General features: G+C 36.8%; 1 non-coding gene across 1 annotated transcript; it reads left to right on the top strand.

Annotated features, from left to right (window-relative positions):
* Nucleotides 1–115,176: 115,176 nt before the first annotated feature.
* On the top strand, nt 115,177–115,249 carry Trnav-aac (transfer RNA valine (anticodon AAC)). Its single transcript has one exon. It is a non-coding gene; the product is annotated as a tRNA-Val (tRNA).
* Nucleotides 115,250–144,179: the final 28,930 nt, after the last annotated feature.

The following is a 144,179-nucleotide window of genomic DNA, read 5'->3' as shown; positions in this document are numbered from 1 at the left end:
GCCAAGAAATTAGAAGGGGATAACAAATATGGCGCGCCGCGTGAAACTTGAGGTCCCCATCGTTCGCGTTTTGTCCTTTAACTCAGAAAAAATACTTTTATTTACAATTTTGCTCGTCAGATCAATTACCTCGACTCCACTCGATAACCTAAGCAATTTTATACTAATATACAGGGTATTTTGTAAATGAAAATAAATGAAGTTTCTTTTTTTATATTCAGCCAACTTTAACATTTTAAGCTTTTTGGAAAGTTGGTTTGAAAGCTTTTGCCTTTGATGTGAAGCATGTGAAAATTAATTATAAAAAATATTAGCCAAACCATCTACACAGACTGGTACTACGTAGTAATCAATATTATAGTGTGAGATATATGTATCTGTGTATACCTGCTAACTACTCGTATTTGTAGTCAAAGCGGCCATCTTATAATCCACCCATTACCTAACTTATGCGGCAACTTAAGCAAGCAGTGCATCTAATCTGGATGCAGATGCAGTCTACAAATGCATACTGCACTGGCAAACTGGCATACATTCTGGTGGCTTTCCGAGTACTAATAGGGAACTGGTGCAACTGGAAATGCAATTGGTTTACTCCGAGTACTATTATCAGTTTTATTGATGGGAATTGTTAGAATAAGTTGGAGTATTAAAAAGTCTATAAAACTGCAGAGATATAGAGAAAGACATGCCATTTCATTCGTGCGGGCGTCTGGCTCACACTAGTCTGAGCGAAATAAACGTGCAAACTGATATGATTCCAATATGATTAATTATATCAGTTAGGTGCATGTTCGAATTGGCCTGAATCGATCTGCAATGTTATCCCAATACACCTTTAAGTCATGTTTCCATAAAATGTTTGATAGCACGATTCAAAAATTAAAACGGCATCACTTTTAAATAATTACTTATACTAAACTGTTGTAACCTTTTATGTATGTACTTACTTGCAGTTACAAGTACTGAACTTTTACACTTTGAAAACAATGAATAAACTGAAACTAGCTCTTAGCCAGCATGGTGCCCTCCCTAAAAGCCCACAGCTTCATGAGATAATTAAATCATGCCAGTGTTTGTCCGGCGACTGTATTTAATAGCGTTATGCACTTAAACGCAAACGCAGTAAATTCATTACCGATGACGTCACGTCCCAGCGATCCTCAAAGGGCATAAAAACTGTTTTTTTCCAGTTTTCACTTTGTTCATTTAAAAATTAACTGGTATCCGCTTTTCGGGTCCGGTTTGTGTCCAATTCGATTACTGAAGTGGATAAGCGGGGGGAGTTGTTTTTAAAAGTTACGCTCATTTCGAACTTAATTCTTTCTAGCGGTTCTGATGTGAAAAATAATGCTTTTTTGCGAAAAAAATAACAAATACATACCATATTTTTTAGGTACAGTAAAACGGGGTGAGTAGGTTTCGCGGGGAGAGGTGGGTTATGAATGGGGAGAGAAGGTTTAAGAGGGGGGCGGGGGTGAGAAGGGATTTTAAGGCTCCTGCTACAAAAAATAATGTATTCTAATTTAAAATGGAGATATAGTAATACGCATAATAAAAAAAAAGATCCATCAATCTTCCGAGGCACTACGGGGTGAGGTGGGTTTTCCTCTTTATCGTCAAAGTTATGAAATGGAACTACCCAAAATTAAATAAAAACTAAAATACAATAGTCCGGAACACTTATTATATACACCATTCAGTTTTCATATGTAAAAAATAAAATGTTATCGAGGTTTGAATTTTAGTTTTGACTTACTCACCCCATTTTACGGTATTTGAATCAATCTACTACCGTTGTAGCGTGAATCATCTTTTATAGTAACTACTTACTGCAACTATGGTTGACAAGTTCAATACGTAATTGAGTATAAAACACCAAAGTCCTTTTTACTTTGTGTTTTAATGTATGAAATAATAATGTGTGCTGTAACAGATATAATGTGTTGACATGTAAAATACTTACATTTTATCAATAAAAGTTTGATTGATTGATTACTTTGCGTGTGTTTTTTCTTGTATTAATAAAAATTTATATAAAAATTAATTAATAAAAATTTATTAATACAAGAAAAAACACACGCAAAGTAATCAATCAATCAATCAAACTTTATTTTTCTGCAGACGTAGTTTTAATGACACTCAAATAATAAGTCACACCTGAACGAAGATATTCTAGTTCATTCTGGACCATAGTTGGGAGGTATACTCGAGGAACTATAGTTATGTAATTTTACGGGTATCTAACTACGCTAGTGGAATCTTTTCCTTATTCGGTTTTCAGCATCGGTACTAACGCTAATCAGACATTAATTTGTAAATCAAATAAAATCAGGATTATTCAATAAAGTAACTACCTAATTAAACCGGGCGAATATTGTACGTGCTCACAGGCTTCGGTCCGGACACATTCCATTAAATAAGTTTGCTCATCTGATGAGGAAAGCAGAGTCGCCCAACTGCGATATCTGCGACTCTGTGGAGGATGTACAGCACTTTTTAATGGAATGTGTTCGGACTCGGGACAAGAGGGCACAATTATTTGAAGCTGGGGGCTATACAGCAACAGATGTTGGGGTTTTCCAGTCGATATTGGCGGAACCCCTATCTAAACATGCGAAGTTCGTGTACCATTTCTTTGATATCTAGCAACACTAATGTAATGTAGAGTAATGTAATGTAGAGGCCCAACGGAGCCGACATGTCCCATAGATAAAGGCTCCTTCTAAATACGAAGATTAAAAAAAAAAAAAAAAAAAACTACCTAATTGAAAATTCATTCTAGAGGCATTCAAAGTATTAAGTACCTACATCAGTTGTAAATTGATTCCATCTATCTTGCTATGTGGTGATTTAACTTGGCTTCAAATAAACTAGGTATTAATTTTCTACTTTGACATATTGTATGTATTACATAATTTTCCATCAAAACCGTATATAACCGTGTATTTGCGGAAACATTAAAAACGTTAAACGGTTCGCTTAACTCAGCATGAAGCCCTCGCTTTTACGGACTAACTTTAAGTTAACGCCACACTCGACAGAATTAGGACAGTATTTCAACACTTTTAGGGATCTTACCCACTGATCTTTACTAATAAAAGTCCTAAAAGTACATTCAGGTGCTAATAAACCTCCAATAAATCCTACAACTTTACCTTATTCTGTGAAAAGTTAATGAAAACCTACGATATTACGAAAAAAGAGGTCATTCTCGGAATGAGAGATTATATAAGCTGGAAACTCGAACACCTTCATATGGCCTTAAAGGTTGCCTTAAGTCACAGAAAATCTTGTACGTGCGATGGAATTTATTCAAGGACAAATTTCACAGAAAACTTTTTTTTGCGAATATAAGGGTTTCCATAGTTTCGATTTAACGGCCTCCTAGCCTAGTCGGTAGTGACCCTGTCTACGAAGCAGGAGGTCCCGGGTTCGAATGCTGGTAAGGGCATTTATTTGTATGTATAACACAAATATTTGTTCCTGAGTTATGGATGTAAGTATTTATATATATATATATATATATATATATCATCATCACAGGCCTTTCCGTCTATTGCAGACGATTTATACATTGCTGTGCAGACACCGGGTTTGGTGACTGTGGAGGCCGATGCGTGAGCGGCATGACCTCCCACATTTTTGGCAGAGAAAGCTCATGCCATCCGAGGTTCCAGTCCCGGTTTGCTTTCTGCGACACCTTCTGCTATCTAAAGCATTAAACCAGGCTTGGTCGCATAGCCTTCTCCCCTCCACAACACGCTTGCGCCATCCATCACGGTCTTCAGCTAAGGCTTCCCAGGCATGGTGGTCGATTTTAAATGCAGACATGTCTCGCTTGACACAGTCTTTAAAGCGCAGCATCGGTCTTCCCATATATATATATATATATATAAAATAATAATGTAATGTCTAATGTATATATATATATATATATATATATACAGGGTGGAAAGGCACGACGATCCTTCCCGGAAGTATGAGGTCGTTTAAGTGATACAGAGCAGATTGGTAATGGTAAGAATCGTTAATAGAGTAAAAAATAAAAATACCAAATTTTCTACTTTTTAACTGTGGTGATAACCCTATAGCATGTGCACATGACGGCTAGATTAAGGATCTCCGACGGGAAAGCTCGGGACTTTACGCTTTTTTCCGATCATTGACAGAATCGCAATGATGTATGAATGACGCATAAATGATAAATAAATCAAATGAATGCAAAAATATTACAATTTTATTACTTTCTTAGATAATTACTTTTTGCCAATATTTAACACTATCTTCTCTTCACATACGGTTTTCAAATGTACCTCCGTGTCCTATAATGTACGCCGCAGCCCGCACCCGAGCCCGCGCACATTGCCCATGCGATAGTGTACCTATGCTCTTCGTCATTTTTCCTCCGCAGATTGTCAAAAGCAGCAATTAGCCTTTAATGTCTCATTTCGTCCGCAGTTTCACATTCCGTTTGGTACACCATATCTTTTACACAGCCCCACAAATTTAAATAACCACGAGCATCTAACAACGGCATTTTTATTTGAAGAATATGAAATAAAGTAAATATGAAGTAAAGTTCAATGACAATTTAATTTCAAACATCAGACGTTTTGTCTATTTCCTACCACGCAAGAAGGTTTGTTAGTTAGATATTTATTCTTGATTTATTCTTAGTATTTCATTTTTGCAAGTTCATTTGGTGCATCAAAACAACCTACTTGTATTTTTTTATTATTTTAGATAGTTTCCAATTATTCGAAATTAATTTTGTGAAACGTGTTAAGAAGCTAAAACCTTTTTATCAATCACGGAAACCAGAGATAAGACGATTGCGTACTTTTGAGTGGTTGTCAATGTCACAATTGTTGTCATTTGAACTGTCGTTGTAAACAATGTTGTGGTTAGTATTATTAATATTAAGGAATAACATAACTTCTTCATTCAAGTATTGAACAAGTGGAACCACTAAGAAAGCGAAAATCCTGCAACGATTCTTACCGTGTTGTAAGCAGACCTAAGAATGGTTGTATGGCAATAAATTAGTATAATTTCCTGTCGTATACTGACTGTTTACGAGTAAGTTCATTGACCCTGTCACCTGTTAGGGTTAGAACAAAGTAGTTTTTTGCATGGATGTTTAAAATGGTCATAATTTTGAAACGGTTGCCCATATTAACATAGTTTCTATGGAGAAAATATAGAGCTTAGGCTAAACAATCCCCCTTTTGCGGAAAGGATCGTCGTGCCTTTCCACCCTGTATATATATATATGTGTATATATCATCGTCTAGTACCCACAACACAAGTCTTATTGAGCTTATACTGTGGGACTAGGTCAATTTGTGTAAAATTGTCCTATAAAAAAAATACGTTTACTTCTTATGCAGCTTATTATCTCTCATTTCAGGGTGAAGCCCTTAATTCGCCTGGGTCATTAATCTAAATGTAAAAATAAATAGTGTGCGTACGTACGTATTGTAACTTTCTTTCAACTGTGACACCGTGCCGCCGAGACGTGAAAAGCCCTCGCCCCAAGACATCCTTTGATCTCCGAGTGACAGAAATCAGGCAATGACTTAATTAAACATCAATTTGACTCCCCTCCTCAAATTATTGACGTATCTTAAAGGGTATATAAAAGTAACTACGGTAACTTTGACATATTACGGAATACGTTTTGAATTGGATCAAAGATTTGCTCTTATATGTTGGTAATGTCTAATGTATTACGGGAGAGATTGTTTCATCTATGTAACTTGAAAGTACCTCTTATATAACAAATATTTGTGTTTTACTTTACAACGTCCCACTCGAGCAAATAAATAGGTTATAAGAATTTTAGTAGGCAGAACAGATTTCCATGACCCGGCGTTAAATAATTAATAGTATCCCAATAATGTGGTTAATGGCGATGTGTAATGAACCCCACTGGACGTCAGCTGCCGCTCCATTGGTGGGTGTAGAAACGCTAGCCACCCAAACACGAAAAAAAAAATCGCATCCCGTTAGAAACTTTGTCAGATGATAGTTTAGATGCTAAAATTGTGAATGTAAGAAAATCATCATTCGGTTGTATCGCGGTGGAAAGACCGTCAGCTTCTTATATGAATACGTACTTAAAAAATTTTTCTTACTTATCACTTTGCACCATTGTTACAGCTTACATTGTTTACATGGAGAGATTCACTTAACTACAGTAATAAATAAAAAGATAAGATATCTTTATAAGCTATAATTGTTTTTACATTCTTTGTTCCCAAACCTAAATCAAACTGAGCCTCAATATCGTTCCACTGAACTCCGAATACCCACCTCAACTCGGTTTAAAGAATGTCTCAGATAAACACAATATATCTCAATTTAAGGGTAGGTAAGCTTGCGGGGACCTAATTAAGTAATTCCTTCGGTCGACTGTGCTTTTACTTAATTGCGATTTAATGCCGAGGTTCGCCTTAAGTGTTTCTTGAGGATACTGTGTCAGTTTGTTTTCATTTGCAGGCTTAGTTTCAGGATAGTTTTTGTTTAAAGTTACGTATACCGGGTGTGGCCTGTAACACGAGCAAATAATTAAAACATAGTTTGTACTCCTCGCAAAGTGACACTTTTGCTCAACAACTTTAAAAAATTATGAAGTATTTAGACTCCCTATTTTTCATACACGCCATGTTATTGTGATTGACGTCGCTTGTCATGCCTTAAACATAACAAAATTCGCAATACATTGCGTCTTGGAATAAACTTTAAAGTGTATCAAAAATCAAACTACAAGTTATTTTTAAACGTCGCTGAACAAATGTTGGTCAGTATGAGGAGTACAGCCTACAGTTTAATTTTTTCCTCATATTACAGGCCACACCTGGTACAGTTGGTATTGTTGGTAATAAATACAGTCCAAGTGTGTTAATCTTGAGTAGCTTTTTGTTATAAGTTATAAATCAATTATATTAACTTATTATTATCGGGGCAAGGTTCTATTTAAGTTAATCGGGAATCAATTTATTCCATGACATAAAATCAGTTTCTCACATAAAATCAATTTCTTTTGACTCAGACATCGCAAAAACTAGTTTTATTAGTTTTTAGTGTAGGTATCTCTTTCTTAGTTTTAGCTGGAATTATTTTAATGAGCAACTGTTTATAAAATTTAGTTTTCACCGAGGAGTTTTCACCATTGTGAAATAAAAAGTAGTTAAAACTAGTTTCAATCTCATTTCGGTAAAAAATGTAGACATAGTATTTGTTGTTTCAAGCAAAAATAATTGTAAGTACTCAGTGAAAAAGCCATTTAGCAAAACTGGTTGTGAGTGGGGTAATGTCAGTAACTTCTAGCATTTACAGTAACATCACTTTAATATTAATCAAAGGTACAATTTACGTAAAAAAGGCTTACCTACTTATTTAAAATCTTTCCAATATTTAAACAACCTGTTTATTCAAACCGCTCATTTTCAGATCTCATTAAACAGTGCAGTTCAGTAATCACAAACAAAATTGGGTAAAAAAGGTTTAAAACCTTTTTAAATTAAAACCCTCATCAGTATCAAAGGGACGTCGATTTTGTCACGGTGACCTATTAGGGGTCACTGAACCGTGTCTTGCCATGCTGGGATGAAAGGGCGTAACCGCCTGGATTTTCTTTATAATTAGAGACAAGGCGAAAAGATAGACTGCTCCGCTGATTACTTTTACTTAAGTAATAGACTGCGCAATCCTCTGGCAATGCTACGTTTGTTGTAGATACCGTGGAGTAGCGTGACTATATTTTTACGTTCATCAAGGTGGGGTAAAGGACTACCCAAAATATACGGTAACTTAAAAGTATATAATGTCAAAAAAACTTTACTAAAATTTACTTATAAAGTATAATCACATGCGCACATCACGTATTTCCTTAAAAGAAACTCGGGTTAAACTAAACCCGAAATTCGGAAACTGTAACCGTACCCGACTTGTAGATAATCTTTTGAAAGAGAGTACTTCCATCTTAAAGGCCGGAAGCGCACTTACCAACCTCTCTGGTGTTGGGTGTCCATGGGCGATGGTAGATCATAGGATTCGCCTTATTATTAAAAAGAGTGGCGCTTGATTAGTTAATTTTTATGACATTATTTTATAGCGTTTATTTCATACTAAGAACTCGACAAACCGTAAAAGTTTTAAGAATCAAGGTGTCTTTTAAAATTAAGTACCAGTATATGGAGATCATCAGTCTTAATTATTTACGTGTCTTTTTATTTTACCCAAGACCCCCTTGTAATTTTCACAAACTGTCACCCAGTTGTAATTAGTGATAATCAGAAAAGGAATTCGCGTCTTTTGCGTTTTTAATGACGGAAAAGTATCCCAAGTTTTTTGAAATTAATGAAATTCGCAATAAGGAAAGCGAAATTACTTTTTTGTGAAATTTAAAGAAAAATATTTTTTGGTTTATGAAACAAAAAATGACACGATGAGAATGAGAATTTTACTGTGTAGTGTGTAGATTATTACAAATATATTATTATTCGTGAAAAATGTCTACAATGTTATTACAAATTATATTATTATACGTCTAAAATGTTTTGTTTTTGTTTTTAATACTCAATAACACGTTTAGGTACTTACAAAACAACGAACAACAGAAACTTAGAAGGGAAATAAATTTTTAACTAATATCCTATTTATACCACCTACTAATTTTATAACTAAATACAATATTTTAACGAAACTCTCGGCTCTGTGTGTAACCGCTTAAAGAAATATTCACTCAACAGTTTATCGAACCTTTTAAACTCTCAAACAAAAACGCCTCAAACATGTTACTAGAATATTCACCATTGCTCGAATTCTATCATGTAAGCTAGCCACGTAAACCTTTTGACCTACTCCTCTCCAAGCCGAATTGAACCATACATCAAGCTCATTAAGGTTTATTTTTCATAAATCTTGAATTGGCGCTTAAATCCATTTGTAAATGGAGCTTTATAGGTCAGAGTTTCCTTTCATAACACTGCATGACGGCGCAAATTCAAATACCTCCTATTTCTCACTTACAATATTTCCAAAATTGAACTTTATTGTTTAGAGTTAAGATTCAATTTCGAATGGGCAAGTATAATTAAAAGGGTGTTTTTTGAACATCATAGTCGATGAGCATTTCAACATTGCATTTGAAATTGGTGTTTTCTGAAAACGAATAAGGTTTCCCATTCGTGAACGATGCACATCTAAAGTTTCATGAATACTGTTTTAGGAAAGATTTTAACTGAGTTCAGTGAATAGGTTTAAACGTTATATTGCTTAAATTTAAATTGACGTAGTGATAAGACTGATGAGATTGTGAGTGACTGCCCTATTCGAACTTTAAGATACGTCAGCTAATAGATCTTGAAACGATATGGATTAGATGTGTCAGTGTCAAAAGTGACAATTTTCTTTGGAAAAGCGTCACATTAGATCGTTTCGTTTCCATATCGTTTCAAGATCTATTAGCTGACGTATCTTAAAGTTCGAATAGGGCCGTGAGTGACTCATGCTATTACTAGCCCGGCCTGGCTTCGCACGAGTTACACAAAGCCTTAACAAATTATACCTACACCTATACCTTCCTCAAGAATTAGTTACCTACTCTATTGATAAGTGAAAACCGTATGAAAATCCGTTCAGTAGTTTTTGAGTTGATCGCGGACATACATACACACAAACAGATAGACGCGGACTGTGTTTTATAAGGTGTAGTGATTCCTATAAGTAGTTCGCTTTTTTAGCATTAGAAATAAGGCAAACAATCTTGATGTGTCTTTCAATTAAAAAACACATTTTAAAAATAAGTTACGGCAAATATGTAACAATTATGAATCTAATATGATCATTTATATTCTTCTGCTTTCATAAGTAATGGTTATTGATTTTTAAGAAGCGTTTTTCGATTAAAACACATGTCTAGATAGCTTACCTTCTTTCAAGTTCTTTCTAATGCTAAAAACACAAACTATAGTGCAGTATACGAAATACGGGAATCATATTCCATGTCCATACTTTGCTATGACTTTAAGACAGGTCAGTTCCATACCTTTGTAAGTATAGTATACGTAGCCGTTCGAAGGCTATTACGGTTACATTGCAGCTTCGATCGTAAACATCGTAAATTCCGTTTTACGATTTAAAGCTCGGTGCGGCGATGTAACTGGAATCGATTCTGAAATACGAGTGGAAATAATAATCGATTACTGCACTGTAGGCGATATATTAACCGATCTTGAAAACTTTTCTGAATTTGTTTTATAACTTATTTGACCAAACGGAAATAAAAATAATATATAAATATTTATAAATACATAAAAAACGCCCATGTCTCAGGAACAAATATCTGTGCTCACACAAATAAATGCCCTTACCGGGATTTAATCCCAGGACCAGTCCATATGCATTTATGATAATTCTGGAGACTAAAATTAATGTGAAACTGATTTGATATAAATAACTCCTAGGGCATCTAGCACACGCGGTGCAACTAATATTTTAAACGTCAAACTTAGTTTTACCTAGACCTATAAATGACACTTGCACTGCGTATGCTATCAAAATCGTTGCAGACTTGTCTTGGTCTAACTCTAGCTTACTCGCCGAATTTATGCGTTTTTTAACCGACTTCTTTACCCAAAAGGAGGTTCTGTATTCGGTTGTGGCTATCTTTTTTATATACGTTCACCGATTATTTAATCATGGGATGCGCCTATTGTCTACCCTCCAAAGACCCAGAGTAATTATTGCAGTTTTGAATTTGGAACCTTATTTTATTCCATTATAGATAAAAATTCAATTTTAATTTGTTCTTTTTAAAGGAACTCAGGAATTAGGAAGCTACATACATTTTGTCTCGTCAGTTAGGTGTTGCTCGCGCAGACTTTCGCAGCCCCTCTGTAGGTATACCCCTCCATGTGATGTCTTCATATGCAAGCACAATTATTGCATTACCCTGTCACTGTATCAGATGACAGGACAAACACAGGCGTCCCCGGAGACGGTTTATTAAGGGGCGACGGTGATTCATCAATTGCCCCTATGTCACCTTAAGTTGAGTGCTGTTGGGGTAGGCATATTGCTAAGAGATGTTTGCTATATGGGTGTCATGTGACTAAATTATATTAAAACTAGCTTTTGCCTGCGACTTCGTCTGCGTAAAATTAGCATAACAGTATACCACTATCATAATAAATTCTACCTCCCTTTTCACCTTAAGGGGTGATTTCCGAGATGAAAACTATCCTATATCCTTCCCCGGGACTCAAATTATATCCATACGAAATTTCATCAAAATCGATTCAGCGGCTCAAGCGAGAAGGTAGCAGATAGACAGATAGAGTTACTTTCGCAAACGTAATAATAGCATGGATGTTAAATGTAGGTAAGTATCCTTAGCAGTCGAAATCATTGGGTTCTTTTCTCCTGAGCTCCCCATAACTTCGGGCGTCCCTCAAGGATCTCCGCTGGGCCCATTTTTTTAAAATAGCGTCTTTTTAGGGTTCCGTACCCAAAGGGTGTTTTTTTTGCCGTTTTTTGCATAATGGTACGGAACCCTTCGTGCGCGAGTCCAACTCACGCTTGGCCGGTTTTTCTTGATAACCCTGTTTACGTCAGTTTTACATTAGGGCCCAGCGGGAAGTGTTTATAGAAGCCACGTCATCCCAAAACACGATGATGCGAGATTTCGGATCAATCGCAACGAACAACGGGTTCGAGTGGCGCTAGCTGTGCTTGGGGTCAACAAACCCCATGATAAAAGTCTTTATTGCTTTATATTATACGAAAAAGTACTCACGAACACCGATACGTCCGCCATTTTGAAAATTTAAAACACATAGGCCTACTGATACCATTCAACTAACCCGGGGTTAACCGGTTAAACCTGGTTAACAGTACAATTTGACACAAGGTTAACGGTCTAACCGCTTAACCCCGGGTTAGTGTGAGCCTTATAGGTATGGCACGATGATGCTACAATGAGTTGTCACGAGTGGATGCCAGAAGATGGGCCCAGGCAGAGGATGGTGGGACGACCTAGACACATTCCTCAACAACTGGCTGGAAGAGGCACTAGATCGGGATATCAGGAGTCATGGAGATCAAGGGCAGAGGCTTTTGCCCAGCAGTTGGATCAGATGAGGTTAGGAAAAAAATACTTTTATATTGGTTTAATTTTGAACGAGGAAAAAGTCATATACAGGCACTGGTCCCACCGCGAGCTAGTAAGCTATGAGCTATCGGCTATAAACACGAACAAAAGATAAGCACTCCCGTGTAAATAAAAGAGACACGGCGATATTTATAGTTACTCGCCCAGCGGTGAGCTATAAATATCGCCGTGTCTCTTTTATTTACACGGGAGTGCTTATCTTTTGTTCGTGTTTATAGCCGATAGCTCATAGCTTACTAGCTCGCGGTGGGACCAGTGCCATAGGACCTTAAATCGAAGCTGTGGGTACTACTACCTACTTACTATTACTAATCTCTCTTAAAATTCTCAGAACGTTTCATGTTCCAGCATAATTCAAAACCGGCCCGTCAGCTCCCATACCCAATCCTTTTAACGAAAAAACTTGAGTAAGCAGTAATTTTAATAACAATTTGCGGGAAATGAAACCTAGCGGGTGTGCAAACACTGGAAGTTTGCCTACATTAGATGGAAAAAAGTTATGCGTCGAGGGAATGGGAAGGTTACCGTTGTTATTGCTCGAAATTACTGGATTTTTTTAACTAAGTGGTTTACGATTCCGGACAAAAGCGGTTTCTTTTATTTCTTGTAATGTTAATTCCCTTGGTATTGAATTCCATTAAATTTAAAACCTTATTGCTGGGCCATTTTCGAGTAGTATATAGTAAGCTGCAATTATTTTTGTTTTAAGTTTCGTGTACCTTGGCCCTGCTACGACTGGGTCAACAATCTAGTTAAATAAAGCGACATATATGACTGATTTATCTTGCTAACTCGATTTTATAATGTGGCCTAGCCTCCAGATCTACTAGAAAAATTAATACCTACACATGTTTTGTCTTCTCGTTGGGCTGACTTCGTTGGGTTCTTTTCTTTCACCAGTGTAGTCTGATGCGTGAAACAAACAATAAATTAGAAATCAGTTCAAAATTGATTGATTTCTGATGTACGGTAGTACAAAGTTTAAGAATTCAGTTCAGGGCAAACTAATTACTAATTTAATGAAACTATTTATTTACATAGGTACAATATATATACAGTGGTACAACTAAACGAAATTAATAACTAGCTTAAATCTAAAATTTACAATTCATCGTTTAATTCAATTCGTCGTTCTAATTTAATTGATATTGACTAAGAAACTGCAGGCCTACAAAATTATTACGACACAAGAATCCTATTTCAACATTTACGACAAAACCTTAACAAGAAGCAGCTAAATTCTTGATTCATCTCTATTTTTCAGAATAAAGAATTTCTTCGCGCAATTTGAAGACAAAGTATCCTTCTTGACATAATTTAAAGCCACAAAGGCTCGTCGCAAAAAGAATTTAATTTATGCCACTAATGAAGACGTTAGCGTATACTAGGGTTTAATCATAGACGAGCAGAAATAAAGAGTGACTTGAATTAGCAAGCCGTATCAATTCAAATGATGTACCTGCATAAATGTCATTTTAGAGTAGTGTAGGTACTACTCAAAAATGATATTTACTTATTGGTGCTTACCTACATATTACAAAGTCATCTATTGAAATTAGACGAGCAGAAATAAAGAGTGACTTGAATTAGCAAGCCGTATCAATTCAAATGATGTACCTGCATAAATGTAATTTTTGAGTAGTGTCGGTACTACTCAAAAATGATATTTACTTATTGGTGCATACCTACATATTACAAAGTCATCTATTGAAATTGAGATTTTTAGTAAGATCAATACGGAAGTAGGTATGGCTGCGGGATATATACCTGCGGCTGGCCTTCAGATTTACATGTATTAGGGTCGGTTGCACCAAACTGTTTGACATCTCTAAAGAGTACTTACGCTAAATTTTATTGTAAGGAAAGTTTCATAGTAAACAGCCGCGGCGCGCCGGGTGATGTTGGTCAGTCTGTCAAGTGCGGATGGTGCAACTGGCACTTAGTGTTATTGCGAATTCATACATTTTGTAAAAGTGGCAAATGTGTGAACTCGCACTAAACACAAACAGGCCCCAGTATAGGTTTAGGTTTAGGTTTAAAGAACTTTATTTCTCATAAAGAATTACAAGATTCACTTATATGAGAAAATTTACATGTTAAAACTAAGACTAAGCATACAGTGTACACAAAAGAAAACATGTTATTCATAGTGGGTAGAAATACATTACAAGATACTTATTACTAAACGCACGGAACATATTTTTACGTTGCTAACTGCACCACAACCAGCGATGTATGAGGCAGATAAGACGATGCGCTAGGATGGATGCGGCATACTCGAGTGTGCACATAAGCATAAGTTAAATGTGGACATTTTTTGTTTTGTTTTCCCTATTGTAATAAATATATAAACATACCTAGTTTGAATGTTTTTTTTATTATTATTTTTTTTTTTTCTTTTTTAAAGTAAGTTTGAATTTAAATTAAGTATGTTTCAAAGTATATAGTATAGTAAAGGGGTATGAATAGTTATATTATTTTGTTGTCGTTTTGTGTATATGTATATATTTAGGTTTTTGTTTGTGCAATAGGTATATTTATTAATTTATTATTTCAAGCTATATAATTATTATTTTGTTAGTAGTTACTAAATACACGGGGCGATCTTTTCAGTTATGTGGGATTTAAGCTGTTTTTTAAAACTGGCCATAGACTTAGCGTCTTTAATGTCTCTCGGTAAATTGTTGTATAACTTGACACCTTCAAAGTTAATACTTTTTTTCCCGTAGTTGGTTCTAGGGGGTCGCGAAACTAGATGATCCGCATTCCGTAGTTGGATTTTTTGGATTTGGTCTTTTTTTTTGAAGTTAATATTCGTGTGGATATCCTTATTCAGTATTTTACGCACCAGTATACATGTATTGTAGATATATGCTTGTGTTATGCTAAATATTTTAGTATTTTTATATAGTGTCTCGGAAGGAGTTAGGTAATTATAATTAAATAAAACTTTAATTAATTTATTTTGTGCTGTTTGTATTTTTTTTAAATGTATTTTGGCCGCAGCCCCCCATATCTCTATAAGATAATCGATGTGCGGCTTAATTAGCGTGTTATATATTAAATATCTTACTTTGTGAGGTAGACACCGTGCTACAGCACGAAGAGCCCCAGTTAATGATGATAATTTTGACTTAACTTTCTGAACATGTGGTTCCCACGTGAGCTTGCTATCCAGTATTAAGCCTAGATATTTTTCGGATGTCTTTTTTGTTATAGGTTTAGAATTTAATTTGGGATCTGCGTAGGCTTCTATCTTTTTGTTTTTCGCGGCGAAAATAATGTAATTTGTCTTATCTATATTAATAGTTAGTAGATTATGCAGAAACCAAGTGTTCAGTAGCTCTAGATCGTTTTGAACATCAGTTACAATTTCGGAAATGGAAGAGCCGTAGTAAAAAAGACTGGTATCATCAGCGTAGAGTGTTAGATCTCCTTTGAGGCCAATAGTCTGTATGTCATTTATATATATTAAAAATAAAAGTGGCCCCAAAATGGAACCTTGGGGGACGCCGTAGATAATAGGTTTGAGGCTACTTTGCTGATCATTTATTTTTAGTGTTCCGTACAAAACTTTGTTTACGGAACACTTATGGGATCACTTCGGTCTTGCAAATCAGTTAAATACGTTTTTCTCAGAGACCGTTTGACATAGATACCTAAAATTTGGAACAGTTATAGCAATTACCACCACTCATATTGTAAATAAGTCAAAACTGCTTATTTCTTATTAAAGGGGGAAATTTAGGGGGTAGAGAGGGGTAGGCTGAAACTTTTTTCATTTGTAAGAATCGTGTGGGGTACCATTAGAAAGCTTGAAAAAAATTGAGTCGATGGACTGATTTTGACTTCATTTTAGACTGCAATAGTTACGTCAAAAAACGCATTTAAAGTTGCAAGTTTTCATACAAAAAATTTCACCTCTGTCCTGGCGATTTTCGCGAAAACTATAGCTAATAGGCAGCTGACCAGTCAATACCCAACTTAAAGAAGCATGGAGACGGCGGGAAAATTATCAGCTTAACTTTATCTTTATTAGTTTTTCAACTGGAGCCTGGTCTTTGGTTGCTTAGGGCTAGCTAACTAATGCTTACACTGGTCATTTCATATTACGCAGTAGCTTTAATGAGAAAGATCCTTAGTTAAAACTTTGGCATTGAAATTTATGACTTATGTCTTTGACACAAAGTTTAATTCTGCTTGCTTATTTTTGTGGGATATTTAATTTTATCTGAATAGCCTACTATAAGTATGAGAGAGATCTACAAAATACAACCTTATTGTATTGCAAATAAAGTTTAAATTTCGAACGGGCTTTCCAACCAATGGACTAGGTATCTCAAAAATATGAAAAATTCAAATTAAGAATTCCGTTCTTCACTGTCGTTGTGTTTTTTTTATTCACAATATGACACATAGAGTTTGTAAAGCGTATAGAGATAATAAAGTCATTTAATATTTATTTACAGCTATGGCCTCATCTATAGATTTCATTGAGAGTATCTGATTCGTCGAAACAATATACACAATATTCGGAAGGCTGAGCTCTGCGTAAGACCAATTCGAAGGTCCGAAGCGCAGTGTTGCCAACTCGGATTTTGAAAAACTGCTAGACTTATGTCTAGATTATGCCAAAATTATGCCAAAGTTTTTTGAAATATGCTAAAAAAATGCTAAAATTACAACTTGAAATTAGATACTTAAAACACATACATTTTTCAAATTTGCCGCCTTTTTCTACTGACAAGATCTGCTTGGCCAACTTTATATAATCCGTCGACGTCCATCCGTCCACAAAAGTCAAAATTCATATGAAAATATGAACCACATAAGGCGATGGCGCATATTGTTGCTGCCAATTTGGTGCAAACTTTGCTTAGACTAAATTATGCTAAAAAATATGCCAGATGCTAAATGGAAAATTTTGGTGCCAAAGCAAGTGAAAATATGCCAGATCTGGCATCAATTATGCCAAGTTGGCAACACTGCCGAAGCGTCCGACAGACGCTGGCCTCCCGTAACTTTTCCAAGTATTTCAAACATAGATATATAATATACAAAGATTCCGTCTAAGCGAGCTGTTACTGTTACCACTTTTGTTTAGTGTACGATTAACAATGTGGCCCACCTTGCTGTAGCCATGTCGATAAACTATCGACATTTCTTGCAATTTTAATTTTACTTCAAAGGTTTAACGATACTTAAAATGAACAAAAACACTTTTATCGTTTATTGTGGTTATCAGATCACAATTTTATCGTCACGCGTCACGCCCCCCAGCAGGGAACCAAGGGAAAGTTCAGCTATTATTTAATTAAAATACATAAATACCTACTAAAATATGTGTTCCGCAATAATTGAATTATTTTATTATATCATAATATATTTATTATCCATTAGCATTTCAATGATGTTTAGGTTTAACGAAGATATTGAAGCTTCAATTAATCGCTATTTCGTTCCGCCAGGCGTGGGCGTGGCTCACTCCGCTTTGCTACAGGTAGCTAAAAGTACATCCGTTCGACCCCCATTTTGGGGTTTGCCATAAGCTGCGCGTGGCGCTGTCGCCATCCAGCGGCCATATCTGTGCTGATCGTGACAGACGCGTTTTGTTAGAGAGTGAGTCTTCTGTACCTAGTACTATTATTTATTCTGCGGTTCCGCTGTGTAGCGTTTATCGATATATAACATTATTAAAATCGAGTTTTCACATCCCTAAAAGAGCACACATATACGTTTTTACGCACACATACACAACCTGGTTTCACCTAAAACGATAACACCTTGATTTGAAGTCCATCTTGTCAACAGTATGGTTGTCCTTTTTTGACAAACGGCATTTTTAAAAGAGCGAGGAGAGAGAAATGATACTAGTTGCTGCGCCGTCAAAGAGAACAGGCAACGTTGGGGCCTTGATTTTAAAGTACAAGTGTCTAAATCGCAAGATCCAAAGGCTGAAGTCGCGTTGGGCCGAAAGCCCGAAGCATCCAGGTCAGTTCTAAACACAGGTCATTAGTACAAGTGTCTAAATGCGAAGGCCGAAGGCTGAGCTCCGCTTAGTCACTTATCTTATACTATTGTCCTGTGTTTAAGTACTAACATCCTGGACCCTTCAGGCCTTCGGCCCTACGCGGAGCTCGGCCTTCGGCTTTCGCATTTAGACACTTGTACTATTGTTCTGTGTTAAAGCACTGACATCCTGGACGCTTCGGGCCTTCGGCCCTACGCGGAGCTCGGCCTTTGGCCTACGCATTTAGACACTTGTACTATTGCTCTGTGCACGCGGAGCTCGGCCTTTGGCCTTCGCATTTAGACACTTGTACTATTGCTCTGTGCTAAGGCACTGACATTTTGCTAAAGCTCTGCCTTCGGCCTTCGCACTTAGACACTTGTACTGTTGTTCTTTGTTTAAGCACTGACATTCTGGACGCTTTGGGCCTTCGGCCCTACGTGGAGCTCGGCCTTCGGCTTTCGCATTAGCTGTCTACACCACTTTTCACGTCAACCATAGCGCCTTTGTCCCGGATACCGCCTGTCTCCATTTTTTTTAGTAATATTCCGAATTCCATATTTACATATGTTGTTGAAAGTTTTTTCAGCCACCACAAACAAATTTTGTCTCAGAATTAATGATATATTAAATATGTAGTAAAAACTACAATGGTTGCGAAACTATATGGGTTCCTATATATAGGGTACCTAATTGAATACGGTATCCTAAAAACAGGCAAACAACCCCTGTAAAATGTAACGATGCGAGCGGTACGATATCGTGAACGTAATTTGAAAAAGCGGGTAAATAATAATATATATATCTCTTTCGCACTAATATGTCAGTACGAGCGAGATGCATAGAAAGTAAATTACGTTCACGGTAGCGTTTATGTCAATGCCAAACTGATGGTAGCCGTACGGAACACTAAATGCCTCGAGCTATCTCGGGCTTGGCCAAATTATTACTATTTGGAAACGATTTGACAGATAAGATTTGAGAACTTCATGAGCTTTGCCAGTCACTCCTATACTAGTTAATTTATGCAGTAGTATTTGATGGCTCACCGTATCGAAGGCTTTCTTTAAATCAATAAAGACGCCTAATACGATTTTCTTTTGGTCAATATTATTTTTTATTCGTGTGACGAGGTCAATTGTAGCAGAAAGGGTATTTGATTTTTGCCTGAACCCATATTGTTTTGGAGATAGTGTTTGGTTTAAAGTTAGGAATTTATTAAGACGATTGTAAATTACTTTTTCATAGACTTTTGATAGAACTGGGAGCACAGAAATGGGTCGATAGTTACCTGGATTCAATTTACTTCCGGACTTATAAATTGGTGTAACTTTAGCAATTTTAAGACTCTCAGGGAATGTACCCTGATCGAAACATTTATTTATGCAATTTGTAAGTTCATCAATAATTAGTAATTTTATAGATTTTATTGATTTAGTTGTTATTCCGTCAATGCCAGAGCTACAGTTTAATTTTAGATTTTTAATTATTTTATCTACTTCATCCGGAGTAACCGGATCAAATATGCGAAGTTCATTGACATTTGTGATTTGAGGACACTCATGGGTGTGGTACATTACAGGTATTTTATTTGCTAAGTCTGATCCTATCGTAGAGAAGTATAGATTAAAATGGTCATGGTATGAAGGCTAGTAATACTTACCCCGCAGCCACAGTTAGAGTCAGACCAAGAATAGTCTGCAGCGGATTTGATAAAGACTAGGAGGAGATAATGATAACTAGTCTGTATTATTTAATCGTCCATGCACCAACTAGGGCTAGAAGGAAGACAACGGGAGCAATATCCGGTTTTTAGTTTCAAAGACTTGCTCTGAGCTTTGGTAACCTCTTTCAAATTTTTAAGGGTTACTAGAGTTTCTCGAATGACATGGAATACGATTAGGTATAGCATTGAAGTCCTAAAAGACAAGATTAAATGTTATTATTAAGATTTTGGACCTTAAAAGGAAAATTCAAAATCCTTATAGAATCACTCGTATCTCTACATGTATGTCTGTCCGTCTGTCACAGTAAATTTTTTGAAAAAAACTGGATTTAGTTGGGTGTAAATATGAAAGCCGGTGACAGCTATTTTAACGCACTCTGAAGAGGTTTTGGACTGTTTTGGAATTTATAATTGACAGCTAGACACTTTTGTAAATATTATCGAATAAAAGAGTGTTCTCTTTACCTCTACCCTCCGTAGTCAACACCGCAGCAATAAAAGTACCGTTCGGATTCAGATTGATGGTATTGCTTTACCGTCGCGATGGTCGCAAAACTGAGCAACATCGGCTTTGACATTGACTGCTGCAGTAATGCTGGTGTAGTCTGAATCCAAAAGGTACCTTATGAACTATGCTCTAATCGTCATCTGAATATCACCTTTATTCTTTAGTATGGTACTTAACTATTTACTTAAGAATCGCTGGCTTGACATCGTGACAGCGGACATGGAAGAGAACAATCTCACACCTGAGGATGCCGAAGACCGGGCAAAGTGGGAAAGACTGAGCAGGAAAGCGCACCCTGGCGCTAGGCCGGGAAAACGCTAGGTTTAAGAAGAAAATAGTACTTAACTACGCCGCAAACTCGGTCAAATGCCCTGCGAACACAGAAAGTCGGCTAATATGGGAAAGATGTGCACATGGCGCTTTTTCCAACAACTCACAACTTTGTGAATACTAATGCGGGGATAAACCGGGTGTTGAGAACTTTGAGGCCGATTCTAAGTTCAGAGACAAACTAGAGTCGGGGGTCGATTGCCATATCGCTCGATACCAACTATACTATTTTTCAAACTGGAAAGGTATGATGATAGATGTCATCTCCATACAATATTTGTAACCTAAAAATTAACACTCGAGATTTGTCAAAATTGTATGCAATTGATATTTCATTTCGAATGAAACGTTATCTCGACTGATTAGAATAGATAGAGGCCAAACCAAATTGCTTTTTTTTCATAGATTTTATAAAAAAATTATTGTCATTGTATTTTGATACAATAATGAAGCAATTATAAAAAAAATCACAGATAACAAATTTGTTGTAACCGAACAGTAAACTTACTGCTATTATTTACGGATTTCGAAGGCAACATAGAGGGTTTATGATATGTGTGTAGATAAATGAAACAACAACAACTAAAAATTACACAAACAAACACACACACATACATACAGTAATTAAACCATAACGAATTGCACGGGTAACAATTTCTTTGTTTGCACACACATTGTTGCACACAGGTATTTCTAAAAAAAAGTCATATGTTCATGTCATTTCTGCAAGGCCAAGAACTAAGTAACTAGGTTCTTGGCCTTGCAAAATGACAGAAATGACATGAACATATGACTTTTTTTTAGAAATACCTATAGTTGCATGTAACAATGTGTGTGCAAACAAAGAAATTGTTACCCGTGCAATTCGTTATGGTTTAATTACTGTATGTATGTGTGTGTGTTTGTTTGTGTAATTTTTAGTTGTTGTTGTTTCATTTATCTAAGTTCATTATGCAATTGATGTAAATACAAGGACACAAACCATTGATCACGTTTCCAGTTAGTTACAAAACTCGTTTCATTTTAAATTAAACGCGGGATAGAAAACAAAGTTGAAATCATTATTAAAACAGCCCTTTCGATTTGCAACGCTCCAGGCTTCGCAGGAAACTAAAGAAATTTCAACACGACTGACTACCTCCGTTTCAATAAACTGAAACTGACTGCTGAAACTGTGGAGTTTGATTTTAAAACAACTATCAGGAAACTCCTGTAGAGCGCCAAACGTTGGTTATATCCCAGACTCATCACACGCAAGAGATATTTTTTGTGTGTTAACTGCATAGTTATTAGATTATTAAAAGTTAATACCTACCTATTTATTATTAGTTTTTGTAACAGAACTATGTATTCAATGGTTTTATCTAGGGATGCCACGGATATTCGGCAACTATTCGGTATTCGGCCTATTCGGCCACTTTGCCGAATATTCGGTATTTGGCCAAATGTTGCTTACTATTCGGCCGAATACCGAATACCAGTTGCACCAAAAGAAAAATTACATAAAGAAATAACCAAAAACTAGGTACCTATATAATGTATTCTTGGAAAGTTAGTTAAATACCATGGTACGTTTTTGAGCATTTGTTGATTACAAAATATTTTATTTTTATCATGGGTCTGATTTGATTGACTCTAACTACATTAATTGATTCTGTTCAACATAAAAATATATGTTAGCAAACGTTGTGATTTGTTAGCAAACAGTTTTCATAATAATTGTGACTCAAAATGTTCGCATATTATGCAAATATTCGGTCGCCGAATATTCGGTATTCGGCCGAGAGGTGGGGCCGAATATTCGGTATTCAGTATTCGGCCAAATTAACTATTCGGGGCATCTCTAGTTTTATCCTTAGAGTGACATTCCATTTCCAACTGCAGCTGCAATACTGTTCATTTTACTATGGAAACGCATCGCAGACATTGTCAATTTCCATAGTAAAATGAACAGTATTGCAGCTGCAGTTGGAAATGGAATGTCACTCTAATCTGCCCTAAGCCCTAAGCTTTCATTTGAATCAAATACATACTACCTTTAAGTGAACCAGCTTAAATTATATTTGTAACCAAAAATTCGCAACTCCACAGTTTACAACAACCGCAATAAACACAATTTTATTATGCGGTCTCTTTTTAACGCAATATTAAGTATTTCAAGTTCTTTTCAAATTTTTCCGAGTGTGAAATTCTCGTTCATTCAGTGGCGGTAAAATGAATTCCGATACAACTCATTTTTGAAGGGACGATGCTTTTGGTTACGTTTCATTGAGCATTGAATTTTATAGGATTTAACATTTTGGAATGGGAATAAAAAATAACCACAGAACAAAAAAACTGAAATAAGTATCTAAAAGATAATAAATATTAGTAACTACTTATTCTGACGTTATATATAAGTATACAGTGTGTAAATACAATACCGGTGAATGATTAAACCAGATGTATGTACCTACATAAAATTTATCCGTGTAAAATTAAGATATTTTTAAAGTTAAGAACCTACAACTACTATTCAATGAAAGAGTACCTACTAACAAAATCCTAACTCAATTAATTAGTGCAAATATTTTAAGGTTTGCGATTCCTGTTCGGCCTTGCGTCGCAAGGTGCCCGGTACCACTGTATTGCAGCAATAACTAGAAATGCTTACTTTGGGGAACATTAGCAACTGTCGTTTTTGATAATTACATTTTAGTGGTGAGGGGTGGTAAATGACCACTATTGAAATCTTAAATGGTTTATACTATAGGTGATGATTCTCATACATAAGGAGCACGAAAAATACGTCGATATTTTCATTGCCTCTACGAATGAAACCTTACCTATGAATTACTTTACCTATAAATTTTCGCAAAACATTCATCTTTGCTATATTCCTTGAACATCATAAGCTTGTCTCTTTCTCTTTTGGTGTGCTTCCCGCTCTTTTGCACGTGATCGGCTATACGACACGGCCACGACATTGAGCGACTTGCGACGGCGGCAGTGATAACCAAAGGTTGGAGCGAGACACAGCGATCGGACCTTTCGTTCCCGCCTATGGTTATCGTTGCCGCCGTTGCAAGTCGCTCAATGTCGTGGCTGAGCCGTATAGCTTGCCTAAGGCGCGACTAAAGGGCAACTGTACAATTTGTAAATTTTAAGCGCTTCATTTTTTGAACGCCTATAAACTATCAGGAGTAATAATATCAAGTTCACGCGACAAAATTGAGTTTTGCTCTCGCTAATCACGCGTCTCAATATTCCCCTTCGATAAGTATCAGGTTATCGCCCACGGCGTTTCATTTATTAAAAACGGGGTAAGTACAGTCAGCGCCGCATTGTAATCCGACAATGGCCTCCGGCCATTGATTTTCTTCAGATGAAATGGAAAACAATGAGCTATTGGCAATTTCTATATTTCTTGTCACCGTAGTGATCCGTCTGATCTAATCCAGTTTGACAATATCGTGAATATTGATGCGGTAATGGAAAAATATAATTTTCAGCTCAATATTGAAAACGGCAACTTTAGAAATGTGTTGTATGTTACCTCTATAAATCTTATAAATAAGCGTATTGTTTCATCGCCTCTATGTCTCGAATTTGTTTACTAACAAACCTCTGTAACTCGAAAAAGACAAAGACCGTACTTCACGCGTTTGTATAATTCCTCTCTACTACCTACGAATTTTTAAAATGTCTTACTTCTGTAACTCGAAATCTCTTTAAGACGAACAAATACCTTTAAGTACCTCTTAAAGTCGATGCCCTCTATAAGACGAAACCTCGTTTACACGAAGTTTTTGGCATTTCCCTTGAGATACAAGCTATCGAGGTTCCATTGTATTTTATAAAGACATCCCTGTAAATATCATCCGAGTCTTCTAACGAATAACGAAAATGATTTCATAATCTTATGAATAATCATAAGCTCTTAAAGACCTACTTTCCAAATATTTGTATAGAATGGAGAGCTTTCACTTAAATTGTTGTTTAAAGATGACAGCGTTGAATAAATTAAACTCTGGAAGTTTCCGGATTGCCATTATTCCTTATAAAATATAAATTTTATTGGGACAAATACTTACTTAAAAGCCGGTCGACGTATTTAGCAGATGGCGCCAGCATAGCAGCTTGCCCTGTGAATCCCTAGAATTGTGTCAAATTTTTGTTTTTTTTAATGGATTTTTATGCCCTAGATGCCAGCCCTTTAAGCCAAAATCTCATAGAAAAAGGGGCAAGCTATGATGGCGCCATCTATGCAAATCTTTGACAGTTGCCAACCCCATTGACCGTACCTCCTTAGCAGTGTCAAACTGACATATGCGATAACTACTGCGTAACTTGCGTTCTAAGATACATACATCTCGCTCGCGCTAATATGCGAGTACGAACGAGATGCACAGAACGTGTAACTTACGTTCTGTGCATCTCGTTCGCGCTACACACTCGTTCGTACACGCTAAGAGCATTTTATGTCAATGTCTAAAGTGGTAGACGTAGGTATAGTTTGGTTTTTCAATATTTACGCGATGCAATGTGAAAAGCAAAACCAAACCTATAAGATCGTTTTTTTTAGCATTAGAAAAAAGGAATCTTCACGTGTCTGTTTATTGAAAAACACTCTAGAAAAATAAGTCACGGTAGGGTGCGCCAAAGTTCATATAAAATTGCAAATTCGATTATTGAAACTCCGAAAATGTATCTCATACACGTCAAGATCGCGTAGGTAGACTTTTTCTAACCCTAAAAAGAATGAACTATACATGGTTCAACAATTATACCAAAAGAGTAAACTTAGGTACCAAATTTTGAAACAAGTTTCGCTGTATCTAAGAGCTAAACTCATAACCGTTCCGTAGTTCGATAAAAAGAGGGACTTAATAAAGTATGAAGAAGACATCAGTTTAAAAGTAAACACGGATAACTTAAGCGAAGCACTAAAACCTGATTTAAAACGAGAATATTTTTAAGTGGCTATCTAAAACCGCGAAGAAGAGCTGTTGTGGACTCTCCTTAATGATGTTTACTCTGACAACCACTTTAAAAACTAGATGAAATATATCACTGATTAAACACAAACAAAAATCAACCTTTAAACCAACAGAGTTGAGTTTAAAGTTAAGTGCAGCAAGTAATGGCCAGTGCAATACTACACTTTAAGGATTTCTCAAAGAAGAAACTGTAGAATTTTGTTTGAAATTCATTCCGACGATCAAAGTTTGGTTTGCGAACTAGTTTCAAAGCAACTTGATGCTGCAGATTGACATTAAAATGTTGAAAGTTTTTATTTAAATGGGATTGCAATCAAAATTTACTTAAATGGATTTCATAGTTGAAACGCTTGAATATTCAGTAGGTATAAAATTCTTTGAAAGTCTAGCTTATAATAAATATCAAAATCAACAGCTTGTTCATTCGGTAGGTACTACGTACATCATCACTACTACACCTTATAAAACAAAGTCCCCTGCCGCGTCTGTTTGTTTGTGTGTTTGTATATTAAACAAAAACTAGTGAACGGATTTTCATGCGGTTTTCACATACAAATAGAGTGATTCTTGAGGAAGGTTTAAGTATATAATTTGCTAACCCGTGCGAGGCGTGCAAAGCCGGGGCAGGTTAAATACAAATTAACATTGGCTTATGTAACATAAAGTCTGATTTATTCATTATATCTCATCTCATTCATTCATTGGCTTATTAAACATCATACTCACAATAAGCAAAACCATATAGGTATCAGAAATTCAGATCATGTTTGGTTTAATTTTGAACGACTCAACATGGCTTTTAATTTATGTTAGTAGCATTGGTGTTGCTTGGAAATATTTTATGGCGCCTCTACACGATGGGCCAACGCCGGCCACTCCAAGGGACGCAGCCATGTGGTAGAATGAGATAGAAATATCACTTGCTCCCTCTGACGCATAAATGCGTCCCTTGGAGTGGCCGGCGTTGGCCCATCGTGTAGAGAAGCCATTACGATTTTAAATAATTTTTAATACAGTTGCTCAAAAAGTGCTACTTTACGTAGCTGTTTAGCGTGCGGAAAGTTGGTTATCTCGAACTAGTGCTTTTTACTTTTCCAATTTTTTTAAATTTATACTTGTTCCAATTCACGACTACTTATTGATGAGTGTTAATATTAGTTTCCTTTAAACGTCGTAATCAGTATAAAAACCTACCGTTAATGTAAGAATACGAAAAATATTACATATTTCATATTTAACCCTTAAATTGGCAAGACATGAAATAATGTATCCACCTATCACGTGGAATGTTTTTGGGGATAGGAATGAGTAAAAAAGTACTATATTTAAGAAAAAAAAATTAGAAGCATTCTGAAAGTAGGGTTTTCAGGACGTCCGTTAAAACGGACATTGCCACGAACCTTATATATTGATTGCTCCCAAGGTTGTCCTAAAAAACGGACAATGCCGTTATACAGTTTAAAAATATAATTTTTTTACATAATACAGGGCAAGAAAATTTAAAATTATTTCAATAACACACTAGTGAGAGTTTTTTTTTTTTTTAATTCGTTTACTAAGAAGAAAAAACTTATGGGAAACATTATAATACCATATTTACTTCTAGTGTTGATGTGTAAAACGACCCAAGTAAGATATATATTAAACAAAAACTATACATTTTTAAGCTACGTATACATGGAAAATAGGCTCATAAAGCTAGTTACACATTACAATTATTGTAAATAATATTACTTTACGTAAATGACCACACCATTTATCACTATGGTCTCACAGTTCTATGTCTTGCTTGTTTTCTTATTGCCTGGACTATCTGGAACCTAAGCTGGTGGTAGAGTGTAGCTGTAGTTCCAGTAAAAGTTTAGATATTTTTCAGTCTCAATGGCCTCTGGCAACATTTTGGGAATATATGGTTCCTCCTTGGCGAGAACCAGAGTCTTATCTATGTCATGCTCCCAGACCGCAGGCTTTAGTTGGCGGTGCTTGACATCATCAGCTATAATAATATGTTCTTGTACCCTAGTAGAAATGCTTTGCTTCGTCTGCCCTACATATGAAAGACTAGATTCGAACTTAGCTATTTACTCTCCTGAATTTCGTAGAGATTACATTTTACAGGCCTCAGGAACTGTAGCATCTTCATCATCGACTTGAAATAGGTTTTAACCGTAGGACAATTCAAGACGTGCCAATAATTTGGATACTGAAGCGAGTTATGCGTTTAATGGCGAGCAATTAAGTTTTGTAGATGGAGTACTAGAGGACAGGTCGTGTTTAGGTCATCAGGTCAAGTATTATGAACAACTTTTTTCCCACAAGGACTACGTTTGACTTCGAAATTATATTTAAATACAGACAATGCCATTCACAATGAAGCGCACTAAACTTAAATAGCATGACAATAAGAATAAAAGCACGCGTGTTCATAAATGAACATATATTTGTCCATCATATTTGACATCCTCTTAGAAAGTGACCTGGCTGAAAAAGAGTCAGATTGGGGCAAGGCAGATGTACAATCTGCCTCTAGTAAAATTTCGTCATTGTCGTCTTTTTTGTTATCTCACTCTTCTGAATCAGATGGTGGAGCCACCTTAAATTAAAATATAAAAAGATGTACACATATACTCATGTATAACGTAACTCCAACGCAACAATAGCCTATAAAACGACGATAAATGAAAAAAAAGTATATACCCTATGTATGGCAATGTCCGTTTTCTGTCACAATCTTGCCTCCGCACAAGCCGGCACTGTCCGTTTTTTAGGACGTGCTAAATGGTACTTTGTTACCAGTACTATCGACAATGTCACAAAAATGGGACAAGATATATTTCGCAATTTTTGACTTAGAATTAATCTATGATTTAATGAGCTTTATATAAAATAACAATGTCTAACTCATCTAGTAATAATATCAACAGAAAGAAAACACTTTGGCTATTTACTTTATATTCTATGGCGTCAGGAACATACTCTGTCGCAAATTCAGCGAATTTCAAATTTCAACTGCCGCCTGCGCATCAACCGAATTTTGTCTGATATTGTCTTAAACTAGGAAAAAAAGGACAATTCTCGCACTTTCTTTAAGGTACTTTCTTTTCTAGCCTGCACTTAGTGTTTAAACTTGGCGCCACATTTAGTACCTGTACTAAAAAAGTGACACAAACGCTTTAAGGGTTAATTACTTACCTCTTCATCATTATAACACGTTTATTTTTTAATATTCGATATTGAAAATTCCGTTCTTAATAAGTTGACTGAATGGAACGGAATAGCTGCCAAACGCCCATAGATATAATATACTTAAAGACGACGTCTAACCGAGCTGTCACTGTTACCACTTTTGTTTAGTGTACGATTAACAATGTTTTTCTTATTTTTTCGCAACTGTATTAAAAAACGTCGTTCGATACACGCGCGGAAATGTCATTCTTCACTCGTCCCGAGTCTTGCCACTCGCCTGCGGCTCGTGGCAAGATATCTCGATACTCGTGAAGTAATGACATACCTTCCGCACTAGCATCGAAATGTACTATTCCATATCTATGTGCAGTGAGCTGCAAAATTTCATGTAGAATTTATGAATGAATCGATAAAGTCGCCATGCACTTTTACAGCTGATGGTAGGTACAGTGGCGTTCAAAAATGCATTGATAGATGTCGCACGTAATGCCTTAATATTACGGTTGAAAAATCTCCATGCACTTTTGAACGCCAGTGTAGCTACATCGAAATTTCATGGCATGTTTGAACTGACACCAAATGCCGTATTCGAACTTCAAGATCACAAGACACGACATGTACTACATCCATTCTAGATACGTTATAGTTTAGATATCAACTATGTAGTTCTCTTTTGCAGTGCAATTCGGGCAACCAATGTCACTTTTACGTTAGATACAGTAAGATATCTATTAGATGCGAATTGGATCTCTAAGTCATATCCTGTGGAAATCGTTCAAGAGTATCTCCAGAATCGCGCAAATGTCAAATTTGACAGGTTAGATCTTAAACATATCGTTATCGTATCTTGGTGATGTCTAAAAGATATCTAATAGATGTCTATTTCAAAATCCGAATCGGGCCCCAATTTTGCCAAACGTGCCTTTCCTCTGTTAACCCCCAATAACTGGGTTTCCACATGTTAACGCACGGGATATTTTTTTTTCTCTTTGCTCCGAATATCTGCAAAAATCAATAAAAGTATCGGGTGCATTTTTTGCATCATATTGTTGAATTGCAGTAGTCAGTTACTTCATCATCATCATCTCAGCCATAAGACGTCCACTGCTGAACATAGACCTCACCCTTTCAGGTCAGTTACTTACCCATTTCTAACTTGGAACAGATGGAACCCACCCACTGGTATGATGGTAAGGACCAACTTAATAATTTCTTGTTTTCGTTTTTTTTATCGCAATGGAGATGGTATGCCTTACAAGCAACTATTTACCAGTTCGGACTTTTGAAATAGTATCTTTGACTGAAAAATGTATAAGAAAAACAGTAATTTATCTTCATAGTCCTAACTGACATGAACAAATTATAATGTGTTCCTAATCACCAACAAAATATGTCAAATAAATTCCATGGCATTCCATTTTCATAATAAATAATTCTCCAACGCAGCTAACGGCCGATTCTGTTTAAACAATTTGATTTAGTTTCATGTTATTTCGATTATGACCTCAGTCAGTTTTATCCAACACCACGGGGACAATGCGATCCTCGAAACGTCGGAGGTAGTTTTAAAGATAATTTACAATATAGTCCCATTTTTGTAAAAAATAACATATAAAATTATTACAGATGTAAGTAGTGAATAATTATTTTCCATCGTAAGTAGTTTCACGGTAACATATACAAACGTATTTCAGTCAGTCTCGGTAGATAAAGTTCTGATATTGACTGAAGTAACATGACAAGTACGAACGTTTCCGAGAAAGTAGGATGGAAAACAATGATTCACTACATCTGTACATATATACGGATATGAACGGATATGAATTTATGAAGGATATGAAGAAGCGCTGGTGGCCTAGCGGTGAGAGCGTGCGACTTGCAATCTGGAGGTCGCGGGTTCAAACCCCGGATCGTACCAATAAGTTTTTTGGAGCTTATATACGAAATATCATTTGATATTTACCAGTCGCTTTTCGGTGAAGGAAAACATCGTGAGGAAACCGGACTAATCCCAATAAGGCCTAGTTTACCCTCTGGGTTGGAAGGTCAGATGGCAGTTGCTTTCGTAAAAACTAGTGCCTACGTGAAATCATGGGACTAGTTGTCAAGCGGACCCCAGGCTCTCATGAGCCGTGGCGAAATGCCGGGATAACGCGAGGAAGAAGAAGAAGAACGGATATGAATTTCGTAATTCCACCCCGCTCGCCTGTAAGTCAACTGTTGAGTCAGTCTCTTTCACTCATGTTTGGTCTTAACAAGGGTAAAGGAGATAGCATTATGATCCCAATCGCCAGCTAGTTTTGCGGCAAGTATAACAGAATTGGCCTCCAGGTAATTGTAAGTGTCAGCGCATGTCACCGGAAGTCGTTAGGGCGTCGCGGCGGCACTTCCGGCGCGCGACGGGATAATGGCGGTTACGGTTAGTTTTACAATTATATTCCATACCGACATAAGTTTTATATGATGATTTAAGTTTATGGGACATTAATTATGGCGTAGTTAAATTTTATATTATGAACATCTATAGTTTATTATTCTCCCCTACCCAAAGGTTGCCTGGAAATGATCGTTCTTTAACAATAAGACCGTCTATTGTCTGCCTCTATTTTTAATAAATTGTTATTTTAATTTTTAACAAGCACAAACTTCTGCGAACGGTGATATTAAAGCTCAGAATAAATTTAAAAGTGGATAAATTACCGTCTTGTTGCTGTGTTGTTGTTGTCTATGTTATTGTTGTGTTGTTTGTTGTTGTTTTAATTTTTATTTTATCTGTATCTTTTACTGAGGTGTGCTAATAAAGCGTATTCTATAGTCGCACCAAACAAAGTCTGCAGTGGATTTGATAGCCCACGCAGTGTAAGGGTTATGTATACATCATAATTTCATGGAAGTTTGACGTTTAAAATGACACTTGCACTGCGTGGGCTATCAAAATCGCTGCAGACTTTTTACGGTCTGACTATATCTACCGACATCTACAGTGCGACATAAAATAGTAGAAAATGAACGAGGGTGCCACTTTTTTCGTAACTGTCACATTTTTCACGTAACTTGCTTAAACATGGCAACAATATAGTAGGTATGGATTTTTTAGTTCCATTTACTTAATTTAATTTCTTCAATTTTATGTCGCACTGAGAACTATATTTTCAGCAAAGTGATATGAAAGTGGATAGCGTTCCAGTTTTAAGCTACTTGCTTACCCAAGTGCACCTCGGGGCGGTTTTGCTTTAAAATTAAAACGACCTGAGGTAAGATGAGATGCGGCACGATCCATGTATTTTTAAACACTACTTTGTCCTCTATGTAGGGGAGACCGAGGTGAGTTGTGACAGCTCGTAACTTGAACTAACAAACGCGCGCTATTGCGACCTAGTTTCTAGTTAATAGATGGCAAAAAATCGACGATGTTCCAACTCTCCTCTGTCACAACTCACCTCGGTCTCCCCTACCTAGACTGACTCTTGTGGATAAGAGTGACATTCCATTTCCAACTGCAGCTGCAATACTGTTCATTTTACTATGAAAATTGACAATGACAGCGACGCGTTTCCATAGTAAAATGAACAGTATTGCAGCTGCAGTTTGACAACCGGTCTGGCCTAGTGGGTAGTGACCCTGCCTATGAAGCCGATGGTCCCGGGTTCGAATCCTGGTAAGGGCATTTATTTGTATGATGATACAGATATTTGTTCCTGAGTCATGGTTGTTTTCTACGTATTTAAGTATTTATATTATTACATATATCGTTGTCTGAGTACCCACAACACAAGCCTTCTTGAGCTTACCGTGGGGCTTAGTCAATTTGTTTAAAAATGTCCTATAATAAAAAAAAAAAAAAAAAAATGGAATGTCACTCTAAATTGACACTTTTCACATCAATTTTTGATGAATAGAAAGAGCTTTTACGGGTGTGGTAAAATAGTTATGTATTTGTTTTACAAGGCTTTCTGCCGTTGTTGTTGTTTAACCCGTCGTGCTAATATTGATACTGGAGCAAGCGAAAGATTCCAAAATCCACGAGTGATTCGAAAAATGGAATCTTGAGCGTTGGAAGGATTGGAAAGCACGAGACAGGGGTCGGAAACCGGTATTTGTTCCATACAAAAATACCGGTATTATAACGTTCGGTTTCGTTCTTTGGTTTATTATTTCATTTTTAGTGAGACAATCTAATAATACGAAGTTGTTACCTAAATATATGACTCGGTCCTTCGTACAAAGCATAATTCGAAATATTATGCTATTTTGGGGTTTAAAAAAAATACCGGCTCCGAGCCCTGGCACGAGGGTTAAACGATTTTTGTTTTGGTTATAGTGTAGTAATTCTAATTATACCTATGTACCTAACACTGCTAGCGTGGACTATACCTAGAGCACAGATAATAGATGGCCCTGTTTTTTGTAACATAGTAGTCTTCTTTAGATATATTAATGGTTATATGTAGGTAGCAAATAATGCATGTGGTCTTCTGAAACCAAATTAAATATTAAGATAACATTCACCCATGCTATAGTCAATACACTATAGGCACACGTAGCAACAATCCCTATAACAACTAGCACACATACATGCCACCGCACTGTTACATAATTATAAGCCCCGTAATTTATGCTAATGTCACTAGGAATGTAAATGTAATTGTCTGTAAATGTGTTCAATTAATTCAGTGTTACATCTAAGTAAACTAATACGATGAAGTAATTGATTACATTTACATGTGCAATTGTCACTTCATCAGTTGTATTTATGTATTGCTGTCGTCACAATAATATTTATATCGTATGAATTTGGTGCAAAATATTCTATCCAAATATTCCAAAGTACCTATGTATTTTCTATTAGGAATCGACCAATCGTGCTAAGGAATATGGGGCATGGACAGCAAGTACTCATAAAAATAAAAATAAAATGGCTAAATAATAATGAAGAATAAATGAAAACTTATTATTTACATGCAGAATGAGAATTATTTAATTACCTATATTAAACGTTTTGTGTCTCTCTATCGCTCTTCCATATTAGTGTGACAGACAGTTGCGTTCCGTTCGCTACGGAGCGGTAAATATTAGCATGTTGACTATGCAGTTCTGTTATGCACCCAGCCGGGTGTATGGATGGTTTTATCCACGTGATAAAATAACTGTCACTTTTTAACACCGCGGGATAGAAAGTGACGGACGCGGTTTTATCACGAAGGCACGTAGACAAGAACGACCATCGTATCCGCACAAGACAGTAGTTTTATCTATAACGAGCGGGCGAAACGCTCAGAGGCACATCCGCGAGTTTTTTTTCGTTCGTAATTATTGGTACCTAACGCAAAAGTGACTTCGAGCATTTTAAATTTCCTTTCATGATTGCCGTCTACAATTTTACTTGACTTCTGGAAACTATCCTAAGTATTTATTGTAATTACACCGTTTCGAAGTTGCTTGGTGTAGCAATTAGGTGGACATCTAGGTCTTTCATTGCAATCCCCTTTATTTATGGAAGAAAGACAAAGGACTAAACGCCTGTAATCTAGATTCTAGGTAAGTATTAAAGCATGTAAATTATACGAAAGCTAGTATAATTCGTAAAGTACCTAAGTATGCTAAAAATTACAGGTACGCCGATGAAATAAATCGTTTTCAGACTATTTAAGAATGACATTGAGGAAAAAGTTGTTAATAACACAAACCACTAATTAATACCAATAGGCTAAAAAAATATAAATAAGTAATGAAATAATTTGTTTTTTGTATTTGTTTAGAATACTATTATGCCGCTCGGTTATAACACATTGACGCACCTAGAATCCTGACATTTGCTACAACAAAGTTATGAATTTTTTTACATACAAAAGTTCTACATACCTACTCACTCTGTTTTCTTTGTATGACAACTTTTAGCAACAAAAACTAGTACTAGACATACATAATAATGACGTTAAGTAATGGTTCATGTAATTTAAACATCAGCAAAATCAGTGCGTAGCTATGATTGTATGGCGGCGGCGTGGCACGCGCGACTCTTAATAAGATAAACAAAACCCTTTCTAATCCTCCGGGCCTCATTTATCGGCCCTTTCCCATGTCACTACACCAATCAAGCTTTCATTAAAATGTTTAATTGCCTGTATCCCGTCCGCAACAGACTTGGAACAGTTTTCTTAATTCAGTTTGTTAGTTCCCGATAGTGGTTAGTTCCTGAAATCCACAACTCAATTAAACTTTAAAGGCCCTTGACATGCTTTAATGAAAGCAACCCTATAATTGCTGCGAAGGAATTTTAACTCAATCTCCTCGCATATAAGGTTGAGGTTTGAGTACCGATTGTTTGAGTGTGGGGGGCTAAAATGTTTTTGAATTATTGACGTCCTTTTAATTTGTTGTACATTGGTAGAATGGCGAACGCTTGAAAAATGATATGGTTGCTTAGCGATGTGGACTTTGTCGAGGTACGAAGGGTGGTAGGTACTTTAGAGGTTTTATATCACAGGAGCTCAGAAGCTTCGTGTTTCATTTTAAAACACAATTAAAAATATGTAGAGATCATTTAGAAAGAAAACTAAATAAAAAATAGCATCTAGAAATAACTTTAGTTAAAAGGAAGAAACAAAAGCTGAGGACAGTTTTTTTATTTACGGACATTTTTTGAAGTCGTTAAAATTGCAGATGCGTTTGGGGTAACATTTTGAAAATAGCAATAAAGTATGAAGTGCATTTGGTTTTATAGATATTTGCCATGTACCTTACATCGTTCGAGTAATAACACCTCACTCATAAAAATCGGTAGGTAATACATATGTACTAATTATCCGTAATAATACCTTCATTTACTGCTAAAATTATAATCTTTCCTTTTGCCTTTGCCCTGGTCATCAAAAATAAAAGTTATGCATTGTTAGCTAGGTAGGTAAGTATGTGAATTTCTGTGTAGTGGATGCATTTATAACCCGTCTGTCCCTAACCCGTATAATGCCTATTGTGTACGTAAAGTAAATATATTGAGCGTTTAAGAGACCGGGTGCATGTCCAATAACTGTTCCACATGTCTAAATGAAAGTCCAAATTTAATTAGACCAAGGTTTCGAATGAGGAAGTCTCTCGTACGAGTAGACTTTAATAAAAGCCATTTAAACAGTGAAGTTCGAGACAAGTATATTGTAAAGACGTGTAGTTTCTGCATAATTTCCCAGTCGTGATACTTTTTAGATTCCATATGCAACTTCGCACTCAGCGATAATATCAGCCTGGAATTATTGCCGTTTTGTAACTTGGAAATGTTACAAGAAAAAAAATAATTTGTCGCTTAAAAATAAAAATAACTTAGATCTTGAATAAAAATAACTGAGATTCTTGCAATTTTTTTTTAAATATCAGTTAAAGGGTTAAATTTAAAGATATATTTCACGGCTATTATAGAGGAAAACCAAGTGATCGTTCCATTCCAATGAAGGAACAAGGGCATGAACGCCTACCCTACCGCTTCCATTTCTTCTCCAATTCCAATTAATTGCCAAAGTTAACTATTAATTTCTACCATTTCCTCGACATGGTTAATGTTTTTAAGGCACTTTGATCTTCGTTTATAACCACAACAAGATATCTATAGTACTCTTTGATACAATCAGTAGATAAAAATAGGGTGTTACACATATGTGAAACAGCCATACCTACTTTATACGGGTCTAGGACAATGCTGGTGGCGTCATCTACAACTACTAACCAAACATTTTTTAGCGATTTACAGTCTTTGTTATTCAATAGTCTATGGCGAAACATATCCCAACTTCCTGGTAACCCAACTTTAGTAATGAACTACTTTTGAGTTCATTCCTAAAATTATATCTATGGGAATACCTGGGGAACTCGAGTGCTTAGTCAAACATGCAGTGAAGAATGAAGAAACTTGTGACTTTGTTTCTCAACTTTTGTTTGAAATAGTGGAGTACAAAAGGGCCTACTTGAGGCGACGCCGTTCTGTTGGTCATCCTAAATATCGTTGGGCAGATAGAGTGGAGGCAGATATCCGTGAGCTCAGCGTCGGCGAAAGCTGGCGTGAGTGATATCGCTCCGAACCGAGAAAAGTGGCGTGCTCTTGTGTTGGAGGCAAATAGGTACTCGTTTTGGGTCATCATCAGGGCTGCCAGATCGTATAATAGGCTACGAAATTCGTATAATGAAATTATTTTCGTATACATGTCGTATAGTTGGTCAATCGGTATAATTGGATACGAAAAAAAACACCGATGTTAAACTACTGTCAATGCTTCAAAAAACCGGGCAAGTGCGAGTCGGACTCGCGCACGAAGGGTTCCGTACCATAATGCAAAAAAAGAAACAAAAAAAAGTAAAAAAAAAACTACTGTTACACGATTACTGTTACTGTTATACGATTTAATGGAACGGCAACTACTTAAATACACGTCAACGCGGGCTATAACCGCGAAAAACCAAGTGCGCAAATTGCGGGCATCTTTCTCTGTCACTATTATTACGCTGTCATTGGAGTAAAAGAGAAATATCCCCGCAATTTGGGGGCTTACCGCAAAAACCGAAATTCACCAGTTATTAAAAAATCGATTTAAAATTATAGTTTTTTTTTGTACTCGTATAATGCAATCGAATTTCGTATAATTGCGGCCACAGGATCGCATAATCAAGATTTATGTACTGGCAGCCCTGGTCATCATGCGAGCCAAGTAAGTAGACCTAAAAATGTAGTACAATGAGCATCAAAAGTAGCGAATGACTTTAAAGATCTTAGTTATATTTGGGTCATTTTATTTAAAGTTGACGAAGTTGTTACACAACACTTTTTTAGTGTTCCGTAACCAAAGGATAAGAAACGGGACCCTATTACTAAGACTTCGCTGTTCGTCTCTCTGTCACCAGGCTGTATCTCATGAACCGTGATAGCTATGCAGTTGAAATTTTCACAAATGATGTATTTCTGTAGCCGCTATAACAACAAATACTAAAAACAGAATATAATAAATATTTAAGTGCTCCCATACAAAAAACGTGTTTTTTTGCCGTTTTTTGCTTAATGGTACGGAGCCCTTCGTTGGCGAGTCCGACTCGCACTTGCCCGGTTTTTTTTTTATTGACTCAGAATCATGAGCTCTACCGATCCTAATAAGAGAAAAAAAGTGTCCCAACTGTAGTGTACAACGATTATTATTAACAATCCATAAACTACACGATAATCATCACCACTAAAATAATTACTCGATAACAAAGGAAACCAAAGAGGTTGTCGTTCACGGAGGTTAATTACAAGATATTGGTGGAACAATTAATTTAATTACACGAAGTTCCGTTGCCGTAGTTACTAATATTGAGCTTAATTCACTTAATATCAAACTTACCTCTAATAATTATAATACAGTAACTTTATACATTTAGCCTTTGCGTCAAATCGGGTAGTTCTGATTTCTTGCAGACTTGTTTAAGATGTTGGCCCAATGTAAAATCCAAGTTGGTGACCTCGAGCGCCGAATGCAACTTTGTCAAAAATCGAAAAAACCAAACAAACAAACACTTATAAAAGTCGACAAATTTACTGGATTATTCAATATCTTAACCATACATTTCGGGGAACAAATGGCATCATCATCATCTCAGCCATACGACGTCCACTGCTGAACATAGGCCTCCCCCTGGGGGGTGTATGCCATAATCGCCACGCTTGGCAGGCGGGTTGGCGATCGCAGTCGAGTACACCGAATTTGAGGGACGCTGCTGCCCGTCCACCGGTGGCCTTGGACGTGGTTTAAGGACATACCCGGGTCCAACAAATGGCATAGTTAGTTGAATTGAAAAGTTACCACTACGGTTTATGCATACAGGCATAACTTTTGTGCATTACTTTGCGATTGAGAGAAAAAAATTACTTTTTCTTTCGCTACTTCGATGATGTGCTATGAATTTTGAATAGTTAGCAGCAGGAGTGGCTTGCTTAATGAATGAATGAATAAAAACATTTATTTTCAAGCAACTATTGGCCCATAGATAAATAGGTACCTTAAAAGTAGCATACATATTATTACAAAATATATCTTAAAACTAAAAACACAATTGTGGCTTAATGGGCGAATGGTTTGAACATGAACTCAACAGTTGTTGAATTTGAACGAGTGTTATTTAGAGAACCTTGTGTTTGTATGATAAATATCCTAACCGATTTTTTAGTCATCTTTTTGTATTTTTCAATAAAGTTATTCAGCTGTACCTGTATGGCGCAACCGTGGTTTAAGGTGACAGTCCATTTCCAACGAAAGCTGCACTACTGTTCATTTTACTATGGAAATTGACAATAACACCGACGCGTTCAGTACCAGTAGTAGTGCAGTTGCGGTCAGAAATGGAATGTTACCATTAAGCTAACTATTCTTGAGCACCACGCACATGTGAAAAATTAAAAAATATGCGGCCCTGGTGAATTGATGAGCCATATATCGCAATGAGGTTGCTGCAGTCTCCATCCGAATGTCTCCTAAAAGCTGCAACAGAAAAGCTGCGGCAGTCGCAATCCGAACGATACCTTAAGTCGCCTTACTGCCGTAAGCTCAGCCGCTGCCCTTTAAATTTGGTTACAAATCGCCACAATTATGAACTCCTCATGTCCCCTAAATCACGTCCCAACTAAGGTGTGCAAAACACTAATTCCTGTCCTAACAAGGCCCCAAGAGTCGGGTTATTAAGTACCTCATAAATTTACGGGCCTATAAATAATAGCACCCTTGTCAAAAAGGCTTATAAGGCCTGTTCGCATGACGAAGGACCGTGGATCGCGTGTCTTATGTATGTAAACTCGATATGGAAGGTGAGATCATAGATTTAACCCATCTAAACTGGTTCAATATTGAAAACTAGTCAAAAGAAAAATGGCTGCTATTTAACTGATCACCAGATTTAATAAAATTTAATACCAAAAAAATCTATTTTACCACCCTAAAATAATGAATGATCACCAAAATTATAACACCATTTTAATGTGAAATGATTACCAATTTTATTACATTTTACTATCCTTTTAAAGGAAATGACACCAAACTAATCATTATTAACCCAAAAATAGTAAATGATTACCAAATTTCAAACCCCATTTTAATGTGAAATGATAACCAAATTTTTACATCTTGCTATCCTATTAAAGAAAATGACACCAAAATAATCATTGTAAACCCAAAAATAGTAAATGACCACCAAAATTTGAACTCCATTTTAATGTAAAATGATAACCAAATTTTTAAATCTTGCTATCCTATTAAAGCAAATGACTCCAAAATAATCACTGTAAACCCAAAAATAGTAAATGACCACCACCACCACCATAATTGTAACCACATTTTAATTAAAAATATTTAATATATCGTTATCCTATTAAATTAATATTAATCCACTTCGTCACCTTTTTCTAGTAGCATTTTATTTCTGTAACATTCGCAGTTCTAACCTAACCTAACCCACTTTTCTAGTAGCACTTCGTTTCTGTAAGGGCCGCAGTTCAAACCTAACCTAACCCACTTTTCTAGTAGCATTTCTTTTCTGCAAGGGTCGCAGTTCAAACCTAACCTAACCCACTTTTCTAGTAGCATTTCGTTTCTGTAAAGGTCACAGTTCAAACCTAACCTAACCCACTTTTCTAGTAACATTTCTTTTCTGTAAGGGTCGCAGTTCAAACCTAACCTAACCCACTTTTCTAGTAGCATTTCTTTTCTGCAAGGGTCGCAGTTCAAACCTAACCTAACCCACTTTTCTAGTAGCATTTCGTTTCTGTAAAGGTCGCAGTTAAAACCTAACCTAACCCACTTTTCTAGTAGCATTTCGTATCTGTATGGGTGGGTAGTTGAAACTTAACCTAACCTACCTTTCTAGTACCATTTCGTTTCTGTAAGGGTCGCAGTGCTAACCTAACCTAACCCACTTAACTGATAGCAATTTAACTTACTTTTCTAGCAGCATAACGAAATGCTACTAGAAAAGTAGATTAGGATCAGGTATGCGGTGCGGGCTACGGGGGGTTGAGCGGGAGGGGCTAGTAATTTTGGCATCCGTTTACTTTATTTGGTAATATGTATAAATTTTTTGGTAATCATAGTGGTTTATTTAGGTGAAAATATCGCATTAATTTGGTCTTCGAGATTTGGTGATCATTAATGATTTTTGGTGATCATTCAATATATTTGGTATTTGAATACAATTTGAAGTGCAGTCGTAATTAAAATGGTGGTACTTTTGTATTTTTAGGGCTTATTTTTTTGGTGTTCAGTAATTTTTTTTGGTAAGCATGATTTTTTTATTTAGGGTACCAAAGTATTTTTTTGTGGTCATTATATTTGTAGCCAAGAAAAATTAATTAGTTTATACGTTTTATCACACTCTTACTAGATTAATTTGTATCAAAAGGAGTCCAATTTAGTCTTCATTAAAATAAGACCATTTTGTCAATAACATTATACCACCCCATATTTGGAATGCTTTCAAGGGGCTAAGAAGCTAGTATCTATAGAATTTTACGGTAAGTATATATTATACTTTTCGTATCATAAGGTGACACGCCGCTGCCGCTGCTACTATTACTACTGCTGTTACTATCAATTTCCTTTAGGTTTAAATTGAAGAATGAATTACTCTCACGCTTATGACATTATAGCCGTCACTCATTTTATCAAGGAAATTTACAAAAATAAGTCTTCTCATATATCAGAATCCCGAAACTTTCAGTATGGCCCACGTACAGTCAAAGAATTTGATTTCCCATTTCGTACTTTGTCACAGTGACAAACAACATGGAAGTCGCTAGAGACCTCATACTATTGTCACTGTGACAAGAGCGGCTACCGCGAAAACCGAAATTCGCAAATTGCGGGGATCTTTCTCTTTCACTCCAATGAAGGCGTAATTAGAGTGACAGAGAAAAATGCCCGCAATTGACGATTTTCGGTAGCCCTAAAGGTATAAAATGGGTCGGAAGCTAAATTCTTTGATTGTACCTACAGTATAATGTCCAAACGACTATCATTGTACACGTATACCATTACAAGTACTCTAGCCGTGGCTATTGCGTTATTATGATAACGATACTAATGAAACCAGCATTTCGGGTGAGTTATATTCGAAATAATACCGTAGCTCGTTAGTGTCACGGAGCTGGTAAAATAAAATCACAAATCTGCTCAATAAAACGTTCGCAGAGCGCTGGCGGCTATTCTCAAGATGGCCGACTTTTCATTTTTATAAGAGAGCGTATTTTAATAGTAGAAGTTACAGTTTTATTTTCTTGTTATTTTGTGGTACCTATTATAATTATAAGCAACGAAAACTAATACTACATAGCTATATTTTACAAAGTTTAAAGTTTTTATTGCATGTAAGAATCAGGTGATTGACTTGTTTTTGGACCATATATATGAATAAATTATATAGTATAAAGAATCAGGTTACATTGCAGGTGGAATATACTTATACATTTACATATTTAGTTACACCTAAATTTTACCATTTCAGGTGTACATACATTTACAGTATACATGTTTAACATATTAGGAACACTTATGAGGAACTTAAATAATCATTTAGCAGTAAAAACATTTATCTATTAGCTACTTTTGTATATTTGCTTTAAAAAGCTTTAGATCCATGTCTTTAAAACGATCCGGTAATTTGTTCTAAATTGTGATAAATATAATATAATATTTCATATTTCATATCATCCTGCATGTTGTTTGAATGTTAACGGCTACGCTCGTAGCCCGTAGCTCGCATGGGTACTGAATGTGTTAAGGGTTAAGGCTGCGTTTCGACCAGAGATGTGCGAGGATGCATTGCGAGGGACGTGTTTATTAAGAACCAAGAGAATCACTTCATTTATTTTCCACGCTCAGAGTCCAGTGATTATATTGGTTCTTAAAAACATACCGGGTGTGGGCTGTACTCCTAATAATGACCAACATTTGTTCAGCGACTTTTAAAAATAATTTGTGGTTTTTATTTTTAATACACTTTAAAGTTTATTCCAAGACGCAATGTATTGCGAATTTTGTTATGTAAGCAACGTCAATCAAAATAATATGGCGTATAATTTTTTAAAGTTGTTGAACAAAAGTGTCACCGTTTGAGGAGACCAATCTATGTTTTCATTATTTGCTCATGTTACAGGCCACACCCAGTATATCTCGCAACGCGTCCTCGCCTCGCAAGCTCGCACATCTCTGGTCGAAACGTAGCCTAGTGATATTGTTTCGCACGCCTCCATAGTAGCCACCCAGTTGCAACGCAAGTTTATTTTATTCTAGTCCTATTTGGGGATAAATGCAAAATTTGGATACTTTCCAAATTAACTCTTAAGCCGAGCTTCCAGGGGGCACGCAATTGGGTAGGTAAAGTTTTTTGAAGATAGGCAAATTATATTTTTTTCCGATAGTATTCATTACAGCAATCACGGAAATGCAGCTCTTTTATTTTTATTTCATTTTATTGATTAAATATAATTTTTTAAATGATCGATATGACGTTTGTGAGGTGGAATGGCAGATCCCAATAATTCCTTTGCGCGTCGTAAATGGTACGAGATAGAAAAAAAAAACGATGTCAACTGTCAGTGTCACTTAGCTCTCATTCCCGAAAAATAACGGACAAGCCTCATGTTACCTTGCGAATTGCTATTAATGTTATCATTGAGATTTTCGACGACCTCAGCACGACCCACGGACTTCTGATTCCCCACGACATCTGCGCGTATTTGGACAAAGATTGAATTTACTTTCGATAACTTGGCACTGCATAATTATTGGACAACGTTTTCTTCCCCACCCCTACACGACGGCCCCTGCGCTGACCCTTGGACAGAGTTTTGCAAGAAAAATAAGCGAGTTCATACGAGATTGCGAGCAGATTCTACAAATTTGAAATTATTATCATAACAGTGATAAGCACAATGCCGTTGAATTAGAGGAGCAATGGCCGTACAGGAGTACGTATCCGTGAAATACATAGGTACATAAAACTATCTTCACTTGTGTTTTGATTTTTATTATTAAATTGCCATGAGCTGTTAAGTTCGTAAACAAGAAATCGGTCTAATTTTTTCTAACAATTTCAACCATCTGTTAGTTTTGTGTGGTTATCCTCATTTTATGAATGTTGTTCTTATTTTCAGGTGGATGTAAACATTCATTGGCGGTATTATACTGATGGCTAATTAGAACCATTGAGCCATGACATACTTCCTTGCAGTGTTATTCGGCTAAGCCTCGAGCATCCTGTGAATCTGAAGGATATAATTATTTCCATAAAAAAGAGCAATCGAATTAGGACCAAGATATCCCGAGAATCTAAAGACATTTTATAAAAAATGCAATAAAATGAAAATGGGAGACTCTTATTTTAACAATGTTACAAGATCATGACAATGTTATGGTCTATACTTATTAAAATTTTAAAACCAACATGTCTTTATCTTTGACTTGAAAATGTACAAATGATTTGGGTTAAGTTTTATGAAATGCAAGTTATGCTAAAAATCTATTATTATTATATGTCAAATTATCGTGAACTCGATGTTGCTTAAGGCGTATCCAGATTAGTCAATTTTTCGCCAATCTGATTAAATTGCCCGATCGAATCGGGACGTACGGACGCAAACGCCAATTTGGCTCGCCGAATTCAACCGCCGATAATGACCGATAAAATGAGGTGCGGACACAAGAACACCAATTTGTGAGGCTAGTATTTTCGTTATGGGGCATTTTTTCAATTTAAATGTCTCTAATATCACCATAAATCTAAAATTGGAGATTGACGCCAATTTCATTTCTGATCAAATCGACCGATTTTATCAGTCCCGTCTGGATACCGCTTTAGCACCGCGAAAGGGCGCTGCGCGGTGCGCGCGGATTGACGCATGCGCGTACCGTATGCTTAGTATCTATGGTAATATAATTTTAAAAAATATGCAAATAAAAGGCGGCAAAGTTTATTCGTTGTGCAATACTCAATAAGTTACCGCTTGTTATTTTAATACTCGTAATAAACAAAATGAGTTCAAGTGACGAAAACGACCTGGAATAGACGGCACACCGCGTCATTTGAAAGCAGAAGCAAACTTAATAATGAATAACTAGCTTCCTGCTAAGTCCAGGGACAAATACAACAGGACTTACGACATGCTCATGCTGTGGAAGGACACAAGAAGGACAGCCAAAACGGAAGAAACACCTACTCTGAAAGTGGTTTTTAGCGTATTTCTGTGACCAAGTGAAAACTAAAAAGCCATCTACATTTAATATAAACTAAGAATATGCGTTGTTTTTTTAATTGTATTCGCGTCACTTTACCCCTATTAAATACGCTTTACTAAATTGAATTTGTTTTATTTCCTCACATAATTTGAGAATAGTGCTTACTATGTATACCTCAATGGAAGCAAAAATGTAGTATTTTTGCGAGTTGATACACTTGCTACTTGTGTATAGTGGCAAATGTATTAAACCCGCAATCAACACTAATCAATATGTAAACAGGCCCCAACGTGAAGCACATTTACCCTACAGACATACTTATCCATATTGACCATATTTGAACCTTTCAACTCTCTTCAAGGGCACGCCACACAGCGTGATCCTATATACTGTTGTAATGTTAATGCTTAAGGATAATAATTTGTGGATTTATAAAATAAAACGAAACGGAATTTACTGGATTTATATTATATTATTTTGGATTTATATTATAAGTTTTCTAAAGTACAGTCGCCATCAGATATATTGGTGCAGCTAGGGTGCTCATAAATATCTGAACACGCCTCTATTATCAGGGCGTGCGTGTTCAGATATTGTGAACACCTTGCCGAGCCCATATATAATAGCCAATAACGACCTAGTTATAAGACTATTACAATCTTAATCATCATGTATGTATAATACAACAATCACGTTTATATAGTCCTCACAAACGTATAAGTTACCATTTTGGCCAATATATCTTCAAAGTTTGGCACCGAATCGCTGTTAAAGACTTTGGTGTGCTCAAATACGCTGAATTTGGAAAGTAACGTCTGTACTTCCTACAAGACGGTACGACGCACTTTTGAGTTCATCTCTGTAATATTCTATTTCCATTCGAACGTTTCCGGGATCGTCTCCATCTATTGTGTTGATACTGAGATCCAAAATGACTCGTGTAGCAGTCCAAGAGTCGTGGTGAAGGCGTTAATGAAAATGTTCTCCAAGAAGCAGTGCCAAGTAGTCGAAAGCAATTGTTATCATTATCAAAATATCCGTGTTGATCGTGCTAGGGACGTTAAAAATACTTATTCTAGAAATCACACCGACATCCAATTACAAGAAAACACAAATGTTTCGTCCGTGGTTTCGTCCGACCATTATTTTCCAATTATTTGCAAGTTATTTTCCAAGAATGACACTGACAGTTGACATCGATTTTTTTTCTATCTCGGCCCATTTACTGCGCGCAAAGGAATTAATTACTCGAGTCTGCCATTTCACCTCACAAACGTCATATCGATCATTTAAAAAATTATATTTAATCAATAAAATGATATAAAAATAAAAGAGCTGCATTTCCGTGATCGCTATAATGAATACTATCGGGAAAAAATATAATTTGCCTATCTTCAAAAAACTTTACCTACCCAATTATCATGCACTGATATCGTGCTGCTTTGCCAACCGTACTTGTTTATAAAACGAGGCGCATTCGGATTTTTAATATGTGATAACGTTTTGATATTAATGTCATTTGCCTTTATTGCACCAATGGATGAGGGCAAGAGAGATGCACTGAGATTAATTACTGATATAAATCAATGTTGAGGGCAAATTATTTTTGAAAAAATCCTTATGTATATTAAGCCGTAAATGTTTCGCCCGATAACGAGGAGCTTTAACGATAGCACGCGTTGGCGGACCAACAATAAATTTTGTCATATTCAATATGTCTGTGTCGTATGAAAAAAATGTTATTGAAGAAATCCTCGGTAGCCTGATATATGAATGAATTCGCGCTTCGTAGACAGCGTCACTATTACCGCATATATTATAAATCATCATCATCATTTTCTTGCCCTTGTCCCATTCACCTGGGGTCGCAGCATGTCTTTCTCTTCCACGCCTCTCTGTCGCCCGTCTTTTCATCATTCACTTGCGTTCGTTGCATATCATAAATTCACCTAACTATATTATAAATATTATTCGTTTTTATGCATACTTCATATTTTGATAGATTTCCCAATTAACCTACATGCAAATAGTAATTTGGATCGGAATGTTCGTCGGCAAGGAAGATAATACAACGGCCGGTGCTATAATCCCGTCAATGGATGTCGTACCATGACAGGATTAGCGGACGCGTGACGATTGGCGCTGGCGCAAATGAAACGATCAAGCGATTTTGGATAACATTTTAGGTCTGCGGTCGGCAACAAGCGGCCCGCGAACCTCTCACTTGCGGCCCGCGAGCCTCCCTGGCTATTTTGTATGTAATATTGACAAACGACAATGTCTGATAAAGTCATAAATATTAACAAAGTGCGGCCCGCGTCTACATCGGTAATTACTATTTGGCCCTTGGCTGCTAAAAGGTTGCCGACCACTGTTTTAGGTTATCACAATTTAAGGTCAGTTGCACCAACCACAGGTAAAATACTGATCAACGTCACGCAGCAGAGACAGAGATCTATGAAACTGACCATACGATAAAATTTTAAGAACACTGTAACGGTGACAGACGGTTTGATGCAAACGACCTTAGACGATCGCCTAAGATGGCATCGACGGCTGATATTTTCAATCACTCGACCTACTCACGTGCAGAAAACTGAGAAATATCCAACACGAATTGTATGTACCTATGTACAATTTGTAACGCGTTTGCACAAAATCGAAAAATGCGCTACGAATACTTTCGTTTCGATATACCTATGTTTTTTCTTGGGAATATTAAGATAACCAAATAATTTACATCCTGACAACATTTATTTAATTACAAATTACTTAATTCTAATGTTGTTTTTCCCATAATAATTTATTTAAACTCTCGGGATATGATGTCAATAGTGGCAATTTTCAGTGAATTCCCTTCTAAGCCGTAGTACAGGCCGCGAACGGGCCAGACTACTGGCTTCGGCGTCGAGGGAGTCCGGTGATTGGCTCCGGGCTTATCCTTCACCGAACACCGGAACCTTCCTCACGCCGGACACTCTCCGCATCGCGACCTGTCTTCGGCTTGGAGTCCGCGTCTGTGCTCCACACAGGTGCCCCTGCGGCAGTCAGGTGGACGAATTGGGACACCACGGGCTATCCTGCCAAAAAAGTGCCGGCCGCCTTTCAAGACACTCCGCACTGAATGACATAATCCGCCGGTCTCTTGCATCCGTCAATGTGCCAGCTCTACTGGAGCCAACTGGCATAGCGAGAGACGACGGCAAGAGACCGGACGGTGTGTCTCTGGTTCCTTGGGGTTTGGGAAGGGTGCTAGTGTGGGACGCTACCTGCGTAGACACTCTGGCCCCTTCTCACCTCACGGGAACCAGCAACCAAGCAGGTGCGGCAGCTAGAGCGGCCGAAAACCTCAAATTGCAGAAGTACAGGGGTCTCGGCCCCGAGTATATTTTTATGCCATTTGGGGTTGAGACCCTTGGCCCGTGGGGTCCTAATGCTGTAAAACTTTTTAAGGAGCTTTCGAAAAGGATTATAGACTTCACTGGTGACCGAAGAGCTGGCAGCTTTCTCGCTCAACGTATTAGCTTAGCAATACAGCGGGGAAATGCTGCCAGCGTCCTCGGCACCATGCCAAAGGGGCCCAATTAGGATTGTTCATTTTTTTTCAAATGTTCTATTTCGAAAACCATTTCGAGATATAAGGTTTTTAAACAGTTTCCGACATTTGCTGCGATATAATAATTGAGGATTGAAGATATTTCAACAAATATCCTTATGACCTTAGTTTGACCTTCTCCTAGGCTGAATGTAAAGTCATTGCATAATAAAAGTTATCGAACCATAGTAAATAAATCCGTCACTCACGTATTGTCAAAGTTATCATTGTCATCGATTGTCATAACAAAATTTTTCAGTTAAACCGCTGCGCTTGTTTGTTACAATTTGATTTATAATTAATACCTAAACAGTAGATTTCATTGCTTAATAATATATCAAAAACCTTGTTCCTATGTGTGGGAATGATTCACAAAAATAATAGTTCGAATCCACGAAGACCTACGACGTGAAAGATGGTGCCGTGAATTAAACTTGGAATACCTACCTACTTCACGTGTTACACACAGTATTGCTGTGAGAATCACGTTGATGTAAGTATAAAATTAATATTAATTTACTACAATTAAGTATTTAAAAGCTCACTTTATTGGTAGGGTCGTGGTATCTATTTATTTTCTGTGGTAATGTAGCCAGAGTATCTAAAGGCAAACCGTTAAACAAAGATGGTGCCTACTAGAAAGAAGGAATATACAAGAATACATAGCCATACTCAAAATTCAGCCTGAAACTGCTTTAAAAAGATATAATTTCTAATTTCCAGGTACATGTTGCAGTTCAAGCTGCTGATATCATGGTGGACAAGACTTAATAAAGAGTTGTGAATAATAAAACATGTTTTTGTTTACCTACTTTTTTATTAATTTGGGAAATATGTTATATATGTTTCCAAAAAAAATAGTAACTTTACATTAAATGTATGTTTATCATGTTCTGCACGAGCATCTGACAATGATGGCTTCTTATTGACCATCCAGAAGAGAAGTGTATGGTTTGTTATTTACTCTGTTCCCAGGCATTTAACGGTCGTAAAGTATTACGACGATTGATAATTAATATGACGTTCGTTTCAATACAAAATGCTCAACTTTGTTCTGGGCCCAAGTGCAGTTACATATCTCACAGCTGTATCTAAATAGGAATCACGATGACCTGAAATAATAGGATATAATTAGCAAAATTGGCATGTTCCTAATATAGTAGTATAAGTATGTAGTACAATATCCAAACAATGGTGACAAGCCGGTAGAAAGCACCCACTGGGTGCTAAGCTACCTTTAGCAATGGACGCTTGTAACGATTTTATGAATCCAATCTTCTTACAAATCGAATCAGTTAAAATATGTATGATGTAGGTAACTTACATTTGTATTTTTGCTCCCTTGATTTCAGCCAAGTTATGGTTGGAGTTGGATGCTATATGGATACATACTCCAATAAAACTAAGTTATATTATATAACTTAGGCAGATTTCTGGAATCAGCTTTCTCAAATTTATAGCGTAGGTATTTTGAAATTAATGATTCAAAATAAACGAGTTTTACATTCCAGACGATTGTTATTTATAGAAACACGTGACACTGACATTGTCGACAGGTGACATTACAATCAATTGACAATGACAACTATTTTTTTAATGCTTGTTGTTGCTTGTGCATTATCCTAATCAGCCGACGACATGTAATTTACGAGAAGTCGTATCTCATATTTTCAATAAATTATAAATATTCAACCGAGCCACGAATTACTAAATCATTCAAATTGATATCTTAAATTAACCTATATTTTCAGAAAATAAAATAAAAATGGGGGTCTAAAAAAAATGAACAATCCTAATTACTTAGATGTATTTTAATTTTATCTTATTTTATTTAGTATTAGTTTTTAGTTTTAATTTAGTTTTATTTTATAGATAAGTTAGTTTATTTTCATTTTTAATATTTGTATCTACCTTATGAATACACTTTTACTAATGAAAAAAAAAAATAGTGGCAATTCACAACTTAACATTGTCAAGTTACATATGTCGTCATCGTATCTAATTACTTTGATAAACGCGAATAGGTACGTTCAGAACTTTTATTACGGAGCATTAGAGATAAAAGCCTTAAAACGCTAAAGCTTACCGCTTAGACCAAACATCACCACGTTCAAAGCGTTTGATTGATTTATTACTGTGTTTGCCATTCAGCCTGCGATCTATGAACATTGGACATTGTTTCATTGGCAGAGTGAAACAATTGGCATTCGCCCGCGGGGTTAGGACATGACAGGGGTTGTATGTCTGTCTGTCTTGTATGTCTGTGGTTGGGGTATGTTATAGATAACAATGGAAATGGAAGCTTACTCTGCCCTCGACTATTATTTAACCTTTCAAATATGTGTGGTGGTCAAAAATCGTGGGTTCACCTCGGTCCCGTTTTACCTTTTGGGTACGGAACCCTAAAAAAGAAAAAGATAACTAAAAATTCGGTCAAGATCCTTACTATAAACAAACCTAAGGTTATAAAGTAAAAAATGCCCTCTTAATGGATTTCATCAGAAGTTCCACTTCTCCAAAAAAAGACAGGAGTTATTTTGTTCGAATACGGCGGTTTTACATAAATGTTGGTGCCAAGTTTCATGTTATCAGTATGTTTTAAAAGAGCGTAACTCGATTGTATGGCGGCGTCTAGGTCCGTGTGACTCTTAAGTACCTAGTACCTATTCCAATTTTCTCACTTGAACCAGCAAACCCAATTAGGATTGTTCATTTTTTTTAGACCCCCATTTTTATTTTATTTTCTGAAAATATAGGTTAATTTAAGATACCAATTTGAATGATTTAGTAATTCGTGGCTCGGTTGAATATTTATAATTTATTGAAAATATGAGATACGACTTCTCGTAAATTACATGTCGTCGGCTGATTAGGATAATGCACAAGCAACAACAAGCATTTAAAAAATAGTTGTCATTGTCAATTGATTGTAATGTCACCTGTCGACAATGTCACGTGTCACGTGTTTCTATAAATAACAATCGTCTGGAATGGAAAACTCGTTTATTTTGAATCATTAATTTCAAAATACCTACGCTATAAATTTGAGAAAGCTGATTCCAGAAATTTGCCTAAGTTATATAATATAACTTAGTTTTATTGGAGTATGTATCCATATAGCATCCAACTCCAACCATAACTTGGCTGAAATCAAGGGAGCAAAAATACAAATTTAAGTTACCTACATCATATATATTTTAACTGATTCGATTTGTAAGAAGATTGGATTCATAAAATCGTTACAAGCGTCCATTGCTAAAGGTAGCTTAGCACCCAGTGGGTGCTTTCTACCGGCTTGTCACCATTGTTTGGATATCGTACTACATACTTATACTACTATATTAGGAACATGCCAATTTTGCTAATTATATCCTATTATTTCAGGTCATCGTGATTCCTATTTAGATACAGCTGTGAGATATGTAACTGCACTTGGGCCCAGAACAAAGTTGAGCATTTTGTATTGAAACGAACGTCATATTAATTATTAATCGTCGTAATACTTTACGACCGTAAATAATGCCTGGGAACAGAGTAAATAACAAACCATACACTTCTCTTCTGGATGGTCAACAAGAAGCCATCATTGTCAGATGCTCGTGCAGAACATGATAAACATACATTTAATGTAAAGTTACTATTTTTTTGGAAACATATATAACATATTTCCCAAATTAATAAAAAAGTAGGTAAACAAAAAACTGTTTTATTATTCACAACTCTTTATTAAGTCTTGTCCACCATGATATCAGCAGCTTGAACTGCAACATGTACCTGGAAATTAGAAATTATATCTTTTTAAAGCAGTTTCAGGCTGAATTTTGAGTATGGCTATGTATTTTTGTATATTCCTTCTTTCTAGTAGGCACCATCTCTGTTTAACGGTTTGCCTTTAGATACTCTGGCTACATTACCACAGAAAATAAATAGATACCACGACCCTACCAATAAAGTGAGCTTTTAAATACTTAATTGTAGTAAATTAATATTAATTTTATACTTACATCAACGTGATTCTCACAGCAATACTGTGTGTAACACGTGAAGTAGGTAGGTATTCCAAGTTTAATTCACGGCACCATCTTTCACGTCGTAGGTCTTCGTGGATTCGAACTAATATTTTTGTGATTCATTTCCACACATAGGAACAAGGTTTTTGATATATTATTAAGCAATGAAATCTACTGTTTAGGTATTAATTATAAATCAAATTGTAACAAACAAGCGCAGCGGTTTAACTGAAAAATTTTGTTATGACAATCGATGACAATGATAACTTTGACAATACGTGAGTGACGGATTTATTTACTATGGTTCGATAACTTTTATTATGCAATGACTTTACATTCAGCCCAGGAGAAGGTCAAACTAAGGTCATAAGGATATTTGTTGAAATATCTTCAATCCTCAATTATTATATCGCAGCAAATGTCGGAAACTGTTTAAAAACCTTATATCTCGAAATGGTTTTCGAAATAGAACATTTGAAAAAAAATGAACAATCCTAATTTCAATAAAGTAACTACTTACTATTGGGAGTCAATATTCATAATTCAGTTCTAACTAACCCGATATCTGTTTTTCTAATTCCTATTGTTTGCTTGAGAGAGCGAGTCAAAGTCACAAACGTCCCAGTGTCTAAAACCCACAGACAAGACATCCTCCAGACTGAGCATAGTAGCGCTACCCCCTCTGCCACAAATATACGGTAGTTTTACTCCATTTTTGAGTCAAAGTATCTTTGTGTGACGTCCGTGTCTTTGAACGGACCAATCGCGGCACAGGACTTTTGGCAGCATCGGTTTTATGAAATAATTGCTCTAAACTCCGTCTAGAGGATTCCTAGTCTATGCTAAAACCCGTTGTCAATGTTATATTACAATTCATTGAAAATCAAGGGTTGGCAAAAGTATGTACCGTAAGGAACCCTAACTTCGCCGTTAGTGTCCAACTTCGCCCATGCAGAATATCAAAATAATAATTTAACCTAAAGAATTAGGTATTCATTATTCAATAAAAAGAGCTGCGTAAATATATTTGGAATTTAAAAACAATCTAAAAGTTCTAAAATAACTTAACTATATTCCGCTAACCGTTTTCAAGTTTGCTTTTTATTATGTATACTAGCTTTTATTTAGTTTCACCTGCCCCGTTGTCTGTCTGTGTGTCTGTCTGTAATCAATTGTCTCGACGAGTATTTGTTTCCAGCGGAAAGTACCTACAGTCAGCGATATGAGCTCGAATCAAAAATGTTTTTTTTTGTCATAAAATTTATTTAATACGAAAATTATTCTAAACCTTATTCCATATCCTATATCTCAAAGAGTTTGCTCCTTAGCCCTGGATCTGACAATACAAAGGGTTTGACACTGGTTTGACAATACAAAGGGTTTGACACTGGTTTGACAATACAAAGGGTTTGACACTGGTTTGACAATACAAAGGGTTTGACACTGGTTTGACAATACAAAGGGTTTGACACTGGTTTGACAATACAACGGGTTTGACACTGGTTTGACAATACAAAACTCGTTATGCCATTGGAATGTCGCTGTGTTAGTTTGCGCAACTAAATTGATATAAATTTTGTATGCATTCCGTTTGGATCTAGGTTTAAACTTGATCTTATCTAGGTTTGGAAGCTGAAAATGATTACATTGCAGCTTTGATGATATTGTTTCTATGAAGTGAAACTAGCCGACTTTGCCCCCAGAGGTATCTTTTCTCAAAAACACATTTTTACACAAATTCGTTTACGTTGATAAATGTATTTCACCGTTATAGTAACACAACTATTTTTTAGTCGAAAGTAGGTTATATTTGGGACAAACCTAGAGAACCCTTTGACAAATATTTCCGCGTTTCTGTTATAAAACATGAAGCATAGATTATTTATCTTGAGGTTTAAACGAAAAAGGCCTAAAAGACACAATAGTTTTGACGGTGGGCAGTGTAATCCGGTAATTTGTAGTGTGTGGGCATGAATCTAGGATATACCTGGATCTGGCATGAGTGGTGGGGGTAACTGACAGAACGGGATAGTCTTATGTCTCTTTCAGTAGGAGTATCAGGGAAAGCGGTATTATTGCTTGTCCTTGTCACAGTCTCACTTTTTGTTTGTTCCCCACCTTTTTATTAGAATGGAGAATGGTGGGCAACAAATGAATTCGACCAATCACAGTGTCGCATTTGCGTATGTTTTGTCCCTCACGGAGGCACGCGTATACCACTTCTATGCGATCCTACCTTCTATGTGTGTGGGCAATATAGACCTATGAATGGCAACATTGCCCGCCACCAAAAACGGGTTAGGGTTGTCACTTTCGAACTTAACTAGACTCACTCGAAACGCAATAAATAAAGAAATTTATGTTTTAATATTCTAAAGGCAAGATTCTAAATTTAGTCAGTTAGTTAGTGGTACCTAGTTAGTTAGGGTAGTCGCCCTCCATGTTAACGTGAAGTGAATGGCGTATATGTATGTCTGTATGTGTACCTTAAATACATGTTCAAAACACGAAAGTTTTAAATTTTATTTATACCCATATCCGTTTATGGCAAGATTCTAAATTTAGTCAGTTAGTTAGTGGTAGTTAGTTAGGGTAGTCGCCCTCCATGTTAACGTGAAGTGAATGGCGTATATGTATGTGTACCTTAAATACATAGGTAGGTGTACGGTGAGTCAATCGCAGCCGGGAACGCTTGTTTTGTCCAACAACACATGAATATTCACCTGCCCCCAGCACCAACTTGCCTGTGCTTACTCAGCTGGGAGAGTAGCTTCATTTTAGCCTCTTGGGGTTCTATGTCCTAATACTAGTACAAATTACCTCCAATGAAATTTAAATCTTAATGAAATGGAATAGAGTTTCTTTTATTTCGTTTCGTTCGATTTTAAAACAAAACAAATTCAGCTCTATTTTCTAATACCGTTGATTCAAATTCGATTGCCAATTTTCCTTGTATGGTGGGCCGCTAGAGGTTAGGCTAATGTAGTCAGTTCAGGTACTTTAATCATCAAGTAACTTTAATCATTGGTACTTTGGTCATCAAGTAGCACTTGTCATGTAGTGACAGAAAAAAAATTGAAATTAGTATTCTTTTAAGGTGACAGTCCATTTCCAACGACAGCTGGCGCATTACTGTTCACTCTACTATGGAAATTGACAATAACACCGACACGTTCGTACTATTAGTGCAGCTGCGGTCAGAATTGGAATGTTACCCTTAACGTAGGTACTGGTAGCAACTTGCTGAACTTTCTAATTGTTGACAGCAACTGAAGGTTTGACCAACAAGCTTCTTCAAGGTTTAGCTTAAATATACTTAACTAACAACTACACAGCCGGGAGAGTATTTTCATTTTAGGCTGTTTTAATCATTTTAATATGCTATGATTTGGCATTTTGTCAATTTTCTTTTTTAAAGTGATAATTGTAGACATTAAAATGCAAAAAATCCCGTGCCGTTGAGTAACTTATTTATCCCTATTTTGACATTTGCTGAGTTTTTTGAATAAAAGGGTAGGAACTTAAGTTTACGACCAAGCTTAATACGAAAAAGAAAAACTGCTATTAGTCAACAAATCACCGTAAGAACCTTACATCGTTTCTGTACTAAATTAACCTTCCAATATCCAAGCGGTAGAACTATCTACCTCACTTCTTATAATCTACTATAACTACATTTTAAACCATATTAAAATGAAATAAGGTTCAAAGTTGAATGACTTTGCAAATGTACTTACTGTCTTTCGGTTGGTGTGTTAGAATTCTCAAGATACGCGTTATGCTGTCAACAAAAAGTGGAATCAATGGTATCGGTGTCTGGAGACCGGTAACTTCTATCGCCCCGATATCAATGAAAGGATATCTATTGTCTCATTTTGTAACTTTAGATATACTCGTACCTACGAGAAAAGCTGCGTAATGGTAACATTCCATTTCTAACCGCAGCTGCACTACTAGTACTGAACGCGTCGTTGTCATTGTCAATTTCCATAGTAAAATGAACAGTAGTGCAGCTGTCGTTGGAAATGGACTGTCACCTTAAGGCTCACTGGTGTTTGTAAACGGGGTAACACAATTCAGCCGCCGTATTATGGATGGCTTTATCCATTTTTATCCACAAGATAAAACTTCTGTCGCTTTTTAATACCGGATAGAAAGTAACGGACACCGTTTTATCACGCTGTCACGTAGACAAGAATGACAATCATATCCGTACTAGGGTAGTAGATTCAAGAAAAAAATCATAATGTGCACATATCGCAATACCTAACGACACTTTTTTTACATACAAAAAGTATTTTAAATTTTTAGTTTTAGTTATTTTAACTGTAGTGAGTTTTAGTTTTATATTCCTGTTTATGTGTTTTAGTAATTTAAATTTATATTAATAAAATGTTTTTCAGTACTGCTCACCTGCCAATCCTAAAAAAAATTAAGCACGTAAAAAAAGAAAACCTCTGCATGAAGGGGTTTACTCGAGCCTCTAAGGCCCACTTGCACCATTCCTCTAACCTGGGGTTAACCGGTTAAACCTGGAGTTGCTATGGTTACCAGTACATTTTGACACTAGGTTAACGGTTTAACCGCTTAACTCCGGGTTAGTGGGATGGTGCAAGTGGATCTAAGAAAATTAATAAACGGTTACTCCCTCGCTTTTATATCAATTTCAAAAATAAAACGCCTCAAAGACAATAAGTTCTATTTCACACAAAGTTCACAGGGGAAATTTGTCCAAACCGTACATTGGAAACTCAATAAAATTCTTCAGGGAGCTCTCACTGTTCGCAAAAGAAGCGAAATCCAATAAACGCTGGTACCTGGTCTTGTGACTGTTCTAATTGCTTTAGGAGCAGGCGAGTCGAAACTTGAGGAGGCAAACCAGAATAAATGAGAGCTTAAAGCCTCCTCTACACGGTGGGCCAACGCCGGCCACTCCAAGGGACGCATTTATGCGTTAGAGCGAGCAAGCGATATTGCTATCTCATTCTACCGCATGGCTGCGTCCCTTGGAGTGGCCGGCGTTGGCCCATCGCGTAGAGGTGCCATAAGACCCTTAACATTGAGGAAAATTACTTTTATTTTTAAAGAAGCTCATTTATCTGACAAAGCCAATGTTTGATCGGTAAAGTTTGGGTCAAGTTAGCCTTAATTAGCAAGTAATTGTTTGTTTTATCTATCTTTTTGACTTACTCTATGTACTTATTTTGTAGTATGTAGGTATAATACAAAAGGGTAAAAAATAAAATACCGCGTGTGGCCTGTAATAAGAGCAAAAAATTTAACTGTAGGCTGTACTCCTCATACTGACCAACATTTGCTCAGAAACTTTTAAAAATAACGTGTGGTTTGATTTTTAAAACACTTTAAAGTTTATTCTAAGACGCAATGTATTGCGAATTTTGTTATGTTTAAGGCATGACGATGGCGTCCATTGAAGATATTATTTATTATGTATGAAAAATTGGTCTAAGTCTAAATACTTCATAATTTTTAAAAGTTGTTGAACAAAAGTGTCACCGTTTGAGGAGTACAATCCATGTATTAATAAAATTATTTGCTCGTGTTACAGGCCACACCCGGTATATAGAATTCCTATGCAAAGGGAGAGAACCATTAGCTGCTCAGATAAGTCAAAAGCCGAGTATCGGTTATAATTAAGCTTTTCTGAAGACCACAGATTATATTTATTAGGTTGTTCTGAGCGTTCGACTCTCCCGTCCTTAAAAGCGACTAGAACACGGCCCTTGTCTTCGCACGCTGGAATGTAGGAATGCCGTTCATTACTAGCAGCGCACTCTCAACTTGCTACCTATCCAATTTATTCGGATTTTAGGACAGTTATATAGGACTCGGTTTCACAGGAGTTTAATATGAAATTTCTTTGAAAATTACTGCAAGTCTGAAGTTTTCACTTCCCGGTAAGATTATAATGGTACAATTCCATACTGAACGCATACCCAGTATGGAACATTTTGTATTCATTTGTCAGACTACAATTACCTACCTGTTTTTAGAAACAAATATTTCGTCTCAAGTAGCTTAAAATTGAACTGTGTTTTATTAGAAAACTGCCGTTCTGACACGGGTCACCCCTGTGATTGCATATCCAATTAAAATTTCAAACTGAATCGAGGCGGCACTTGTATTCACTTTCATAATCGCCAATATTCCTTCAACTTGAATACGCAAATGTGTACCTAAACTACTCGTATTCAAGGTTAGTTTTACAATGATTCGGTTGAAACACATACGAGGTTACGAAATCCAATTATGTAACTGCAACCTACGCTGTAACTTTTCTAATTACGTTCCGTTATTCAAAGGATTTTTTGTTATGTGTAGTTATTTTTATAACAAGCGATATAATTTTAACTTGCAGTCCAATTGGGAAATGATTCTTACTGCTGTCGGTTCCTTTAATTAACACTATTTAAGTAGGCATAGAATATAAGTTACAACTTAGTACCTATTTTTTTTCTTTTATTTGCATTTTTTTAATTAAATATAACTTAATTACTTCGCTGGCTCAGCGACCCGAAGTGGATCTTGGCATCCGACGCTAGATTATTTTATCTAATCTAGTTATTAAATATAAAGTGTATATTTAACTTACCTGCTCTTTCAATTGTTCACAAAAACTTTCACAGATGCTCAATCTTTAAGAAAGTTTTTGAAACATTTTATTTACTACCTCGCATTTTTCAAGGCATAGCCTTGTAGTCTACGAGTATAACAAGAATTGTATTGCCGTCAGACCATTCACAAAGATTGCTAAAATTCCTTTCTCTTCAAAACACCCGCGTTTCTACACATTTCATTGTGACATTGTTTCTTTCTTAAAGCCATTTTCGTTCGAAACGTTCAATTTCAGCGCCAGTAATTACTCCACATGTTGAGAAATATGATGTCTTCAAAGAAAACGAAAATTGCGCGTCGACACAAATAATGCGGGCAAACAACACGGCAATAAAGATTTATTGCTGAGATTTTTTTACGAGGCATGACGATAGGGCTAAAGCATGAGCAGGAGCGGGTAGGGTGATGATAACTTAATTATGTTACTTAAAAGGCTATAGGTATAAATTGTAACTATTCATTTTTGAGCACTATTGCTTGTAACATAAATGTACAGTATAAAAATTCGCGCTACGAGTTTGATACTCGTATCTGATGTGTTCGTCTTTCTTCCATTATATTCTATTAAAATTCTGTTATTCGTGTTTAGTTCCAATTACGGCGCCGTACAGTTACACTATTGCAGCTATCAAACTCTGAATACATTGTGTTTATTATACCAATACATATTTCTAAAATCAAATGCGAAGCACATCACTTAGACGTGTGACTTTGTCATATCATTTTGTATGGAGACAGTGAGTGTGTAAAATATTTTGATTAAAATTACCACCTTCCATCGTTACCCGACTTACTTATACATATGTTTGCAAATTTTCAGCTTCACCCGAAACCGGAAAATGGGTTAAATAAAACTTGTAAGATTTGATTACACCGACACACAGACAACGGGTGAAAATAAAAAATAAGAGCTTGTAAAATCAGGATCCGCTTTTCGCTCTTCCCTCACACCATGTCGCGGAACCTGCGAAAAAGTTAATGAACTGACGAACGGAGGCGCAAGCGTCGCCATGGCGATATTCGGGAGGCAAACGCCATGTTCCCATGTTTCACTGATGGCGGACTATTTGTAAAAATATATAGAATTACAACTAATTTTACATATTCAATTACATACAGGGAGTTTGTAAAGCGTTTTTATGGCTGTTGTTTGTTTTACCTGTATATTCAATATACTGCCGTATTCGAACTTCAAGATATTCACAAGAGACGACACGTACTAGATCCATTCTAGATACGTTATAGTTTCGATATCAACTAGTTCTCTTTTGCAGCGCAATTCGGGCAACCAATGTCACTTTTACGTTAGATGAGTAAGATATCTATAAGATGTGAATTGGATCTCTAAGTCATTATCCTGTAGAAATCGTTCAAGAGTATCTCCAGAATCGCGCAAATGTCAAATTTGACAGGTTAGATCTTAAACATATCGTTATCCTATCTTGGTGATGTCTAAAAGATATCTAATAGATGTCTATTTCAAAATCCGAATCGGGCCCATAGACATGAGGTTTTATGTGCGAATTTTAAAAGAAAAGTTTAGTCCATAGATAAATTGCCATGATTACTTTGCGATTTTTAGGAGGCCAGAGCTGTTTCATACATTTTTTTTAAACTACGTCATTGGCTAGCAAGCATATGGCCCGCCTGATGGTAAGCGGTCACCGTGGCTTGTGGAAGGATGTAACTTCATGTTACTTAGATGGCGAACGTTGTAATATTGTATGTATTTAAGAATATTTTTAATTATTAAATCACATAGGGAGTTAGCAAGCGAATAGCGTTTTAATGGCTATTTTGAGGTGTTGTAAGGCGTGTTTTGTTTAGGTAATTAGTACTATAGTCGTATATTATTTATTTACATATTGGTTTACTATGGTCATAAGATATTAACGCAAGAATGGAAACTATAGTCATTAAATAAATGCACAATATAATATAACTGTTTGCTTGGCGATGGACGGCAGTGTATAGAGAATGCTTGAGATTCTGTGAGGTGATGGATGCTAGGTGCTCAACTGATCCAATATAATTTGTCTAATGTAATGTGCTATTATTGTTGTTGTTAAAATAATTGTTGCTTTTATAAGTACTTATTGTTATTGTTTTTAGTCTAAGTTTCGTGACGCATTGGTTTAACTGTAATGTCATGTAAACATTTTTATCAATAAAAAAAAAATAAAAAAAATTATTTTAGAAGCCATAGAATACGGATTTATTGAAGTTAAAAACCTTTGGCACAAACTGAACTCGTATGATGATAAATAACATAGTAGCCCGGCCATTTATTAAGTGGCTCCATCTCGTATCCAAAGCGGAGAACTATTGCAATGTGAACCGTAACTCTAGCACTAACTCCGGTCCATAAATACTTCTGCACTATCGTACCTAGGAGGGTGTGTTGGGGTAAGATTGGACCGGGTCAGCAGTTCACAGAATAGTTGTAATTAATAATCTGTTACCTGCCGACGTAATCATGTAGCATCCTATATACCACTCAATACCGTCAATTGAGTGTAAATTAACACATTCAACACCAAGAACCCGACTGTCGGGTACACTGTTCGTAGCGACTACGCGCTACATACGACGAAACCGTGGCTACGCGCTACGAGCGTAACCCATAGCACTTAGTGGTATTGAATGTGTTAAGTACGATAAAAAAAAAACATTTGAATTCGGTTTAGGATCCTGGTATTTCTCCTGTAATGCTATGAACTAAATTTACCCGGGTATAACTAGTATTACCCAAGTTGGGTAAAGTACGAAAATTTATACAATATTAATCTGTATTCGGGGTTTACCCGCACACACCTAGGTTTACCCAACACTGGCTGGGTAATGGTGTAAAAGTTGATTTAATTTTCGAGCTTTACCCAAAGGGCTTGGGTGATACTAGGTATACCCAGGTGAACTTAGTTCATAGCAATACAAGAGAAAAACCCAATAAATAAACTGTAAAACTGGGGAGAGTCACGCCCAGTAGGAAAACCAAAAATTTGGTATGACGACATCAAAAGTACAGTTGGATCAAAATGGGTACAAACAGCACAAAATAGAACAGAATGACAAACATTGAAGAAGGCCTACATCTCAAGCATTGAAAAGGTATAAAAAGAAGAAGAAAGAAGAAACTGTAAAAGCATGCCAACCGTTTGAAGAATACATAGAGGTACAATTTCATTTTACAATAATACAGAGATGACACGGTGGAGGGGCCAAACGACCGAACGAGATGCACTTATGGAAATTTCAGTAGGAGTAGCAGAGAAAAGGGTATTATTGCTTGTCCTTGTCACAGTCTCACTTTTTGTTTGTTCCCCACCAAAAATTTAGTATGGTTTATGGTGGGCAGCAAATAACCCGACCGAATTACGTAAATTGTTTTTGGTATGTTGTCAGGAATGTTAAAACGTGTTTTTAATATTGTCGCTTTGCGTATGTTTTGTCCCTCACGGAGGCACGCGTATGTATGTAATACTAGTTCTATGGAAGAATGACTGTAGTCCAATCTTGCCCTAACATACCCTACCTAGTATTTCCAGTACCCGATCCTTGCATTCCTAGCCATGCGTCCCAGTAATTGTCATTTATTACTGCAGTCGAAGTACCAATTTATCTTGTTTTGTGGAGAATTATGTAATGGCGTAAATGCACTCTGTGCGGATGTAATAAAGGCTATTTTATTTAAAGTACCTAGTTTGAGGAAGCTTGCTGAAACGTGTCTGAGTTATGTTTTGATGTAGGTAGTTGAAGAGTATTGCAGCTGACATATACAGGATGGCTAAAAAATAACTACATTGCTATTGCCAGGAAGGTTTTGGGATAATACTTTCACTATGGAACCAACTCCGAAATCGCGAATAATAGCGGAAGCAGTTATAAAGTTGACCCAAAAATTTTTTATTAAGCTATGAGCTTCATCACATATGTTCCTTGAGTAATTCTAAGCATTTCAAGCCTGGGAGCCAATAAGAAATGTGTGTCTACTCGGATTTGTAATGGATTCAAACTTTCAACCCCTTTTTAACCCTGTTAGGGGATGAATTTTACAAAACCCTGAAATTACTTTTCCTGTCTTTTAATAATATCCCCAAATACAAAGATTCAAGTCCCGCGTTCGAAAATTTTTTTGATATCCATACAAACTTTCAACTCCTTTTTCACCACCTTAGGGGATGAATTTTCAAAAACGCTGAAATTAGTTTTCTTGTATTTTAATAATATATCGTTTTACGAAGTTTCAAATTCCTAGCTTAAAATAAAACTTGAACCCCATACAAACTTTCATCCCCTTTTTAACCCCCTTAGGGGTTGAATTTCTCAAAATCGCTTCTTATCTCTTGTACACTTTATAAATGTAATCTAGTGTGCAAATTTCAACTTTCTATCTTTTGTAGTTTCGGCTCCGCGTAGCAAAAATCTCCAACCAAATTTTTCACCTTTTTACGTTTTTCTTGTGAAATTACTATGAAATTGAAAAAACAAATATCAGCAATGAATTCTACGTCTTTGGTTTATACGAAAATGATACCAAACTTGCCCTAGTACCCACCAGGATCAGAGTAGATTTTTTTTAAAGATGACGGATGGCGGCCGTCTTTGTACCCCACCCTCCCCCCCACTTCAGGCTAGAAATGCTTAGAATTACTCAAATATCAGATGTGATGAAGCTCATAGCTTAATAAAAAATTTTTGGGTCATGTATGGCAGCGTTACATAACTGACTCCAGTATAAAAATTTGGCTGTTTCAGACTATCACTAATACATTTTGCCTGGTTCATTCTATAGGAGGGTAATTTTTATTTTCGCGATTTCGCGAGATTGGTTCCATAGTGAAAGTTGCTCAATATATTTTTTTTCAAAACCTCCCTGGCATGTAGGTATTTTTCTGCCATCGTGTTAGATAAGTGCCTACAATTCACTCTCCTATTTCGCCTAAAATGCTTTAGTTCTGATGTATCTCTTCAGAATTTTTAAAATACATACTAAACGACTCCTTAATTACAGCTCACAAATAAAACAAGGTATTAAGAGCACACGCATTAGCTAAGCCCCTGTTAATCCTGGATATTCGGGTAATGCCGTGTTACGGACGGAAATGCCCCCTTTCTTTACAATACATGACGGATTACAAGTTTTGCATGAAAACATGGCGCCGCTACTAGGAGAACTCACAGGGTTTTCGCGAATAATAATTTCTTGCATTTTTAAAGTTACCTTCGAATTATAATTGTTAGTTCTTATGTCCTACATTTATGTTTTTAGTAATAAGCGATATAATATACTCGTACTACTTAATTATGCACTGATCGATTATCTTGAGATTTTTATCTAATTTATTAAGATGTTCTCATTTAAGTACCTAAAGCAGGCCACTGACGAGCCTTCCAAATGGATGCCGTTACAATGGATTCATCCAAATGGACGGCATCCTAATATTAAACATTGTACGTTTTGACATTCACGGACCGATTTTGGATTGCAGCCACGCTATTTGGACTGTTGGAAGGCTCGTCAGTGGCCACCTTAAGGGCCACTTGCACCAAGGCCCCTACGTTTTCTGTTCTCTTTGACGGCGCAGCAACTAGTATCATTTCTCTCTCCTCGCTCTTTTAAAATGCCATTTGTCAAAAAAGGACAACCATACTGTTAACAAGGTGAACTTCAAATCAAGTGTTGCCTTTTTTGATGCATCCAGGCTGTGTATGTGTGCGTAAAAACGTGTATGTGTGCTCTTTTAGGGATGTGAAAAGTCGATTTTAATCATGTTATATATCGATAAACGCTACACAGCGGAACGAAATAGCTATTAATTGAAGCTTCAATATCTTCGTTAAACATATACATAATTGAAATGCTAATGAATAATAAATATATTAGAATATAATAAAATATTTCAATTATTGCGGAACACATATCTTAGTAGGTATTTATGTATTTTAATTAAATATCTGAACTTTCCCTTGGTTTCCTGCTGGGGCGTGACGATAAAATTGTGATCTGATAACCACAATAAAGAATAAAAGCGTTTTTGTTCATTTTAGATATCGTCAAACCTTTGAAGTAAAATTAAAATTGTAAGAAATGTCGATAGTTTATCGATATGACTTTATCGACATGGCTACAGCAAGGTGGTGTTAAATTGTTAATCGTACACTAAACAAAAGTGGCAACAGTGACAGCTCGCTGAGACACCGTCTATTATGTCTATGACTTGCACCATTCCACTAACTCGGGGTTAACCGGTTAAATCTGGAGTTACCATGGTTACCAGTACAATTCGACACTGGATTAACGGTTTAACTGGTTAACCTCGGATTAGTGGGACGGTGCAAGTGGCGTTAAGTGAATTATTAATTAAGAATCTTTTACGTTTTCAGACCATCAGACTGAAGGAAGCCCGTATGCTATGGTTACTGGTGCTTCTAAACCAGCACCGTCTACAAGATTGTTGATTCTCGCAGCGTTGTATTGTATAAGACTAAAAAATATATGTATTCATACAAACATTAACGCTGAAAACAATACACTCTTTTTTTGGGCAGTCGTGTAATAATAGGACTTCCCGGCCTTTTAATTCCTGTGGCCTATTTTATAAAGCTACAAGTTACAATTTACAAGCGGAAGTCTCGTTTTAACACATAGGGTTAGAAAGAGACTTCCGCTTGTAAATTGTAACTTGTAGCTTTATAAAATTAGGCCACTGGTTGTCTGGTAAAAACTTAGAGAATATAACCAAACGGAGTGGTCATTAACAGGCGTTCCCCTCTGTCGAAAATAGGCGGCCAATTGGTCAACGACTTGTCAACCATATGTATGGAATGACGTTTATCTGACATGGCTAAGTTTACGTTACGTATACATTTTTGATGTGCCCCTCCCCCGCAAAAAACGGCAGACTATTTTGTACCGAAAATTATAGACATGGCGTCTCCGTTGGTTATATCCTCTAAGAGTAAAAATAACTGAATTAAATAATTACAAAGAAGATTAAAATAAAAGGAAAATAAGTAAATATTTTGAAAGGTAAAGTCCGTCTAAGCTAACTTTGCGCCGATTTGAAAAAACAAAGCGAGTGAGTATCATTATAAACGTCAAATTTTTACATTACACGTAAAAATTTGACATTAAGGATGACATTTCCACACTTTGTCATCGCAAATGCCATGCATAGTTATCTTGGTCCTACTCTAAAAATACCAATATGAATCGCCATCACACTGGCCCGTTTTTAAAATGGTAGCGTTCAGCATCGTCTCGCGTCACGTGTACCTACGTGACGTCATCATTTTAAATTTGCGGCCGCGTCACGTCCGTGACGCCACGAAAAACATCAAAGACGCCGTCAATCTTGGAAACGTAGGTTTGATACAACTGACGCATGTAATTACGAGTTTTAGGCTTTTACAGTTTTCTGGGGCGTGAAGCGGAAGAAGTTACTTTCGTGTTTTACTTGCTTATGGTGTGATAGGATATCATCATCATCATCTCAGCCATAAGACTGAACATCTAGCGACCTTCATCAAGGAGGAATTTTGGCCGAAGGGTGTCAAGTTTCGGCGGTTCCGCGGCCGTCTCCCGGACACTGCGGGGTTGCGTAATGCATCGCAGCCATAATATGTTTTGTAGTGTGTAGTTTTAAAATATGTATGCTAGTTTTAAGGTATTTATGTATGGGCCACTAGTTGCCTGAAATAAAGATTTTCATTCATTCATTCATTCATAAGACGTCCACTGCTGAACATAGGCCTCCCCCTCAGGAGGGGTGAATGCCATAATCGCCACGCTTGGCAGGCGAGTTGGCGATCGCAGTCGAGTACACCGAATTTGAGGGACGCTGCTGCCCGTCCACCGGTGGTCTTGGACGTGGTTTAAGGACATACCCGGGTCCATGTGATAGGATATAAACATGGTATAATAATATACTCGTACTCCGCCTGGTACTCTCTTCCGACCACGTGACTGACACAAGCCTACGTCATCATGCGACAGCGCTATATAATAATATGCAATAACGCTATACAAAGTGGCAATGTTACTGTGACGTAAGCTTGTGTCACTCTGGGAAGAGAAGACCATGTTTTATTAGACTGTGGATATAAATAAGTTCACAGATGTAAATATTAACGGTTTTGCGAGCAGTATGGATCAAACGAAGGTCAACGACAGACTGATTTGACAGCTATTATGTATATTCAACAAAAAAATTATAGTCTGGAGGAAATCTTTGGCTTTCAATATATTTTCAATTGATCTGTACTGGATGTGACTCACTATTGTTCCAACACCATCCTGAGCATGTTCGCTGAGCGCTTGGACTGCCCCATGACAAAGCACTGGGTAGAAATCATCACTGGCCAGACAAAGTGATGATTTTTACCCAGTGTTGCTAATAATGTGTAATTTGTATTGTATGTTGTTTGTTATTTGTAAATGTTTGTAGCGTACTTAGTTTGTAAATGTATTTAATTTAATTTAATGTGATTTAATTTAATTTAGTTTAATTATTTTTTGTAAATGTAATATGGGTCCTGGTAACCTGAAATAAATGATTTTTATTTTATTTATTTTTATTGTGAGATTATGACCCAGTGTATCACCACAGGCTGGGATGGCGAACTAAAAAAAAACGTGTACCTAATTAAAATACCTAAGCCTAATTCGGTGGATACATACAAATATTAATTTCCTAAGTGCACTGTTCGGAAAGAAAAGAGTGGTGAAATACATGGAAATGAAATGAAAATAATTTATTTTCATTTCATTTCATTCATTTCATTTCCATGTACTTCTCGACTCTTTATCACCACAGGCTGGGATGGCGAACTAAAAAAACCGGGCAAGTGCGAGTCGGACTCGCGCACGAAGGGTTCCGTACCATAATGAAAAAAAAAACGAAAAAAAATGCAAAAAAAAAACGGTCACCCATCCAAGTACTGACCACGCCCGACGTTACTTAACTTTGGTCAAAAATCACGTTTGTTGTATGGGAGCCCCATTTAAATCTTTATTTTATTCTGTTTTTAGTATTTGTTGTTATAGCGGCAACAGAAATACATCATCTGTGCAAATTTCAACTGTCTAGCTATCGCGGTTCGTGAGTTACAGCCTGGTGACAGACAGACGGACGGACGGACGGACGGACGGACGGACGGACGGGCAGCGAAGTCTTAGTAATAGGGTCCCGTTTTACCCTTTGGGTACGGAACCCTAAAAACGTGTAATTAAAATACCTAAGCCTAATTCGGGGGATACAGACAAATATTAATTTCCTAAGTAGTCTGTTCGGAAAGAAAAGAGTCGTGAAATACATGGAAATCAATACATTCTACGACTCTTTCTCTTCATACGACTTTCTTTTTTTCTTTTTTTCTTTCTTTACGACTTTTTCTCGAAATGAATGAAATGAAATGAAAATAAATTATTTTCATTTCATTTCATTTCATTTCCATGTACTTCACGACTCTTTATCACCACAGGCTGGGATGGCGAACTAAAAAAACGTGTAATTAAAATAGCTAAGCCTAATTCTTTTTTTCTTTCTTTACGACTTTTTCTCGAACTGAATGAAATGAAATGAAAATAAATTATTTTCATTTCATTTCATTTCATTTCCATGTACTTCACGACTCTTTATCACCACAGGCTGGGATGGCGAACTAAAAAAACGTGTAATTAAAATAGCTAAGCCTAATTCGGCGGATACAGACAAATAATAACGGTACTGTGAGATGATGGACGAAAGTTGATTGTGATCTGATTTTCCTAAATTGTGTAAATACATTATGTATTCTGTAATTTGATGTGTACAGTGATTTGGTTTCGACTGTAATGCTGTATTATTCAAAAAAAAATAATTCCTAAGTGGTCTGTTCGGAAAGAAAAGAGTCGTGAAATACATGGAAACCAATACATTCTACGACTCTCTCTTTCCGCACAGACTCTAATAACTTTTGTTCTATATTTCTAACTACAATCGAAAAGTAACTAGTTTACGCAGAATAAGCACAACAACATCATCTTCCTAAAGCCCCATTTAGACTGTACAAGAACTTGCATGCAATATTTGATACATTGCTAACTACAGACTACAATGAATTCAGTCGATCGACCAAATACCGCAATGTAACGAAAATCGCATGCAAGTTCTTGAACCGTCTAAATGGGGCTTAATGGGCACAGGCGTGCCAAACTGCGCCTTGGCCGCGGCCAAACGCGTGCCAGCAGCGGTGCCAAACGGCCGCTTCTAATGTGACGTGTTTAGGGTAATAGGGGTATACAGACACATGCCTGGTGACGTTGACACAAAGCATGATACATACCTACTTACTTTTAAAACTAGTATTGTCATCTATGGGGATAGCATACATACTCTAAATCATATTTTTCCTTCATCGTTTCATTAGGTATTATAAAAAAAAAATTTTTTTTCATCAGATTTTTGTAAAAAAATCGATAGTTTGATGAGCTTTCCTCATTCTCAGTGAAATGAAAACATTTCCCATCACAGAGGATTTTCAAAATTAATAATCATGATCAACGTATAGGTACACAATATTATGTATATTGGATATATTCAATTAAGCAGGCTACATAATGTAATAAATATCCCGATTTTCACAAACATCATGTTTCATCCAAATTCAATCACAATTTTACATCCGAGCATAGCATTTTAAGCCATACAAAATATTTTTTATTTGTGAAAACGGGACTTAATTTTAAAAGTACGTGCGAGGCTTTGACGACGGATGAGGAGAGAATTGTCACCGTGTCTCGGAGAATACTGGCTAAAGTTGACACTTTATTTTTAATTTATTTAACTTGGTCTTGTTTATCAACTTCATAAACAAGACATTTTTACACAAGACACGCTAGGAATTAATTACACGCATTGAGTCCCGTTTTTGTAAATAATATGTGTACATATTGTGTAAGTAAAAATCTGTGTTAAGTATGCAGTTTTGCAGATATTTTGATTTAAATACCTAACACATTTTAACGTCACAGACGTCAAGCCAATCCCATAATACCTTCAATCACGCCGAAAAAAGAAACCGCCGTAATTTATGTACATATTTCTACTAGACCGTAAGCAAATTAGGCTCACATTATTCACCCCTCTGAATTGGTGCTAATAACTGACTGGGATCGAATCTGGGACCCCTGGCAACACAGATCCCCTGCCAAGTAGATGAAACACTTGTACCACTGGGTACATAAGGTAGGATCCAGGAAAACTGTAAGTAAAGGGCAAATATAAATATAAGATAGGATCAACGTGGCTCAGTAGAAAATACGGCTACAGTGGTTCAAGCCAAGTACGTGTATCACTATCACTGTACCCTGCTATTTTCTTCTCCGTTGTCCTACTGTTTGGATTCAGATTACACTAGCATTACTGCAGCAAATCGATGTTGCTGTCCTTAGACATTTGCGGCAGCAATGCAGTAATATCACGCTGCAAAACAGGAATGCTGCCGTTTGCATTATAAACTGTGTGTAACAAAATGTTTTAGGGTCAACATAACCAACATTTTAGATAGGGTTTTGCATCTTCCCAGAGGGCAAGTACACCATAAAATTTATGGATTTTGAACCTTAATTTGGGCCGGTTCTATACAGCTTCTACGTTCTTCTGATCTTAGAAGCTGTATGATAAAATCCACTTTGGATATAATATTTATTTATAATGCGGCAGCTAAGTTTTAAGTAATCTATGCCTATACACACACAGTCTGTACCTACCCAAACTCACTAAGCATTTTAGAACTTTGTCTCTCTGACACGCCTAACCACTTCCTTTCAATTCCCATACTTGGTATTAAAGCGAGAAGGTTCTAAAGGGGTTGTAGGGAATTTGGTCGACATATGATGTGACATGGGCCTGCTTTTGAAATGGCGACGGTTATCTCAGTGTGTTTTTTGGATTTTGATGGATGCGTTACAGGAGTAATTTATAAAGGTTCAAGCAGACGGGGTTAGGGTGAGGATTAGACAGTTTGCTTAGTCGGCGGTCATTTTGAAATAGGCATACTTTCGTACAAAAATCTTCATAGTATTAGGCCGCGTAGCCAACATGCCACTCGCTTAAGATCTGTAGCGATCGAAATGCAATTGTCACTGTCGCACTAATATGGAAGAGTTATAGTGATCGTCACCTTGGCAAGGCCGCCAGTAATATTTAGACATAAATTTTATGTACACAAGTAAATAGGTATAATGAAGGGCACTTTTCTAATTTATTGCGATGTAATTAAAATTATTAGAAAGGAGTGTACACCATGAGAAAAGATTTCCCATATAACATGCCATTTTACGTTGGTCCCTGCAATTTTTTTATACTTTATTTCATGCCTAATACGCTTTTCCGCTTAAAGGGAGTTTTCAGAAAATAGTGTACCTATCTAAGTAACCTGGAGTTATCATGGTTACAAGTACAATTTGACACTGGGTTAACGGTTAACCGGTTAACCACGGGTTGGTGGGATGGTGCAAGAAGCGCTAAGACGCGTTGCAGGATCTTCTTAACCGAGTCTTAAGCCCACTTGCACCATTCCACTAACCCGGGGTTAACCGGTTAAACCTGGGGTTGCCATGGTTACCCATACAATTTGACACTAGGTTAACGGTTTACCCGCTTAACCCCGGGTTAGAGGGATGGTGCAAGTGGGCGTAACTGTATTAACATTGATTAAACTTACGGCGCGATTCGGGAAATTAATTAGCGCCACTTGCGCCATCCCACTAACCCAGAGTTATCCGGTTAAACCTGGAGTTGCTATGGTTACCAGTACAATTTGACACTGTGTTAACGGTTTAACCGCTTAACCTCGGGTTAGTTCTGGTGCAAGTGGTGCTTAGAGATTAACTAGATACGATATAGGAAAGATATACCGGGTTTGGCTCGTAACACGAACAAATAATTAAAACATAGATTGTACTCTTCTAACGGTGATGCTTTTGTTCAACAACTTTTAAAAATTATGAAGTATTTAGACTCCCTATTTTTCATACAAAATAAATATTATCTTCAATGGACGCCATCGCCACGCCATCTCATTGTGATTGACGTTGCTTGTCGCGAACAAATGTTGGTCAGTGTGAGGAGTACAGCCTACAGTTTAATTTTTTGCTCATATTACAGGCCACACCCGGTATTTACTTTTCATATCTAGTGAATCTCTAATCCATTTCTCGAATTGAGCCGTTAATTTGTCATTCAATTTCACACTTTCATTACTTTCAGCAAACTCCGAACAATATCTCTTTTCTGTTTAATGAAAACACGAACAAACTTCGCTGTTCGCTTCCTTTCACCTCTCTCCCAATTTAAAATGATGTTTCAATTATTTCAACACAATTGTTACTGGAACTTTCCTTTTATGTAAATATCGTATATTGATTGGTTTTTGCAACGAATAATATTAACGTTTATTTTTTATGCAAATTATTATTTCATCACATTTCACTCGAAAAAATTTAATAAGTTTAATTGTAAAATTACAAATCAAAAGATAAGAACAATTGTCCTGGCTGACACTAATACTTATTTGTACCAAAAATGGACAAGTTTATGAAGTGCAGTAGCACAACCTTAACACATTTTCATCATCCCTTGATTGTATTTTCAACGAGATTTTAAAGATGTAATCCAACTAAATGAAAATCTCCATAAAACAGCGCGTGCGACCGCGACAAAAAAAACTATTTGTCCGGCGCCCGCGGCGTTAATAATTCCACAATAGCAATAAAAAAAATCCTCGACAAATCTCCGCAATCCCTCTGACGGCCAACTAGGCACGCCTTCAAAATTATTAAGCCTTTTCAAAGTCCTGAACACAACTCGTCCGAAGCAAAAACAACTTCATCCCAATCGAAATAAAACTTAAAATCGGTTGCCGCGTCAGGAGTAAGTTACATCGTGCTTGCTTTAAAATCCTGTTTACGATGTCATGGAATTTTACGCTCCGAGGTTTAATAGCCCCTTCTCCATCCCTTTTCACCAGCTACGTCTGTCCCGCTCTATGGTCCAGTCTCATTCGGTTCGACTTCCGTATAATCCAATAGCAGACTGCAGAAAGGATTTGTATGGCACTTTGGGAGCTTTTCCGTTCTGAAATATCATACGTTCTTGAGGCAGGGCTTAAGAAAATTGGTTACGCGGCTTATGTTGTGGGAAATAAAGGTTCTTTATAAGTGAAAACAATGAGGAGTCTAGCGGGTCTCAGATTTATCTTTTCGAGATAGTTTCTACTTAACTTTACAATATTTTTTTGGCAGCCAATTTAAAGAATTGAAAACTAAATATCTTAAGAATATTTTTCTAGTAGGTACTAAGTTTGAAAAATAACCTGTAGCTCTACTATCAGTTTCGTGAATGACAGTGAGAAGTGAAGACAGTGAGAAAGTTAAGGAAAATGTATGGAGTAATTGTACAGAGCCTCTACCGGTCACGTAAAGAACTAAAAAATTCAATTGGTACCATGAGTTATAGACGTTTTTACGCGAGTTTTCCATACTTGCCTAACTTCACGCCTAAAACGCTCTCTTTCTAATTATATAATGAAAACTGAGCCAGAATTGTTCTGCGTAAATATTTAACGCGAGTAAACGTGACAGTGACACGAAAAATACGTGCGTTTCCAACGTGTCATTTCTGTCAACTTGTAATCACAACAAATACGCAGATTTTTTACAAATATCCATGCAATTTTCAACGTAATATGTATTAATTTATAACAGTACGTGCACTTCAAGCAAAACTTTAAGGGATAAATCAATTAATAGTTCGATAAAAGGCTGATTTAGTACAAAGGTAATGAGTTATACTTGACATCATATTTTCCTATTTCTACTGCTACATTTGCGAAAATCACATTGCTTACGAGCAGTTTTTGGTTTTAGGCAAGAAGCTGATTGAAAACAACATTTCCATGAAAACCCGGATTGCATCATGTATGCATGCGTATGCATGTAGAAGTTACATATGTATTAAGAATTAAGGCTCAATACAAGGAGCGGTACATAGACATGTTGCTGTTTTTGTTGCTGGGTGCACATTACACATAAATAGTAAGAACATACCGCGTGACCTATTATAATATTTACACAAGAATTGCTACGTATTTTATTAAGCATTATTATCTTAAATAAAATAAAACATACAAATGTTCTGTGAGTTTATTTATTTTTCTTTAAGTACTAAGTAAGTATTATTTAATTTTCCGTTGTTCAAATTATTGTGTTTGGTACCTAGGTAATCGTTTTTCATGTAAACTTGGTAACAGGAAATATAAAACTTTCTTCAAAAACTTGCTGGTGGTTCAGAATCTGAAAATTTAAATATGATTTAAACACATTTATTGCCAAAAACCCGCTGCGTGGGTTCATTTTGTATTGGAAATGGGGCGCTTGGCACTGAAATATACTCGAGATCATATAGGTACTATAAAATTAAGATCGCTATTAAGGTCATACGTAGGGTCTGTGCGGAAAGAGAAGAGTCGTAGGTATAATGTATGGGCTCCCCTAAATTTCACGACTCTTCTCTTTCCGCACACTCTATTAGATAATGTTACTTAGTAGTAGGAGACGGCCGCTGTCATGATGTGGACTGAAGCGGACCAATATAATACATACCTATTTTAATATTTTAAGATTTCTTCTCATGTGTGTACTATTTTCGTCATAGGTAATAAATATGTAGCCAAAATAGGCCTGTATAATCGCGCCGTATACTTTGCTTCCTATTTTTTAACACGCAAAGTCATAATTTTAACTCGATTATTAATGATGTTTACGTAATTATCATATTTTGCAATTTTTGTCTTGAATACAATATATTTTAATTTATACATTGTTTACTAACATTGACGTGTTTATTATTTTTGTAACTATGGCAACGTCAAATCTTTAAAAAATTGTAGAATGAAGGTTGAGTCAGTAAAATAGTGACAAAATTGGTCTTAGAGCATTTAATAACTGGAGTGGCCATTGAGTGCTTACTGTTAGGATTTAGGATTAGGGTTCCAAGCAGGAAAGAAAAGCTTGTTTTAACACCATATAGGTAATGTTTATTAATCTCAAGCAAGACTACATTGTAATGGCGTCTCTTACGAGAAGAAAGAACACCTACATTTGTTTTATATTGACAACCGAATAAATCAAATATCATAGTCGTTGTAGTCTCGAAGGTATACTCTTTATTTTTTTGTTGACATTATTACTTACCCCTCTGCCGAAAAACGGTTTACCCTTGAATTGCCGACAGACATTTCATCGAATGTTATTTGGAAGACAACGTTTCAAGTATTTTTATTTCATCGACAAGTTATTGCGTCGAAGAATCGATACTAGTAAATTTAAATCGGGGACTTTTAATTGGTACTTGAGTTATTTTGTATATAGTTTATATCGTGGTATTTCTTTACGGGTTTTCTTATTTCATTTTGTATTATATTTAATAAAATTGATTACGCGTAAAATTACTTCAATTTGTAATATTTCTTATCGAAACAAGGCTGCCATTTTCATTTTGGCCAAATTATAAATAGGTATAATTTAAGCCGTTCATTTCTGTGTAGGGTCGCAGTTCTAACTTAACCTAAACCTACTTTAAAAAGCCGTTCGTTTCTGTGTGGGGTCGCAGTTCTAACCTAACCTAAACCTACTTTGATAGCCGTTCGTTTCTGTGTGGGGTCGCAGTTCTAACCTAACCTAAACCTACTTTGATAGCCGTTCGTTTCTGTGTGGGGTCGCAGTTCTAACCTAACCTAAACCTACTTTAAAAGCCGTCCGTTTCTGTGTAGGGTCACAGTTCTAACCTAACCTAAACCTACTTTGAAAGCCGTTCGTTTCTGTGTGGGGTCACAGTTCTAACCTAACCTAAACCTACTTTGAAAGCCGTTCGTTTCTGTGTGGGGTCGCAGTTCTAACCTAACCTAAACCGACTTTGATAGCCGTTCGTTTCTGTGTGGGGTCGCAGTCTTAACCTAACCTAAATCTAAAATTCTTACAACAGAAAAATGTATAAATGTATAGTACGACATATAAAAATGTATTAAAGTAATACGTCGCACAAATGAATTGCGATGTTTAGTAGTTGTGCCAATCAAAATATTTTGAAACGAATTAGCGATCAAGTAATATTCGTTGAATATTATTTCTACGCAGTAAGAAAAATTGAAATAAATAGTATATGAAACAAAATAACGCCAAACAATATTACTAGTACTAACATTTCGATGAATTGTTGTCGATGAAATAATATTCGATGAAAAGTTTGTCGGCAAAACAAGGGTACACCGCCGAAAAACTTGCACAATTGTGCAAACTTTTGTATAGACTGACATGGCTATTTGTACGTTACGTACAAATCATCTAGAAATAGCAATACATTTGATGTCCCCTCCGCCGCAAAAATCGGCAGACTGTTTTGTAAAGAAAATGACAGCGATGACATCTCCCTTCTAAATGCTCTTAGTGGATTGTAGAGGTAAGGAATACTCCATGTAATTAATAAAGAAAAAGTGTCCGTCAAAAACCTTAAAAGTTTAAGAGGGAAGTATACTACGTAATCGTCCATACAAAAAGAGAAAACGTTTTTCCACTTGTAAATACGAGTATCTTCCATTCTCCATGATTTTTAGTACGGTATTAATACAATGAAAGACTAAGTTTATGGGTTTTCTTTTTTTCGCTACTCTGGAGAGATGTAAAAAAATTATAATAGCTGACAGCGTGCCCAGTTTTTGCAAATATTCTCCCATTAAGGAGTTTTCTCATAAAGTCATAAAGGATTCTCCTTATCTCTACCCTCCATATTCACGGCTACCATCAGTATATGTAACATTACTTTCTGTGCATCTCACTTGCACTAATATGCGAGAGCGAGATGCATAGATAGTAAATTACGTAGACGTGAGAAAATTTGACAATTTTGTTATTTAGTTCATTAGGTGACTCCTAGAGGCGCTGTATAAAACTCCGATATACTCGTAACTCTTGCTCTGTTTTTTAGTATAGTTAGAAAGGGACAGTATCGTTTGGAGTGGAGTGAAGTTAGGTACATAAGACCGTAAAGAAACGTAAAACGTGACTCACGGCACGTTTATTCACCGAGTGTAAGTGAAAAATACTCTGCCAACTGATGGTAGAGGCTCTGTTGTTTTTCTGATATACACGGTGTAACATGAGGAAACCGAATAATTTAATAATTTTAATTGTATAAGGCACGGCTACTACTAAGCTGATTTATTTTTGCAGTTGGGTTGCATCCGTTTGTACCGGCCCTAAAATATTTCAGTCATGGAGCAACCGGCGTAGTTTTTATTGGCATCTAAATTTAGGACATCTGATCGAGGCGAGGCCAGATTTAATGATTTAGAATTTACAAAAAAAAAATATTTATGTGGTGTTATTTGTAGCGATGTGGCTCAAAAGGCACTAAAGAGGTATTTTTAGTCAGTTTTCCTTGCCTGAGCTTGAAACAAAAGAAACCAGCATCACCATAATCCCTTCACCCTATAACACAGCTAACAACAGAATTAGTGGCTTCCACTCCACCCGTCGCGCTCAAATGGTCCTAACTGCCCCAGCTTCCCCTAGACATAATACCCTTTCAGACCACCCATGTTATTTCCCTAATTTCAGGCTAATGGTTCATTATGGTCTAAATTACAGCCGGCACGATGTGTTCCGGTTAATTTATTGGCCCTGTTTCATAGCTCGTACATTTTGTTTGTCGACTAGTTTGGTCACGGCGATGGTTAACTGTGTCCTATAAATTTTGGTAGTTTTCAACTAACGGCCCGATTCGAACTTTGAGATACGTCAGTTAATAGACCTAGAAACGATATGGATTAGATGTGTCAGTGTCAAATGTGACGTTTCTTCAAACAAGAACGTCACTTTTGACACTGATACATCTAATCCATATCGTTTCTATATACATCTATTAATTGACGTATCTTAAAGTTCGAATTGGGCAGCAATTTACAGTTAACTATTGTGAGTCCGGAGGTTACACTTGATAGGATGCAAATACGCCAAAAAGTAAATAATAATAAAGTAATAAGTAAGTAATGTTTATTGTGTTAATATCTGGGAGACCGAGCTTTGCTCGGAATACATGTAAAAACTCGAAAATGTGCGTTTTCCCAGGGATAAGACGCTTAGCTAGATCGATTTTTCGCCCTCAAAAACCCCCATATAGCAAAATTTGATCGAAATCGTTAGAACCGTTTCCGGGATTCCCGAAATATATAGGTATACTATACCTATAAACTAGAATTGCTCGCTTAAAGCTATAAGATGTACAATAAAGAATTTATACATACATACTTTATCTACATAATAATAAGTTGGTTACGTAGTTAATTGAGATTGGCTCAATGATCATTATAACAGCACCAAATTATCCTCAAATTCATAATCCTACCTATCCATTCGATATATCCTCTAGCCGCCCAGAGACCTATAAAAAGGTCTCCTGTTCCATTCTAATTTGAACTTTGTGTTAATAAAATAAAATTTAATTTTGCTTGGCAAGGTTTGACGTATGGGCGGCTAGAGGATATGCACTCCACATTTAGGCAGTCCGAGCTAACCAAGTGGCCATATCGAGCACTCGATTCGAGTGGCGCAGAGAACCATCGCGAATATTCGACTGCGATACTCGAATCGATTTCGAGATACTCGAAATCGGCGATGCGTAATCGATTTGGAACGTTTCATAAGTTACATTTGTAGTGCAGTCTGAAGATGGCTTTTAGCTTGACGACAATGCATTTGGTCGTAAAGGAGATACCTGCCAATAATATCTGTAGTGTGTAAGGTACTTTAGGGTAGCTTCGAAAGCGGGGTAATTTTGAAAATCCTCTACTACTAATCCTCTTAAGCCAGTTGAGGGTAGATGAAAACATTGCATGATTAAATAATGTAGGTCAAAGTCAGGTGGTTCAGTGACAGATCCAGGTGGTTTTGTATTTGGTTGGTTAATCAATAAATGTTATAACTATTACCCGAAAATGAAGAAATTGTTTTTTACTTTTATATACCTAAAAATACAGAGATAGAAGCATTTTATACAACAGTAAGCAAGATGCTTTGATAAGCGTTGGAAGCGTAAATGTTGCCAAAGTCAGTTTATTTTAAAACAAAAATATTATACAAAAAATTCATAGCAGCTGTAAAACATGTTATTTTATTCGCAGGAAACAATTTATTGAGATGTTTAACTTGCATTCATTAACTAAGGACGGATAATCCTTAATTAGTTATCAATCTGAAGCCTAGAAACAGTGCTATGTGTGATCGGAATGATACTCCACAATCCAGGAGTGTCTCAGATTCCAGCTTAATTAATACTTGTTATGGCCAGTTAATTAATTTCAACGGAGGGACTGGATTAGGCTCCGATGGGTTCATTTATAAGTACCTTTATCGTATAACTAATACCGCAGAATTATATGGAAGTGCTATGACCTAAGTTTTGGTGATTTCCTATATTCATATTCCATTGCCTAAAAAAACGCGTTATTTATTCGCTACATTATGGCAGCACATGTTTTCAATTTTGTAGGCTAAAAAGTTACTTTCTTTTTCAGAACATTTTCAGACAGAAAAAGATAGGTGTTGTCTCCTGCCTTAGCAACAAAATATCAGATAGATAGTAGTAATACCTCCTAAGCACTGTGAACTACCACGTCATGAGCTTAAATAAATAAAAATAAACATCAAACTGGTATGAGTACATTTTAACACATTCACTGGAGAAGACCCAAATATGCGTGGCTGCAATCCACAATCGGTCCGTGAATGTCAAAAACGTACAATCTTTAATATTAGGAGGCCGTCCGTTTGGACAAATCCATTGTAACGGCACCCATTTGGAAGGCTCGTCAGTGGCCTGCTTTGGGCGAGTTTTCTGTTCGTAGATAAACGCTTTTCGCTACATACATATAATTTCCCGGTGTTATCTGCTACGAGTACGCTCGTAGCGCGTACCTCGCGCTGGCGTCAATGTGTTAAGTAGGTAACTAAATACGGTGCTATAATCTGTAATGCGAGGTACGCGCTACGAGCGGACTCGTAACTGTAAAATAGTTATTTGTTTTACAAGGGGCCAAGTTGTTGTTTAACCTCTCGTGCTAATATTGATACCCGAGCAAGCGAAAGATTCCGAAATTGAACCACGAGCGTAGCGAATGGTTCGAAAAAGAAATCTTGTGCGTTGCGAGGGTTTCAAAGCACGAGGGTTAAACAAATATTGCCCCCGAGTGAAACACAAAATGTTTCACCACACCAACCCGAAGCAAATATTAAATGTAAAATATCAAACAAAATCAAACCAAATAAAATCCAAATGAATGTTATTAAATATATGTATCATTCAAAATCATCATTTAAAAGTCAATTCTACCAGTAAACTTAAGAAAAAAACTCAAAATTTGCATTTGATTACTTTGCCTCACATGTGAATAAAATGCAACTTTGATATCAGTTTTTGAAGTGCAAAGTAAGCCTTTCCGAGCTGGTGTGGTGAAAAAAAACTTATATATGTTCATTGTGTTTTATGAGTAAAGAAAAACTTGACAGGTTTATTGAGTTTTATGAGTAAAGAAAAACTTGATTTGTTTGAATCTTAAATAATTAAACTCGCTGTGAATCTTTAACAAAGTTTTATGGAGTCTTTGTCGAAGAGAAATTTTGTCACTTTAATTAACAAGCCTATATAAACCTTTTAAACTACCATTTATTACATGTTTATGTAATGTAAACCGGTACCCCTGAAAACATAAAAACCCTTTTAATTATTATATTTAGCTAATTAAATTTTATGAAAACCGGTAACTGTATTCTGTGTTATGGTAATTATACATCACTAGCGTACAAATTAAGTGAAGCAAATCACCTAATTAATTTCGTAACCTCCAATATTAGACAAATGTTCTATTATAACATCAGCCTTATTTTGAACTACTTAAAGTTTATTATTCAACGGAGTACCCCAGTGAGAGAAAGCGTTTAAACAAGTACTAATATAAACGCGGCAGTTAATTAAAGAACTCATAACACGTACTTTCATACACTAATTATAAATGTATCCGTTTGGATGGAAATTCAACCTTATTCAAAACACGTAATGTTGAAATTCGCATATTTTCAAATCTTGCAAAACCAGTTTCAAATGTTTTAACCGAGCGTTTGGCTCGATTGTGTTTTTGAACGTAACAATTTCCATAATTTAGTATTTGTTGTTAATAATGAAAAAATCGATTCAATAAATTATTTGGTTGTTCAATTAAATGAACCTTTTCTTAAATTGTACGTGCATAAAGATAGTATTATACATATGAGTATAGTCTGTCCGTTTTTCAAAGATCAAGTATACGCCATAGTAAATGTATGGCGAACTTGGTCTTACAAAACGGACCGGTTGTAGGTACTAAAATGGAATAAATAAAATGGAGGGTAAATATAACTACAAAACTTCGAAACAAATGTCATTATTAAATTTTACAACGTGACTTATAAACGCGTATTTAAGTTTTAAGATTTACTTCCGACGTTTCGAGGATGGCGTTGACCCTGTGGTCTCACACATATGCACATGTCATGTTAAACCGATTGTACGCACAGCCGAATATAATGTTACCTTTTCATTATCTTTCCGTACCTATATTGTATATACATAAACATTTAATCTGCTATTTTCTCGTAATATTATGACCATGAAGCGAATGCTCGCAAATCCGTCTCACATGAGTCACATGACCGTAACACAACTCTAATTTCATCCTTACATCCAGTTATAACACCTTTACTGTAACACCTAAGCTGTGACAGATTGACACAGCAAATATAATACCAGTACAAAGACATGTTATCATTAGTATTTAATTTAATAGTTGAGATAAAATCAAGCAGCTCTCGATTCAGATTTAACAATTTTTTACGTTTTTGATCATATTTTGATACGACTTTGAAGATCGCTCACGCTGATTGGTGCATGCAAAATTAAATAAAGCTCGCTATTTTTTTAGTCTACTAGTATATCAAGCCTAAAAGTTCACCTCATATGTATTCATTATACCTACTACATATAACATTTACAATTACATCTGGTGCTACATTACGATACCAGGTGCTATAATAAGCACGTTACGTAACTACGTCCACAGAGTACCTAACTAATAAAGTCGAAAATTTAAAGGGCCATATGTATTACAAAACGCTGTACAATAGACGTGTGAAAAGGGAATTCGCAACTCGTGTTGATTGAAAACACTCCCTTCTGTCTTGTTTTTAATTTATCACCACTCATTGCGTATTTCCTACTTTTCGCACTTATATCGTAATATTCAAAATCAAAATCAAAAAATCAAAAAATATTAATATTAGTATTACGTTAGATGACAAGTTTTTATTAGATTATTAAACTGTCCATGCTACTTAAACTTACTACGCTCAGAGTGAGGTGTAAAGATTTGCCTCACAAATTGGAAGCTTTCAGTAAACGTGGTAATCGGATTATGAGGACTTAAGGCCGGGCCCCTGCAGACAGTTTACGCCATTTCGTGAAGCCGATTCGAACATACATTCCGATATCAAAATGGTGTCATTTTGTTATCATTCTCGCGTGCGTTTTGCTCGTATTTGTTTGTACACATAACTGTAAAAGTACATACACACTTTATGATTGGAATTCAATCATTTTTTAGAGCGTTGGAAGTTAAGTGTTGCCAAATTGGACTTTCCCCTGTAATATTACGGTCGGTCAAATAACCCATATAACCATTCAAGTCGCAGAATCATCAAAGTGGTAACTAAATGTCAGATGTGTCGTAACAGAGTCCACACAATGTGTCTAGAATTGTTTCGAAACAAAGTGTCGTCGCCGTGTGTACACTTTTCCGTAACAAGGTGTCGACACATTTGTGTGCACTTTGCGTGCGGTTTGCGACTAAATCTGACAGCAAACTTGTGACAGCAAATGTCAATATAAAATACCTCTTGAAAACCAAGGTTTGTCAAACTACTATTAGTGTCTCGTGTGCTCGTAATTCTCGTAAGTCATCATGGGCGATGCGAATGATAAAAATCGACCAAAACCATATAAACACCCAACACCCGTCAACCTTTTACAGAATTTTTTTTAAAGAAATGCAATACGCTACTAGGTCAGGCAACGAATGCTCAAAAAAGTTGTAGAGGGAAATGCTCGGAACACAATTTTTGACTCCGTAACTTGGTTTGGACAAGTTAGGAGGTAAACATATCAAAAGTCCTCGGCCGTAGCCCTTGAGCGGGGGGTGAGAGGGGGGCTTTGAAGGTCCCATTTTCCGGTTTTTCGATTATATCTCGGAAACTATGCATCTTAGCGACATGGCCACTTATACAAAATGAAAGATAATTTAATTTGTTACAAGTTTATTTGTCAATTTTTTCCATATATTGAATAGTTTTTGAGATATCCGCTCTTGAAACTTTATTTAGGGCTCTCAATTTTATCTTGATTTCTATATCAGTGAAGGTGCTAGGGCGTGTTCCACAAAATTTAAAAACAATTTTTTTAGGGTTCCGTACCTCAAAAGGAAAAACTGGAACCCCTATAGGATCACTCGTGCGTCTGTATGTCTGTCCGTCTGTCACAGCCTATTTTCTCGGAAACTGCTGGACCAATTAAGTTGAAATTTGGTACATATATGTAAATTAGGGACCCAAAGACGGACATGTAACGTAAACAAATTGATTTTATACCCAAAAAATTACCATTGCCCCCCCCCCCCCCTTTATCTCCGAAACTACTAGGTCTTAAATTTTGAAAAAAATACACAAAATAGTCCTCTACCTATCACGATTATTAAGATGACAGGAAAACCTATTAGAAATGTGCAGCCAAGAGCGAGGCGGACTTAATGTACGGAACCCTTAATACGCGAGTCCGGCTCGCACTTGGCCGGTATTTTTTAAACTCCTCTTGACGCTTAACCGCTGAACCGATTTCGTTGAAATTTGGTATAGAAATAGTTTGCGTCCCGGAACAGGACATAGGATAGATTTTATAACCAAAATCATCTTTTGAAGGTGTGAAAAGTGGCGTGAAAATTTGTACGGAAAATCAATAACCGCTGAACCGATTTATATGAAATTCACATTTCACACCTTTAAAGGATGATTTTTGAGATAACTTATTATGTCCTGTCTCGGGACTCAAAATATATGTGTACCTTTTTATTAAAACTGTTCAGCAGTTTAAGCGTGAAGAGGAGTTTAAAAGAAAGTATTTTAATAAGTTTATATGTTTTTACTTCGAATGGTGTCAATGTGATACCATAATTAAATTTGGTACTGTGAATTTATACGAAAACGATACCAAACATGGCCTCGTAGCTTTACTGATGTAGATGTCAAGATAAAATTGAGAGCCCTAAATTCTTATTACTTGGCCTAACTTGTGTAGAAGGAAAAGGAAAAATAAAAGTCTTCGGCAGGAATATAAGACACAAATATAATTTTTAGAGTTACTATTTCAATCATCAAACATAAACATACCTTGATTATATTATTCTAGTGAGATACGCATAGATAAACAAATACATTAAAAAAATTACAAGGTCGAAATGTCACGGAGCTTGTGTGAGTTACATGTGAAAAATAAAAACTTTTATGACAAAAAAATCTGGACACAATTTAAGAATCATCCAATTGCGTCGAGGAATCATCAGTATTTTTGCTTGTTTCATTACCTCCTTGCTTCTTTTTTTGTCCTTTGTATTCTGTAGCAATTGGTTAGTTCTGAAAATAAAGATAACTTGCGTCGTCACGGATGTCGATTTATAGGTTTTAGGGAGTGCAGAATTCGAAAATGATGACCATTTTATAGGCGGCTACGCATTTTGTCATAAAAGTCGTCATGAATATCGTTTTATAGGTTTTAGGACGTGACAGGTCCAACAATTGTCTACATCACTGTAATTGACGTCACAGGCCTCCATGGGCTACGGTAATCGCTTACCATCAGACGGGCGGTGTGGTTGTTTGCCACCAACATGTTAATTAAAAAAAAACTCCACTATATCGCCAGTTAATAAGTACTTATTTTGCGAAGCTAATGACATTTGTCACAAGAAATACGACAATTGTCACGAAATTCCGACACAACTCAAGAATTACCGAAAGTTCTTTGAAATCTTGTGACAATTTTCATCATTATCATCATAAACATCGCAAGAGAAATACCTGTTTTTTGCCGATATAAGAAAGTTTTTAAAAATAATACAATGATGGTGACAAACAGGAATACGGCCCGCCCGATGGTAAGCGATAACCGTAGCCCATGGATGCCTGTGACGTCAGCAACAATGGGACTTGTCCAAATGTCGCACCTGTCACGTTACGTCACATTGTCACGCCAGGGAATACATCTGAAAATTGTGTGTTCCCATTTGTCCCCATCCCGATAAGGTGGGAAAAAATGGGAAATATTTACATGCAAATCTTATTCCATCTGTTCCCTGCGAGGATAAATGGGAATACATCCGAAAATTGTGTGTTCCCATTTGTCCCCACCCCGATAAGGTGGAAAAAATGGGAAATATTTACATGCAAATCCTATTCCATCTGTTCCCTGCGAGGATAAATGGGATTGCATCCGAAAATTGTGTGTTCCTATTTGTCCCCACCCCGATAAGGTGGGAAAATTGGGAAATATTTAGATGCAAATACTATTCCATCTGTTCCCTGCGGGGATAAATGGGATTACATCTGAAAATTGTGTGTTCCCATTTGTCCCCACCCCGAAAAGGTGGGAAAAATGGGAAATATTTACATGCAAATACTATGCCATCTTTTCCCTGCGGGGATAAATGGGATTACATCTAAAAATTGTGTGATCCCATTGGTCCCCACCCCGATAAGGGGGGAAAAAATGGGAAATATTTACATGCAAATCCTATTCCATCTGTTCCCTGCGGGGATAAATGGGATTACATCCGAAAATTGTGTGTTCCCATTTGTCCCCACCCCGATAAGGTGGGAAAAAATGGGAAATATTTACTTTCAAATCCTATTCCATCTGTTCCCTGCGGGAATAAATGGGAATACATCCAAAAATTGTGTGTTCCCATTTGTCCCCGCCCCGAAAAAATGGGAAATATTTACATGCAAATCCTATTCCATTTACGTACAAAAATGTCCCCCTGTCAACTTTCAATCGAGATTTAATCGATAATTTATTCGATTAATATTCAGATTAATGCAATTTCAATCTATGTTAGGTCGACTAAATTAATCGCGATTAAAATATGAGGATTAACTTTTTTTATTCCATTAATTAGTCGAATAAACAGTTAGACGATTAATGCCCTCATCTCTGACCACGGCATGGCTCTTACACTTTGAGAATATTTGAAAACGAATGAACACAAGGAGCCATTTTGCAAATCCAGTAACTTTGTTATTACTTTTGACAGCGCGTGTCATGTGTCTACACAGAGTCGACACAAAGTCGAAACATTTGCGACTACTTTCTGACTGCAATATTTCTCAGCCTTAAACCATATTTATACATCATAATTAACAAGTTTCGTAGTATGCAAAGCGTTATTTCTGTTATTTAAGTATAGTATACGCATCAAAGTACTAAAAATGCATCAAATAATATAGTTATGAACACAGGCACTGAGAAGTAAACAATTTCATTTCCGGCTAAACTAAAACAATGTGGTGGCGCGTTGATTATATTACACTTAGTTTATCAAATCACTCGAGCAGTTTAATTCCCCATAATAATTTAAGTCCTATTGTAATATAAATGCAAACAATATATAATTACGTCTTGTAATCCGTTTTAGAGATGGCGTATTAATGTCACTTATTTTTATTTAACTATTTTTCCATCTGACAGTTTCCATTTGACATGAACAAAATGAACGAATGAACGAATGATTTTGGCATAAAGTAGTCGCAAACTCGTAACAATGTGTGCACACGGCGACCACACTTTATGTCACTTTGTGTCATGTGTCGACCCTTCCCCATTTCTAGTAACTGTGTCGACACGGCGACGACTCTGCGACTGGAATTGTGACCGAAACAGACGGTGTCGACACAAGATGTGTCTACACCGCGTCGTAACGGCGACTGGAAATGGTTGTATGGGAATAGTCATACTTAAACGAAGATGTTCGAGCTAGCTCACTCCCTTTTAAGTTATTGTTAAGAGTATTGTTTTATTTAAATTTAAAGTCGTTCCTTAGGGATGATTAATTCAATTATTTATTTGTACGTACCTATCTCAAAGAAACTATGTAGGGACACGTTTTTGCATGTTTTCAAAGCTTTATAGAATTTCATCAAACAAAATGTAGGTATGTTTAAAAAGGCTAGACATTTTGCTAAAAGAGTGTACTAATTAAAACCAAAATATAAATTGTTCTACACGTAGGACAATTTTCTTTGTGCCCTATAGGTAGGACGTAGGATAATCCATTACCGCGTCCAATTTGACCGTAAGCCGCTTACGGCGTGTCACGGCCGGAGATTAATTATGTAAAGTGTCGTTTTGTGGCCTGCGAGGAGGACATTAAAATTACTGTGGTGACAATGCAAGATTACCGCGCATCTACGTAGAAAGTGTTAATTTTGCTAAAACATATTTTTCTAGCTGGCATGAGCTTTCATATTTACAGTGCTTTGTTATGGAGTAACCCTTTGTTCGGGAAATGTCCCGATTTTTTGTCGAATTTTTTTCGTCAGATTTGGATGAAATTTGGTGGATAGATAGATTTTTATATTTATTTATTTAAACTTTATTGCACAGTAAACATTGTACATAAGGCGAACTTAATGCCAGAAGGCATTTTCTACCAGTTAACCCTTATATATTCTGTCAACTAAAGCGCAATTTTACTGTGTGTGTGTGTGTGTGTGTGTGTGTGTGTGTGTATGTATTTGTTTGTATGTTTTTTTCTGTATCTTTTGTTTTGTAGTGTGCAATAAAGTATTTTATTATTATTATTTCTTTATTCATCATTTCTCTTAGGCTAGGGTTTTTATAATATGAATATAAAAGTAAAATATAAAAACACTTACAAAACAATAAAAAATACATATAAACACATTATAAAAAACCTAACCTAGGGTGCCGCCAGCAGCGGGGCAAGGCCCAAGCTACCGGTGGTCAGGGCTGCAGAGAGAGGAACCGACGTACTATCCGCGCCGTGTCCAAGATCCAATTATTATTATTATTATTATGTCTCACAAAATCTTCCTCTGAGTTACGGAAACGTATGGTATTTTCCTTCGCCTTCGCTTCATTTGCTCCAATTTTGGATTTCATTATTATATATTCCGCCCAGTAGGTATGAGGATCTGTTCAAACTTCCCAAAAATCAAAATCTGACGATAAAAACTACAAAAGATAATAATATAAGTTATTATCTTTTGTAGTTTTTAAGCCTATTATTTAAAGATAAAAACTACTTAACATAACATTTATAAACGATTTTTGTGAAATGATTCTTGATAGGTACATATTACACAAAGTTTAGGGGTAAACATGGTAATATACCTACGTACCTGTTGATTTCCATTGAAAACAAAATTACTATAACGAATATAATTTTGTAGTTTAATGACAATTTATGATAATAAATCATGTTCTTTTTATAAAAAATAAATAAAAGGCTACCCCAGTTATTAGCATCATGTTATAAAATACAAGAAGGGGCCGTGTTAAAAACAAGGTTATTACTTCCTTTTAACATTCTTGCTTTGTCTTAAGCATCGTTTAAAACGCGTATTTAATAAACCGTCGTTAAGGCCCGGCCCCCTTTATTGGCCCTCGGATTTCATTTAGTGGCTTCCCCTTAATCGTTACAGGTAGGTTATGGAAAGTGAAGAGAAAATAACAGTAGGCGTTTATTTTTATGAGTTTAAAAGAATGTCTGTGTGATATAAAAAGGCTAATCCGTGGACATTATAAAATAAATTTACTTCTAACTCTAAAACCTAAGTCCAAACCTTTTACTTCTATAATGAAAGACTCAGTAAAATTGTAGGTATGTACCCGAAAATATGTACCTAATTTGCTACCGAATGGATGATATATCTGTACTTGTACTTTTCAAGACTAGCTCAACAGAGTCTGTTAAAACAAACAGATTATTCGCTGGTGAACATTTTCGTCCACTGTTTGCATAGGTACTTACTTTGCTCCTACTGTAGACATGGGTACACTAGTAGGTATGGCGGGAGATTTTTCCCGGAGGCTAAGCATTAGGTGCATTTGTGATACTAATTGAAAGAGGGGAATATTATTGATCGGTTATATCTTCCGGCGCGGATTTGATTTCTCGGCCTGTCAGGCCTATTCGGATTTCGAGATAATCACAAGATCTACAGACGATTTAGAGATCAACTAGATCTACATTAGATATCGACTAGACGTGACTTGGATATCTAAGTCATAACTTGTCGAAATCGTTCAAGAGGACCTCGAGAATCGCGGAAACGTCAAATTTGACATATCTATCTTACAAATACCTATCTTTAAATTATCCATATCGTAACTTGTTGAAGTCTAGTATAAATTTAATTATTTTTCCAAATCGAGCCGTGTGGTTGCTATGGCGTTAAAGACATGAGAAATCTGTGAGAAAGCTAGAATTATAGATTTAATACTTCAGGCCAATTCAAACGTGCAGTATGATTCCTATACGATTCAAATATCAGTGTAATGCTAACATTACACTACTATTTGATACATATAGGAATCATACTGCACGTTTGAATTGGCCTAAAAAAAACAACACCTACCTAACCTAACGTCCCTAATACACGCACACCTACCTAACCTCGTACCTAAGTACGTTCGAATTGGCCTGTTTATTTTTTTTATAAAAGGCTGTGTAATTCATAGAGAAGAGCGGACCAAGGGTCGGTTGCACCAAACCGCCTGTCACCGTTAAAGCGTTTGCTAAATTATTTTGTATGGGAAATTTCATACTTCACTGCTGTTTGACGAATATGGTTGGTACAACTGGGCCTAAGTAAAGAACATGAGTTATAGTAGACCCAAACCAAACAGACGACTGGGATTATATCTCTATCTCTCTCACCCCATCTTCAACCATGCGAGCGTGAATGAGAAGATTTACGACCCCGGTCGTCCGTTTGATTCGGGTCTACTATAGCAACATTTATAGATCTACTTTAGATAATTACATTTTTACAAATAACCGAAACAAAACAGTTCATTTGCAACCATTTTTTTCGTCGTAATTCCATAAACTTAATTCGAACGTAACGACTGAAAGATATATTTTTTAAATTCTCGATTGATCTTTGTTCAATAAAAAACCTTATTTTAATAGTTTTCCAATATTCTAACATACTCTTCAGAAAGTGCTCCATCATGATAACGCTACCCCACTTACATAAAAGCTTAACTACTAAACATCTCCCTTCAACATACGCCCTTTTAATACGAGCATCCCACTCTGCCCCCATTCTCCCCCGTACTGAATACTAAAACTAACAAAACTGAACTTAATTTATTCATAATCACGTCCTTATTCTAAAACTGGAAACTGGAGGTCTTTACATAAAGTCTTTGTGGGGGAGTGTGACGGACGATCTGATAATAATGTGTAAGTAACACACACATTTCGGCTATCTTATAGGGAGCATTATGAATTAATTTACAAGCTTATTAAATACATTAAAAAGGGTTACTCACGTGTTTAAGTCATGCCATTGTTATGTGTCGATAAGGTAATTGAAACACGGTCAGTAACGTTTAAACACAAAGACTAATTTATTCACTAAAAAACACTACTATCCTAAATAAAACTAAAGACTTAATTTACAAACAATTGGGCGCCAGGTGAAATTTCATCAGATGTTCGACGGGGATTCAAAACCCTGCCAGTCTTTCTAGCTCAGTCTATGTTCGAGTTCGAATACATCTAATTGTAGCCGTATCTCGAGGGCGTTTCGGTAGGCTAAAATAAATGAAATAACATTATACTTGGCCGCCCATTAATGGCAAAATTGTCTGAATTGAATTCCTTAAACATAACACTTACCCCTATCGGATATGTTCCGGCACTTTAAATTAAAATAAAATTGTCACTGCCACTGACGGAATGTCCAGAATTTACTTAATAACAACTTTAGATTTCGGAATTTCGTTACATTATATAAATTCTTATCACCAGGTACAGTGCAGGACATGACTGCTTTATTAGCCTTTACCATCTCAAATGCGAATAATTTTACTTGTCATTCCCACAACTAGTTTTTAAAAATTGTTCGACTTTTTTCGCTCTATGACGAGGAGTTTCAACGGGAGCACTAAAAAAACGGGAAGAAAAATCTCGGAGAACACCAATTAAGAAAAGATTGATATTGATACCTACTTAATTACGTGTTGAACTTGTGGAGTATGGTGGAGTAAGTACTGGACTATAGTTGGATGGTTTTACGGTATTCAAATTGTTGCACTGTAGGTAATTGTTAAATTTATTTGACACGCACTACAAATTTAATTGTATCTAAGAGAAAACAAACTCTTATGTTGCTCTTTAACCCTTATCTTGGCATCGTAACACCCGTGATACATGGAACTTAAAAAAATCTAGCAGGTTCACTTTATTACCTAACAAAATAATTCTGCCATCAATATATCGAGCTACCCTCCTTACTTATAGAAAAAAATAATGGACACGAGTGTCATTGTAAATTAATTAGTAATAATCAACATGGTGCCGCGGAAACAATAGATTTCGGTTCGTACTGGAAGTTTTGCATTTATTTCTTATGTTAGTATATATTTTTCCATAATCTACATTTTGATATCTTTACTGTCTCTTAGTGCATACATATTTACAATGCCTTCGAATTTAATAACATTTAATACACAGAACTTTACATGAAACTGTTAAGTATTATATTTGATACACTGCCAAGAACTCAGAAATGTACATATCGAAAGGATCGTATTACATTTAATACATTGCCAAGTTATCGTCAAAATAGTTTTACATGTTTTTTTTTATTTTTTTATTTTTGTGGGGTTACAAAACATGCTTAAATTATTTAATATTAGTTGTTGTATTATTTAGTTATTAAACTTAAATTTTTTTAAGTACTAGATGTTATTTAACTATATATTCGTACGCTGTAGCATTATTGCTACGCCGTAGCCCGTAGCACGGAAAAATATGTGTATGGCAAAAAATGGCCCCAAAGTAAAAAAAAAAATATTTTTTAGTACTTTTAATTATTTGTTTACTTTTCATATTTTACTCAACTTTTTGCTGACGACTTTTTTGAAACTTTACGGGATCAAATTTTCCGCCCATGTGATCAGGTATTCGTGGATATAATTTATTTTTACAGGCTTAATAGTCATCTGATGCTTTAGATTGCGTTTAATTAGCAGTAAATGCTAATTACTGTTGAATTACATGTTTTATTTTTATTAAAAACTAAATTTTTCTTCTAAAAAGTAGATAACTATTTTGTAGAGTAATTGGCATTGTATCAAATATGATACATATGATTTTCCGAAACTGGAAAAACCTGGATTTTTTCCCTTATTTTTTAATAGTCTAGTATGCTCAATAGGTGACAAAAAACTAAAAAAATGTGTATATTTAAGATATTTTGAGCCTTGCCAAGATAAGGGTTAATTGATTAGCCAGCTTTGAAATATCTATAACAATAACAATATAAACTAAAACATAATATTATGTGGAGTTACACCAAATGTCTCCGTTTATTTATTTAGTTGGATACTGCAAAAAACACTAGAAAATGTAATTTAAGAATTTTCATGAGTCGTATCGTTTCGAGATATAGGTTAAATACACCATTCGATAGAGTAAAAAAAATGTGTAATTGTGTATAACATCTCGACGCTGGAAAGGAGAAATTGGCTAAGCGACACGCAGCTAACTTTACGGGGGAGCCAAAAAACTGCAACCATTTCTAAAAAAAATCATTAAAATTCAAAAATAAAGTAGGTAAGTTAAAAATTTACTAGGTAACTTTAAAATGTAGGTAAAATGGAATAAACGACAAAAGTTTTATATCTGAAATTAGGTAAATGATCATAAACGCCAATAGTTCACATTTGACAGTCAAGTAAATTTATCTATATGACATTAAAACCTATTATTCGACCAAGTAAAAATAGTTAACCGACAGTGAAAGGTTAGTTGTTATAAGGCAAAATTATCCAAGTTAAGGTTAAGCTGAACTGGCAAATAAGTAAAAAACTCTAAGGTTCATTACATTGAATAACCTTTCATCTAATCTCCACTTTTCAAAAATTTGTTGAAAACCTAGTCGTTTAGTAACTTAAATGTACCAGTGCAGATGGTCAGATTGGTACGAAACCTAGTCCATTCGATGTAGAAAAATCTGGCGATTCCAACATAACTCAATATCTCTGAAAATGTCGCTTATCCAATTTCTCCTTTCCAGCGTCGATCTGCATTTGTATAGTCTGGCAAACCAAATATGACAGTAAATAAGAAGAAAAAACTACAGGTACTCACACATCCCGTTCTTTTGGGTGTTAGTAGGTACTAACATAAGACAAAGACATCATGATTCTCTCTGTACTCGTATATGTTTGAAACGAGACATTCCCTGGCCAATATATAACTCATTTTCGCCAATTGGTCCCTTACGTCCTTTGAGTCTCCGTTCGTCTGCGGTAGACGATATCCTCCTACACAGACTCTGCCTACACTAAGTACGCGTGACCCGAACTAACAGGCTCAAAGGGTCCAAACCTTTGCCTATTCGACTTTGAAACTGATTGACCACCACCTCCACACGAAATTAAACCGCGCAGTGCTTCGACCGATTTAATACGAAACAAATGGAAATGTTACCAGAATTAAATGCAAATTTATTCAATTAATCCACCCGGCTGTATTGGGTGTCGCTGTGATTGGCGTTAAGAGGAAAGCGGACTACCGCTCGCGACCGCTTCCTCGTACAAACGTAGTCCTTATTTTCCTCTGGTATATTGATATTCAAAATTAAAACATTAAAACACGACCGAATGGACTGTTTTAAATCGACACGAGTTGCGAATTACCTATTCGCACGTGTATCGTACAACGATTTACAGTACATGTGGTCCTTTAAACTTTTGACATGTTACGCACGAATAGTGCTATTTCACGCACTAGTAGGGTCATATGTACTGTAAATAATATTTTTATACAATTTCATATATTTCATGCCCGTTCGTTTGACTTTTCGATATGACTATAAAGCCCACTTGCAGCATTCCACTAACCCGGGGTTAACCGGTTAAACCTGGAATTACCATGGTTATGAGTACAATTTGACACTGGGTTAACGGTTTAACCGCTTAACTCCGGCCTCCGGGGTTAGTAGGATGGTGCAAGTGGGCCTAAGAGTATGGAGCTTTCAAAAAATTCGTCATAAAAAGTCGTTTTCGCTTCTTACTCATATTAACTTATAAACAGAAGAACATTCCACGGCTATACTCCCTGGCATAGTAAATTCAAAGAGCAAAATGGGGACTTAGTGTGTATGTAGAACCGGCCGTCCACTTTCCTCGTAAGTCGCTCACCAGTGCGAAAGTGGTTTGGCGTTTACAGAATAGGGACGTATGGTAATGACGTGCATTCGAAATTTTGTTTGGCTTGAAGATCGGTGAGGGTATGTTTGAAGGTTAGATTAAGGCGGTATAGATGCTTTAAGTTTAGATGAAGCGTTAGCATATGTGGCTTTAAGGAAACTTAGTAATCCGGCAGTAGCTAGGGTACTTAATAAAATAACAACTGTCAGCATGCACAGAACAAACTGAAAATAAATTCAACATGCATTCAGGTAGGTACGTAAGTAAATTATTTACATTTATGTACAACACATAATTTTTATCTAATATCTAGAAAAAATAAGCAGCCATAAAATTGAAACTTCAGTTTTAATAAAGATACAGTTAGTGTCAACCTAATAAGTAAAGTACTACGCGACAGCAAACGTTCATATCTGCGACGAGTATTAAATTATTTTATTCACATCTAGTTGGATATGTGGGGTTAGCGGCACAAGTTAAGAGATGAGACATTTCAAACATAGATAAAATCGGGCATTCCATCCAAAAGACACTTTTGTCGGTAAGGTGACGTATAGGGATAGTGCAAGACCGCGTAACTACCTTACCAATGCAGTAAGGTCCAATTTCTTTATACATTGTTTGAATTTAGAACTCTATCGACTTTGTTAGTTACGTGGTATTGCACGCCGAAGATGGTGCATACATTTGTAAAATACCTACGCCATTAAATTGGTTAATGTAGGTATCAAATGGTATCATACCAAACATAGGCTCCTTAACTTTATCTGAAGGACTAAAAATGTGCGTTGTACCTTATTTAAATTTTCGTAGGGTACACCTATACGACCGAAGCAACTTTTATGGAATGAATTATACAATTTCTCATACCACACCATCTAGACAGGAGCGCCACGACAGCATCTCGTCCACGACATAGACCACAAGTCCCCTCTAATTTTATTAATACCTAGTAAGAAAAGACGGATCTTAGTCTATCTCGCGCTCGAGATACTGCTGCGGCTCCCCTATGCTAGCAGCGGGCTTAGTGACATAAAGAAAAAAAATGCTAGCGTTTTCCACAACGAGGTCAGAATCTTGTACCTTACATCAGACTGGGAACTCAGACGTCTGCAATTTATGACTAACTTAGCGACGTCCGTCCTTTTGTGCCCCGAGCCAGTCTGGCAAATATACTCTTAATATTCCTTTATTGCTTATTTCTGTTTTGATGGCGCAATAATGAATGTTATTTGAAAATTGTTAAATTGTGTTGAATGAGACGAGTTTAATAGAGTTAGCTTTTACAAATAGTTGAAAATAAAAGTATGTAAGTATAAAAAGGTAAAAATATAGGTAAAAACCGTATTGCATATAGTATTGAATAAATACTTAGGTAGGTAAGTAACATAACACTTTGACATCACCTCTACCAGCCCTCAACCCCTCTGGGTATTCACGGGCGACGGTAATCGCTTACCATCGGGATATTCAAGAGTAATAAATTATGTGTTTACAGGATTAACCAAAATGTGGATTAGCCAAACACTTGACTCACAAAACGGCATACTTGGCTATTTATGACGAACCCGTGGCCTAACTAAGAGGGTTTTTCAAGGAACACAGAAGCAGGGATGTTGCAAATATTCGCATCCGAATCCGCAACCACGAAACATCCGCATTATTCCGCGTTTTTATTTAAATAAAAATTACTACAAATGTAATGTCTGACGTTTTTTTAAGAAACTAAATTGACATCCGCATCCGCAGCCGCGGATGTCTAAAAATCAGCATCCGCAACATCCCTGCACAGAACACTATATTATACCTAAACATTACATAAAAAATATACTTAATAAAAATATGGTTAAGTCGCGAATACAAAATGTCGGTAAAACGTAAACCGTGAAATAAGTACCTACTGCATTTAAATTTCAAATTCAATGGATACACCAATGCAGCACCCTTCGCTTCTCTCCGCACAAAATGGCAAACAAATTCAAATCTGTTATTTTTTACGTTGGTTTTTTAACTTATCACTTATTTTCAACTTTAGTTTTTAAGCTTTAATAAAAGCTTGAAAATTAAGTATATTTTCTGTGCAAGTGCAACGACGCTGGAATCAGACTGAAGTATGAGAATGTAATTACTTAAGTAACATGTGGTACCTTTTGGTAAAGTTTTTTTTGGCATACTTACCTCTAAATTTGTTTCGGAAAATAGGATAAAAAGAGATACGTAAAATGTATACAAAAAAAATTAAGTATTTCTTTAAGTACCTAATCTAGAAATAAAATACTTTTGTAGCATATTTTATCCATGTCCCTCTTGGCTTAACACGAGCGGTAATGAGAACTATAGCCTCCTAAGTCCCTGCGTACAATTTTTGAAATCTATTTTGAACTTTTATTGTGTGTGTGGTTCCAATTTCAAAAACACAACAATTGCTTCTGGGTCTCAGGAGGATTGTACCTACTGACTATTTATTTGACTAACTTTAATCATTGATCATACTAACATCCCTTTATGTCATACCTTATCCTATCTTATGGAACCAACGATGAAGTGGCTTTTCAAATGCACAGCCAACTTTGACGAAGTTACACCCTCCATACGTATACCTACGAAGTGCTGTAGGATGCATCTGTATGCAAATTCGAGTGTATTGTGCGTCCGCGTCAATGCCGGGCGGGAGACTTGTTTCCAAACAATTGTATACGTTCGGAAGTTAAATCAGGTTGTATTTATACTTTATAGTCTGACTGTGTTCAGAAAGCTTGCTGTTTAAGTCGAGTCGACCGCTCCGATGAATTTACGGCCGATTTCTCAACGAAAAATTGCTAACATGGAGAAAACTTAGATATTTTTTACATTTTCATAGGACGAATTTTTCGTGACTAAAATGGGAAGTTACCGTTATTATATTCGTGATGTTTTCAGAAATTTTGCACAAAATTTCCTTTTAGTAGGAAAGATTCTTATCGTTTGTCGCTAGACTTATATCGACCGGGATATGGACCTATGCTGGGTCTATCAGTTATCCGTGAACAAGATGCATGTAACTGCGTTCGAAATATCGGGAGCTAGAAAACAATACACAATACAATAGGTCACCACGGTCCATATCTCGGTCGATACAAGTCTAGTGAAACTAACCGTGAATCATTCAAAACTGTTGTTATCGTGAGTCGGCCAGAAGGCGTGAATAGCGAAAATGCATCTTTACGTTGACCACATACCGTTTATTTGCAAGAATTTGCCTCGTCATTTTTGATTCAGTTTGCTAAGGAATGGAAAACGATGCCGTCGTCTGTCTTCCCTGACAAATACGATCTAGACTTTAAAGCAAGATTGAACAGGATATTACGAGTATTGAAGTGAGCTGCACCGTAGTCGTCATTTTCCGTAAAATTTTCGTATATTTAATTTATTTTTATTTTTTAACAATATAACTACAAAGCACACTAGAATACCTAGTCTAAATTTCATTCGATAGCTTGACGTGTGCGTTCGCGTATTGCCATTTTAAAATTTGCCTATTTGACATTAACATAGAAGGCTCGACTCGCTTATTCTAGGTAAATGTTTGGAATATGCACTCCTGGTGTGGGATTTGATTCTGCGTCAACGGTGTCTGCGAGGTTGATTGACGCTTTCTGAACCATAACACTATGTGAATAGAGGTTAAATTAAGCAAATGTTATGATCGAGGGTCGTGTGGATGAAATGGGCTGTTTTGTCAGTATTTTACGAGGTTTTTTTTAGTTTGTGTCAACACGAGGTTTAAGTACCTATATGTAACATTTTAGTACCTTTAATCTATGTACTCTATACCTAATAATAATGAAATGAGGGCTATCTCGGGCTGTGATTGGTAAATTACTTATTTGATGATGGAGTACATAGGAGAGAGCTTAGTTTTTAGACTACTTGCATCTAGTTTAGGTATTTTAATTTAAAGGAAAAATTGAGAAAATCACCGTTTCAGGCAGGACTCAACTTGCAAGCTTTTGAACCACCGGTCCAATCGCTCTTAACCAACTGAGCTACCAAAGCATACCAGAAGCGCGCGAATCTTTCTATTCCTTCCCTTAACGAGTTTTTTTTTCTATAAGTATCTGCATGATAAAAAATGCCTAGTTCAAGACATAATTAAGTGTATAGCAATTTGATCCTCCCGCATTTTCGTAAACTACAGGTTGCATTTTACCTTTTAACATTTTACCTACGAAACTCATAAAAGCTGTCAATTGCACGGAAATTCACAGACTTTATTAATTTTTAACAAAATATTTCGCTCGCAGTCTAAACGCTTGCCATTCAGAACCCAATTTCACGTCTCAGAAAATAAGGTCCTTTTTTATTAACCCAAAGCCGCCGTAAAACCTTTGTTAAGAAAAATCTACAAACAATCCGGGCGTAAATATACTTTGCAAAATTTTTGCTTTGCAATTTTAAATTCTCGTCTGTGTAATTAAGGTTTAAAATTGTAATGCTTAATAGGAGTCTTGAAGGAAAACCTCTAGTAACAATCAGGTCGTAATGTATTCAAATTACGGTGGGATAAGGGCAAAAATCACTTTCCTTTATACAGCCTTAATGCGTCGTTGTGGCGAATTTCGTAACAAGGCAAATTCCACTGGGATGACTCAATTAGAAGGTTTTTATATGAATATTGTTTGAATTCAGGCCATATACATATAGTAGGGGAAGTACAGGATGGCTCACGTTAGACTGGGCCGTGCTGGGCCGGGCGGAGCTTCCGACGCATCGGTTTCTATGGAAAGCATCACGTGATCGCATGTCATAGAAATGTAAGCGCCGGAAGCTCCGACCCCGGACCAGGGACAGGAACCGGTTACCTTAACCGGGGTTTTTCATAGGGTTATTTTAGAAGCGGTTGTAAAAACCCCTACCATAACGGTAACCGTATCAGATACGGTTAACATCTGTTACCGGTAACCGAAATAAAAACCCAGTCTATTCAGTTACCTCATTATAAGGTTTTTGACTAGTTCAAACGATTGCAATCTTTACGCCCACTTAAATTCAACTTGTTATTGAATAACCGAGGTTGGCATGGGCGATCTATGAAGCCTCCAGCACAAACAAGTTTTTTTGCCGTTCCTTTGCTTATCTTTATACCTACCCGTGTGGTGTGTTCTTATTTTAAATCTTATTATATTATAAATAAAATAATTAAAATAAATAATGTTAATAAATAAATAATTTAAATAAAATATATAAAGTAATAAAAAAAAAATACATAAAATAAATAAAATAAATAAAATAAATAAAATAAATAAAATAAATAAAATAAATAAAATAAATAAAATAAATATAATAAATAAAATAAATAAAATAAATAAAATAAATAAAATAAATAAAATAAATAAAATAAATAAAATAAATAAAATAAATAAAATAAATAAAATAAATAAAATAAATAAAATAAATAAAATAAATAAAATAAATAAAATAAATAAAATACTAAAATAAATAAAATAAGTAAAATAAATAAAATAAATAAAATAAATAAAATAAATAAAATAAATAAAATAAATAAAATAAATAAAATAAATAAAATAAATAAAATAAATAAAATAAATAAAATAAATAAAATAAATAAAATAAATAAAATAAATAAAATAAATAAAATAAATAAAATAAATAAAATAAATAAAATAAATAAAATAAATAAAATAAATAAAATAAATAAAATAAATAAAATAAATAAAATAAATAAAATAAATAAAATAAATAAAATAAATAAAATAAATAAAATAAATAAAATAAATAAAATAAATAAAATAAATAAAATAAATAAAATAAATAAAATAAATAAAATAAATAAAATAAATAAAATAAATAAAATAAATAAAATAAATAAAATAAATAAAATAAATAAAATAAATAAAATAAATAAAATAAATAAAATAAATAAAATAAATAAAATAAATAAAATAAATAAAATAAATAAAATAAATAAAATAAATAAAATAAATAAAATAAATAAAATAAATAAAATAAATAAAATAAATAAAATAAATAAAATAAATAAAATAAATAAAATAAATAAAATAAATAAAATAAATAAAATAAATAAAATAAATAAAATAAATAAAATAAATAAAATAAATAAAATAAATAAAATAAATAAAATAAATAAAATAAATAAAATAAATAAAATAAATAAAATTAATAAAATTAATAAAATTAATAAAATAAATAAAATAAATAAAATAAATAAAATTAATAAAATTAATAAAATTAATAAAATTAATAAAATAAATAAAATAAATAAAATAAATAAAATAAATAAAATAAATAAAATAAATAAAATAAATAAAATTAATAAAATTAATAAAATTAATAAAATAAATAAAATAAATAAAATAAATAAAATTAATAAAATTAATAAAATTAATAAAATTAATAAAATAAATAAAATATATAAAATATATAAAATAAATAAAATAAGAAATAAAATAAATACAATAAATAACATATATAATATATAAAATAAATAAAATAAATACTTCCGGTCCTGTAATAATAAAATTATAGGTCGTCCGTTTAAAACGAATCCTCAGCCCGCAAGTAGCTTCCGAGCCTCGACAATAATGTACTAAAAATGTAGCAAACCAATAAGCAACGGATAATAAAGGTTACCATAACTGAATGAAAACCTGTTGAAAACCCTTAACAATGTTAGGGTTACCGTTTCAATAAGCTTACCATTACAATCAGGTAACCGTATGATAGGGTTACCGAATGATAAGGTAACCGAAACGATTGGGTTACCGAATTGATAGGATTAAGCGTAAAGAGGGGTTTTCCGGTCCTTGCCCCGGACACGGCCCAGTCTAACGTGAGTAGTCCTTAAATGCAGGAATGTATGGAGCAGTCGGTATATATATACCGTGTTACTTTTCCAAAACATTTCCTTCACAACTTAAATAGACGGAGCCCCGCAAGCGGGGCTCCTATTTCTGGGCGGTTTGCCCTTCGGGCATCTGAAGTTACCTAACGAACCTAACCTAATTATCTACCTACGCTTTTTTCCCCAAAGTGTAATGTTTTCACGGACGTCTCACTTAATCAATACGTAGGTAGGTTAGGTTCGTTAGGTAGCTTCAGATGCCCGAAGGGCAAACCGCTCAGAAATAGGAGCCCCGCGAAGCGGGGCTCCGTCTAGTTAAGTTGCAAAGGAAATTTTTTTTTGAAAAGAAACAGTCCGACAAACTGCAGATTTGATGGACACCCCAGCGTTTGTCAGGCAGCGCCACGAGTGTTAAAAATGGGAACTAAAAACTGTCAAAGCGGCGGCTAATGACTCGCTGTATTACATTACGGCTAGCCGTGTTGAAGAACGTATGGCGCCGAATACATTCCGGCGGATTCTCATTCAGCCGCATTCAATACGGCTAATCGTTAAGCCGCCGCATTTCAAAACGCCCCTGTTTTTGAAAACGGCTAGCCGTAATGTAATACGGCGGATTATACGATCCGACTGCGACATATACACTTTTGTCTCAGGTGACGCCGCTTGGCACAGTTGTACTAAGCTTGGCTCATACGAAGCTGCTAGGGCATTAGCCTAGGCTAATTAAGATTAAGTCCCCGAGATTAAGTCTTGGCATTTTTCAAACTCTATGCTCAACTTTGCGAGATTCAGCATTTTTAGGTTATTAATTATATACAATAACACCCTTCACCCTACCCATCGAGTTCGAAAAATACTATAGATTAGACCGAAAATTAAAGTTCAAATATCCTTCTTCGGGGTAAAAATCTAACCCTAAAGTGAAACAGAGTGTATTATTCCAAGTTGCATGCTGTATCGATGGAGGCCCCGTAGAACCCTGGGGATATGATAATGCATTTGAAGTTTCTTCCGCTTGGCGCTCTTTTGAAACAAAATGGTATGGATATTTAAAAAGTAATACTGAACTTTTTCAAAAACATACATATCAATATCATTATTATACTCGAAATACCATTGCTGGTAGGCCTTTTCAAAATTTGTTATAGATGAATTTGTTTGAATTATTTTTGTGTTGATAAATAGGGGTCATCCATTAATTACATCACACGTTTAGGGAGGGGGAGGGGGTCAAGAAAATGTGACATATTGTGACATAGGGGAGGGGGGAGACATAAACTTTGTGACGTCACTTTAACTTCATCAGTAACCGAAAATTTATTTAAATTATTTTATTCGCTGTACATTTAAATAACAAGTTTTTAAAACGATAATCGTTTTTATTCGTTTAATTTTCTTTCCTAAGCAGTTTAGGGTTATAAAATTACTAATATTCATATCGTCAAAAATATTTTGATAAAATATTAATAATACTTAGGTACTTATTTACTTAATTCGATTTGGCGATTTCGTAAAAAATGTGACGTCACACTAGGGGTTTGCCAAATGTGACCAAGTGTGACAAGGAGGGGGGGAGGGGTCAAAAAACCTAGAAATTCGTGTGACGTAATTAATGGATGACCCCATAGGTAAATATCTTTTTTATGACTACAACCACCAGTGGTGCTTTATACACATGTGATCTTAACTAAATTGTCAACTCATCTTGTTCTTGCTGCTTTTCTTTATCAACATCAACTATAGACCGACCGTTTAAATAACTCCTCGCCTGCGCGGTACGGGGGCGACGGGGTAGGGCGACTAAGGTTAGCGGGGAAGGTGCGGGCGTCGTGCGCCTGCCGCCGCGCCCGCGCAGGCGAGGACTCATTTAAACGGTCGGTCTATAGTTTGAAGATTTGAGGAGACCTTGTCTTATTGGTCATAGGTTTTAAAATTAATATGTCCCGATTGTAAAAGAAGAAGTTAATAGCTAAGCCAAAGAAAAATTAATAAAATCATTGCTGTGAATATTAAGGCTGCCTGCCCACTGAGGCGGGGAGTCCGCTCGATTAAAACCAATTCTACTGATTGATTCCCCACATCTTCGCTCGTCTTCGCATCAGTGAACAGGTGGCCTAACGTGTGATAAAAATGAAAACCTTCTGTAAGTATTATTATTATACCTGTGTAACTTCAAATTATGCATTTAATTATCAATGTACTTTCAATGAATCAAAGGAAGTACATAAGACACTAATTGCTCTTAAATTTTATTATTAAGTATTAAAACAACAATAACCAGACCCAAGTGGTCAACACCAAGTGTTGAAGCAATCTAAAAGATTACACTCTGATTAAATGCGGTTTAAGGAGAACGCTTCACTACTAACACAGCAATCTGTCTCTGTGTCATCATATTACAGTAGAAAAATATTCACACCTGGAACCCTATTTTTTTTTTCAGCATAAATGGATATGATTTCTGGTTGGTGGCTGAAGAAATGTCACTGTTGACAGCTACTGACTAATCATTTGATCATGTCTAATCTGGGACCTTTTCGAGATGTACAACTGTCAGATTTCGCATCCACATCAAATCAACTCTTGATTTAATCGCATGTTGATTCTATCAAGTTTTGATTGGATCAACTGTCCACAGTTGATGAATCAAATGATTGAGATGATATTATCCATAATATCATTTCAATCATTTGGTACTTACAACCAAAACTCAGCTCTAAACTCGGGGTGGTTCGGTTTGGTTTGCTTGTCACCTAACTGTGGATTGCTAATGTCAAATTTTGGCAGTTGCACCTATTCGACAACTCATAATTTTCCCATATCAACGGGAGATCAACTTGATACGAGAGAGAGTCAGAATGATGGTACCTACTTGTGTTATTATGGCTGCGGTCTTCCATGAGGAACATTCCCAAGATTTTATGTAAAACACTATGCGGGAAAATGCATTTACATTTTGTTCTTGTTTTAAAGCTTAAAAGTGAGTAAAGTAATTAACTTTTCAGAGTGAAGTACACTGCTGTTATGCAGAATATGAGAGCTTAATCTTAGTGAATTCTGAGAGAAGTGAAATATAATACGCTCATTTTTACAGCTAGCACCTAAACGTTTAGGTATAGGTCAAACAAAGGTTTGGACCTCATATTGAACAGCGTCATATCATATGGAAAGACAACAATCACTACACCTTATAAAACAAAGTCCCCCGCCACGTCTGTCTGTTTGTGTGTTTGTATATTTTGTTCACGATATTTATACGAACGATACGAACTCAAAAACAACTGAACGCATTTTTATGCGTTTTTCACCTATCAATAGAATGATTCTTGAGGAAGGTTTAGGTGTATAATCTGTTAACCCGTGCGAAGCCGGGGCGGTCGCTAGTATTTTTATAGAACTTCCGAATGCGTTCGATGTCATTTTTAGAGATCAACAACTTAGGAAATTGTACATTGAAAAGATTTAAATTTGAATATTGAAGAGGTTATAAAATATGTTTTTAAAAAAACGGCGATCATGGTACCTAAGTTATTATTACATTTTATCCTTTATATTATGCACATTTGTCATTTCTCCACCCATATTTGCAATTTATCACAAGCAATTGCGCATAAAACTAAGGACTTATAAAATAAACATGGCTGTCTGAGTGTCAAGAAGCAACAATGGCATAATAACCCCCATTACAGCACACTTGGCCGCAATTCAAATCCGACAAAGAGGGTAAAACTACAATACAGATTATGCAGCAGGGTTGCTAGATAACGATATACATATAATCTTGGCGGAATTCTTGAACTTAATGCTTTAATATTGGAATCGAAAATAATTTTAATAGTTTGTTTGTTTAATTGTTAATTTATATAGGTAATCATTAAATATAATTTTATAAATTTCAATAAATAATAAGAAATAAGTACGAGTAATTTCGGGATATTGGAATCAAATTGTAGACGGGTCTCTATTGTTTCCCAAATAATTTTAAGTCATAATGTATTGTTTATCCAAATTTTCGTTAGTCATAATTGGTTTTTCTCAGAAACGCGTAACTTTTCACGATTGCCATAAAACAAACCTAACCTAACCTATCTACAGATTACAGAATAACCTTACGAAAATCCTGAAAAGTTAACGGTTTCAGTTTTATGACTAACTATAATATGACAAACAATACATTATGACTTAAAACTTTATGGGAAACAAAGGGACCCCATTGTAAACATCGAGCTCAGTCATTTAACGGATGAAGAAACTCCGCATCAAAACATAATAATTATCTGTCCGCCGTCTGCCAACATCGGTTGCTTTCATACTTTGACCATGTTATGCGTGGAGGTGATGATAATTTAGAAAAAGTGACCGTGATTGGAAAAGTGGAAGGCGAAGCACCTGCCAACAACTGCCCTGCCCCCAAAAACGAGATGGTCTAACCAATTTATAGAGTTAAACAAAGAAAAGGCTGCAGAGATTTTGGCAGCATACGCAGTGCAGGTGTTATTTTAAATGTCAACATTCTATAAAATATAATATATACATAACACTGGCATTGCGCGTGCTGTCAAATTCTCTGCAGACATTTCTTGGTCTAAATCTAGAAGGTTTACCGAGATCATCATCATCATCATCATCTCAGCCATAAGACGTCCACTGCTGAACATAGGCCTCCCCCTTTTTTGGGGGGTGAATGCCATAATCGCCACGCTTGGCAGGTGGGTTGGCGATCGCAGTCGAGTACACCGAATTTGAGGGACGCTGCTGCCCGTCCACCGGTGGTCTTGGACGTGGTTTAAGGACATACCCGGGTCGGGTTTACCGAGATATCAGGGAAAATCCCGGCGCTGGCAACCCTACTCAGAGCAAGCCCGGCGTTTTGAGAAATATGCAATGCACTTTACGATTATTGCTTCCTTTGCACTGAGCGGCGATACTGCTGTTTTATTGCGTTTATGCTAGAACTTGTCGGGAAATTGTTTTTGTTCTTTGTTTTTCTAACGGATTAGGAAAACTTATTTGACACTCTAAAGCTGACCACTGATTAACAGTCCACCAGACGATATCGGCCGGTCAGTTGTTCGGAACTGTAAAAATTTTGTTCTAACTGACAGACCGATATCGTAAAAAATACAGTAAAAGAAAACAGGATACAAAAAAAATGTGACCTTTTGACCAAAAGGTACCACATTGTCGCTTGTCGATAAGGTTGATTTCAAATTGAAGCTTTATGGAAATAGCGCCTTATTGACATGAGAATGGCACATACCTATATCCTTACACGCTAGAATTAGAATAGATAACTATATTTGACATGATAAAGTTTTTAGTCACCGACGAGTCTGTTTTGGGGTGAATCTGCTTGCGACCTATTACCCCGTTGCAGGCATTACCATTTTTATAGCGGTGCGTCTGCGTATTATGCAGATTGTCGTAACGACTCCGGCGATGTATGGAGTATGGTACAAGATGTGAGAGGACGCGTCTATTTTGAACGCTGTTTAGACAGGCGTGGCTTTTGTGAATTTCGTCGCTTTGCTACATGTAGCTAAAAGTACCGTTCCACACGAATTTTGGGGAAAGCCATAAGCCGCGCGTGGCGCCGTCGCCACCTAGCGGCCATATCTGTGCTGATCGTAACAGACGCGTTTTGTTAGAGAGTGAGTCTTCTGTACCTTCTGTACTATTATTTATTCTGTGGTTTAGATACGAGAGAGTGTCATTATATCGTATAAGAAATTTGACATTAGCGATTACATTGCTACACTTTCATTGCAAATACAATGCAAAGTTATGGCCCGACTCTATCCCATTTTCATCCTCAGCTTCAGACCAATCCGACTCCATGGTCTCCTATGACTATTTTCATTCACTTTGGATAGTCTTCTCCATCCCCATCTGTAAGAACATTTGGCACGCACGTCATCTCGCGCAAACTCCAGCGTCTTAACTGACTTATACCGTGCACTGCCGGAGGCAGCACTTACCGGTTTAAAAAAAATGTGACCGTACCTGCCGTAGTTCATCTGTGCCAACACCATACCTAAGCCCTCCTACGTGTATACGTACAACACAGCCGGTCAACTCTTACGCCGTAAATGTGACAGAGTTTTTAAGAACAAGTTTGGCCTGGCCAGCCACATAAGAGCTCATAAGAGGAAATGTTGTTGCTGAGGTCGCCGTGATCGATGTGGAGGACTATATTTATCTATCAAGGAGTTAAAAATTGCCGCAGACGCGATAGTTCCTTATGAAGTCCGTTTGCGTTTAATATATTTAATGAAGACACTCTTAAACCTAATCGTCGCGGCAGTGTTTTATGCCTTGCACCATATAGTCGAAGAGCCGGCCGCAAATTTTCTAACCGACTTGATACCACGATGAAATGCACAATGGTATCCCATAAAAATGATGCTAAGTCCGAATTCGATAGTCTGCCACGGCGGAACTTGCCGAAAGTACGAAAAAGAAGGCCACTTCCGGTGCCAAAAAAGGGGGTTGATTTAACCCATCTGATACCGAAATAATAATTATGGCAGCAGTTAGAAATTTACATGTAGACCCATAAAAGCGAAGTCTGCCAGTATTTTTTTTGCCGGAAGTGCTTGGCAGACGCTCTCAAAGGTGGCCACCGGGACCCCTAATTTAACCCATCTGATACCACCATGAAACCAATTCCAGTCGGTAGGTATGAACCCTCATGTCAGGAATATATAAGTCTGCCAAGGCTTTTCCTGCCGAAACACCTTGGCAGACGAGATTATGTGAGCAAGGTAACCATCGGTTACCGTACACTAACCCATCTGATACCACCATGAAACCAATTCCAGTCGGTAGGTATGAACCCCCATTTTAGGAATATATAAGTCTGCCAAGGTTTTTCCTGCCGAAACACCTTGGCAGACGAGATTATAAGCAAGATGACCATAGGTTACCGTACACTAACCCATCTGATACCACGATGAAACCAATTCCAGTCGGTAGGTATGGACCATCATTTCAGGAATATATAAGTCTGCCAGGGCTTTTCCTGCCGAAACACCTTGGCAGACGAGATTATGTTTGCAAGGTGTAAATCAGTTACCCTACATCAACCCATCTGATACCACCATGAAACCAATTCCTGTCGGTAGGTATGAACCCCCATTTCAGGAATATATAAGTCTGCCAAGGCTTTTCCTGCCGAAACACCTTGGCAGACGAGATTATAAGCAAGATGACCATCGGTTACGGTACACTAATAACCCATCTGATACCACGATGAAATCAAGTCCAGTCGGTAGGTATGAACCCTCATTTCAGGAATATGTAAGTCTGCCAGGGCATTTCCTGCCGAAACACCTTGGCAGACGAGATTATGTTAGCAAGGTGTACATCAGTTACCCTACATTTACCTATCTGATACCTTGTTTAACAAGTCCAGTCTGCCAAGTCAAGTCTTCTAACGCCTTGGCAGACTTATATATTCTTGAAATGCGAGTTCATACCTATCGACTGGAATTGGTTTCATGTAACTGATGTACATCTTGCTAACATAATCTCGTCTGCCAAGGTGTTTCGGCAGGAAAGGCCTTGGCAGACTTATATATTCCTGAAATGAGGGTTTATACCTACCGACTGGAATTGGTTTCATGGTGGTATCAGATGGGTTAGTGTACGGTAACCGATGGCCATCTTGCTTATAATCTCGTCTGCCAAGGTGTTTCGGCAGGAAAAACCTTGGCAGACTTATACATTCCTCAAATGGGGGTTCATAACTACCGACTGGAATTGGTTTCATGGTGGTATCAGATGGGTTAGTGTACGGTAACCGACGGTCATCTTGCTTATAATCTCGTCTGCTCTGGTGTTTCGGCAAGAAAAGCCTTGGCAGACTTATATATTCCTGAAATGGGGGTTCATACCTACCGACTGGAATTGGTTTCATGGTGGTATCAGATGGGTTGATGTAGGGTAACTGATGTACACCTTGCTAACATAATCTCGTCTGCCAAGGTGTTTCGGCAGGAAAAGCCCTGGCAGACTTATAGATTCCTGAAATGATGGTCCATACCTACCGACTGGAATTGGTTTCATCGTGGTATCAGATGGGTTAGTGTACGGTAACCTATGGTCATCTTGCTTATAATCTCGTCTGCCAAGGTGTTTCGGCAGGAAAAACCTTGGCAGACTTATATATTCCTAAAATGGGGGTTCATACCTACCGACTGGAATTGGTTTCATGGTGGTATCAGATGGGTTAGTGTAGGGTAACCAATGGTTACCTTGCTCACATAATCTCGTCTGCCAAGGTGTTTCGGCAGGAAAAGCCTTGGCAGACTTATATATTCCTGACATGAGGGTTCATACCTACCGACTGGAATTGGTTTCATGGTGGTATCAGATGGGTTAAATTAGGGGTCCCGGTGGCCACCTTTGAGAGCGTCTGCCAAGCACTTCCGGCAAAAAAACTACTGGCAGACTTCGCTTTTATGTGTCTACATGTAAATTTCTAACTGCTGCCATAACTATTATTTCGGTATCAGATGGGTTAAATCAACCCCCTTTTTTGGCACCGGAAGTGGCCTTCTTTTTCGTACTTTCGGCAAGTTCCGCCGTGGCAGACTATCGAATTCGGACTTAGCATCACTTTTATGGGAAACCATTGTGCATTTCATCGTGGTATCAAGTCGGTTAGAAAATTTGCGGCCGGCTCTTCTACTAATACGTCGGCATGTTCTGAAAGCGAGTGTCGCGCTAATGTATGCAAACTCGGTTTAAGATTGACTTGTTTGCAACACTTTGTTCGGAGCTGATTGCGCGATAGGCATGGCGGCGCAAATGAACATGTCTCGGCTTGTTTAAAACAAACATCGTTGAACTTGAGTCATACTGCCGTATTCGAACTTCAAGATATTCACAAGAGACGACACGTTCTAGATCCATTCTAGATACGTTATAGTTTAGATATCAACTAGTTCTCTTTTGCAGCGCAATTCGGGCAACTAATGTCACTTTTACGTTATCAGAGTAAGATATCTATTAGATGTGAATTAGATCTCTAAGTCATACCCTGTAGAAATCGTTCAAGACGAGTATCTCCAGAATCGCGCAAATGTCAAATTTGACAGGTTAGATCTTAAACATATCGTTATCTTATCTTGGTGATGTCTGAAAGATATCTAATAGATGTCTATTTCAAAATCCGAATCGGGCCCATGGCCTGTTTAGTCCGAGTTCGAGAAATTATTATACCGGATTACCCAGCTTCTAGTTAGCAAGAAACCTGGGACCATACAGCGTCTCCAGGCCTAGGACAGAGGAGAGACTTCTCTCTTCTTCTTCTTCAGCGTGTGCTCGCCCACCGTTGGGCATACGCCTCTCCAATCTCTCTCCATTTTGAGCGGTTGTTGGTCACTCTTATCCAGACTGGTCCCGCAGTCTCTTTTATGTCATCGGACCATCGGAGGAGAGACTAGTATCTTAATAAGAATCAAATGGACCTCCTGAATAAATTATTAATATTAGGGCTTTTAGCGATGGCGCATAGTCTAATAAAACATGGTCTTCTCTTCCCAGAGTGACACATGACAGGCCTACGTCAAAATAACATGGCCGCTATATATAGCGCTATCGCATATTATCATATAGCGCTGTCGCATGATGACGTAGGCTTGTGTCAGTCAGGTGACCTAGAAAAGACGGGAAGAGAGTACCAGGCGGAGTATAATTATTAGGTATACCATGACCACTATGCACTGAGCCCCTTTTCATAAAACTTTACGGGCCACATTTGGTTAAATTATGTTTTATCCCTTTCTTACAAATACATAACATTATAGGTACCATGCGATGGCGTGCATTTTCCAGCAAAGTTTAAAAACAACAACAAATAAAGAGTAAACGCGTCTTTTGTAACAATCATCGCAACAGCTAGCTAATCCATCATACGTACCTAAAGCTTCTTTTACACCAAGAGGCGTATCCAGATGTTAAAAGTATTATGCTGATTTGATATTCATTTGATAGTAGCAAAGACATATTGTAACTTCGTATAAGATGAATAAAGTCTAAGAAAAAAACGTGCCTCGGAAATCAAGAAAAAGTCATTCTCGCATAGATGGCGCACACACCTTTGGCCTATTCTCGGCTAGATGGCGTGGCGTTTAACACATAGATATCAGTGAATGAACATGGGTCAAAATGATATAAAATTAATAAAATCATTTATCCATATATATTCATTTTTTTGATAATTTTATACGTATTTATTTTGAGTTATAGTCGTGCGTCGATAGATGGCAGTAAATTTACAGTGACTACAACATTTACTATGACAGGACCCCTCTATTCTATCTATTCTTTTTGATAGTAGGTAGGTACAATAGGTACATCTGGGGCCAAATTCGACACGTACAACTGTCAGATTTCACGTCCACATCAAATCAACATTTGAATTTGATTCTATCAAGTGTTGATTCGATCAACAGTGGATAATATCATTTGGTACGAGTACTATGTACCCAAAGTCATTAATTGAAAAAAAAAACAAAATCTACTTTGTTTTATTACTACTAAACGGTTTATAATGGCTCTGAACTCGGGGTAGTTCGGTTTGGTTTAGTTGTAACCTACATAACTGTGGATTGCTAATGTCAAATTTTTACATTGTACGTATTCGAAAACTCACAATTTTTCCCACATCAACGGGAGATCAACACAATACGTCAAACGTCGCTTGTCGAATAAACCTTCTGGAAACTGACCGAGCAAGCTTCCAAACTGGAGGTCGTAGGTTGGAATCTCAGCATGAGCCAATAAGTTTTCTTATGAAAATCACTATACCAGTTGTTTTTCGGCAAAGAAACTTGCATGGAAAAATAAAGTTGTGTGTAAAATCACCTAATCCAATGCACAATGTGATGTGAAAGCTTAGGCATTATATTAAGCTTAAAACCTTCTTGTAGAAACCTCTTGTATTTATTAGAGAAATTGTGAGTTTTCTGAACAGTATGGGACGTAGGTGGATTTTTAATAAATAAGGATTTATAGATAATCCGGTAAATAAGGGGTATCAGTGAACAAATTCCCCCTATTCTCGGACGTAGCATCATAACATAAATACAATATCACATTTTTGAAATCTGAATACGCCTCCAGTTCGTAAAGACGCGGCTCCATTAATCATAAAGTTTTTGTTTCGAGGTTAATGAGACGGAAGGCGAAAACAACTTGTTTCTTTATTTTAAGGCTCGAGTTTTAAAGATAGTGAAATAGGGGGTGTTACTGCAAGGTTCTGCTGCCAGAGTGCAGAACGTTTTTTTTTTTTAAAAATAAACGTTCTTTTTAATTATAGTTCGTTTTTTTTTAGCATTAGAAAGAACTTGCAAAAAGGTAAGCGATCTTGACAAGTCTTTTAATTGAAAAAAGCTTTTTAAAAATCAAAAACTATTACTTATGAAAGCAAAAGAATATAAATGATCGTATTAGATTCATAACTGTTACATATTTGCCGTAACTTATTTTTAAAATGTGTTTTTTAATAAAAGACACATCAAGATTGTTTACCTTATTTCTAATGCTAAAAAAACGAACTATAAAGCTAGCTAGTAGCACAGACAATAAAATATGACATTGACGCATCAAGGTGGTTTGTGAACAAGGGCCTACCGGGAAACGCGAAAATCGAAATTTAGTTATCTGCCTCTTTATCGCTCGAATATGCAAGAGTGATAGAGAGGTTAAATAAAGAAATTTTGATTTTCTTGTTTCGCGGTAAACCCCCAGATTGTGACGGATAGTGGTAGTGGCGCCCCCTATGCAGAGTTTTGCGTCATATTCCCTATTTAGTTGATTCTTGTTAAGATACGTAGGTACCTACCTACCTGCTTTTTCTTGCTCAAACTTAAGGTAGGTTACGCTCTTAAAAACTTAAGATTCCTTTTTTGATGACATATTCCATACCCAATTTAAATATGTAGTTCTACGAGATAACTATGGGAGAAAACAGACAAAAAAACTATAATTATTTATACGTGAACTTACAACACTTTCTAGATAGGTAGGTACCTACTCGTTCGTCATAGTGACAAGTTAATTTAAAACTTAAACTATTATATTTTCAGTTTAGATAGAATTTAGCCGAACTCTTTGAGTAGGTACCTAATTCAAACAATACACTCTTTTTGTTTGGGAAGTCGTGTAAAAATAACTAAACTTATAAGAATATTGTTTTACCGGTAACAATAATAAGTTTCGGATAAATTATTTTATTTACCAATAAAAACATCTTTCTTTTTTTACGTCATCCGCAATATAAATTCGAGCCCTGGAAATCACTGGTTCTCTTCCTTTCCACTTCCTACTCCTACTTTCCTTTTCTTTTTCGTTTCGTTTTTTCTTAGCCTTTTTTTCCTTTTTTCTTTTTCTCTTTTTATTGATTTTCCTTTAAATTTTCAAGTTGGTTAAAAAACGAAACAACAGATGATATCATCTTAAAGTATCCATTTAATTAAATGTTTTGAACAACTGAATACCCAACATTATCGTTACTTTGCCCTGAATATTTCAAATTAGACTAATTTGTTCTTAAATATTTGGGTGGCAAATCGCCAAAAGGTATTTCACTGTAATCACTAATAGCCAGTTCTGAATTGTAATATTAATATTACTTGCAATTTGGCAATTAATAAAATTAATTGCTTATTTTCATTATTTGAGGAGACAGTTCAAAGGCAATTTCGGTATTGTTTTGTTTGCCTAATAAAATAATTATAATATTTATATATAAGTATTGTATTGTAATTTAATTTACAATTTGAACGTACATTTTGATGTCAAAACAAAATCACATCATTTTGGTATCAAAACATTCAAAATACAAGTTCGAATTGACCTTACAGGCAAGTGTTCACAACTCGACGACTAATAGATAATTATAGGTATAATAATATAATACTTGTTTTGAACAATATATTATTTCTACGTAGGTAAAAAGAGTGTTAGTTACATAAATTATACTTATCTTTTGTATGAAGATTAATATCGAATGTCACAATATAGTATCGTTACACTATCTTTATTTTATTGGCACCTGGCCGCGTAGCCAAGACGCCAATCGCTTACGCTCCGTAGCGATCGAAACGCAACTGTCACTGTCGCGCTAATATGGAAGAGTGATAGAGAGACATAATGCTTTTCGTTGTCGAAGCGATAGCGAAAAAAATAACTTGACTGGACTACTTTCTTCGATTCTTGTAAGCTAGAGCATACAAGTGTTAATTTCGAGCATGGCTATCAAGTTTCCGTGGTGTAGCGGTTATCACATCTGCCTAACACGCAGAAGGCCCCCGGTTCGATCCCGGGCGGAAACATTTCTTTTTTCCGTTTCTTTTTTTCTTTAAGGATTCTGACAACAATTATGTAGGTACATTTAGTATTTTATTACTTGTCAACAATTATGTAGGTACAGCTAGTATTTTATTACTTTTATTTATTTTTTATTTTAAAATAGTATGTTAATGATAAAAATAAATTACAGCTACAAGTAAATTTGAGCTACAATTTCTCGGTTTTATCGTCACTTCTCCTGTACAATGAAAGTACTAATAATTAATTGTCACAACTTTCCATAAGGTCAAAACTAAAAGCCCATTTTTACAACCATGTTGATAGTAACCAAAATAACCTAGAATTGTATACATTTTTATATGATATACGACCTTATGGCTCTGAGAGTGGAAAATTCGTTGACACGCTAACGAAGTAAGGGCAAACTTGTTAGAGGCGCAAACAAAAAGCTCTGACACCCTTAAGGTTGTGTCAGAGACGAGTAAATACACTTAATAAAAACTAGACACCAGTTTTATTTTACAGTATGTACTATATAGGGCACTCTACAGTAGGTACCTATAGTCAAAGAATTTCATTTCATTACCATTTCGTATTCGTACCTTGTCACAGTTTAATCAATATGAACGTCGCTAGTGACCTTATACTATTGTCACTGTGATAGGTACAAAATGGTACACTAAAACTAAATTCCTAAACCGTGCCTTTATGTCACTAAAAGTAAAAAAAAAAAACAGTAAAATTAACATGTCTCACATCGTTCGATAGGTCTTTAAAAATTTCGTTGAAACTTACAATTCCTGCAACTGCTGCAAGTAAGTGCATTGCTCTCAGCCCACGCTTTCAGTTCAATTTAGGAAAACGTGCGAATTAAATTAAGTTAGTATTCTATATTATTAGCTAGTCTCTGGTTATGTGGTGATTATAGTTTTAGTGAAATGTTTGTGTCAGACTTGTTACGCTGCCGTGAAAAGATTATTATAATACCCTACATTATGTACACCGTAAGTACGTCCTTAAAGTTACGTATGTAACTAGTTTAATAATGGCGAATGATGAAGGGGAAGCAAGAATTACAATAGTACCGGGCCATATTTAGACTTTGACGTAAACTGAAACAATGTTCATTCAAGATTTTAACTACCTACTTAAGTTTTTAATGCATATTTAATTTAATTTAACATTTCAAATCAGGCAACAAGGCCCATATGTAACAAATACCTTACAGACTAACACATAATTATACCTATATGCAATATGCATTAAGAATTTATTTAAGGATGTAATTATTTAATGAAATGAAATGAAATGAAAACATTTATTTTCAGGCAACTATTGGCCCATAGATAAATACCTTAAAACTAGCATACATAATATTAATGTAAGTACGCGTTAGCTAAATGAAACGGATTCCTTAAATAATTAAAATGGCCTTTCTAAGATATAATTTTGTGTCATTTATTTAGGTAGGTACAGACGTACAGGCCAATTTACGAATAGGAAGTTTTATTTTTTTGCTCGTAACAGGATCGAAGGAGCTTGTGGTTCTTTGTAAATAACATAAAAAGATTACATTACTTTTATTATTTTACACACTAATTAATCAGCTAGACGATAACGGGACTACGTACTACAAAAGTTTTTCACCGACGGTTGTGACTAGTAACCACCAAAACTTGCACGGCCCACCCCTCTATTAGGCCTTATTAATTCCTAATTGTTTCCTAAACAGACAGTGCGGGGGCTAACTCGGTTAGGCACAGTACGCGGTGCCAGACAGTCATTCACTATCTATATTACAGCTAAAGTCCGTCTGTCATGTTGTCATCGTCAATTATGCTTGTATAGTGTAGCCGCCTTGCAGGTTTATCTTGAAGACAAAATAAAACTGCTATCCTGAGTGCATGTAGCATGGTAATTTTATGTTTTAATTAAAAGTTGTGTTCTCGAATTTTTATTATTATTAGTTTTTATGGGTTATGGAGAAAAATACCTGCTGAAAATAGTAGAAGCATGCCTCAAGAGTGTCATCTTTCTTTTTATTTTTCTGACCATGAAAAATAATAAAGCCAGTTTTTGGGTTTACGCTTTAAATTGTTTAACAAAGCCATAATGTATGGGTTACTCTTGAAAGTGTAAGTGCAAAAGTCGTATAATTTTGTTATTCTCACCTCACTGAACCTGCGTTGTACCTATCTAACACCATCGGCATTGATTTTTACGTTTTAACATCATTGTGCATTTCTTTACCTTGAAGTAAAAGTGGAAATCATTGCAATATTTATTAAATAAAATACAGTCAAATTGATATCCTGTGTATTGAGGTTTGTTGAAAGCGCTTTTAGACAGTTGTTTACTTTTGCAGAAAGATGTCTCAGCAAATAACTTCTCAAGAACACGGCACAGGTAGAACCTCAAGGTACATTAAGGTAAAACAAGTAACCTCATTTGAAAAAGCCCGCCCGAGCACTCAATTTGTTCGGGACCGAGTAAACTTGTCTGGCTTGTTTGCAGCCAGCGCCTGGCAATAACTAAGAGCAAACAGTGGTCGGGGAACATGCGATGCCCGTGGTTGTAGGCGCAAGACGCCCGGGCCTAGTTATAAATATCCAGGGGCCTAATTTTAAATTTCGTTATCTCTCTCTATTGGTTTTGCATATTGGAGTGATAGATAGGGAGATAAGATAAGGAACAAAAGTTGAGTTACCTACTTAAATTAGGGCTGTTATGGAGAAAATTATGCAAGTTGCAAGTAAGAGTTTCGCTATTTTGAGGATCACGCATATAAAATAATTGACTTTAATATTTTATCATGGAAGATTACCATTTTTTTTAAATTCAATCAAAGTAGATTATATAGACTATATTACATTCGAGAAAAATGTACAGTTCATTTGGGCAATTTACTAACCAATCATAAGGCTTCGTTACCAATTAAAAAGGCCTGATACGCATCCAATGTGTGACGTGAAAACATCCTTAGGTTTAATTATAGTTCGTTTTTTTTAGCATTAGAATGAACTTGAGAGAAGGTAAGCGATCTTGACATGTCTTTTAATTGAAAAACGTTTTTTTTAAATCAGTAACCATTACTTTTGAAAGCAGAAGAATATAAATGATCGTTCTAGATTCATAATGGTTACATATTTGCCGTAACTTATTTTTAAAATGTGGTTTTCAATTAAAAGGCACATCAAGATTGTTTACCTTATTTCTAATGCTAAAAAAAACGAACTATAGCTATTAGTTAGCTGAACCAAGTATATTCTAGTCGTATCCTGTATTAGATATTGTATTAGGTAATCAGGTATGTACACTAACCTAATTATCTAGATCAATACAGCCGCAGAGGCGAACCGACTGCATGTCAAGTTGTCTAGCACAGGTGGAGTTAATAGACACGTAGGTTATTGTTTAATTATGTTATATGCATGTTATATGTTGTGTGTACCTGTAGCATGTCTGAACAAACACGATAATATAGGCTTTACTAATGATGACCCTGTTTTGTGGATACAATAACATGTCACATAATAATAATAAAGATGCGTATAGGTAGGTACAGGTACCTACAGATCTGGTAAATGCGTCGCGAATACTAATGTACCGATGGAAAGTGTCTTAGGGCCCGATTCAGATTTTGAAATAGTAGACATCTATTAGATTTCTTTTAGACATCACTAAGATACGATAACGATATGTTTAAGATCTAACCTGTCAAATTGGACATTTGCGCGATTCAGGAGATACTCTTAGAGATCCAATTCACATCTAATAGAGATCTTACTATCTAACGTAAAAGTGACATTGGTTGCCCGAATTGCGCTGCAAAAGAGAACTAGTTGATATCTAAACTATAACTTATCTAGAATGGATCTAACACGTGTCGTCTCTTGTGAATATCTTGAAGTTCGAATACGGCAGTAAAATTGTAAAATACCATGGGAAAAATACTTTGTTATAAAATTCAACATATGTCATCATCCCTATTATTGGTATATGTTACTATTACTATTAGATATAAGTACCTACTTCGTTCCGTTCCATGCATTAAAAAAACTGAAACCTACCCAAGTACCCATCTAAGTCGGAAAATATATTTTTAGCTATATACAGTGGAATTACTAATAGTACATTACTACAGAGGCCGGGACGAAAGGGGTTGCCGGCCGAAGACATATAGACGGCCGAGCGAAGCGAGGCCGGATAGGTCTGAGCGCGGGCAACCCCATTTCCCGCCGAGGTATGTATAGTGCTTTTCTCAAACATGCAATGAAAGAAATAAAATAAAAAATCCACGAAACCCAAGTTTTATTTATAGAAAAAACTAAAAGTAAACTACACCCAAAATATAACCAACACGTACCTATATCATTATCACGCGTACGTTTTACACGAGTCGTGTATTTTTACTACCCGTATATTTTCATGTATCTTTGATTTTTTCGCCTTGTATCCGTCTGACTGTCGTTTTCGTCACATAAGTTTACATAGCCTTTCATGTTGATATCATGTTTCACATACATCGTTGCTTTATGCATGGAGTAAATAAGTATAATTTCCACAGTGTTGACGAATTTGTAGTTACATTCATTTAAAATATGCCACAAAACTGTTTCTAATAAACTGTAAGCCATTTTTCTTAGTTTCTCAAATAATAAAATTGCCATAAGCATTAAGCAACCATATACATACTTCGTCTTTGACTTGGCGGCAGAGGCAGCAAGTTATTTAAAATCAATTCTGCTTACGCTGCCAATTCCAACACCTACGATTACAATTAATTTCATTATTTCATCGAAACTCGTATTAAAGTAAAAAAATCAACAACGCACCATAAATCCAATAAAACAGAATGAAAATTTTTAACTTTACCTCCATAACAATTAAAAAAAAATAACTACGCGTGTTTGAGTAGACCTTTTTACCGCTAACGTTTAGATGAAATATTTTAAATGATTTTATTTGTGTAGTTTTTATAATTTAAAATTATACAATTTGGTTAATAATGTATTATTTATTAAGTTCATGTTGATTTTATACAAATAAAACTGCAAATTATAGCAAACATTGTTTTTTGTTTTTTTTTATAGGCGTAGTGGCAGAGTGTCATTACGAACCATAAAGCAAATACTGCCTCTAGTTTTTTTAATGGATGAATGCCACGATGCTGTGTCACAAATATCTGTGAAATGAAAATTAAAAAAGAGGACTTTGCCGGCCTAGGCCTGCAAGATGTGTATGAAATTCCATTAACGACCTTTTGTCCCAGCCGCACCTGAAACGTCATACTTCGCAGCCTATTATAAGGAACATAACATCAATATTTCATTGCATGTTTGAGAAAAAGAAATTAATAACTAGCTTAAATCTAAAATAGGCCCTTGAGGCATTGTACCAAGGATTTTTAGGTTATACCTAACGTATCGGTAACCAGTAACATTGTACAGTCAGCAGCAGAAGTTGCTAAGCGGGTGAGGTGTTCAAAATCCCACCAAAAACATAAATGTAAAAAAGGAGAGCCAAGTTCAATACAAAAATTATGCTTGGCTGTGGGGCTCGCCGCAAAAAGAATGGAGATCTAAATGACTGCCACTGCCAAGTTCTATGCAAAATCCAAATATGTATTTATAGGAACAAAATAACATTATAAACAAGTATTAAACTCTATTTCTTTGCTTTATTGGATACCTATAACAATTGCTGTTATTTAAAAAAATGTGAGATCTTAAAGTAGGTTAGATTTGACTTGGCCAGTTTTCATTATATCAATCATTTTATATATATTGTAATTCTGATAAAACCTGGCCAAGCCAAATCTAACCTACTTTAAGATCTCACATTTTTTTAAATAACAGCAATTGTTATAGGTATCCAATAAAGCAAAGAAATAGAGTTTAATACTTGTTTATAATGTTATTTTGTTCCTATAAATACATATTTGGATTTTGCATAGAACTTGGCAGTGGCAGTCATTTAGATCTCCATTCTTTTTGCGGCGAGCCCCACAGCCAAGCATAATTTTTGTATTGAACTTGGCTCTCCTTTTTTACATTTATGTTTTTGGTGGGATATCAATACTTTTTGTAAAGAAAACTAGGCAGGTATTGAGATTTAATGTTTTTTCTTGTGTTTCCGCTGTATGGTTTTTACTTCTGTTCTTTGTATAATTATGTGGTACCGCGCGCCGCCGACGACACACCGTCGGCCGGTTATTTAGAGCGTATTAAAAGTTTTTTGTATGGGGCACCACTTATTTTTTGACTAAACTTTATTTTAATATAGCAAATATAATAATACATATATTGGGGTAGTTTCAAATATCTGCTTGTAACGGTTCCAACGCTACAATAAAAAAATATTTTTTTGTATGGGGACCCCCCCTATTTTTTAACTTTTTTTTATTTTTAGATTTTTTCCTACGCTTACACACAATAACCGAGCTGGATTCCAAATTTCATCCTTCTAGGTCATCTGGAAGTAGGTTAGGTTTAGGTACTTATATCAGTCCCAATAAAAAATGGATTTTTGTATGGGGACCCCCCCTATTTTTAAACTTTATTTTATTTTTAGATTTTTTCCTACGGTTACACACAATAACCGAGCTGGATTCCAAATTTCATCCTTCTAGGTCATCTGGAAGTAGGTTAGGTTTAGGTACTTATATCAGTCCCAATAAAAAATGGATTTTTGTATGGGGACCCCCCCTATTTTTAAACTTTATTTTATTTTTAGATTTTTTCCTATGGTTACACACAATAACCGAGCTGGATTCCAAATTTCATCCTTGTAGGTCATCTGGAAGTAGGTTAGGTTTAGGTACTTATATGTCAGTCCCAATAAAAAGTGTTTTTTTTGTATGGGGACCCCCCCTATTTTTTAACTTTATTTTATTTTTAGATTTTTTCCTACGGTTACACACAATAACCAAGCTGGATTCCAAATTTCATCCTTCTAGGTCATCTGGAAGTAGGTTAGGTTTAGGTACTATAAGTCATAAGTCAGTCTTAAAATTTACGACTTTTTGACCTTCATACCTTTATAACCGTTTGAGCTAGCTTCATGAAATTTGGGCTTCTAGATATCCTTATGGATATAATTAAACACACGTAGTTTTATGTGTTTACGTCAAAGATGTTTTGAGTTATAGAAGGGTCAAAAGTGGCACCAAGTGGTTCGTGTAATATTACACTCGGCGCTGGCTAGCCAGTTCCTTTGCTTGAACTTGGCTTGACACGCTGCCGCGTGTCTAGATTAGCTTGACATTCTTGTCTTCTCTTAAACAATAAAGTCGCATCAAGATCATTTTGAACACCTCGCCTGCTTTGCAACTTCTGCTGCTGACTGTATATTACCAGCGACCCGACAACAAATTATACACCTACTGCCGTATTCGAACTTCGAGATATTCACAAGAGACGACACGTACTAATAGATCCATTCTAGATACATTATAGTTTAGATATCAACTAGTTCTCTTTTGCAGCGCAATTCGGGCAACCATCAATGTCAATTTTACGTTAGATAGAGTAAGATATCTATTAGATGTGAATTGGGTCTCTAAGTCATATCCTGTGGAAATCGTTTAAGAGTATCTCCAGAATCGCGCAAATGTCAAATTTGATAGGTTAGATCTTAAACATATCATTATCGTATCTTGGTGATGTCTAAAAGATATCTAACAGATATCTATTTCAAAATCCGAAACGGGCCCCTAAACCTTTCTCAAGAATCACTTTATTGATTGGCGAAAACCGCATGAAAATCCGTTAAGTAATTTTGAGACAGACAGACGCGGCGGGGGACTAATACTCACACCTTACAAGTTTTACAAGACTTTTCTTATGGTAACGTTCCATTTCTAACCGCAGCTGCACTACCGGTACTGAACGCGTCGCTGTCATTGTCAATTTCCATAGTAAAATTGACAGTAATGCAGCTGCGGTTAGAAATGGAATGTTACCCTTATCGTTCGAAATCAGCTGACGAAACGAAAGTCTATTATTTTATATATCATTTATCTATGTCGAAATTTTGTAGAAGACGTTGAAGTATCTAAAATATCTTTCATTTATTAAGTACTGTTCGTGACTAGGCGCTGCGTATTTTTGAGAGTTCGACCTTTTCTTGGATGGTGAAATAAAAATCCGAAATTTAACGTACTTACTCTTATAATTCTAAAAGCTTAATCTACGTGTCCATTATTCGAGGATATTGGGGTAGAGGGGGACAATACGTCGTGACGTAGGGTGACGAAGGCGTATATAGAGCTCCGTATTGGCCGCGATATGTGTGACGCGACATACGCAACTGAGTCGCTCCGACCAGAGATGTCGCTGTGGGTCTCGTACGGAACATGCCCCCGGCCTTGAAAGATCTGGCTTTCAAGAGGATTCTTGGTCTTCTCTCCTCTCTTCATCAGGCTGAGACACCAAGGGGCAGATTTTGGTGTAGGCGCGTCTTATGATGCCAGATGCGGCGTGGATGTCTGCCACTCTTGACACTCCGTCTCGCCCAGGGATACTCTTGACGACGCGTCCTAGATGCCATTTTAGCGGAGGCAGATTGTCGTCTTTTATGAGAACTAGTGTGTTCGGCTTCAGGTCTTCGCAGTGGCTCCTCCACTTGGATCGCGTCTGTAATTCGGAGACGTACTCCTTGGACCATCGGGTCCAGAAATGCTGCCGTATCTTCTCCACCATCTGGTACCGGTTGAGTCGATGAGCAGGCGCGTGCTGAAGGTCCTCTGAGGCGGGCGATGTCAAAGTGCGACCGACAAGAAAGTGCGCAGGGCTCAGAGGAAGGAAGTCGTGCGGATCCGATGACATGGCGTACAAAGGACGGGAATTGAGGACGGCTTCAATTTGGCTTAACGCCGTGCTAAATTCCTCGAAAGTGAGGTGAGCGTTTCCAATAACACGGCGTATATGAAATTTACACGATTTTACTCCAGCCTCCCATAGGGAACCAAAATGGGGCGCGTAAGGTGGAATAAAATGAAATTTAATATTACTACTAGTAGCGTGTAATATATGATGTCGGGACTACATTGGGTCAAAAACCTGGCAAAATCGTGCATTAAACCCACAAAGTTCCTGCCATTATCCGAAAATATTTCGGTAGGCTTGCCGCGTCTAGCTATAAAGCGTTTGAGAGCTAGAAGGTAAGCATCGGTGGTCAGATCACTGACGAGCTCTAAGTGGATGGCTCGCGTAACAAAACATACAAACAAACAAATATATGCTTTAACAGTTTGAGCACCTCTGCCTTTGCGGTTTAATATGAAAACTGGCCCTGCATAGTCCACACCACAAGTTAAGAAGGGATATGTAGGCGTAATTCTCTCCTCGGGTAAATTTCCCATGAAAGGAGTAAGGGTTTTCCCTCTTAATCGCTTGCAAACAATACAATCATAAAAGATTTTTCGCGCAAGATTCCTACCACCTAGTGGCCACCAAGCATCATGCAGTTCGAAAAGAAGGGCTTGAGGCGCAGCGTGTAGAAGTTTCTTATGTTCGTGGCGAAATAATAAAAGCGTAAAGTGATGTTTGCTTGTTATTAGTATCGGGTGCTTTTTTTCATAAGCAAAGTATTGCGAATAACCGATGCGACCGCCGACTCGCATGACACGATCTTCATCAATAAACAAATTTAATTTACTTAAATTATGCTTGGTTTTAATTGTTTGTTTATTAGTCAATAGCTTGTACTCATCTGGAAACGATTCAAGTTGAGACAGCCTGACTAATAAATTCGTTGATTCCCGCAGTTCCTCGACGCTAATACTGCCCGCACGCTTATTATTTTTATTGCGCGCGTTGTGAATAAAGCGTAAAACGTAAGATGCGGCGCGTATCATGCGCGAGAACTGAGAAAACCGTTCGAAAGGGAATAATGATAATGACGCTTCAGTGGTAGCGGTAAGCGCTAATTCTACGTTAGATTTGACCTCCGGAAGTATGTCATGCGTATCATTCGAACTCGGTAATTTTGGCATGTTTTTAGGGTCAAAGTTAACATCCTGCAGAAATTCAGGTCCTTCCCACCATAAACTGGATCCAGCTAGGTCTTCCAATCGAACGCCTCTCGAAACTAAGTCAGCCGGATTAACTTTACCGCTGACGTGGCGCCATGGAAGCCCTTTGGTCAGTTCATGGATCTCAGTGACCCGATTCTGCACGAAAGTCTTTAATAAATTAGGTGCCATGCGCAACCACCCTAAAACGCAAGTCGAATCAGAGTAGAATACGACGTCATCAAATTTGCAGTGAAGACTATTTATGACCTTGTCATATAATTTAGCGCCTAGAAGTGCACTGCAAAGTTCTAAGCGGGGCGTACTTAGGACTTTAATGGGAGATAATTTTCCTTTCGAACATAATAATCGTGAGCATACTTCATCATCATCATTTATTGTGCGAATATAAATGCAAGTGCCATAAGCCACCTGTGACGCGTCTGTAAAGATATGCATTTCTATGCGCGTATAATTACTGCTACCCATTACATAACGCGGCACACGGATAGTACTTATGGCCAGTGTTAATGATTTAGTAAAATCATTCCAGGTGCGCATGACGTCAGAAGGGACTTCGTCGTCCCAGTCAAGTTTAAGCAGCCATAAACGCTTGAGTAAGACCTTGGCTAGCATAATGGTTGGACTTAATAAACCTAAAGGGTCATAAATTTGCGAGATATGTGATAAAATAATACGCTTAGTTACTTTATCATTAGGTTTCATCAAATCAAGTTGCGAGTTAAAATAAAATTGATCATAGTAATTATTCCAACCTATGCCCAATGTCTTTGAATTGCAGTCTTTATCGAACGTTAGTTTAGTTTGCGCGTCAGACAGCAGTGCGAAATTAGACTCTAAAGACGGCTCGCTAAAGTTAAATACCCACTTTCGTAACGGAAAACAACCTGATTGCAATGTTCGCGCGGTTTCATTGCATAATCGTAACAATTCAAGTTTATCCTGTGACCCAGTTATCATGTCGTCTACGTAAAAATCTTCGTTAATTATTCTTTTAACGTCGGGATCGGTGCATTCAGTGGCTAACTGTTTTAAACAACGGACACTTAAGAAAGCCGCCGACGCCATACCGTAAGTGACACGATTTAAACGATAAATTTGAATCGGTTCGTCGGGGCTGTCGCGCCAAAGGATCAGCTGAAGGTCGCGTTGATTTTCTGCCATCAGTACCTGACGATACATTTTAGCTACGTCCGCGCATGCCACGTAACGATGCTGCCTAAAGCGTAAAAGAATCGACAGAAGGTCGCCCTGGATCGCGGGACCTACCATTTGAAGATCGTTCAGTGATGTACCACTACTAGATAACGCACTAGCATCAAAGACTGCTCTTAAGCGTGTAGTTGTGGATTCGCGAAAAACTCCATGATGTGGCAAGAAGAAATGCGGTGAGTTATATGACGTAACTTTACTCATGTGCCCTAAATCGAGGTATTCATGCATAAAGTCAGTATATAATTTTTTGCACGTTTCTGAACGCTGTAATCGTTTTTCCAGCGCCAGCAAACGACGTTCGGCTTGAGGATAAGTTTCTCCTAGCACTTCGGGTGGCTGTTTGAGTGGCATGCTAACACAGAACCTTCCTTCGCTGTCGCGCGTAGTGGTGCGAACGAAATGCTCCTCGCAAGCCTTCTCCTCGTCAGACCATGCGTCCCGAGTGGTAGGTACCTCCTCAATCTCCCAGAACCGCCGTAATAGCGAATCTGTTGTTTGCGTAAAATTACATTGGATGTGCTGGCCTTCAATGCGTGCGTTTAAATTGACAGGACCTGCTACTACCCATCCAAATTCGGTGTTTAATAGGTAAGGACCGTTACGTTATTTTAATTTTTCCATTGTAAACAAATCCCAAAACTTTTCACCACCTATTAAAATATCGAAATCTTTGTATTCTAAAAATTGCGGATCTGCCAGTTGTATATTATCTGGAATATCGAATTTTGCGCAATGTTCATATACAACTGGCATTGATGTGTTTATTTCCGATAAAACAAAACAATGTAAATTTGTTGTGTAGTCGCTAATGCGCGATTTTATTTGGACATTGCAGGTTTGCGTACACTGCGTCACAGTACGACCTACACCGCTTATTTCGTGAGTGGACTGTACTAATTGTGTGCCTAATAAATCACGTAAGGATTCTTTTATAAAGGATCGTTGAGAGCCGTTATCAATAAGAGCGATAACAGTATGCGGTTTATTATTTTTATCAATCACGTCGATAAGCGCAGTTGACAACAAGACCGGCATCAAGGCCGGCGGCTGCGAAGGAATTCGCTGACAATGCACATTGACCGACACGGCGGCGGCCGAACTAGATACAGCGGCGGCCGAAGTGGATGCAGCGGGGGCCGTGACGTCAGCGGGGGCAGGGACGCGAGTGCACTCATCACTAGGAGGATGGATAGTTGAATTATGTTTGTTATTACACTTGCGACACGGGCCGAATACGCATGACTCCACGGAATGACCCGCTCGTAGGCAATTAGTGCATAACTTGTTGTCGGCAACAAACTTAAGTTTAGATTCGTAGTTAGTATCAAGAAATTTGACACAGGAATAAAGTGGATGATTCATTTCACACATAGGGCACGGGAATTTTGGGTTTTGCTGTGATTTTTGTGGTTTGCTGTTGGTAGAAACATTGCAGTGCACTTTGTTATTGTTGTAGTTATGAGTGGAGCTAGGAGTGATATGTTTTTTGTTCACTTCGTGCTTATCGCGTAAACTCGTACTTTGTGAATGTGATGCCTGCAATGTTTCTAACATATCTGCACGGTTTCTTAAAAATTGAAATAAATCATCCAATTTAATCTTCATCTGAGTGTCGCCGCTCGTAAGGCTACTTTTATGTTGTTCCCACTCGCGTTCAGTGGTTTTATCGAGCTTTGACACCAAGATGTAAATGATCAGAGTGTCCCATGACGATATAGGTTCGCCTAGGACTTTCAAAGCGCGTAAATTTTTTAGTGTTGTGTCAATTAACTTTCTAATAAGTATGTGCGATTCTTTAGGCAGCGACTGAAGCGTAAATAGTGCCTTGACGTGATTGTGGATTAATAACCTATTGTTATTGTAGCGATTAAGAAGGAGATCCCATGCCACCGCGTAGTTACTTGACGTTAGTTCGAGCGCTTCTATTACTAACAAAGCACTACCAGTCAGCGATGATTTTAGGTAGTGGAACCTTTGGATGTCACAGAGATCCTTCGAATTGTGAACTAGTGATAGGTAAATATCTCTAAATGCGAGCCAGTTTTCATACGTGCCGTCAAAAGAGGGAAGTGATAAAACTGGCAGCTTAATTGCCTTAATTGTTGTGTTTTGCGAAACAGTGGGACTTTTATTTGCTGTACTATTAAATTGACTTAAAATAGACTCGGCGAGGGCCTGCGCAGTGAAATAACTATCCTTAAACTGTTCTCGTTGCGTTAACTGGTCATCGAGATTCGATTCGAAAACATTCGCTTCGATTTGAGTTTGAATATCGTTAAATTCAGTGTACAGGGTCTCTGCTCCTTGTATGCGTAGTTTTAAATTTATTCTACAAGGCTCAGTTAAAGCGTCTAAATTATCGCTACAGCTTTGAATGTGGGTTGCGAACTTTGTGAGTCTAGCCTTTATAATGCCACGTTTTTTGACCAATTCGCGAACTTGAGGTTCAATCGCGGCATCACAGATCACCCTAGCTGGCGATTTATCGCGTGATTTGCTAGTATTTGGTACTACAGTATCACCTAGTCCCATTTTGGTTAGGTTTAGTATAGAAAGCTGGAGTACTCACGTGTGGACTTTGGACCCTGATGCAACTCCGCGTTGTGTAGGTAGCGGCGAAAAGGAGTCCCAATACCGGTCACGCAATAATTACTCGTCACGGGCTCACTGGAATTGATTAAGCACGGTATTAAGCAACTGAAGACAAAGGGGGTTAGGTATAGGGTGGCTGGATGTCCGTACCGAAATATGCGCGTTTAAAATCGTTGGATGTCCAGTTCTCGTCCTACAGCTATCCGCAGTTTCCCAAATTTGCGCGTCCTTGGGTGTCTTCGTGCTGCATACGCGCCTTCCGTCCAAGAAGAAATGTCGATGCGCTTTCTCTTCCAAAGGTGCTGCTTCTCAATGGCCTCTCAATTCGTACTCGACGATTGGCGAAGAAACCGTTGATTATATTTGGCGAAGAAGGATCAATATGTTCGTGACTAGGCGCTGCGTATTTTTGAGAGTTCGACCTTTTCTTGGATGGTGAAATAAAAATCCGAAATTTAACGTGCTTACTCTTATAATTCTAAAAGCTTAATCTACGTGTCCATTATTCGAGGATATTGGGGTAGAGGGGGACAATATGTCGTGACGTAGGGTGACGAAGGCGTATATAGAGCTCCGTATTGGCCGCGATATGTGTGACGCGACATACGCAACTGAGTCGCTCCGACCAGAGATGTCGCTGTGGGTCTCGTACGGAACAAGTACTCTTAATTCCATATCTTTTCATCTTCAAAAATATTATGTCTCCAATTGACTCAAGCCCGAAGCCCATATCTAATTTTATTTGACCGTAAAATAACCTTTTCATTTTAATTTTATTTCTGTTAATAAAAAAGTCTGACAAGTTAATAGAAGACGTCAGGAATGGCAACCTGGGAGTAATTTATGCGTAAAAATGAGCATAACTGCGACACGTAGGAGTTTTATCGCTGACACGAATGCTGGAATTGTTATAAGTTTTCAGGACACTGAATTTCAGGAGTGTGAGTTTCATACTTTAGTGAGGTCTTGCGTAATTATAAAGGAACTCACGGTCCGATTCGTAATTTAAGATACGTCAAATATTACATCTAGATACGATATGGATTAGATAATTATGTCAGTGTCAAAAGTGACGTTCGTGTTTGAAGAAACTTATAGAAGATTCATAAAATGCATGAAAAATTTCATCAAACACAAACGTCCCTTTTGACACTGACATATCCAATCCATATCGTATCGACGCGAGATAAGTAAATGAATCAAATCCAATTTTTAATGGATTTTGTTCAGAGACAGGTGTGACAGGTGTCAGATCAAGAACCTTATTCTTGGATGTCGGTTAAAAATATTTAGGTAATTACTTATGTGGCCGCGATGGCCCTCGATCTTCGTCCGCAAACTTCTTTGACAAGCGATCACTCATCCCGGTGGAACCAATTTCTTGCCACGCACTTGGATACTTATTATTTTCATACGTCAGTGGGACGATTTTTATTTTGTTGTGGATTTTTGATTTGTCAGATTTCAATAAATTTTTGTAGATACATAGTTTTTCTTTTTCTGTACACAATAAGCGCAATTTCACTAAGTATATGTCCTAAAAGTCTTTCCTTCTTATCTTATGTGTTTTGGGAGCCCTAAAATTTGCACTTCGTCACTTCGACCCATTAGGATATTTTGCTCAAGTGCCCTCTTGTTGCATATACTCAAGAGCTTTACTTAGTATTTTATAATAATTGTTGATGTGTTTTTATTTGCTTGTATGTAAACTCTATCTGTATGTAAACATTATCAAACCAGCTGTGCACTATCTTGACGGATAGAATTAAAATATGCTTTCCCCAAAAAAGGAAAACATATAGAAAAAACAGCGAGTCTTGGATTACTCAAGATATCTTAAATACCAAATCGCTATTGTTCGACTGTATTAAATTAGACAGTATATTTCCATCCAACGACGCTCTAAAAAATCGTATCGATATTTTAAATACGAAATATAACTATGATCTCAGACAATGCAAGACTCGGTTCTATTGTGATCAGATGGCTAGGACACAAAATACGAGCAAAGCTATGTGGGAGGTCGTCAATAAAGAGAGAGGCAAAACTAAACGTTCTGCCGTGGACTTTACTGAGCTTGTTGAGGCTGCGGATGGTACAAAATATAACACAAAAAAGGATGTGGTCGACGCCATGAATACTAGATTCGTGGGCGCGGCGTTGGCTTGTGGAGCGCCTCGCGCTGACCTTGGGCGCGCGTGCGCTCAGCTGAGCGCGGTACGTGCTCCCGCGGATTCCTCCATGAGACTCGCAGCATTTACTCCCGAAGAAGTCCGCAATATTATCTCTAAGCGCATACAACACAAAACCACAAAAGACTTCTACGGTATGTCCACGGAACTACTTGACTCGATAGGCGACATCATATCACCTGCACTATCACATCTTTTTAACATCTGCATGAAAGAAGGCTGCTTTCCCAAGTCTTTGAAAATAAGTAAAATATCCCCGATATTCAAAGGTAAGGGTAAGAAGGAAAACATTGATGGGTACAGACCGGTTGCTGTTATACCCACGATAGCTAAGGTGCTAGAAAACGGTCTATGCTGCCGACTAACAGCGTTCCTTAGCTCAACAAATGTTCTGTCGGAGCGTCAATACGCATACAGACCTGGACGTTGTACTGCTGACTTAGCGCGCATGGTTGTGCGAAAAGTAATCGGTGCTTTGGAGAGCAAACAACAGGTAGCTATGATTTGCTGCGACCTCTCCAAAGCATTTGACGTAGCAGATCACAGCGTAATCGCCGCCAAACTACTCCACTACGGCGTATGTGGTAAAGCGCACAGCCTCTTCGTGGACATCCTGCACGGTCGATCTCAAATCGTGGTCGGGGACGGAGGGCAAGCCAGGTCTGACCCATTAACCACATCAATAGGTGTAGCGCAAGGATCGTCTGTGTCCAACATCTTATTTTCATTACTTCTTAATGATTTACCTGAAGCCGTTCCAGCAGCCGACGTCCTAATGTATGCGGACGACGTAGCCGGCATCGTCATCGCTCCTAACTCTGATGCTCTTCAATCTAGCCTCAATGACGCAGCAAACCAGTTGTCCAAGTGGTTTGGATTGAACGGATTGGCCCTCAATCTCACTAAAACCCACTTCCTCCACTTCCACGTGGGAGGCCGGACACCGATGCCACTAAGGGTCCAAGCCAGTGGTGTAGCCGTGGAGCAAGTGGCAGTCACCACTTTCTTGGGGTTCACGATTGACCAAAAACTAACATGGGCCAGTCATATTGACACGTTGTGCGGTAAGTTAGGTGGAGCATGCTTCGCACTGGGCAGGCTCGCGCGTGTCGTACCACGGCATGTCGTGAGAGCCAGCTACTTCGCGACGGTTCACTCGCTGCTGCAGTACGGTGCGGAATTATGGGGGCGCGCGGCGGACTGGCAGCGAGCATTTAGGCTACAAAAAAGAGCCGTGCGTTCGGTAGTGCAGGTGGCCCAAGATACCTCGGCGAAGCCTTATTTTAAAGAATTAGGTATTCTAACTTTACCCTCAATTCTAATATACCAGATAGCAATCTACGTACACATGAACCAATCTGGATATAAAACACGCGCGGACTCCGGTCGCCCTTTACGGAACCCAAGCAGACTGCTTCCGGTACAAAGAAGACTCGCACGGTCGAATAAGGTAACACACGTAATGGGTCCAACTATTTACAATAGGCTACCTGAGACAGTCACCTCCGCTCCTTCATTGATTAGTTTTAAGTCAAAACTAAAAAGTTGGCTTCTTGAGCACACGTTTTATAGTTACGACGAATTTATAAATGTTTAGTTCATTATTTTAACTATTTTATCTTATTAACCCATTTACAGTTAATAAATAAATTGTATTATGATTTGACCTGTTATATTGGAAATATAATAAATAATATGACTATGACTATGACTATGACTATATTGACGTGTAAAAGGGCGAAGTTCACCCAACATTTCATTTCCAAAGGTACGGTAAGTTGCTCTTAGGTATACAGGATGTCCCAGAATTCGACGTCAAGCCGTAAACGGATGATAGACCAAGTCATAACAGTTATCATAAAAATACAAAAAAAAAATCCAACTCATGTTCTTTAAAAATTATGGTCACTTTAAAAATTCACTAAAAATCCACACCCTGTAATTATTCAAGATTACACAATACTAAAAAAATTTGAATAAATTATGGAATTTGTAGTAACAAGAGTTAAAGAACCATTACAGGGTGTGGATTTTTAAAGTGACCATAATTTTTAAAAAACATGAGTTTGATTTTTTTTTGTATTTTTATGATAACTGTTATGACTTGGTCTATCATCCGTTTACGGCTTGACGTCGAATTCTGAGACACCCTGTATACTATTCATATTACCTGCAGTACCTACACTACCAGTACCTATGTAAATAAAGATACATATTATTTTTAATACATTGTACTACAAAATACTCAAATAAAGCCCTACGTAGGCTCCACACATACTTATATTGAAAACGCAGGGTGCACTCTAATTGGCCTTCATAATTTCCAGTCTCCACTACAATATGGTCTCCACTGTATCCAGATCCTGCGGTCACCACACACCTTTATATCTATCTCTATCTACCATTTTGTACCACCATATCCGCTTTTGCCCTTCACTGGAATTTGATCTTTGTTATGTAGCATTTTGGATTTATTTGAGAGTAAAACGCGTGAGTGAAATAGGCGCTTGAAGAAGTAAGCCAGTCAATACACTGAACGCACAGCTTGCTTTCGACAAACTTAGTTTTGTCATTGTTAAAGTTTGTTTTAGTCTCTAATTCTTTCGAATAAGGTTGTAGGGTTGTTTTATGGACTGCATGAAGTTGGTAGAAATGTGCAGTAGAGGCGTCGCACCATGTATCCGTGCTCGTAGGGTATACCAATATGCGTGCAAGCTATATATATACATGTCTAGATTTACATTTGTAAGGTTTTTAATTAAATTTGGAACTTTTGCTACAAAGGGTATTTTCTGTTTTCATGGAGTACATAAACAATGATCATATTAAACAATTGTCCATCGTGTGCCTACTTAGTTTTTAGGGTTCCGTACCCAAAGGGTAAAACGGGACCCTATTACTAAGACTTCGCTGTCCGTCCGTCCGTCCGTCCGTCCGTCCGTCCGTCTGTCACCAGGCTGTATCTCACGAACCGTGATAGCTAGACAGTTGAAATTTTCACAGATGATGTATTTCTGTTGCCGCTATAACAACAGAATAAAATAAAGATTTAAATGGGGCTCCCATACAACAAACGTGATTGTTGACCAAAGTTAAGCAACGTCGGGAGTGGTCAGTACTTACTTGGATGGGTGACCGTTTTTTTTCTTGCTTTTTTTTTTTGCATTATGGTACGGATTCCTTTGTGCGCGAGACCGACTCGCACTTGCCCGGTTTTTTATGTGCCATAAGATATAATGTGTCTTATTGTCTGCTGCCATACTTCTTAAGGATCATTCATATGGGACAAGTTGATAGCCTGTGGGCTACGATTTTAAATTATGTGCAGCTATTTCGATGTCAGTTAATGAGATGTCAGTTAACCCGCCAATCATGAACCATGGTAATTAGGTACCGTTGAGGAAGTCACCGTATTCGTACCTATTTAAGTATTTACCGATTTCAACAAATCAATGGCAAAAAACACGGAGTCCAACTCAATTTCCAACCCGCCAAGCGTGAACCGCCCTGTCCGACGCCGTCATTTCACGCGTATCTTGGCTGCAGCCAATTACATTGTGATGGACCTTTGGCCAGGACTGTTGAGCTCTGACCCCAGATTACCTTAAGATGGAGCATGTAGCATATAAGATAACAGGGGGCGAAGCCAAGGTGACAATCGTTGATGGTAAACTCCGATCGACGCTGAAATGTATGAAAATTACGTGATTTTTTGTAACATTACAACTCAATTGTACAGAATACAAGCTGCTACTAGGTCCATACTGCCTTATTCGAACTTCAAGATATTCACAAGAGACGACACGTACTAGATCCATTCTAGATACGTTATTTTTTTTTTTTTTTATTATGAATGGGCTTACTTATGGCCACAGACTAGCCGAGGCGTAGACGTGGCCTACGATGGAGCGAGCTTGCCCAGAAGGTGCCTGTTCACTCTTGATTTGAAGGTTGCCGGGTTATAAGAACACGGAAATATAGACGCCGGCAGGGAATTCCATTCCTTGGCAGTTCGCATAAGGAAAGTAGAAGCAAAGCGCTTCGTGCGAATTGGTGGAATATCTACCATGTAAGGATGGAAACCGGCCGTGCGTCTAAAAGTCCGATGGTAGAATGGGGACGGTGGTATAAGCTCGTGTAGCTCTTGGGCACACTCCCCGAAGTGCAGCCTGTAGAATACCGACAGGCTGGCGACTTTCCGCCGATGGGCCAAAGACTGAAGCTTAGCCGTTAGCTTCTTGTCGCCAATCATCCTCCTGGCTCTGCGCTCCACTGAGTCCAAAGCGGCGAGTTGGTATTTAGCTGAGCCATCCCACAGGTGGCTGCAATACTCCATACACGACCGGACTTGAGCTTTGTAAAGTGTTAGAAGCTGTCCAGGTGTGAAGTATCGCTTCACCTTATTTAGGACGCCCAGCTTTCTGGCCGCAGTTTGAGCTTTAGACTCAATGAAGCTGCCGAAGCTGAGGACTGAACTCAGCTCCATGCCGAGGAGTTCCAGACTGTCGGCAATAGGTACAGATGCACCCCGGAAAGAAGGAGTCAGGTCGAATGGACTCCGTTTTGCGGAAAATAGACACGTCTGCGTTTTGGAGGCATTGAACGTGACCAGATTGTCATCACCCCACTGGGAAACGAGACTAAGGGTCAAGTTCATTCGCTCAACCATGGCCTCTCTCTGTGAACGTATATCCTCCCTGCTGTCCCCTGCACTAGCCAAATATCTTTCAACAACCGTACTGTCATCTGCATAACCTACAATGCTGGGTTGCAGCATGTCGTTAATGTGGAGCAGGAAAAGGGTTGCGGAGAGAACAGACCCCTGAGGAACACCAGCGTCAATGGCCATGAGGTCCGAAGAGCAGCCATCAATAACTACTCTGATCGACCGTTCACTCAAGAAATCAGATAGCCAGCTACAAAAGTCAGCAGGGATGCCGTATGCAGGAAGCTTGCTAAGGAGACTTGCGTGCCAAACCCTGTCAAAGGCCTTCGAGATGTCCAGTGAAACAGCAAGCGCTTCACCGTTCCTCTCGATGGCCTCGCCGCAGCAGTGCGTGACATACGCTAAAAGATCCCCAGTAGACCGACCTCGGCGAAAGCCATACTGACGGTCACTGAGAAGATCATTTGCTTCGAGGTATGCCAGCAGCTTGCCGTTAAGTACCCTTTCCATGACTTTACAGAGCATGGAGGTAATGGCGATTGGTCGGTAATTGCAGGGATCAGCACGACTACCCTTCTTGGTACTGGCTGCACGTTTGCAAGCTTCCAGGATTTCGGCACCGTTCTTGTTTGGAGAGAGAGGCGGTACAGGCGTGTCAGTACAGGAGACAACTCAGGCGCACACTGCTTTAGTACACGTGCAGGTATACCGTCTGGTCCATTGGCCTTATTCACGCCAAGATTCTGCAGAGCTCGGCGTACCTCTTTTTGATGTATAGCAATTCTCTGCATAGAGGAACTGCATTGAGGTAGCGTAGGTGGAAGTTTTGAGCCTGCATCTAGACGTGAATTGCTCGCAAACAGAGAAGCAAACAAGTTAGCTTTCTCTGTCGCGTTATAGTTTAGATATCAACTAGTTCTCTTTTGCAGCGCAATTCGGGCAACCAATGTCACTTTTACGTTAGCTAGAGTAAGATATCTATTAGATGTAAATTTGATCTCTAAGTCATATTCTGTGGAAATCGTTCAAGAGTATCTTCAGAATCGGGCAAATGTCAAATTTGACAGGTTTAATCTTTTTTTTTTTTAATCTAATTTTTATAGAGGCTTTGGACACTCTGGGTGAACATGTCAGCCTCATGGGTGCTTTCATAATTGCCTACTCAAGGGAGAGATCAATAAAGTGGTAAACACTGATTGCATTATCAGACAAAGGTTCTGCCAACCAACAATTGATCTGTCCATTGTGCATGGAACCCAAACTACCAAAAATTCTTTTTCTCAAATCCGAATTCCGGACGCAGTCCAACAACACGTGAGACAAGTCATCAGTCCTCTGACAGACTAGAAGGTTTAATCTTAAACATATCGTTACCGTATCTTGGTGATGCCTAAAAGATGTCTAATAGAAGTCTTATTCATAATCCGAATCGGGCCGTCAGTGTGTAACACTTTAGGGTAGGCACCCAGTGTTATAAACGTCTGAATGTTATTATAGATAGGCACTTTATAGGTTAGAAAAGTAGATGTTTGTTTGGTAAGAATTTGGTGGTTAATATACGTTCTACACGGGTATTAGAGTAGATAGGTCAAGGTCGGAGACCAGTAATGTTGTTTTTAATCTTCATATATACGCTTTTGGCTATATTTAGAGGATAAAACTTACCGGAATGGTAGGTCATCAATCATCTATAAATCGTCGCATTTAGCGCATCCATTATTCGTTCCTGCGTTGTGCTGGGACATAAATACTTTGTTTTCGTTGGAGTTTACACATTTCACCATGGAAATACATTTGTACATGGTTATACTACATATAAATGGCTTTAACTTGGTAAAACGGGTTGAATCGGTGTTGTTTTCTGTCGTAGTAAACATTGACGTCTGTCAATGACAGTTGGTTTGTTGTCTGTGGTTTGGCACAGACAATCAGTCATACATAAAGAGTATTTATGAATAAACATTTAATATGTGTTCTTTTATATTTTGCAATTCGTAGTTATAAATAATGTCCTTATTTTTATCTTTCGAAATTAGTAATTCTTTTTATTTTTGGTGACTTCGGTTTTCTGTAAATTGGATCCGGTCAGTTGCGATGTCATTGAATGGGAGGTTTTCCATTCACCATTTTGTCTGTGGCTTTGCCATTTTCAATTTGGCTTTCTCACGGAATCTTTCGTGACAAGATGTAAGACGTAATTTGTACATCATGTCGGCAATTGGTTCATGGGCTTGGCCCAAAATATGATTAACCTAGTTTCCTATGCGCCGGTAATGGCGGCATAACCTGTTCACCTCTTTCAAACCAACTTGCAATCCCTTGACAAAGATGAGACATCATTTTGTTTCACCGCGTGTGCCTACGTCGCCACGTCTGGTGTCTAATATAAGGGACTCGGCTTAGAAACCGGTAAGGATTTTTAATCTCATTATGTCCGCAAGCTAAATCGCGCTTTGTCCCAATTAAATTAAAAATATAATATATTTTTTATAACATAACCTCGCTAAAACCTAGAACATTTTCTTTGTTTCTAGGGTCCCTTCTTGGCTTGGCCTGTCCCTTGGCTTGCCTTCTTCATCTTCTTGGCCCTATGGCTTTTGGAAGATCTAGGGTGGTGTCGCACCATGCTAGTTGAGAAGCCGTCTTCTCCACTTAATTTTTGGACTCGAGGTGAAGTGTTTATACGATAAAACTGTGAGTTAAAAACTTATATTTACATTAGTGACTGTGTTCCTTTGATGGAAAGGATAAACAATATTTAAGTCTGAATTTCTTTTTAACGTGAACTTTCTACATGGTAAATTCTATTATTATTATGAAACCTGTAATTCCTATGTAGGATTTTGTGTGTATTACAGGCCCAAATAGGCCTGAGATGTACTTAAGTTAAATTTAATTAGTAATAGTTACGGTACGTAATTTAAATGTTAAGTCTCGAGGCCGCAGCAGGTCTTATTGTGATGTAAAGTGAATAAAAGTATTTAGTAAATAAATTTGTATTTTCATTTGGATATGTCATACGTTTGATGAGTATAGTATCCTGGCGTCCTACTTTAAATATTTGGATATCTATTCTCACTCCATAGTGGCAGAAACCACGACCCTATCTATGCTCGTAGTTAGCCGTAAGCATTTTTGAATTTTTAAGTAGGTAGATCTTGGGGGTTCTGGACCACTTACCCAGAGCTCACCCTCCCCTATTACAGTGGCGCCCAACGTGGGGCCTATGGAGTATGACATTTCCAAGTGAAACATTTTAGAAATATTTTAGTATTAAGGTTGTTATATGTAAAGGGAATTGCAAATTGTTGTTTGAAAGTGTTGTTTGTGTTGGAGGTTAAACTTATAAATTTAACCAACTTATAAATAAAGCTATACTTTATACGCTAAATAATTAGCTATACTTAAAGAGATTTTCTCAATATTCTAAAATACTTTAAAAGGGTTAAAATCTAATAAAGTTTTAACTTATCTTTAAAATACTATAACTCTATACTGACTTACTTCTGATATTACATATCAATCTTGAAAAATGGATTTCATAAAAGCGGGTTGTAAAATCACCCATTTACATAAAGACGAAATGTCACATGAATTAGCGATTCGCAGACTTCCGGTTAATCCCATCTCACGTAGATCCAGTCTGTGTCAAGCTTTGAAACAGACTGCAGATTTAGCCAAAAAGGGTAGTTTAAAGTTCCCGGACTTGGTAATAAGTAATGAAGCTTCCGAATTAGAACTCTGTCAGCATAAGGTAGAGGAGATAGAGTTAGAAGCAAAAGGAGAATTATCAGCAGCGGCGATCGACAGGCTATCCTCGCGTTGCAAATATCTATTGTGTCGTATTTCACGGTTGCCTCAGGAGACCGAAGCGGTACTTCTGTTGAAAACGTTAATTACTTCTTTATTGGATCGGTTGATTGAGCAAGGCTCTTCTGCGTCGTCTGGTTCGAATGATGACTTTCAATCTCCTAACGAATCTCGTATTGTTAGAGAGATTATTTACAAAACGGATAAGACTTTTAATATAAATTCTTTAAATTTGAAATTTAAAGGTGACACTTGTGTTCGTACTTTCCTGTCTCGCCTCGAAGAGTTGCGAGATGCTAGAAGAATTTCTGAAAGCCGAATATATAGAGGTTTTCCTGAGATTCTCGAAGGTCCTGCGTTGTCGTGGTTCCGGTCGCAACGTACGAAACTTACTACTTATAAAGAAGTCACCGCGGCTTTACAAGATGAATTTGATATACCTGATTTGGATCATCAGTTGTTACAGGAAATACGGGCTAGGACTCAAGCCAAGTCTGAAACTATTGTTTATTTCGTATCGACCATTCTAGGAATGTATGAGCGCCTTGCAAAAGAGGTTCCTGAACAAGAAAAGCTGGATACTATGATGAGAAACATTCGTCCGGAGTATTCCAAAGATTTAGCTTTACATGACATAGGATCGATTGAGCAGTTGAAGTCGTTGTGTAAACGCATAGAACTAGCTCAGGTTAAGGCTAAACAATTTCGTGAACCGGTTTTATCAAACCAGTCAAATAATTCTTCATCAGAACATCCACCAAAGAACGTTGAACCTAGGAATAGGTCCTTCCAGTCTCGTTTTCCTAATTCTTCCAGAAACTTTGTTGCTGCGGTAGCACAAAGCTCTTCTCAACTAAAATGTTTTAGATGTGGTAGGTCCAACCATAACACTAAAGAGTGCAAGAGCTCTAGAGATATCGTTTGCTTTAAATGTGGAGAAAAAGGGGTGAAAACTCCCGAATGTGTTAAATGTAACTCCAAGACAAAAAACTAAATAAGGTCTTTTCTGCTAATAATAAATGTCGACCTTCTGCTCCCTATCGCGCAGAAAAGACGATTTTCTTTAATCCTCCAAAGGGAGACAATAGGGTATATGCGCTATTGAATATACTTAACTTGAATTTCAAGGCATTGTTAGATTGTGGTGCCAGTGTTAGTTTCCTGGGCCACAACAGCCATTTAGTATTCGCCACAGGTGGAATTCCTATTCAAAAACATACGAAACCTGTTATGGTGAACGTAGCTGACGATCATCGAATCGTATCTACTGAATATATGGTTTTACCAGTAAATTATAAAGGTCAAGTTAAACTTATACACTTTAATATTCAACCGGAGATTGCCACTCCAATGGTACTTGGTTTAAACTTTTGGAGAGCCTATGGATTAGCTCCAGGCCTCATTACTGATATAGAAAAAACTGATTCTCATTATATTGCTAGTCTTGACGCTTTACCGTCAGAGACAGGACTTACTACTTATGACTCTTTATCTTCTGAACAAAAGTCTCGACTTGAGGCTACTAAATCTCTTTTTGATCAAATTGATACTGATAAGGTTGGTTTGGGAAAGACTCACTTAATGGAACATGTTATAAATACCGGAGATACTCCTCCGATAAAACAAAAATATTATCGACTTAGTCCTTTTAAACAAGCTGCACTAGCTAAAGAAGTAGATCGTATGCTGAAAGAAGGAATTGTCGAACCTTCTCATTCCCCATGGAATTCTCCTGTCGTTATGGTGGAAAAACCTAACGGAGACTTAAGACTTTGTTTAGATAGTAGAAAAGTAAATGCAGTTTCAAAATCTGATGCGTATCCCGTACCACATGTTCAATACATACTGGATAATTTACGCGATGCGAAATTCCTTACCTCTCTTGATTTGAGTGCGGCATATCATCAGATTCCTCTTAGTGAAGACTCCAAGGAGAAAACTAGTTTTACTGTACCAGGAAAAGGGTTATTCCACTATAATAGAATGTGTTTTGGTTTGGTAGGCGCTTCTGCGACTATGCAACGTCTCATGGATAACCTCTTTACTTCACATTTTGATCACAAGGTTTTCTGTTATATTGATGACATAATTATTTGTACTTCCGATTTCGATGAACACATAAGATTACTTAAAGCGGTTTTTGAAAAATTAAAATCAGCAAATTTAACTATTAATATGAAAAAGTCATCCTTCTGTAGGAGTGAACTGAAATATCTAGGATATTTAGTTGATAGATACGGTCTGCGAACCGATCCATCTAAAATTGATGTAATTTTAAATTTTCCTACGCCTAAAGATGCTAAGGATATTAAACGTTTTCTTGGAATGTGCGGTTGGTACCGTCGTTTCATTAATAATTTCGCAAAGATAGCTCGTCCCTTATCTCGCTTAACGAGTAAGAAAGTAAAATTTGAATGGACAAATGAAGTTAACGATTCTTTTAACATACTTAAATCTGCCTTAGTTTCTTCTCCTATTCTTAAATGCCCTAACTTTAATGAAAGCTTCTATATACATACGGATGCATCTTCTTACGCCGTAGGCGCGGTCTTGACTCAGTCTTATAATGGGATCGATCATCCGATCGCATACTGCAGCCGTACACTTAACCAACCAGAGACGAACTATTCGGCTACTGAGCGCGAACTCTTAGCTGTGATTTATGGTCTCGAGCAATTTCGTGCATATGTAGAAGGGAGAAAATGCTATATTATAACTGATCATGCATCTTTAAAATGGTTCCAAAACTTAAAAAACCCTACTGGACGATTAAATCGATGGGCGTGTAGATTAAGTCAATTTAACTTTGAAATTATTCATCGGAAGGGCAAAGAACATGTCATACCTGACTGTCTTTCTCGTATTCATGTCAGTTCTATAAATTCTGTTACTATTCAAGACCCTTGGTATCTTGATATATATAAAAAGGTATCTGAAAAACCTTCTCTCTTTCCCAACTTTAAAATTGAAAATGATAAACTTTTCCGTTACTCTAAGAATAAGTATCGTCTGACAGCTCAATTTGACTGGAAGCTGGTACTCCCTTATGAGCATCGAAATGAAATCTTAAATAAGTATCATGATGATCCTACTGCCGGTCATTTTGGCGTGGCTAAAACCCATTCCAAAATAGCGGACTTATATTATTGGCCTACGTTGTTTCAAGACGTGAAAGAATACGTCGATTCTTGTGAAATTTGTAAAACTTATAAACCTGTTAATTTAGCTCGTCCTGGCTTGATGGGTAATCCCCGACGTATATCGTCACCAGGCGAAGCCATATCTTGTGATATTCTTGGTCCCTTTCCTCCGTCTTATTTGAGAAATCAGTATCTTTTTGTATGTGCTGATTATTTCAGTAAGTATGTGACTTTGTTTCCACTACGCAACATAACTGCAAAAGCTATAGTTAAGTGTATGGAAAAAGGGATATTTCTTATACATGGGGTTCCTAAATATATATTCTGCGATAATGGTGTTCAATTTACTTCAAAAGACTTTCGAGACTTAATGTCCAAATATAATGTCCCTCATATTTTCTATAACCCTAGATATCATCCTCAGACGAATCAAACGGAACGAGTGAACCGTGAACTTGTAAGAACTATTGCTTCATACGTGCGTTCTGATCACCGTAACTGGGATAAGAACATATCGGAAATACAATGTGCATTAAATACAGCTCGTCACGAAGTAACTAAAAATACACCGTATTTTCTAACACATGGTCGTCAGATGATTCTAGATGGTTCTCTTTATAATAGTGAAGGTCCTATAGATCAAAACGCGCTCGAATTAGATACCAGCGGTGAGTTTTCTGAAAAACTTAAAGAGCTTAAAACTATATATCAAAAAGTGCGTAACTCGTTGATCGCCTCCCATGAACGTAACGCTAGGTATTACAACATGAGGAAGCGTCACGTAGAACTAGAAGAAGGACAAATCGTTTATAAAAGATGTTTCCCATTGTCAAATGCAGCAAAACATTTCTCCGCTAAATTAGCGCCCCGTTATGACAAGTGTGTCATTCATAAAAAATTAAGTCCTCTTGTATACTCTTTAAAATCCTTAGAAGGAAAACTTCTAGGTAACTTTCATATAAAAGATATTGTACGTCCTGGTGAAGCCGAGCCGTCTTCGTAGCGGTACTCGTCTTTTCACTTGTTGGCTCAATATTTAAATTTGAAATATCCTATATGATACAAAATACTGAACTTACCTACTGAACTCAATGCAGCCTGGCGCAAGCTTGTTTTCATCAGACCGGGTAATCGTTCCATGTATATGATTCTATATATATTGGTACCGGATGCATACGGACCAATCTTGATCTTGATATGTCCTTATAAAGACATAAAACATTAAATAATCTGAATAAACTACAGAAACTTACTTTACTTATAAACCCTTAAGTGGGACTACTCTATAAAACGTTATTAAAT

The sequence above is a fragment of the Cydia fagiglandana genome, chromosome 3, assembly GCF_963556715.1.
Source record: "Cydia fagiglandana chromosome 3, ilCydFagi1.1, whole genome shotgun sequence".
NCBI lineage: Eukaryota > Metazoa > Arthropoda > Insecta > Lepidoptera > Tortricidae > Cydia > Cydia fagiglandana.
This window is presented reverse-complemented; position numbering and strand designations above follow the sequence as displayed.